Raw genomic sequence first — 135289 nt, forward strand, 5'->3', positions numbered from 1 at the left:
GACAGCAGCGCGATTGGTGCCATCCAATCAACCGGCCGGCAGGCGGGACAGCCAGGGCGGCCAGGCAGGCACTCGGGGCATGACGCCGCCCTGGACGCCGCCCTGGACGCCGCCCTGGACGCCCCAGAGACGTCGCCACGAATTAACAACAAGCCCTGCACGGCGACGCGGCGGCGTCTCAGCCGTCCGGACGGCCGCGATGACGCGACGACGACGCCACCCAACGCCCGGCACGCCCTCCGCTTTTTCTCGTTTTTCATGTCCGCGTTTTTTTGACTTGTTTTTGTATTTGTTTGCGCAGTGGTTACGAAATGAGAACTGTCGATTCCGGGAAAGTCGTATCGGCAATAACGCAGCAAACGGAACGGCATGCATCATGTGGGGCCCATCTCTGAAAAAACCAAACCGCCCTCTGAAAAATGCCGAAAACATCAAACTCGCATTGGAAAGCCATTTTCCGGCGGACAACCGTTCACCAGCAGCAGCGGCAACACATCCGCCGAAAAACAGAACGAAAAAAAAAGGGCGCAAGAGGAGACCGGAGAGAAGGGCGATGGGCACGCAACAAATGGAGGAGGCCTGCCAGGCCACTGCCAGGCCACGGCCAGGCCTGGCGGGGACGCGACGCGCTCGCGCCGCCCGAGAGAGCGAGCGGAGCGCGGAGCGGAGTCACTGCCAGAAACAATGGATTCATATCGCCGGAATTGCCGAAATGACCGAAATGGGCGATGAATTCAAATCGAACGCGATGCGCCGCCATTTGTTCGCCGGCCCGCCTTGAGTTGTTCCGCCTTGAGCTGATCGGGTCATTGCTGCAGCCGTTGGCTGGCGATGACGTCAGGACGTCAGGCGGCTTGCCTTTCGGCTTCGGCTCGCTTTCGGCTCCAGTCTCTCGCTGATGACCTCGGCCGAGCCGGCACCAAACCCGCGTGGCCCAGGACGCAAAATTGGCTCAAATCACTCACATCCCCGGACCGTTTCCTCTTTGACTACGTTTTTATTCCACCCCTCAAAGTATTTCTCCGTCCTTTTCATTTGTCTCTTTATTTTTCTGGTTTTCATTCATTGTTGACCCGATTTTTCATGTCGTATCACAGGCGGGAGGCCCGTGCCCGGCCGTGCCCGATCCGGCCGCGACACTCGCGCACGTTCACCGCGAAATGAAATCAAACGCCCGTGTCCACTTGGGGGAGCGGGTGCGGTTCGCTGAATCCATATTTGCTGTCAGCTCAAACGCTTTTTTTGTACCTCGCACGACGTGCTCGCGACCTGGCCACTCGACGACCTCCTTTCCCAGCCCTGTTTGCCCCCATCTCGAGGCGTGCGATTCAGGAGATCGGTTCGTCGCTCTGTCCCTCTCGCACCCGTCCGGGGCCGTCCGAGCCGTCCGGGGCGCCCCATCAGTGAGACAAAGAAAGACGAAACGGCCCTTCAGAATCGCTCGGCAGAACGTACATGCCGTGCCGAGCCGAGCCGTGCCGAGCCGAGCCACGCCGAGCGCTAATATTTGCCCGGGAGGTGCGACCATCACGGCGAAACACACACGCACACCTCCTTAGAGAGGGGAGGAGGGGGAGGGGGACGGAGATCAGAAAACAAACACGAGTTTCCGAGATTTTGGCGGTCAAATCAGGGTGCGGTCCATTATTGTGAATGGCAGAAGTTGTTTAGCACGATCAGTCCCCGCGAGGAGAGAGGGAGGGGAGGGGGAAGGCCAGTCCTCTGGAGAGTATCAGGAGCGCGCCATGTTCAATATCTCAGAGCGAAAAGTTAGTCATGTATCATGTCGGAAGACTCCCGGCTGCAATCCAAACTTCTAATGGTGAGGATTCCGGGATTGGTAGGTGCTGGGGCGTGTGAGGAGGCGGGGAAGGACGGGGGGGGGGCGAGAGAGGATGAGGGACAGAGACAGACGGAGGGAAAGAATGCAATAACAAAGTATTTTCGCCGTGTGCCTCGGATGAACGAGTCGCCAACTCACGTGTCTACCGGCGCGGCCGGGACGGGGTCCGGGACGAGGCACATCTTCACCAGGCGCGGCGGCGCGGCGCGCGCCCCAAAGAGATAGCTCTGTTATTGGCTCGAGCGCCCCGGAGGAATCCTACAAGTATTTGCGCCACCGGGGAGGCAACACAGAGGGCAATAATTCTGCGCCATATCTCTCCGCCCCCGCACGGCCCGGCCGGAGTGCGTGGAGACGGACAAGTTGGGCGCACTAGAGCACATCGCATTGGCGTCGTATTGGCTCCGACTGCCTCGACTCGACCAATCAGCGATCACTTCCTGGGAGTGGCTTTGCCGCTTGCTTCGCCATGCGCTGCGCGGCGGCCCCACGCTCGTGCACTGGAAACTCGAGAAATACCGGGTACTTGTGGTGCTGGGCGTTCCCGTAGGTGAGGTATACAAGTGAGGGGTCGGTCTGGGGAGAACTCAGACGTTGAGGGGTGTTTTTGACCACCACCAGCTTGGACGCAGTGGCCGCCCAACGTCAGCAATTTTGGGTTTTACATGCTTTTTCGACATGTTGACAGGTTTGCAGGGCTGGTGCCCAAATAATTTCCAATAATCCCAATAATTCTTACTAACCACCATAATCACTTATAATCCCCAACGGCCATCCCTGGGAAGAAGATGGGTGTGCGCGCGGGAAGCGCCTGCCGCAGGCCATGTCTCGTTTTGCAGTGCAGGCGGGCATGTGTCGGGCCCGAAATGGCATACGATCATGTGTGGTCTAGCCCTTAATGGTAATGGTAATGGTAGTCAAGCAGGCAGTCCCGCCGGACGGCGCGGGCAGCGGGCTGCCTACGCCGCGGTCGGCGGGCGCTCAGCCGCGCCCTCTGGACTTTGGACTTGGCGCTCGACGCCAAATTGAGGTGCTGGCCGTTCATTGAACCATCACCGAGTGCCGTTTAATTTATTTTCATTATTATTTCACGCTTTTTTTGGGGGCGGCGGCAGAGGCTCTGGATGGAAGTCCTCGAGAAGCCGCAAAGTCACCTTGGCGGGCGCGCAAGCCTCTTATTAAACGTCAGGAATCCTCTCACCCTCTCTCTCTCTCTCTCTCTCTCTCTCTCTCTCTCTCTCTCTCCCTCTCTCTCTCTCTCTCTCTCTCTCTCTCTCTCCCGCACCCAGGACGACTCCCCTGTCCCCTGTCCCCTCCCCGACGGTGAAGACGACCCGAAAATCCTTCGCGCCCATTCGCTGCTGGGACGTCAGGGTTTACCAAAAAAAAGGGAGAAAAACGAAAATTATAGTCTGTAGAGGTTAAACGGGACTTGAGTCTGCTCGGCCAAACACGCACATCGCAAGAGAAGGCTCCCCGGCCTCGCGGCCATGGCCATGCACTCCAGCTTGGCTCCACGCTGCGACGCGCTGCGACGCTTTCAAATTAAAACAATGTCAAACGCCAGGACGGGACGCGGACGGGGCGACGCGTGCCATGTCGCCTCGAGGACGACGACGGCCTCCACGAGGGCCTCCACGATGGCGCGCGCGACCCCCTCCTCCAGTCGCCCGCAGTTGCCAACAGAGACGAAGGACCACGAGGACGCGGCGAGGGTTCGTGGACGGGATGGGAGTCCCCATTTTTGCGACGACTTTCTCCGATTTTCATAAGTCTATTATTTGGAGGCGTTATTGAGCTGGCCGGGCCGTGCTGAGTGCATTTCACCGTTCCCCGCCTTACCCCGCCCCACCCCGCCCACGCCGGGCCGCGGCTGCCGGTCTTCTTGTGTCCTCTATTTGAAAGACGGACGGCGCCCCAGAGGCCTGGACCTCGGTCGCCCTCCAGCGTGGTGGCCCCGCCTGGTGGCCCCGCCACGCCCCACCCCGCCCACGCCGGGCCGCGGCTGCCGGTCTTCTTGTGTCCTCTATTTGAAAGACGGACGGCGCCCCAGAGGCCTGGACCTCGGTCGCCCTCCAGCGTGGTGGCCCCGCCTGGTGGCCCCGCCACGCCCCACCCCGCCCACGCCGGGCCGCGGCTGCCGGTCTTCTTGTGTCCTCTATTTGAAAGACGGACGGCGCCCCAGAGGCCTGGACCTCGGTCGCCCTCCAGCGTGGTGGCCCCGCCTGGTGGCCCCGCCACGCCCCACCCCGCCCACGCCGGGCCGCGGCTGCCGGTCTTCTTGTGTCCTCTATTTGAAAGACGGACGGCGCCCCAGAGGCCTGGACCTCGGTCGCCCTCCAGCGTGGTGGCCCCGCCTGGTGGCCCCGCCACGCCCCACCCCGCCCACGCCGGGCCGCGGCTGCCGGTCTTCTTGTGTCCTCTATTTGAAAGACGGACGGCGCCCCAGAGGCCTGGACCTCGGTCGCCCTCCAGCGTGGTGGCCCCGCCTGGTGGCCCCGCCACGCCCCACCCCGCCCACGCCGGGCCGCGGCTGCCGGTCTTCTTGTGTCCTCTATTTGAAAGACGGACGGCGCCCCAGAGGCCTGGACCTCGGTCGCCCTCCAGCGTGGTGGCCCCGCCTGGTGGCCCCGCCACGCCCCACCCCGCCCACGCCGGGCCGCGGCTGCCGGTCTTCTTGTGTCCTCTATTTGAAAGACGGACGGCGCCCCAGAGGCCTGGACCTCGGTCGCCCTCCAGCGTGGTGGCCCCGCCTGGTGGCCCCGCCACGCCCCACCCCGCCCACGCCGGGCCGCGGCTGCCGGTCTTCTTGTGTCCTCTATTTGAAAGACGGACGGCGCCCCAGAGGCCTGGACCTCGGTCGCCCTCCAGCGTGGTGGCCCCGCCTGGTGGCCCCGCCACGCCCCACCCCGCCCACGCCGGGCCGCGGCTGCCGGTCTTCTTGTGTCCTCTATTTGAAAGACGGACGGCGCCCCAGAGGCCTGGACCTCGGTCGCCCTCCAGCGTGGTGGCCCCGCCTGGTGGCCCCGCCACGCCCCACCCCGCCCACGCCGGGCCGCGGCTGCCGGTCTTCTTGTGTCCTCTATTTGAAAGACGGACGGCGCCCCAGAGGCCTGGACCTCGGTCGCCCTCCAGCGTGGTGGCCCCGCCTGGTGGCCCCGCCACGCCCCACCCCGCCCACGCCGGGCCGCGGCTGCCGGTCTTCTTGTGTCCTCTATTTGAAAGACGGACGGCGCCCCAGAGGCCTGGACCTCGGTCGCCCTCCAGCGTGGTGGCCCCGCCTGGTGGCCCCGCCACCCCCCACCCCGCCCACGCCGGGCCGCGGCTGCCGGTCTTCTTGTGTCCTCTATTTGAAAGACGGACGGCGCCCCAGAGGCCTGGACCTCGGTCGCCCTCCAGCGTGGTGGCCCCGCCTGGTGGCCCCGCCACGCCCCACCCCGCCCACGCCGGGCCGCGGCTGCCGGTCTTCTTGTGTCCTCTATTTGAAAGACGGACGGCGCCCCAGAGGCCTGGACCTCGGTCGCCCTCCAGCGTGGTGGCCCCGCCTGGTGGCCCCGCCACGCCCCACCCCGCCCACGCCGGGCCGCGGCTGCCGGTCTTCTTGTGTCCTCTATTTGAAAGACGGACGGCGCCCCAGAGGCCTGGACCTCGGTCGCCCTCCAGCGTGGTGGCCCCGCCTGGTGGCCCCGCCACGCCCCACCCCGCCCACGCCGGGCCGCGGCTGCCGGTCTTCTTGTGTCCTCTATTTGAAAGACGGACGGCGCCCCAGAGGCCTGGACCTCGGTCGCCCTCCAGCCTGGTGGCCCCGCCACGCTCCGACCGGCCTCAAGCAAGCCCCCCCGGGGGCCCGGCCTCAGCCGCACTCCAGAGCCGGGGCCTCCACGCCCCACCACACCGCACCACGCCCCGCCACGCCCCGCCACGCCCCGCCACGCCCCGCCACGCCCCGCCACGCACCAGCTCCGCCACGCCGAACCGCGCGTGGTACCACAGGATCACCTTCTGTCTTGCGCACCAAGCCCCGGGGATCTGCCCGGCGCTGCCCGCCACGCTCAGACCAGCCGAACCAGCCAGCCGGTGTCCCCGGGGCCCGGGGCACGTAGGAGCAGATCTGCAAACCGCCTTCCTGGCGCACAGCCCCGCGCTGCCCCGGCCTGACCCTCATTCTCATTACATGCTGGAATATTATTGCATCAAAATTCCATTCATCAGCGCGGCCCGGCAGGGCCTGGCCTGCGGAAGGCCCTAGACGGGGAGGCCGTGCTGCGCCATGCCCCGTGCCAGCCTTCACCATCCAGGACCACGCGCCTAATTCTCCGCTTCCATCCCCCTTCAGCCCAAAACGCAGTTTTCAGACATTCGTCTACTTCCGAGCACTACTGCAGTCGTTGAACTGTCACCTACACTCGCTCACAGTCAGATCTAGCCAAGCCGAGCCAAGCAGTCACCTGCACAGTCTCCCAGCCACCCGAGGTCGGGTGAACACGCGCAGGTTAGGTTAGGCAGCGCGGCTGGCGCGGCCCTCCGGTCCTATTTCCCCCGCGAATTGCGTGCGCGAGGCGGGGATATTTTGTGCGCGCAGAAACTGGGTTTGTTACCTACTTGGGGACCTGGTTGGCGGGCCCGCCGCGCGGAGCACTGCCGCGGAGCCCGCCGGAAATGTACAAATCAGAAGCAGCTTGCTGCGCGGCGCTGCGGGAATGCGTTCCCCGAACGAACCGGCAGCCGGGCGAGCCGGGCCACAGAGCGGAGACAATACGTCGCGGCAACATGGAGGCGACGCGACGTCGGGGTGCAGGCCGAGGCCGAGCCGAGGCGGGCAACGCGGAGGCGCTCAGGACCTCCACAGCACCGGCGGCACCGGCTTTGGCAAAGCGTGCTGAAGCCACTCAGAACGATTGCCCAGGCATTCTGTCCAGAGGCCGGGCGTCGGGCGCAGACGGAGGGACGCGACGACGGTGCCCGATGCCGCTATTTCTAACGAGCATCCTCCAGCCCCGCGGAGGGCGCCGCCGGCCGCAGGGCTCGGCGCCGTGGCCTTTGGACTTTTCTCTCTTCCCTTCCTTCCGGCGGTCGCCTCAAGGCCTCAAGGTCTGAGGGCCAAAGGTCCGGAGGGCCGGAGGGAAACAAAAGGGGTGGGAGGGCGCGCCGCCACCGAGCAGGACACAGCCCAGTGTCCAGCGCGTTTAAGTTTTGTTGTAAAAAAAAGAAACTTTTTTTCCGCGCTTTCTCAGTTTCTCTCCAAAGTGTCCTTGGTGCCCCAATCAGGAAGGCAATTGTGCCCACATGTTCTTTAACTGCCCAATCACAATCCCCATCTGGACTTTTGTATCCTCAAAAACCAAGAGCATAAATCAAGGAAAAAAATTAGACTACCAACAAGCCCTTGCTGGATTTCCCTCTACAACTGCAGCTTCAAGATACGCAAATTTCCTCGTAAACTTGTCAAAGAGCACAATTTATAGGACCTACATGACCCTCATCAAGAAATCAAATCCTCCTCAACCAAACTATCTTATGCTCTTCAAAAGAAGATTGCAGCACAGATTGGCAATTGAAGAAAGCTACGCCAATCTAACCAACACCACTTTGAATTTCCACCAAACCTTTCAAATCAACTGAAACCCCAAGATGAACAAAAACAGAAACAAAAAGAAGATCCTACAAGCAACCAAGAATACTTGCAAAAAAAAGAAGAAAAAAAGAAGAAAAAAAATGAACTTTTAAAATTTTTTTTAATTGAATTATTCTTAAAAAATAAATTATATTTCCATATTTTTATCTAGATATGTAATTTAAAATTTTAAAAAAAATATATCACAAAATTGTACAAACCGCACCACAAACATCTGATATAAAAAATAACATGAACACCGCATGCACAATTTATTGACAAAAAATTTAACTCATTCCTGGCCCTAATTGTAAATTAAATCCCCCCAATAAATACTTGTAAAACTCAAACTCTGTCTCTCTCTGTCTCTGTCTCTCTCTCTCTCTCTCTCTCTCTCTCTCTCTCTCTCTCTCTCTCTCTCTCTCTCTCTCTCTCTCTCTCTCTCTCTCTCTCCTCTCTCTCTCTCTCTCTCCCCCTCTCACGCAGCCGGGCGTGCGGCGACGAGCGTGAACTTTGCCGCGCGAGATTCCCCGCGAGGGTTGCGGCCGATCGGGGATCGTCGCCACGCTGCGCCACGCGCCGTGCCGTGCCGCGCCGTGCCGCGCCGTGCCGTGCCGTGCGCCTGGATTCTTGGCCCTCGCTGCGGCACGCAGGCACCGGCGGAGCCGCACTTGGAACCTCGATAAACGTGCTACAACCGGTTTTAAAAGTTCTCGTTTTGGAAAGTATACTCGAGCGAAAATAAACGTCGAGGCGAGTGAAAATGGTTTTTATTCGAAAATACCGGCGCTCCGGCGGTCCTTCTGAAAGCGCCCGTCGAGCTCATCGCAGCCGTCCCTCCGCCGCGTCCGCCGCGCCGCTAGCAGTGAGGCCACGGCGCTTTCATCGCGAGGCGCGGCGCGGCGGCCGATGCGGACCGTCGCCGCGGAGTGCTCTTCATTTGGGCGCCGCGTAAAACGCCGTCAATGTTGCAGTCCGGCCGAACGGCGACGTTCTCTCTCGCTCCGCCTGCAGACAGCCTGTCCGTGTCATTCCCTCTCCCTTCCCCTTCCTCCGACGGGAAATATATTTACGGTACCGCGGGCCGACGCGGGTTGCCAACCTACAAAAGCAAATACCGACGGGGGGGGGGACTTGTACTTCCTATACAATTGCCAGCCAGCACGATGGGGATGGTCTTTAGAAGCTGAAGGCAGAGCGGGCTAGTTAGTCCCGCCCCCCGCGGTCTTACTCCCCATTGCTGTTGACCGTTGCCCGTTTTGCGGCGGTTTAATGGCCGAGTGGCTGTGTGTGTGTGTGTGCGTGCGTGCGTGCACGCGTGTCCTTCGGTCGGTCTGGACGGCCTCGTGGATTCGGATTAGGCCAACGGGCTTAGAGCGGCCATGCCGCCGCGGGGCCGCGGCCGTGACGAGCGCCTGGAGACCCCCGCACAGTGGGCCAGAAGACCGGTGGAGGCGGCCGAAACTCTAGACGCGTTTTGAGCTCCAGAGTCGCTGAACAGGACTCGAAACGAACGTGTAACCCCACCAATGGATTCCTCGTTCGGAGAGCAATCCATTGGTGGGGTCACACGTTCGGTTCGAGTCCCATTTAGCGACTCTGGAGCTCAAAACGCGTCTAGAGTTTTGGCCGCCTCCACCAGTCTTCTGGCCCACTGTGCCCCGCCGGCCCTGCCGCGGCTTCGCTCTCGGCTTCGCTGCTTCCCGGCTTACTTCCCCTGCGGTGGAGGCCCGGCTGCTCCCCCGTCCCGGGACTTTAAACGGCTCGGCCCGTTGATTTTTTAGCGGTGATGTCTATTGGGATGCTACGTCCCGCCCGGTCCAGCCCGGATTAGGGGAAGGGCTGGGGGACCATTAGCCTCAACAAGAGTGCGCACACGGGGCCAGGCGGGGCGGGCAGGGCAGGCATCACCGAAGTCAAAGGGACTCGGACTTTGAGCGGCAAAGCACCAAAGGCTCGCCCGGAGTCCTGCAGCGTTGCAAAAACATAGACCCCCACTCGGCACGGTGCAGCCCAGCCGGGCAGCCAGGCCAGAGCGGCGCGGTATACGCGTGGTGTTGGTGCCTGAATTTATACGCGCGTGGTCGCCAAATCCAGGCATGCGGTGTGCCGTGTGCATGCACTCCGACCCGGACCGGACCGGACCGGAACCGACCGCCCCAACCAAACCGAAGGGCATTACGAGCTTATTATTACACGGTGCGATATTGATGGCGAGCAGACTCGGAGGCGCTGCGGTCGCCGATGGTCCGTGCGGGGCGGGGCGGGGCGGGGCGGAGGGACCCGATCCAAGGTATGCCGGGCCGGGTCCAGCGGCGGGGCGGCCAGGAATCCGGTAATAGGACAGCGGTGGCCCCGGATTGCGCGGCTTGCGCACTGTAATGTTGGTCTGCTGCGGTGATTTTAATTAGAATGGAACAGCCAGCCAGCCAGCCAGCCAGCCGCCCGCTAGAGCTGCAAAACACATTTTCTATCTCAACTCGGAGACGGTTGTGTTTCTAACTGTTGAAAGCAGGCCAAAAAAATTGGGACGGAATGGAAAGCAGTGCTGCTGCGCCTAATATTCTTCGCGTCGTCTCTCCCCGGACCTGCCCTACGCCACCCTCTCCCCCTTCCCCCTTCTTAGGAGACCCCCTACGAGCTCTGCGCGAGGCGAAATCGTTTCATGAAATTCCAATAGGATGCGTGGCGGGGCGCGGCGGGGGGGGGGGGGCGAGGCATTGCAAGCTTCCAGAGAGTTTTCAATCTCCAGTGGGCCTGCATGCCGCGACTACCAAGGCACGGCCCGGCCCCGGCCCGGCCCACTCGCTGTTGTGCCCCGGGATCATTATCAACGCGTCCACGACGACGACAACAACACTGTTTAGAAAAGTTTATTTTTGTTTCCATTGTTTCCGGAGGCGCTGGTCATTATTCCAGAGGGCCTGCCCCGGCCTGCCCCGGCCTGCCCTGCCGGGGTGAAGGTTCTTGAGAGAAGGACAGAGAGGGAGGTGGTGGCACCACTGACCCCGTCTTCGTCGGGCCGACGCCGCGCGGCTCTGGCGCGGCTCGCGCGTTGATTGGCGTTCGGAACTCGTTGCGTCACTGGACCGTGCTGGCGCTGGCTTCCACCACACTACGCGGAACCGCCCCGCTCTGCCCGGCGCGGTCGCGGAGCGGTACGCGGTACGGCCTCGGGGACCCGGGCGTGGTCCGGGCGTGGGAGTGCGCTCGCCCGGGAAATTCAATTGGGTTTGCGCCGTCCCCTGATTTCCCGGCAAGCCCGGGCGGGCCGGCCGCCGCGCTGGTGGCGCTGGTCAAAGCCGAAACGGGAGGGAGGCGGTGCGGGCGGACGAGCGGTGTCCTTCCACGACAGCCCGAGTGCATCGCCGCGCACCCGGGAGCACCCTGCCGGTCCTGCTGCGGGCCTCAGCAGCCTCGGCCCACCCCACCCCGCCCCGCCCCGGACAAAGGCGGGGTCAGCCGTTGGAGCCGAGATCAAAGTGATCAAGGAGACGGGGACGGCGTGTGCAGACGGCGGGGCGGCCTGAGCGAGACGGACTGCGAAGACTGGCAAAAACTGCAGCGAGACCAGGACCGCGGGGCCGGCGGGGCCGAGGAGGAGCAGGCACACTGAGAGGACATTCTGAGCGCCGAGGTTCCCGATCTCCCGCGGCCACTTCGGCCGGCCGACGTCGCTTTTCTTCCTGGTCCATTTGGTAATAACCGGCCAGAGGAGATGGCGCGGATCCGACCACCAACATCTCACACCGCGCCTCGCATTCATTTTATTTTTATTTCCCTCGCGTTAATTATTATCGCCGCGTCGCGTCCCTTTGTCTTCACCTGTTGTCCCGTGTCCTTCCCCCCCCCTCCCCCTCCGGGTCTTGATTCCCGCGACAACGGACGGCGCGTCGTCTTTCAAACAAACCGCGCAGCCGAGCTAACCGGGAAAAATGGCGGGGCCAGCGCCACGTCCGCGCCTCCTCCCGCCCCGCCTCCACCTTCTCGGCCTCCTCCTCTTTGGCCTGCTTGTTCGTGGCGCCGTGGCGCGGAAGTCGGCACGCCCTGCACGCCCTGCACGCCCCGTCGTTAGCCGCGCCGTGTTTTCCGGGGCCTCTCCGGTCCAGCTGCGGTCCTTCCCACACGCCGCAGTGCCCTCACGGCCCTCACGGCCCGCACGGCCCGGACACGGCGGCGCCGGCGTGTTATTGTATTTTGACCACGCCTTCTCTCTCCTTCTCTCTCACCCTTTTTGCGCGGGCTTTCGTTTAGCAGGGTGGGTGCGGGTTCGGGTTCAACAGCCCTGGCCGCGTCGAGCCGCGCTGTCACCTGGCCCTGGCCTCGGGCCCTGGCCCGGCCTGGCCGCACCGACAGCGATAACTGTCCGCGCTACTGCTTGTAGGCGTGTAGCGGCCGCGGCGACGGCACGGCCATGCGGATAAATGGAAAGTGGTGACAGGTGTGTGGCGGACGTCGGGCCGCGTCGGCCCGGGCGGACGATGACGGCTGGCGCGCGGCCAGGGCGGCCAGCCTCGAACGCCGCCATCATTCAGAAGGCCGACTCCGAACAGCGACATCTCTTTCCCTGTCTTTCCCTCGCGCCCTCGCGCCCCCGGCCGGCCGGCCGACGAGCGCGACGGAGACAAAGCGACAAAGGCAATGTTGGGTATCGGTCTGCAGGTCCCCGACGTACGCAGTAATTGAGCTGATGGGGGGACGGGGCAAAGACAATCGCAAACACTTGTGTCCGAGACCACTGCACTACACGGCGACGGCCTCCTCGGCGCTCTGCTTTGTGGCGGGGAGGACGTCCACGGCCGGTTACCCCCACCCGGCGGCAGCAGGGGGTTGGGTTTGGCCGGGGCGGGGCGAGGCGGGGCGGGGCGGGCGGTCAGATTATTTTCCAGAGATTGCGAACAGGGCCCGGCGCACAGGCCGCGGCGCTGGCCAGCATGCTCCAGGTGCGTCCGGGTGCTGGACCCTTGTAAAGTCCTGCCAGCTGTTGCAGGACACGCAGGACACGGCGACGGCCGCGCCGCAGTGACTACACTGCCGCCAGAAAGCCAGAAAGGCCTGGGGCACTCCGCCACTCACGTCTTACGCGTGCTTTGCTCGCGATCAAATGAGCCTGACGCTGCCCGGCGCTGCCGACGGCCGCCTCAGATTGCCTGGCAAGGCCAACCTCGGCGCGGACGGCAGTGCTTATGTTTCAAATTTTTGTGCAGTGCACTAAGTACAGCGCGTGTTGCGGCCAGCAGGCCAAGCAGGCCGCGTCCGGCTTGGGCGGCATGTAAATGAGCGCGAGGCACGCCGCTCTGCCGGCCTGCCGCCCTGCCGGCAGCCCGGCCCTGCAGCCGGCTCGGGGCTGGAACAAGCCCTCCGTGTCGCGGGGAGATGTTTATGCATGTGGCAGCACACCGCACACCGGGCGCCACGAGTCGACTCGCAGTCACTCGCCTCGCGGCGCCTAGTCCTCGGCCTGCTCGGCCTGCTCGGCCACGCCGTGCGTGCTGCGCTGGCTGCGCGCCGGGTTCCGGCCAGAGCCGAGACTCGAGCTGGGCTGGGACTCCGGGACCCGAGACTCGCACTCGGCTGGCAAGGAGTCTGGTTGCGCCGCGGGGCGGCGGGACGGTGGGACGCGCCCGCACGGGCCATATTTTCCCGCTCAGCCCCCTCCCCTCCCCCCCCCCCTCCCGCGGCAGTTTCGGGGCCTAATGCGTGTTTCATGGCCGCCTCGCTTCCGGGGCATCGATTGGTGCGCTGAATTTCTCATACACGCGGATTGGCGTCGCGGCGCCGCGCACCTTGCTTGCTCCAGGCCGCGTCGGCGTGGGCACCGTGGGCGTGATCCACAAGGCCGAGAACAAAGTGCCCTTCATCAGGTCGTAAATCGAGCGAGTCACTCGCCGGCGGCCCTACGCCCACGCCACTGGAAGCCCCAATATCGGCGACGCCGCCACTGCCGGGGCTGCCGGGGCTGTCGGGGCTGCCGGGGCTCCTAGCTCGGCCTGCTCGCTCGCCGGGCCGCGGGGGGCGCAAGTTTGTGGAGCGGGCATATTGGCTTGTTCAGCGCGGGGCGGCGCGGGGCGGCCGCGGTATGGCACGGCAACTTGAAGGCTGAGACTTGAGAGTGTCAATATGCGGACAAGGACTCCACCCCGCACCGCCTGCAGCCTGGAGCGGGGCGGTCGAGGGCGGCGTCGTGGCGGCGTCCTGGCGGCGTCCTGGCGGCGTCCGCGCGCTGCATCTTCGGGGACTCCAGAATCGCTCCCAGTTTGGCCTCGAGCAGCATGCCGCGCTCCGCCTTCATTACCTCTTGTGTGCCGTGCCGTGCCGTGCCGTGCCGGGCGTCTCGTGGCCGTCGGCGCGGACGTCGAGGAGGGGAGGAGGAAGAGGGCGGTAGCGAGCATATATATGTAGCGGCGCCGCGGGAGTTTGGGCCAACTTGCGCCGTGTGAGACTGTGAGACTGAGACCCGCAGCGCCGCAGCACTGTTTGGGCGCCGCGGGGGACAGCGGGTGCGCGACGCCCAGCGGCTGGGCTGGCTCGGCGCTCGGCAGGTGAAGCCGGATCGGTTCATTGTCCTTCGGGCCTTGGGCCTTCGGGCCTTCGGGTAGTTGGAGCCGCGGCAACCAAGCCGGGTGGAGCGACGCCCCGCAGCGCCCCTGCGACAGCCTCCCGGGTGAAGGCTAGGGCGGCGAGGGCGGCAGAGGCTGGGTCTAGCTCTGGGTCTAGCCGCGGGGCAACGCAGAGCGAGTACACTTCCCGGAATTCATTGCCGATGGATTTTATAGAGCTTCCCAAAGTCAGCATCCCAGCGATGCGGTCTCCGGTGCTCAGACCACCCAGACGGAAGCTCCATTGTGAACGACGTGGCCGTCAAGGGAGTCCTCCCTTTGAACGCCTCGCCCCGCCGCCGCGCTCCTGTCGCCGACGGGACGGCCACGTCGCCACTCCGGGGACTGGCGCGAGATCATTACGGTTTTCTCGACTCACCGGGGCCGCGGGGCCGCGGGGCCGCCGAGGCTTTATTCTGCATAATTGCCCCCGAATTGCAGGCCGGAGATGAGGACGGCGATAAGGGCGGCGGAGAGCGTGAAGCGGGCGAGGGCCAGGCCATCGCCAGGCGCAGCCGGGCGCCTTGACGGAGCGGGGCAATACCACACTTGTCATTATTTGCACTCAAGCGCGCTCGCGCCTCGCACTGCCTCGCGCTGCCTCGCACTGCCTCGCGCCCCCGGCCGGCCGGGGAGAGTGATAACAGTGATAAGACGCGAAATATGAGCCGGCCGCGCTTCCGGCCCGTGGGGCACCGCCAGGGCACCGCCAGGGCGCCGCCAAGGCACCGCGATGACGCGCTATCGGCGCTTCGTGCGCACGGCACGGCGCCTGCGGCCGCCAGGGTAGGCCGGCCCGCCGAACGCAGGTGCGTCGCGGACCCAGCGCGGCAGGCGCGCTGCTGCTTTTGGAGACCACGTCCTCGCCGGAAAGGTACCCTCCGTCCAGTGCGTCCTGGCATGGCCAGGCAAGGCCGTTAGGGGAGGCGTCGGGCCGCTGGGGTGCCTGGGCCCGTTCAAGACGGTGGGGCGGCGGGCCGGCTATGTGTTGGCCGCGGAGTATCGTCCCTGTCATTTTCCATGTGCGGAAAAGAGTTACCGCCCGCCATAACCATCGCTCACTGACATCGCCCCGGCCGCACTGCCGCCCGGCCGCCGCGCCACGCCGCCACGCCCTGCAGTGTTGCCATCTTAGGGCGAGGCTTTCCGAAAATCAATACGTTTCTGCCAGAAAAGCGGAAGGCAGCCGTGAGCAAGTCAACGCGGCGCTCTAACGCGGCGCTCTAACGCGGCGCTCTAACGCGGCGCTCTAACGCGGCGCTCTAACGCGGCGCTCTAACGCGGCGCTCTAACGCGGCGCTCTAACGCGGCGCTCTAACGCGGCGCTCTAACGCGGTGCTCTAACGCGGCGCTCTAACGCGGCGCACATGTCGAAACGTCTGCGAAATTAGTCGGTCCGGCGTGGCGTGGCCCAGCAGCGGGGCCTCGTTGGGCGGGACAGCAGCCTAGCTGCACGGGGCGGGCGAATCTCATAGTGCCGAGCGCGGCGCCGTGATGAGAAACAAACATTTGCATTATTCTCCGGCAGCCTTGGCGCGGCACAGCTGCAGTGGCGGCCGGGGGCCGGGGGTAGAGCCCGGGGCAAAGCCCGGGGGCAGCGGCAGCGCTGCAGCAGCGGATTCGCGGCATTAGTGGCGTTACAACGCCGCCTCCGTCACCGCGGCCATCACCTGCTGCACACAGCCGCCGCCGCCCCCGCCACCCCCGCCACCCCCGCCGACGTCACCCGGTCTGACGGCCTGACGGGGCCAAATGTGCGCGCACCGCCATGGCGGCCTCGTCCATAGCGAGGCATGTCTTATGACTCGATTCACCCGGACGGCGCGGACGGATGCGTGGGGCAGCCATCCTGCCGCCATGCAGCCCCCCCCGCCCGCCCCGCCCCCGCCCGCCCGCCCCGCCCCGCCCCGCCCCGCCCGCCCCGCATGCCCCGCCCCGCCGTCCATTCCTTTCCTTTCCGCGCGCGCATCCACCCACGCGGGGCGACGGCGACACGCGACACGCATCCCGGGCAATCCATCACGCACAGTGTCGCGCCTGCCCTTTCTGTTTCCCGCCAAAAATAAACGTTTTGGAATTTGTCGCGCCGGGCCTTCCCCCTCCCCCTTCGCACACCTCCGCGTTTGCACCCTTTCTTCATGCTAACCCCTTTTCCCTCCTCCCCCCCCCGCCCCTGGACCCCGTCTAGCCGGTGACTGGCGCCCTGCCAAGCCACAACCCGTCGCGCCCCACCGCGCCCCACCCCGCCCCACCCCGCCCCGGGGACGCGCGTTCGCTTTGTGCAGCCTTACCTCCGCACCTGCATCGGTAAACACATTAAAAGCTGTACGGGCGGCCGGACACGGCGGACACGGCGGACGCGGCGTGCACCCAGGTCACACTCGGCCGCACAAACACACGGACACGGCCGCACACACACACCCACCCACACACACCCACGCACATTCACACGTACACCACTCTCACGGACGCTTTGTCACAGCGTCAGCACTTGATGGGGCGGCTGGACGTATCCAGCGGGGCGCATTGCTGCAGCGAGCGCGGCGAACGCGGAGGGCAATGAGGCCGTGCACAGCCTCGCCCCCCCCCCCCCCAAGCCCCGCCCCCACGCCAGGCACCACTGCCATGATGTCGCCAACGACCTCTCCAAAGCGGCTCAAGTGGATTGTACGGGAACCGTTTTTACGGTCCTGCGTGGCATGGCGGCCTCCCCCTCCTCCCCCTCCCCCCAATCACAGACTCGCTCGCCCACGCCCCGCGAGCGCCCCGCGATAAACCACGCCTGTTTGGTGCCTCGTCCGCACGCGTGTTCGACACGGGCGCGCCAGCGAGCGGCCGAACCGGGGCCGAACTGAAAACACGTGGCGGGAAAATTAACTTGAGGATTTCTCAAACTCCTTCCTCCTTTCCGCGGCTGTCGAGGGGCTCCATTTAATTTTTCTGCCGCGCAAAAGGGCCGGTTATTGCAGTTTGAGTTGGGGGACGCGGCGGGGCGGCGCGGGGCTGCGCGGGGCGGGGCGATGCCGAGGTGAGGTGAGCAGAGCACGCCGCGGCGGTCGGAGTTAGAGAGGCGCCGCGGTCCCGAGCTAGGTACAGAGAGGCGACTGATGCATCTTATCTTAATTAAATAGCGCGCTGAGCTTGCAATTTGCGACTCGGTGAGATGGAGTGAGAGGGACAGACAGTGGAGCGGGGGGGAGAGAGAGCGAGAGAGAAACAGAGAGTGGGCGGGAGACTTGCTTTCTGCCTTCCTCGCGCGAAAGCCGCGCCGAAAGGACCACCCCGCATTCCTCGGGTTAATTAGCACTGCCTCCTTACGCAGCACCGCGCAGCATCGGGCGGCGAGAACAGGTGATTGTGAGCGTGCGGTCGCCCCGCCCCGCGGCCGTACATCAAGTCCGTCCGTCTGTCCGCCAGTCCGCCTGTCTGTCCGTCCGTCCGTCTGTCTTTCCGCACGACTAGGCCTATTAGTGTGCCTCGGCTTTGGTGTGAAAGCCATTAAACTATTTCGCCAAACGCGCGCGTCGGCCGGGCCAGCAGTCTGTAAACGCTTTACACACTTCACACGCAGTTACTGGCCGCGCCGCCCCGCCGGCGGGGCTGGTTCGCATCACCTTTGCCTTTTTGTCGGGCATGTCGGCCGTGGCGGCCATGGCGTCTGTGGCGTGCTTTACGATCCGAAGTGTTGCAGCAGCGATGCCGCTTCCCGGTGGTTCCCGGACGCCACGCAGAGCGACGCAGAGGTCAAGAGGTGCTCGACGGCCGCAGCGCTGCAGCAGAGCAGGCGCTGTCGTAACCGGTGACAGTCATAGGGCCGCGAGGGAGGACGGCGGCGTGGTGCAGTCGTGGCGTACACGCGCACGCCGCCGTCTCCCGCTGCGGCGCGGGGCGGTGCGGGACGGCGGTGCGGGTGGTCGTGATGCGTGATCCTGCGTTATTTCGGTGACCGTCACGGCGGGGCTGGCGGGGTTGCGGGGGCGGGGCCGGTTGTGATGTCACGGTGGGCGGCGCGTCCAGTGTGACGTAAGGGAGGCGCCAAGGGCGGTGGACGGCGGCGGACGGCGGCGGACACATGTCAGGGCGCGTCGCCGACACGCCCCGGGCCGCAGACACCGCACGCCACGCGCACGGGGTGCCTGTCATCGCGGGGCCTGGCGGGGCCCGGTCCTTATTGTGTGGACGAAACGCGGCCGGGGGAACGGCCGGCGTTGACCTGCCCGAGGCAAGCCTGAGGCCGAGCCCGGGGCCTCGCCGGGAAGGTCATGGTCGCTGGAGGCAGCGCAAGGACACACGTCAAGTGCGTCAGGCAGGGCCGGCCTCGGCCCCCGTCCCCTTCAAATGGGTAACCGATGCCGCTGGTATTCGAGCTTTCCAAGCCAGTCCAAGGGCGCCCTTTGCAACGCCCACTTCGATTTGGTTGCGGCCAACCATCCGAATCGAATCCCACCGCGGGTTTTTCTTTCTCCCTCTCGCTCTGCCCGCTCTGCCCGCTCTGCCCGTCGACGCGCGCTTTGACCTCAATAATGAACAGAGTTAGTTAGGACCACACCCATCATCATCCTGCACGTGTGAGCGTGTGTGTGTGTGTGTGTGTGTGAGTGTGTGTAGGCGTGCTGATGCCAACACAACACTAGTCGGAGCGTGTCCGTCCCGTCCGCCTTGGGCCGCGGGCCACCGCAGGCCTGCAGGCCGCAGGGTTGCCAACCCTTGTTCTTAATGAGGATTTCCCTTCCCCGCGGCCAAGCAGGCGAAGCTCTTCCCTCGCCTCGACTATCGCCGCGTGTCAATCACGCCCTTTCATCTATTCTGGTTCGCGGTGCAGCGCGGTGCAGGGCGGTGCAGCGCGGTGCAGCGCGACACGGTGTGGCGCGGCGGCCTGAGACAAAGTGCGGCACGGCGCCGCGTCCACGCGCACGCCGCACGCCGCGCACGGCGGCAAGGGCCGCGTGATGGACAGGCGACAAACACGCCGAGTTATGAGGCGAGCCGATGAGCGATCGCCCCTACCGGGGCCAGGCCAGGCCAGGCGGCCAGACAGCTCCCCTCTGATTGTTTTTCTCCCGCGCGTGCGTGACTGCGTGACTGGGTCCCTGAGGCGCGGGCCGCGAGGCGCCAAGACATTCTGGCGGTGTACTATAGACACTAGACACTCCCGCCCACACGGCCGGCCGGCCGACGCGGAGGCCGACGCGGACGGGGAGGATGCCGATGGGGCATCGCTCGGGCTAAGCAACGGCCGCAGGCTAAACACTTACACGCCACGAGGACAAGCAGGCCGTCAACAACTCGGACAGACCGCAGCTCCCCGGCCCCACCACGCGCTGGCGCGTCACCACGGCGACGTCGAGGCGACGTCCAGGGAAGCTCCACAGGTGCGGTTCACGACGGCGTGCGCCTTGCCGCCAGGACTGCGCACGTCACCGACTCGCACTGCTTGTTCGCGGCGGCGAGGGCGCGGGGGCGCGCGACAGCGACGCGCGGAGACGGCGGCCACGACGGCAGGGCGCCGACGACGGCGACGTGAAGGGGGCCGTGCGGACGACGCGGCTCGCGGGGCGTGCGGAGCGTGCGGGCGGAGCGAAGCGAGGACCACGACGCCGGCGTGCGCCAGACACGGACGCACTGCAGCCAGCGTCCGCGCGCACCGGGAGGGGCCGGGCCAGCAGGGCCAGCCCACCACCGCCACCTCTTAACTTAGGACTGCGGTCTAAAAATATTTCCGGGGCGTGCCGGGGCGTGCCGTGCTGCCGTGCTGCTGTGGGACGTACAGGACCGCGACGCGAGCCTCGGCCGCACAGCTGAGAACCTGCCCCGCCGCCCTGCCCTGGCCGAGGCCCTGGCCGCCCTGATCCTGTAAGGGAAGTCCGAGCCCCGTCGTCACACCGGCCTGCACGTCGGCGTCCTCGCGGTCACCGAGACCTCACCACTGCGACCGATTTGAGTTCGGCGCCGCGAGGTCGTCGTCGCGGACCTCGTCCTGGTCGCGGCCGTGGTTGCGTGTCGCCGCGTGTCGCCGCGCGGGGGGCGCCGCGGGGACAGCGGCATTGCATTGCGTTGTGTGCCGTATAAATAGCAGGGAAATATAATTGAGATGCCCCCGCCCCGGGAGGGGAGAGGCGCCGCGATGCTCGCCGCCATGCTCGCCGCCATGCTCCGCCGCGATGCAGCCCACGGCACGGCGGCGGTGCACTTCTCGCGATGAGCGTCCCCGCAGCGTCCCCAGTCCCCACCACCTGCTTTCTCAGGAGAGAAAGAATGCGAGGCAAGAGGCCGACCCGTATTTGAACGCACGCCTCTTGCAGCTGTTGATACTTCCATCCCAATTTTCCCAGCCCCCGGGCGAAAGGCCCGTGTAAAGTGGTGTGTGTGTGTGTGTGTGTGTGCGCGCGCCCCATTCTTTCTCCGCACCTGCCCCCTGCCCAGCGGCCTGGAGGCTGATTCCGGATCGGACGGGGCAACCGTCGCTCTGTCTCTCTCGCACCCATGGGAGTTGAGTGCGGGTGCGAGAGAGACAGAAAGCTTTGTTCGGAATCCGCGCCTGCTGGGCTTTATTTACTGGCGTACTGGCGCCGCGAGCGGTTCTATGTTGAGCGAGTGGAGTGGCGAAGGATGACCATCTGCCGAAGGATTGGCCAGCGTCTCGTCCGTCTCGACCGCGAGCAGCGCAAGCAGGCCACTCGTCAATCCGCTCATGCACCCCCCACCCCTCCCCACCACTCCCTCCCCCGCAGCTTTTGGCCAGCGGGGTCTGGACTGTGTCGAACTGCATTCTCCTCGCTCAGCGCCTAAGTCAAGGTCCCCCAGAGAGTGAGGTGACTATTTTTGGAACAAAATTAAGCCAAGGCGGGGGCTTGGGTTCAAAACTTGTGGTATATCCTAGGTTTGGTTCAAATACTTTATTCTTTGAATTAAAATTTTTAAAATTCTTTGATGTTTTTAAACATTTCTTAAATATCGCTGATGGATTTCAAATTTCCACAAAACTGAAAATATCACATGGCAAGGAGATCAGCAAAAAGGGATCATAAAAGTCAGTTAGAGATTTTTAAAAGAGTTTAGTTCCTCTTCTCAGGGTTTTCCGTATGGTTTGTATGACACCAGTGGGAACTAACTTCTCATCAATGATTTTGTACAGTAAGTTTTCTAGAGAGAGTACTCGAGTTTGAAGTCTCCTTATTTTATGAATATTTTGGTCACAACCTTTCACTCGTTTAGAGACAGTATTTGGATTTTTTTTAACAGTTGAAAAACTTGTTTCTTGTTTTGAGATTTTCTCCTCATTTCTGGTAGTTTCTCTTGAGGGACAGTCTTCTTTCAATGCAGACATGATGGATGAGGCACTAGAAAGCAAATAAAAGGAAGTTAAAATTAACACCAAACCTAGGAATATCAATATACAAAATACAGTTTGTGTTACCTTTGAATCGGCATTTCATTTGGACACACATCTAACAGAGGACCTGACACAGCAGGGAAGGCTGGAGCTTCTTGTGGTTGTGCGGCATTACATGGATCACAATGTTTTTCATCAGGTGTCATATTTTCTTTGAACTGATCTTTATTTGTGGAGCCATGTGGAGATTCTTTTTGTAATTTTTCAACTTGCAAAAGAAAAATTCTTCGGCCTGCATTCAAATCATTTGGCTGCACAGACGATGGCACATGTGTCAAATGTTTTGGTGTTTTCTCAGCATGTGGCGCGACTTTATAAGTTTGTGACTCTTGCAGTGACTCTGGTTCTTTTACAAGCAGTGTTTCTTTAAAGCACTGCGCAACACTATCAGGAGCTGGTAAGATAGCTTCCTGGGCATTATCTTGACGTGGTTCCTTTTGTAACTTTTTAACTTGCAGAAGAAAGATTCGATTAGGATCAGCCATTGTAGGTCGAGGCACTGGAACTATTATTTTCTCAGACCTAAGCGTCTCAGAGGAATTTGATGTCCTGAAAATTAAGAAACATAGTTTAACTAAGGAAAGAAATCAATTGGTCAAACATTGTTCATACAATAACAAATAATACACACCTTTGAGCTAAATGGGCATTGAGAAGCATTTGCATTAGCGGTTCATTGGTCACTGAGCTTTCGTTGCAGAACGTAGGTGAAATGCAATGAAATGCTGAGTCTGGCTTCTGAGTCATTTCGTTAATGTCCCTAATTTTAACATTTGGTGTATTATTGTCATTTTCCTCCGTCATTTCTAGTTTTCTTTGTTTGTCCAAAAAGAAGACCTCTGTGGTTTTTTGCGTCTGCCACAAGATTACCAAAAAAGCCAATGGACAGATTCAGTCTACATCAATCAGTGCCACTTTTGCAATGGTCCTGTGGTTTTAAGGAAGGAACAAACACAGCTGGATAGTCATGTTTACTTTCCAAACAAATGGAAATAAGGTTAGGCGGGTGACTAACTCGTCACTAGAACAGGGAATGGGGAATACCACAGAACTCAATCTGTTGAACCACCGTCGCAAAACGAAACGTCACAACCTGTCATTCCGAAGCCATTCTAAAATCAAAGTTTTGAGAGGTTGCGTCTGCTGTCTGCTGCTGTCTGCTAGAATCGATCGGCTGCTAGCTTGTTGCTGTTGGCTAACCTGTCACTGTAAAAACTCGATCTCCGTGATTTGACTTAAGCGGGATGCCAAATACGCTTTTCTCGATAGAAATAATAATTCTCATTCCGAAAAGTGCACTTTCAAAATTACCGAGGCACAGAGGCAAAAACACGTCATCGCGTCACCGACACTGTATTTGCGTGGTGACGTTGGCGAAACTGTCCCCCCGACGCGCATGCGCACTGGGCCTTGGAGCGGGGAATAACTGAGAAACGACCTCTCGTAGGACCGCGGCCGCGTACTTAAAAAGTTGCAAATTCGTCATTTGACTGGTCCGTTCCATCCACGGTTGGAAAGCAGAGGCTGGTTGCCGTGCGCGCGTACAGTTGAGCTGGTTTCAGAAGCCTGTCGCATCGAGTCAGTGGTGAATAGTGAAATTGAACAGTGAACTTGAACAGTGGTAAACATCAGACTTCAATGGGTGACGCAACGCTGGCCACCGTGGTGAAGATGCAACCAGCGCTTGTACTCTGGAAATGGACTTTTGCGTTTGTGTGGTTTGTGTGGGCGATGGCGGTGGCAGTGGCTGAGCGCCTGGCGCTGAAGCTGAAATTATGGAAGAATGCCTCTGGAGAGACAGAGCCAGTCCATGGTGCGGCCCGGGCGAGAGAGCTCGGCCAGCCTCTAGGCCAGCCCGCCGCAGCTACCCCGAGGAGTGTTAACTACCACTTCACTCGGAAGTGCAACTACAAGTGCGGATTCTGCTTCCACACTGCAACGACATCCTTCTACCTCCCTCTGGAGGAGGCGAAGAAGGGGCTGCGCATGCTCAAGGACCAGGGTGAGTCGAGGCGCCGCAGCGCGCTGTCCGCCCGTTTCGACAATCGCCCGCACCGGCACCGCGCGTCGCGCATCGCAAGGCGCAGTGGCGGTCGGTGCGAGCGCTGCAACCCTCGCTCTGGTGACCTTGGGTGCAGTGCAGGCAGAGGCCGGCGCCGGCCGGGGAATCGATCCGTCTGTGGTTAGGTTAGGTCGCTAGATCTCTCCTCTCCAGGATGCCGGCCGCACCGAAACCGGACACTGGTCCTCCACTGTCTTTTGGCGGCGCGGCGGCCTTGGCCTTCAGCACGGTGGCGTTTTCCTAAAAAACCGGGCCGACCGTATAGCCTGTACATTCTTAAAGGCCATGTGGACTCTCCGATTCCGAATATAGGCCAGACGGCGTATCGCCGCGGAAAACACCAGTGCTTCAGCAGCCGTCCGGGTCGCCGTGCGCGTAGGCAGCCCCTCGTGCACGGCTGGCGGTTGGGCTGCCGCTCAGCACGGCGGGGTCTTCCCGTAGACGCGTAGGAGCGGACCGGACTCTGCACCGCACGCTCTGTCTCTCTCGCGCCTGTACAGGATGCCCTGTGAGTGCGACAAAGACGGAGCGACGGAAACGGCTCGCTGGCGCATCGAGTGCGCCTTTTCGATTTTCAGCGAGGGGAATAGGGCGGATGCCACTGCACTGTCGAGTCGGCATGCCAAGGCTGGTGCCAAGGTGTGCAACTTGACCCTCGAGGAGACGGCCGCACAGATAAGACGGGCGAGGCACGTCGTGCGTGGAGGAGGCCGGTGCGGTCACCCCCCCCCCCTCACCTCCACACACACACATTTTGAAAACGGCCATTTTCATTTTGACAGGAATGGAAAAGATCAACTTTTCCGGCGGCGAGCCGTTCATCCACGACCGAGGCGACCACCTGGGGGAGCTCGTCAGGTTCTGCAAGCAGGACCTGCGCCTGGAGAGCGTCACCATCGTCAGCAACGGCAGCCTCATCCGCAAGTCCTGGTTCAACAAATACGGTAACTTCACCATTTTTAACATTTTTTTTCTCTGTTTGAATTCAACTTTTTTTTGCATTTTTTGTAACATATCTTGAACTGTTTGTAGGGGACTACTTGGACAACCTAACCCTTCTAACCTAACCTAACCTAACATTTAAATTCAACTTTTTTTTGCATTTTTTGTAACATATCTTGAACTGTTTGTAGGGGACTACTTGGACATCCTGGCCATCTCGTGCGACAGCTTCGACAACGAGACCAACGACCGCATCGGCCGCGGCCAGGGCAACCGGGACAACAGGCACGTCAACAAGCTGTACCAGATCCACGACTGGTGTCGCGAGCACAAGGTGTGCTTCAAGATCAACACCGTGGTCAACACGTTCAACAAGGACGAGGACATGGCGGAGAACATCCTGGGCCTCAACCCCATGAGATGGAAGGTTTGAATTTGCGACCTTTCCCCAGAGCAGCAGGTTGAGGCGGGGTCGCGCAGTATTTGTTTTCTCTGATTTGGTTTTCATGAGCCGCGCGGAATGTTTAGGGTGGGTCGTCTCGGTGCAGGTGTTCCAGTGCCTTCTCCTGAAGGGCGAAAACTGCGGCGAGAGCGCGCTCCGGGACGCGGAGCCGTTCTACATCTCGGACGAGGAGTTCCAGGTCTTCCTGGACCGCCACAAGTCCGTCCCGATGCTGGTACCGGAGGGAAACGCCAAGGTACCTCACAACACACTCGTACTTTTTTTTTTAGTTTTTATTGACATTTTTTAACTTAATAATCTTTTTTTTTTCTTTTGTTGCATGGTGTAGATGCGTGATTCGTACCTGATCCTCGACGAGTATGTAAGTATCCGCTCTTAAAAGGTCGCTGGCGGCTGGGCGTGTCAGATAAGCTTGACCCAAATCTCGGTGTTGGCAGATGCGCTTCCTGAACTGCACAGAGGGCTGGAAGAAGCCCTCCAAGTCCATCCTGGACGTGGGCGTCAAGGCCGCCATCAACGACGCCGGCTTCGACGAGGCCATGTTCCTCAAGAGGGGCGGCGTCTACAAGTGGACCAACGAGGAAAAGAAGCTCGATTGGTAGACGTGGCGGGCCCCCTGCCGGGCAACCAGTGGACTCAAGACGCAAGGGACAAGGGTCCTACAATACCCCAACCCACACCGAAGCCATGGGCCGGCGGCCCCGCTCTCGGGCCCGTCACTACCCCACGCACTAGTGGTTCCATTCGGGCGCAGGGTATTGTCAGAGCCGTCTCCCTCCACTAGGCTTGACAAACTTCTTGTTTTTTATTTTGTTTTCGCGCCTCGCGTTTCAGGATTTTCGCACTACCTCTCTAGTTAAGACTTAAGCTTATTCTTGTCGTAGCTTACTTTTATAGATGCTACTCGTACCTGTTGGTCTGTCGGTGTCTTGTCTTGCAAGGGGAACAAGCCTGTTTTTGGCGCTCTTTTAGACGTTTTATCTGGAATCTTTATTCCGCTGGTGAATTCCCCCACGTCGTCTGCGTCATATTGAATGTGTTGTTGTGGACTGTTCCGTTCCTAGGAAAAGTGGTACTAACGGCGAGTGCTGCTGGAATGTTTTTCAGTGTAGAGTTCCTTTTTGCTCAGTATTATTATGTCTACGTTATCATAATAAAACACTAATTCAAGGTAGAAATAAATCGTCTCGTTTATTTTACATCAAGTGAGCAAACAACATAAATTAAGCGAACGCCTTCTCCGGCGATAAAATAAAGGTGGCAGAAAGCGAGCGACGTTGGTGGAGTGACATTGGTCGAGCGACATTGGGCCGAGTGCAAGGGCAACCCGCTCAACCTTCACGCCAAAATGCAATAACGATAAAAGGGCGAGGTGCAGGCAGCCGGTGCACGAGAACGAGACGGGCTCAGCGAAGCGCGCCAGCCACGCTAGCGCGCCATCCCGTTGTCATCAGCCAATTGGCTGCCACAACGCCCCTGAGCCATAACGCGTGGCGGCTGCCGCGTCGGACGGCCGGAACCGCACGACACTGCTTCTTGGATGCCGTCGATGTCGCTGTGGTCGCCGGGCGCACTTCGCACCTCGCCTCAACGAACCACTAACGGCTTCCTTTCAATTCGTTTCGAGTTTGAGATCACAGACACAGTTGCCGTCCTCTGGCAGGCCCGGCCCGGGCGGGCGCGTGCTCCTGCATGGCCGGGCCTGCTCGGTGCTCAGCCGAAGCGCACTGAACCGAACGGGAAGACGACGACGCCGCTGCGCCGCTGGCCGGGCACCTTGGGGTCCAGCTTGACGTAGCCGCCGGGGAAGGCGACGTCCACGTTGTCGCCCTTGGTGCCCACGTTGACGGAGCCCCCGGGGAAGGCCACGTCCACCTTCTTGCGGCCCGTCACCTCGTTCCTGCCCACGTTGACGGAGCCGCCGGGGTACGCGACGTCCACCTGCTTGGCCCCGGTGGCCGCCGCCTTGCGCACGTTCACGGCGCCGCCGGGGAAGTTGGCCTCCGCGACCTTCTCGCCGTCGCTGGCCGCCGAGCGCGTCGAGGACGCGGCCAGCGCGCCGCCGCCGCCGCTCAGCAGCCTGGCGATGAGCGCGAACAACTCGTTACCGGGGTTCGGCGCGGACCCCGAGGACGACGTCAGCGATGACGTGGACGAAGACGCCTTGTTGACGTTGACGGTGCCCGCGGGGTGCTGCACGTCCACCGTGCCGAGGCCCTTGTTGACGTTGACGGTGCCCGCGGGGTGCTGCACGTCCACCGTGCCCAGGGCCTTGTTGACGTTGACGCTGCCGAAGGGGAACTGCACGTCGACCTGGGGTCGCGCGGTGGCCGTCACCGCCAGCAGCACCAGCACGGCAGCGACATTCTGCAAAGACACGAGGCGACCGTCGTTAATACACCTCTCCTTTTTCTTTTGCTGGGCCGCACCGCACCCGCGCACAGCGCGAGAGTATCACGCCGTTTTCCAGGCTGTTTGCGCGGCTCCATGTAGGCGGCCAAATAAAACCCCGTGCGTGCGGCCGTGCGCATGGTGCCCGACGGACGGCGCGGCGCGGCCCTGGAATTTCAAGTGCGTCCCGGCCCGGCCCGGCCGTCCCGGCACCGCGGTGGCGCGGCGAGGCGGCACACTGCGAGACGCCGCGGGGTCCGCGTCGTCCACGCGGTAAGGCAATTGGCATGGAGAGCTCTCGTGCTCTCGTGCGCCAAACGCCGTCCTCGCACACACCGCGTTGCTCGCCGGCTTGATGTATTCCGGCGAAGATGACGCGCCTTTTCGCGATGCGACGCGGAGACGCGCCGCGACGGCCATCCCATTTCCATCCAGCGCGAATGATTCATTCCGACCGCCAGGTGTTTGTTTCATTGTCTCGTTTTTACGCGTCTTGTCGCGGAACCGGCGGAAATTAATCACCTCCGGGATCGCAACCGCGATTGTCGCAGAGAAAGTCGGGATGCAAACGGAGAGTGAATGACGCCCGGGTCGCACGGTCACGGTCGCGGTCGCGGGGAGAAAACAAGGCGACTGCCGGTGTTTTTCCGCTTTTTTCGAGCCATTTTTGATGCTCCTTGTTTCGAGGCGGTGCGAGCGCGCGGCCGGTTTTACCGTTCGTTGCCTCCGAATCAGTCTGGGTTCCAGATCCAGGTCGTTTATCGGGGTCGATGTCATGTTGTCAAACAAGAATCCCCCCAGCACGGGGTGCCCCCGGCCGCCATCAGCATCACGCTGCAGCAGCGGTGTCGCGGGGCTCTCGAGGGTCCGCGGCTCATCCTTCGGCCTGCAGCGTCGGGGACCGAGTCGGAGACCGCCTCGCGGGCGTCACTTTGCCGCCACCAAATACGAGTTCTCGTTGACGGCGAGCTTAAAAGCTTGAGGCCGCCGCGTCGCGCGCCGCGTCCTTCCGCCGGAAGCGCAGTGCCTGGTGGGCCTGGTGGGCGGCACGCGTCTTTGTCGCACGCACGCAAGCGGGGAGCGAATGAGTGCGTCGCACGCGCGGCAGCACGCGGCAGCCAACCGACTCCCGGAGGATCGTTTAGTCGCCGTCTCTCTCGCACTCGCGGCGCGGCCGCCGGAGCGCGAGAGAGACAGAGGGAGGCTCCCGAACCGAGAGCGCGTCCTTGCCCGCTCTTGCCGCGGCAAAGTGGCTTGGATTTCCGTGCGCCGCGTTCAGGCAGACCGGCCTATTGAATATGAATGCCGAGTGTGCGTGTGCGCGTGGCTTTGCGTGCGAGCGACCCAATACCACCCCCGCTGCTGCCGCTGCAGCGTGCTGGAAAGAAGAAACGAAACGACGCGCCGACGCACCACTGCAGGTGCGACCATTCGGTCCAGGCTCGTTCCAGGCGTGGCTCGTGGAATTCCCCGCGCGGAATGAAGCAGGCCGCGCTGGCTCCGCTGGCCGTCCGTGGGATTCTGCCTTGGATTCTGGCATTCCGTGCCGCGGATCTGTAATAGTTTCGCCGGGACACCATTACGGGCTACTTTGGCGGCCTCGGCCCGAGCAGTGCGACGCCGCAGTGTCACGGCGCACTGGTGACCAGCAGGTGACCAGGCGGGGCAGTGTGCGAGAGAGACAGCGACGAAAGCCCTGTTCAGCCTGCTGTGACAGACGACGATGACGACGATGACGCCCAGCCCACCGCGGCGACCTCGGCTTCTAGACGCGCGCGCACATGCACACACTCACACACGGCCCGTTCCCATGACGGGCACGCAGCGTGCCGCACACACGCACACATACGCGGAGGCCTCCGTGTCCGTCCCTTGTGGTCCCTTGGCGCCCGTGATTACCGTTCGAGCCGCGGCCTTCGGAGGGGAGGGCCGGGTCCAAGTCGGCTTGGCGCAGCTAGAGGTGCAGCTTGGCGGTGAAAGCGCTTGACGGCGGCACGCGACGCAACCCGCCCCGCCCCCGGGACTGCCATGCGGGCCCACCCCGCCCCCGCCCCGCCCCGCGCACCGGCTTATCAGGCTGAGGGCCTCGATGGCCGTGATCGTGATCGGGCTGTTTGAAAACGCGTGCGTCGCGTCCGGGACAGCGCGTGCGCGCGGAGAGGGCCGCGCGTTGCAGCACCGAGCGCTGCACGCGAAGCAGGCGAAGCAGCCCCACGCGTCACTGGCGGCTCATCGTCCCCGCCCCGCCCCGCCCCACCAGACCGCAGACGCACACTCACGGTGGCGCCCCTGCCTGTCCCCCGCCGCTGCCCGCTGCATTATCTCCCCATCCACCGGTCATTGACGAGGGAAACCCGCTCGCGCGGTTTTGTTTTGATACTCGTCTGGCACAAAAAATATATTACTGCTGCTCCCGGCCGGCCTGCCGGGACAAGGCAAGCCCAAAGCCCAGCCAAAGGGTTGCCGATCCCGGAACGCGATTCCCCCCCCCCCCCCCGCCTCATCTGCCGCCGAACTCATTATGCGTGGGATAAGTGAGATCGGCAATCGTTCTGCTCATTCGGTTTTTTCCTCGGCTCGGCCAAGGATGGCGTAGCCTTCAGCAGGGATGGGTCTTTGGGTGGGTCCTCGGGTGGGCCCGGCGAGCCCCACGTCTCACAGTGGGCCAGAAGACCGGTGGAGGCGGCCAAAACTCCAGACGCGTTTTGAGCTCCAGAGTCGCTAAATGCGACTGGAAGCGAACGTGTGACCCCATCAATGGATTGCTCTCCGAACGAGGAATCCAGGGGTGGGGTCACACGTTCGGTTCGTGTCCTGTTTAGCGACTCTGGAGCTCAAAACGCGTCTCGAGTTTTGGCCGCCTCCACTGGTCTTCTGGCCCACTGTGCGTCTGATCATTGCCGATAGCCACTTGGGAAACGCGGAGGGAAGTCCTGCCGTGAGGGAAACTGCCGCCCGCTGGCACCTTCTGGGGCTGCTGTGCGTCAGCTTGCAGGGGGAAAATTTTCCATGATATTGGCAAAACAAACAGACGGTTGGTGGCGTGACTGAAGCGGATTGCGGCGCGAAGCGATCAAGTGCTCCTTATTCAAAGTCCGTGCGAGAGTAAGTGGTTGTTGCATCACACTCGCAGTATCCAGCAAAGCGGTCCTATCAGCCGCTGATCGCTAATGTGGACGCGTTCTTGATCTTAAATTAAACCACTGCGAAATAGGAGCCGTTTCGCGATGTGGTGCATGGATCACAACCCTTTCCTATGCTACGAATTTTTGTTATTCAGTTTTTGGCACCTCTCAGTTGGGCCCGAAGCTATAGGTGCCAAGTCACGGGGTACTCACCAAGCACAGGGTGGCTGCCATGGTTTCTGCTGGTTGGTCCTTCGGGAGGTGCGAGCACTGCCGGCACTGCCACTGCAAGTCAGGTCCAACGGCCCACTGGCTACTGACTGCAGCGGCGGAGCGCGGAGCGCGGCCCAGGTGGAGCCAGGTGGAGAGGAGTGGAATCGTCAGGGCGCCGCCGGCGCCGCCGCCACCCGGGGAACCCGGGGGGGCTGGGGGCATGGCCATCCTCTCCGCCGATCCGCTCCGTGGCTCGGCAGCTCGGCGGAGGGGAGGGGAGTCGAGTCAACGACACAAATCAACACGCATCGGTATCGCCGGGTATCGCGTATCCCCGGGACTTTTCGGCCGGCTTCGCCGATCCGCGAGTCATCATCTGCTTTTAGTGCTTCGTCGTCTGCTTTCCTCTCTTCTCCTCCTTCCGCGTGTCGCGGTGCACCCCCTGCACGGCGCGAAGATGCTGCCGCCACTCCGCCCGGCGTAGCCCGGCGGGGTCAGCGCCACGAACGGGCAGTGCGGCGCGCCTGTTTGAACCGCGCGCGCTCCCGCCGCGCAGCCGTGCCGGTTGGGCTGCCGACCCTCACGGCGGAAGCAGATAGGTCGTTCGTGAGAACGCGATTCTCAACGGAGCGAGTGCTGTTCGTGAATGTGCAGCAGAAGTTCCGGGGCGAGGGATGACACCAGTGTGAGCTTCTTAAATTGATATGCGAGGCTTACTACCCATCCAGTCCGGTGCATCCCCCATCCCCCACGCCCCTCTCCCGTTTCTAGAGCCATTGACCTTGCTCACTTGCTCTCGTTACTCGCAGGCACGGGCCGTGCCGATGCAACCGATGCGTTTTCGTAATCGCATTTCATGGCAAGCTGCACACGGCACATGAACACGTCCATCATTGTACAGTAGCAAACTTGGGCGGCGAAAAGTGCAGTCGCGCAACGGCCACCCCGATAGCGGTCAAACTAGGACTTGTGCCTGTTGAACATTCGAGAAAACCGTAGTCTTAGCATCACATAAAAATGTTTATTGTGGTGCCTTGCAATCACTTCCATTTTCTCACGCGTTACCACCGGGCCAGAGTGGTCAGAAAATTTGTCCAGCGGGCAGTTGGGCTCGTTCCACACGAACTGTGTTGGAGCCCTGAAGTTTTCTTGCAAATGAGAAGTCATCTGGCCATTCAGTAATTGAAATGTTTATTTTCGAACCGAAGTGAATAAGATAATTGTTGAAAATGGCCCAAAATCGGGAGATGATACTTGCCAATTTCCAGGTACGAGTACAATGCATTAAATGCCTTTCTTCAGTGTTATGGAATCGATGCAAATTATGTTGATGTTGTGACAAAAGGTTAGGTTCACTCGTATTTTCATTGTTTATGGTCATCGGGTTCTTGCACCACGAGAAGCTGACAACAGTTTCAAAACACATTGTGGTAATTTGGATGACCTAACCTGTTCTTTGTCTATTTTAACCACGCATTATTTCTGCAAACGAAAAAGACATATACTATCATTGTCATAAATTTAACAGTTTGAACTCTTATGTTCTCATTTGTGACAATGGGGTCAGAACACATTTGTTCTGCTGTATAAATTTCGATCACGTCATCGTTGTCTAGTGTCTTCCATATTTTCCAACCCAATTTAGACTAACTAGACAGCAAAGATTTGCTCTTGAAATGCTCAATCATTTAACATTCTTTTGTTCGTGATTTTTTTTTAAGGCTTGCACTGGACTGGATGATGTTGGAGAAGCAATTTTTCACTTGGAGGAAGCACAATGGGACCTGCTTGTAAGTGTGATTTTACAGATTTTTTTTTTTTTTTTAACTTTGAATTTACTCTAATATTTTTGCTTGTTTCTTCTTTAACAAAGGCTGCTGTCAATAGAGTTATTCCTCAAGAAGCTCAAGAAATTGTACCAGATGCTGTGGCTGTGCCAAACCACATTCCTGTCAATAACTTGATGGAAGAGCCGATGGATGTGGCGGGACCAATTAATAATCCCTTTGATCCTTATGTTCCACCCTCACCACCCCAGGCATCTCCCTTTATTGAACCAGAGTCTGCCAGAGACTTCTCTGTAATAAGACCTCCCATGCGGAATTTGGATTTAGATATGCCAGATATCATGCCATCTACTTCTCGTGGTAGTGCAAATTATTACACTATTAAAGTCCAAAGTGGTATCATTGAAAGTTCATATGAGACTTCTGAATCAAGCACAGTTGGTAAGAGAAAATGTTGATGGTTTTTCCCTATGCACCCATTTTTGCCCTTGTGTTTTTTACCATAAAAGTACTTTTATCCCTATTTCAGCTCATCTTAAGAACCTCATTTATCAGAGAACTAACATACCCCCCAAAAATCAGTGGCTTACTGGATGCAGGGAGCTACAGCAAGTGGATGATGATAATATTCTATTGAAGTCACTGGGTATTCCGAAAGAGTTAAAGTTACGCCTGGAAGACAGTAGAAGGTAAGTTATTGTCCAATATTATGCCCACTACTTGGACTATCTGTATTTCAATGTTTCTTCTATTTGACACTTTACAGTTATCGTGCACGGCACACAGCTACTAGTGATGAGTCAGATACACCCAATCCCATGTCAAGGACTTATATTTTAAATGTGACACATGAAAAGAAGAACTCCAAAAAGACTTATTGTTTGCCTTTTCCTGGATCTCACACAGTTCTCCAAGTGAAGAATGATGTGTATACTTTCACTGACATACCTGCAAGGTACACTTTCAAAAAATCAGGGACAGTTTTGTTGCTGTCAAGGGTCATTTTTGGAATTTATTCATTCATACCGAATTTATTCTAGGCACCAAATCTGGTCTGGCTGGCCACATGACACTACTGATACAATTATGCTGTGTGAAGCAAATCTGAATCTCCCTGAGCATACCTTAACTCTTACTAGCACTTATGATAGTGCTGCTTCTAATTCTGCTTCTCGTGCAAAGGTGAAATATGATGAAATGTTTCATACCATTTATATTTTCAAAATTTTGAAGTTTTCTATTATTTGTGTGATTTATCTTTTGTAGGTCTCAAAGTTAGGAGCAGATCAGTTGAATAAAAATGATGAAAGTGATGCCTCATCTGAAGAATTTGAGGATGCGACCGAATCATTACCTGATGATGAAGATCAAGAAATATTTATCGATGAGATGCCTTCAAACAAGCTTCGTCCATTAGGTAAGGAGATCCCTATTTTCTGTTAACCTATGTAATGTAACTGTTTGAAATTACATTAATTCTAATTTTGATTAAATAGTTCCTCCTGATGCGACTGATGAGATGGCAGGAGCAATTAATTTTGGTGAAGAATTCACCAACAGATATGGCACAGCTTATCCTGCATTTTATCCTGGTTCACTTGATGACGCTATCAAAGACTCCTGTCTCAAGCCTGCAAGAGATGTAAGTGTGTTGTAGGCCTCTGTCCTTTTTGTCTCTTAGACAAAGCAACCACATGTTTTTTTTTTTTTTTCATTTCAGAGAAAGCTGCTTGCAATGTACATTCACAACGACAAAAGTGTTTTAGCCAATGTGTTTTGCACACAACTACTTGGTGCAGAATCTGTTCGTGGCGTACTTTCAGATAGTTTTGTGGTTTGGGGGTGGGATATAACTCATCCTTCAAATAAGACAATGTAAGTTTAGTTGATGTCAAGTTCATATTTTACCAATAATTTCTACTTTTAACAACTCCTGTTTTTACCAGGTTTTTGAACTCAGTAAACCGTTGCCTAGGTAATTTGGCTGGGCAAAATATATTTTGTATATCTGAAGACAAGTACCCTATTCTTGTTATCCTCATGCGAAACCGCTTAAACACTGAGATATTTAGGATCGTTCATGGTATGGTTTTGTTTCTTTATGAAGAATACTACTTTTGTTCAATTTTCTTCAATTGTGTTAACTCAATTGGTCTGCAGGTAATACTGGTGTGAGTGAGCTGTTGACTTGTTTACTTGAAGCAAGTGATGTCTTTAGTCATCAGCAATCTATAGATCTCAAAGATGAAGAGGAGAGAGCAGCTCGAGAGATGATCAAGGTAGAACAGGACCGGGCCTACCAAGCTTCCCTAGCCATGGACAGGTATGTTAATGATTTGCTTTAAAATATTTCCTAGTCCTGAAATTTAGAAAAATAACTGTTATCTTATCTTCAGAGCTAAAGAAGAATCTAAAAAGCAACAGGAGTTGTATGAGGAACAGGAGCGTGAGCGTAGCCAGCGAGAAAGAGAAGAACAAGAAAACATGCAAGAGGTAAAATATTTGCATTATGCTCGCCTACTAGCCACAAAATGGTAAAGAAAAGTTAAATAGCTTACTTTAATGTTTGCCATTCTTTTAGGCTGTCCGCCAACAGCTTGAAAATCAGCTGCCTCCAGAACCAGAGCAAGGATCAGGGGACACCATTATCAAGATACGTTACAAATTACCTGATGGTGGTACTATTGATAGACGTTTTCTCGCCAAAGAAAAACTTAAGGTGAATTCTTAATAAGGTTTTTCACTTTCTGCTGAAAAAAAATTTATGTCATAAATGTACTGTATCTCATACTTTTTATTCTCTTGTGTTTACAGTATCTTTTAGACTTTTTGACGGTGAAAGGTTACCCTAGTGAAAACTACAAAGTTATTGCTTATCCTAAACGTGATGTGAGTAGTTTGTCTCTCCTTAACAATTTATGTCAGTAACGTTATTATTATCAAAAAATTTCATTTCCCTTCAAATTATGTTTTCAGCTATCTCCCTTTGACCATCAGATGTCTTTGGCAGAATTGAAGCTCAGCCCTCAAGAAACACTATGGGTTGAAGAACGATAGTGTTAGTTTTTGGAAGCCTGCATATATTTGGTTGACTTATGACAGCACTCAATTTTCATGTCAACTGCATCAAATTTAATGTCTCACCTTTTTGAAAAGAAAATGTTACCTGGTGCCCATGTTCTTCATGGTCTCCATTGTGATGAGTTACTGACTTCCAGCCTCGGAGTCTGTTTCTGAGCACACCTCTACCTCTATTTTTATTTTTTTCCAGTTTATCCAAAGTGATGTTGAAGAAATGTGAATAAATTTTTTTGAATGTTTTGTCTGTAGTATTTCTAAAAGAAATCTTTTTTAATAAAATTATTGCAGATACTCTTATGGGGTATGTTGCCGGTCCATCTTTGAATTTTGGGGGTCTAGTTTAAGCAGAAACTCCCTGGGATCAAGGTATTTTTATTTTCTCATTAATTTTGAAAGTGTATTGAATGTTTAGAGGCCTGATTGATGATTCGATTTATTTTTTTCATAATTTATTTGGGCAAAAGTCAAAGAAAGGTGGGATCAAAAAGCACATGACAAGAGATTAAAAGTTCAGTCCTTAGGAGTACCATCATTTGCATTGCTTTTGCGATGAACCTTTTTGTATAAAATTAAGTCAGCCCATGGTTTGTTTCTTTTTTTTTCTTTTTACAAATTTTAAAATTTATGTACATTACAATGTTAAAAAAATCTGTTAAAAAAAATAATTCTTCCTTCATGGCAGAAATTAATGTTTTTAACTTTATATAATTGTGAAGTCTTTAACTTATATGCTGATTAGGTTGTAAGAAGAAAATGATTAAAGAGAGAATTTGCAAAGTTAACATTGTTGCTACTTTCATTGAGCCTTTCCTTCCTTTTCTTAGTCTTAAATGTGTGAGCAATGGCTATCATGCTCATCTGCTCCAGCACCTCTTCTAGAACACACCGGCGTAGCGCAGACACCTCCGACTACCGATACCAATGACAAGATGGCCAGTCACGACTCGAGGGAGAGAGGGGGGGGGGGATTGGATTCTCAAGGACTCCCTGGAGCATCCGGCAGTCCAGCACAAGCGCCATGAGTAAGCCCAGGGAAGGCGGAGGCATGGCGGAGGCGGGACCAGCGCTTCCCTCGCCAAGCGCGCGAAGCGCCAAGCGCAAAGCTGTCACATCGGCAATCTACATGCACGCGGCGAGCACTTGCGTGCTTTTCCGCAGCGCGCACCAAGCTCTCGTCCAGACACGCGAAAGAGTGAGAAAAGGCAAGAGAAAAAAAAATGGGCGAATCTTCTCAATCTGAAACAAGTTCTTTAAAAATTGGCTTGTGAGCACTGGCCAAAGAGGCGGCGTGCAAAGAGAACCCTACTCATCGAATTACTGTGCAAGAAGGAAAAACGGGGAAAAACTGATTGTGAGGGCACTGCACCCACTTCCACACCCAGTAGCCAAGGCGAACCAAGGCCACCTGAAACATCGGAGGGTCGAGCAAACCGGTGCTTTCTAGACTCTTTCAAAAATATGTGCGTAATTTTTTATTTCTGATCAGAACTTTTTTTTGTGGGAAGTGGAGCCGCTTTGCGGCCGCGGCTACACCGGGGCGGCAGGGAATAACCGTCCAGAAGGATCCCATCTTGTCCAGCTCCAGCGCGGCGCAGCGCGGCGTCGTCACCATCCCTATTTATATCGGTTCGTGACTAGCCGCGCTCTGGACGGACCCCAGCAACTCATCCGCGTCCCATCCCATCCGCATCGGGCTGCTGGCTGCTCGGCTAGGGCAACCAATCATGAAAAGAGACTCCAAAACGCATTCCGCGATCCGCGATCCTCCTTGTGTCGCCTGGCCGCGCGGCAGCAGGCTTGCTCCTATCCGCGGCACTGCTTTCGTCGTTCTGTCTCTCTCGCACTCATGGGGCGCCCCGTGCGCGCACGCGGGTGCGAGAGAGACAGAGCGATGAAAGCAGTGCGGGGGATCGGCTTGCAGGAGTTGGTATAAAGGCGGCGCGTGCCGCTCCGTGCTCCAGTCGCTCGTTCTCCGCCGACCTCCTCCTCCTCGTCTTGTTGCCTCCTTTGGCCGGACACAAGCAGACGACATGCAGCAGACGACGGTGAGTCCCCCCGCGTTCGAGGAGGCGAGGCCCTTCGAGGTGCTCCGGGCTCCTGCAGGCTCATTCTGAAGATTCGTTTCGTCTGTCTCTGTCGCACTCGTTGGCCTCAGGGCTGGGGGAGCGAGGGAGACGGGGCGACGAAACGACTTCGGAATCGCTCGGCTCGTTTCAACTCTGCGCGCTGCGTGCGATGCGTGCCCCCAGGTTTTGGCGCTGGTTCTTCTGGCGGTGGTGGCCGCCTCCTTGGCGTCGCCCGCACCCCCGGCGCCCGGCCCCGAGCCCCGACCTGCCCCGCGCGCCGCCCCCGGGCCCTTCCCGGGCGCACGGGCAGGCCCTGCAGGCCCTGCCGGCCCCGGGGCGCCCCGCCCAGCCCACGCCCCCAAGGGCGCCAAGGGCGACGACGACCTGAAGGGCGCAGAGTCCTACTACAGCTACTACGGCTACGGCGGCTACTACCCGTACTGGGGCTACCCCTACGGCTACGGCTACTACCCCTACGGCTACTACATCGGCTGAGGGACGCCCTGGTCGACCCAACTCCTTGCTACCAAGTACCTCCAGCCCGCGGATCTACTAACACCTCGTGCCGATTAATCTAATTCGTGCCATAGGCAGCTAGACACTCAATAAATCTTGTACCTTTATAGAACTGCATTGAACTTTATTTTCCTCTCGGGACTGCCTCGGCGGGCCCACACCCACATTTCGCAATTAATCGGTCGTTTCATTGGCTACGATTGCCGCCGCTGTAAATCTGCCTCTCTGTGTCTGGCTCGCGGGCCAGGCGCGGACAGACCCAGTACCACACTCAATACAGGGCGATGGGAAAGGGAATGGAGAGGGGGGGGGGGCATTCTCCCGCGCCGAAACGGCAGCTGCAGAATTGCAGCTCGCATCAGTCACTCTATTGAGCACCGCCGCGCGCCGCAAATACACTTGCGTCTTCTTATTGGCTCGGCCACGCACCTTTTCTTTAACTTAAATCGGGTGGAGCCGCGAGGGGCGGGGGTAGTGGGGGTAGTGGGGAGGGGCGCAGCTTGATCGCAGCCAAGTTGGGGGTGACTGGCGGCACGACGCGCGTGGTCAATGCTAATTGCTCCATTTTTTCGCTTCCAGTTTGGAAAGGAGGAAATGTCTTTTGTTCAACTGACAGCCGGGCCTGGAGCCGTACAGATCTTGGTGTGGTGGAATCGAGGTTTGCGTCAGAGGGTCGCATCTGGTCCCACGTCACGATACCATCTTGCCGCCCCCTGCCGACAGAGGTCTGGTAAAGCAGGGCAGCTGCTGGTGTGACCGTGTGTGACGAGGCTGAGGATCCGGTGGCCCGGCTAAAAGGAGATACACCTCGGTGTGCCGGGGCCGGGCCGTGGTTTGGCGGTGTGGTGGTGCGGGGCCGGCCTGGTCGCGGACACGGCCCTGCTTGGCACCACGAGGACCGCGAGGACGGGGCACGTCGCGGCGGCATTGTTCGGCCTGTCGCTGCCCGGCCAGGCCTAGAGGCCCGGCCCCGCCGCGATGTCTCCGCGAATAACTGATTGTCGTGTACCGACGGAACGACGGACATCTAAATGTGGACCGCGAGATAAGCCGCGTGGCGTCGCGTTTGTCTGGCGGTGTAGTGGCGGCGAGTGGCAGGCCTGGCGGATGAGCAGAGGAGGACTCACGCCGATTCGATTCGCCCAGAAAACGGACTGCCCCGCCCACAAAAAACAACCAATAAAAACGAAACCAAAGCAAGAATTGACTTTCAAATTCACGACAAAGAGACATTAATTTTCCGTGGACATGCGGAGCAGCGAAAATGTTTCCATTTAAAAGACCGGCGTAACCGCGCCGTGCGAGCGACACGACAGCAGACGACACGACAGCAGACGACAAGAGACACACCTCTTCCTGGACCGCGCGGCGCGCGGGTCGCCATTCCTCGTGGGCGCACGGCCAGCGCGGCTTACATCCTGGGCGCTCACTTCCACGTTTTAATTTTCACTGCCGCCTTTCGATTCTCAGCTGGCTCTAAAATTAGTGACTTCTCATTCCGATTCCGATTTCCGACCGACTATCCCCGCCCCTTTTCCCTTGGTCGTGTGCGTTGGCCGCTCTGTTCGGGGCCTGGCACAAGCGCGGATCCGGGGGGGGGGGGGGGGGGGGCAAAAGGACAATTGCCCCCCCCTCTTGACCCCTAGATAGCCGCCTGAAAGGTAGGCAAAAAGCACCAATTTGCCCCTGTAAGTAGGCAAAAAGTGCTACTTTGCCCCCCCCCTTGGGCTGACTCTGGATCCGCCACTGGCCTGGCAGCACTGGCAGCGCGTCTCGGCCGGGCCGCTGGGCCGAGTCAGGCTGAGTGGTGTCTGACGTGCACCTTGCCGCCCCTGGCGTGCCGGGCGTCAGGACCCTGGCGGGGTGGAGGGCGGGGAGGGGGAAGGGGTGCCGGCCGGTCCTCGTCGGTGAACCAGCGCGCAGCGCGCGGCGCGCGGCCAGCCGGGCCGGCAGGGAAGCTGCAGTCTCTGACTCGTCTCGGCGGAGTAGGCAGCAGGAGGCTCGGGGCTGCTCGGGGCACATCGAGGGTGCCGTCAGCAAGGAGCTACCCGGAAACACGCGCAGCAGCCCGACGAATCGGGGGGCGGGGCGCAACCGACTGGCCCACTGGTACATCGACACACCCCTATCCGCGTATCGCTCGGGCGCTCCCCGACTTCCTGGTGCTGCCCGACGAGTCCCCGGTGCTTCCACTCGAGGGTGACGGCGTCGACGACGACGGCCCCGGCCTGCCGACGGTGGCGCGGCCCTACCTCAACGGCGGGGATAGCGCACACTGCAAGTAAGTGCGCCGCAGTGTCAACGATTCATCCACCATGCAGAACAGAAATGTACATATTATGTCTCGCGCTAAAAAAAATATTTTTAAAACTGCCGTCGTAGATGATTTGATTTGCTGAGCAGAGACTAAGATTTGGGATTCAGACGAATCAAGTCTTGAACCAGCCAGGCAGAAATAGATGAGTCGACCTGACTCCGTTCCTCGGTTCCCCTCGATGAAGTAAAACGCAAAGTGTCGGGGGCGAAGCTGCTTATTTGGTTAGCGGCTTGTTTTCCTAGGGCCGTGGCGCCGTGGCCATCGGCCGGGCAGCGCTCTGTCTCTGTCGCACTCATGGAGCGTCCTGTAGGGTAGTGCGAGTGCGAGAGAGACAGAGCGACTGTTCGGAATCGCTCGGCAGAAGCCTTTGCCGGTGCTTCCCTAATCCTCTGACCAGCCCGGCAGTCCAACGTACACGCGTGTTACTGAATAAGCTCACCTGCCCCGACCGTCCCCCCCCCCTCTTTTCCCGCCCGGCTCGGCTCGTATCCGCGCCAATCCGAGCGGCGCGCGGCCGAGAGGGAAGTCCCGAATCTGAGGGGACTCATTCATGTGGTCGATCCGTGTGTTCGTGTGTCCGGGGGCATTAACCCAAATCATTACTGACAAATGCCGCGAGTGTGTGGCGTGCGTGGAGTCGGCCGCGTGGCCGGCGTGCCTGGGCCTTGGCGCTGCGACTGGCCCTCGTCCAAGTCAAGCGTCAAACGCTCGAGTGGCGCTCGGCTGCACTCCGTCACACTGTCACGCCATTTCAGAGCGGAGAGCAGCTTGGGGGTTGAGAGGGGTAAGAAATTCAAAACGGGCCAATTGCTGAAGGCCGTCGAGGGTTTTAGCAGTGCGGGGCCGGGCCCGGCCGGGCCGCGCGGGTGGATCATCGGGGCGGGGCGCGGGGGGCTCGTCGTTCGATTGCCGGTGCCAGGGGATCGCAGTGGATCGGCCCGTCCCGTCCGTGTCCGTGTCAGGCACGCCGTCTATCTTGCGGCCCCGCTTTTGTCCGCTGTGGGCCCTGCGCGGCGCGGGGCGGGGCGGGGCGCTCTTGTGTTGGACATTGTGAAGCCTTGCATCGAGTCAGCCCAGCCGCGACCCGTGTCAGCACACCACGGGGTCAATGGGTTCGGCCCGGAGGGGTGGGGTAGGTGGGGTAGGTTGGGGGGGGGGGGGACGCCTTCCACGCCTTCCAGGCTGGCCGGCCCGTCGCGCGGCCGCGCGGAGCGTGCTGCCTACCAGCGCCTCGGAGCGCCTAGCGCCGTGCGACGTAGGCAGCGCGCCCGCTCGCCTGTGCAACGGGACTGCCTACCTCGGCCCGCAGGGCGGCCGGCGAGACTCCGCGCGCCACGGCGATACCCCGCGCGGACGTACCCCGCCTCGCTGAGCCTCGCTGGGGCTTCCACGGCGACCGGGACACACTGCGACACCGCAAGGCTAATCTCATTGACGCCATCATCGTCGGGGTTTTCGGCGGGCGGTTGTTTTTCGCTGATGCTAGTCAAAAGGCGCGTGTCGGGATGACGCGTGACTGGAGTTCTGGAGCCAGCGAAATTTCACGCCGTGTCTGGAGGGTGGAGGGGGTTCCTTTCCTTTCGGCGGCATCGCATCAAAGTTTCCCGTCAGGTAGCAGGCGGTCGCGATGGCACGATGGCGCAGCCCGATGGCGTATACATACATCGTGACGTGCCAAGACGCGCCGCCACGCGCCGCCACCCCACGTCAGCGCCACTGCCTCACACATCACGCATCAACTGAAACAATGTGTGCTCCGTGCTTGGCAGGATGGAGCAGCCCGTCGCCGTGAATAGCTCGAGGCCCGGCAGCAGCGGCGGCAGCAGCGAGCACCGAGCAGGGCAACGAGCGGGGCGTAGTCATTTGGACCACAATGACGATGATGATGTACTGGCCGCAGAGCCGGCAGAGCCGACAGAGCCCGCTCCGCCGGGTGGTGGGGGTGCCGACGCCGCGGACTTGGCCGCGGGGCCGCTGTCACCGCGGGAACAGCCCGGCCAGCCCGGCCCTGGGCGTGTGCGGACTCAGCCCCCTCTGCGGCCAAGTCCGCGGCCAGACTGCGGCCAACAGGTCGGGCGGCAGTCGCAGGCGTCCCAACCCCGGCAGTTTGACGCCCCGGCCCTCCCGGCCCTCGGCGCGGCACCCCTGCCCCCTGCTGGCGGCCCGTCCGTGGGCCCGTCGAGTGGCGCGTCGGCCCAGAGTGCGCAGAGCTGTCATATCGGCCACATCGCCGGCGAGGAGGATGGCGGCGGCGCGGACGGCGACGCTCGCGGCCGGTCGCCCAGGTTGGGCCCGTCGCTGAGCAGCGGCTTCCTGAACGCCATCGAGGCGCGGCTGGGCGACGCCATCTGGGACGCCTTCCCGCTCTATCTCCGCGCCATCGGCATCACGGTCCAGATGGGCCGGTCCGTGGAGGAGACCAAGCGCCTCATGGCCCGCCACCTGCGCGCCAACGGCCTCCAGCGTCACGGCGTGCCAGACGTGCTGGATGGCGGCGGCGAGCCCGGCGACGGCCCCGCGCCGTGCTGGGAGATCGTGCAGTCGCCGCTCGGAGGCCGCGGCGTCATCGCCACCCGCGACCTGCACCCCGGCGACCTGGTGCTGGTCGACGCCCCGCTCGTGCTGGGGCCGCGCGCTGGGAGCGACCCCTCCATCCCGGCCGTGTGCGTGGGGTGCCTGCAGCCGCGCGCGTCCGAGGCCCTGCGGGCGTGCTCGCGGGGCTGCAGGCTGCCGGTGTGCGCCTCGAGCGCGCTGCAGGGCACCGCCTGCGAGGACGACCCCCGCCACGTGGCCGAGTGCGCGCTGCTGCGGCGCTGGGGCGTCAAGGGCGACGCCGGCCGCTGGTCCGACGTCCTGCTCCGCGTCGCCTCCGCCGTGCGCTGCCTCGCCCTGCCGCCCGACCAGAGGGAGATCCTGGCCTCGATGCAGAGCCACTACGGCAGGCAGCACGCCTCCGAGGTAACAGCCCGCAGAGTCCGTGATCGTGGTCCGCCGCCGAAAATCGCAGAAGTCATGCCGGTGCTGCCTGCAGGTCGGCACGCTGCTGGAGTGCCTGGAGAGCAGCCCCAAGCCGGAGGAGGAGCGCTTCATGCGCCTGGCCTGCTGCGTGATGGACGCCAACGCCTTCAGGATGACGCTGCCCGCCGCGGAGGACGCGGCCCGGGACGCCGCCAGGCGCGCGGCCGCCGCCCACACCGGCGAGGTCAGCACAGCTAGCACGGCTAGCGCCGCTAGCACCGCCAGCGCTAAGCCTAAGAATACGCTTCGCCTTAATGAAGTGCAACAGGTAATCAACCACCGGGCCGTTTTGCCTGCCGGCCTGCCGCCTTGCCGCCGAGTGACGGAATGACGAGTGTGGCATGGTCGAGGCACGGCGTCGCGGCGGACCTGCGCCCCCTTGGCCCTCGACGTGGCCCTCGACGTGGCCCTTGGCGTGGGGCGCCGGCCGTCCTGCAAGACGCGTTTCCAAGCATGACGGCCCGCCAGCACGCCGCCAAGCACGCCGACAGCATGGTCCTTTGGCACGACAGCGGACTGTTTCTAATTCCCCTATTCCACCCCGTGTTTCCCGCCTGTGTTTCCCTTCTTTCCCCGCTTTTCCGACTTTCAGACTTTCATGTATTTTTAATGTCCCCCAGACGTGGACGCCGTTCGTGGGCGCGCTCCGCGGCCTGTACCCGCTCGGCGCCCTGCTGAACCACGAGTGCACGCCGAACACGAGGCACGCCTACGACGCCCGCGGCCACATGGTGATCCGCGTGGCCCGGCCCGTGGCCGCGGGGCAGGAGCTCACCGTCACCTACTCGGCCCTGCTGTGGGGCTCGCCCGCGCGCCGCCAGCACCTGCTCCGCACCAAGCACTTCCTGTGTGCCTGCAGTCGCTGCAAAGACCCCGCGGTGAGGACGAGCAAAGCAATGCGAAGCAATGCGAAGCAACCGCAACGTCGCGTGTGCTCAAACGACCTCACTCGTCGGGAGTTCGCATGTGCAGCGGGTTCTTTAGTTCTTTACCGCACTTGGCGTTTTAATGAAACGGCCAGCGCCGCGGCCCGCGGCTGGGTGTGTTGTAACATGCACCCCTCCCCCACCTCGACTCGGTCCCTCAAAAGTTGCCCTATCTTGCCGGTACGGAATTTTACGACGTTAGGTCATTATGATACGGTCAAATTGCGACCGCAGTCCGCCCTGTGCGAGAGCCATGCTCCGCCCTGGACTAAAGTGTTTTTGTTATTTTTTGTCATGGGTCGAAATAAGTAAACAATTTGGGTGGGGGAGGGCTTGCTGGTCTCGCCGCTTCCCTCCCGTAGTGACCCCTGCCCGGCCTCGGCCGCCCCGGCTTCCAGGAAGGCGGCACGTTCCTGGCGGCGCTGCCCTGCCCGTCGCGGGGCTGCGGGGGCCCGGTGCTGCCCACCGCGCCGCTGTCGCTGACGGGGCCCTGGCGCTGCGCGGGGTGCGCGCTGGACGTGCCCGCCGAGCGCGCCACGCTGCTGCAGTCCGTGCTGGGCGGCCTGCTGCAGACGCTGTACCTGAACCCCGCCGTGCCGCCGCAGCCCGGCGCCATCCTGCGCTTCCTCCAGGACAACCGCCACCTGCTGCCCGCCACCAACCACATCACCGTCGAGCTCAAGTCGGACGTGGTGTGGTCGCTGGGCCGGAAGCCCGGGATGACCTTTTCGGGTGAGGGAGCCGCGAGGGAGGCGGAAGCTCGAAGCTCACCAGGCCCATGGCAGCCGCCTCCTGCCTTTGCCCGCTTTGTACTCGCCGCCACTAATTTGTCACATCAACGCGACAGTAACGCGCGAGCCAAACGGCGCCATCAAACTTGAGAGACTTTTAAACTTTAAGCGGCCCCGCCGTTGGCGGCGCGGCGCGGCGGTCGGCGCATTGGGTGCCGAACCTCATGGCAGAGGCCGGCGGGCACTAGAGGGCACCAGCCTATGTTGTGGGCCGCGAGCCAGCGCGTACCTCACCTCCCCCTCCCCTCGCCCACCTGCCCAACTCATATAGCTCATGCCACCAGTGCCACCCTGCCCTGTCGGCCGGGGGTGGGCCCGGGTGGCCCGGGGTGGCAGAGGGGTAGTTACGGGCCGGGGGAGGGAAGGCTACGCGGCTGGCCGCGGTGGACGGGCTGGCCATAGAACTCGCCCTGATAATAATCGTCATCATATTCTCATCACGCAGTCGTAGTCGTGCCCATGCTCGGCCCTTTCCGCGCCCCGCGTTGCGTGCCGCGTGCGCCCTTTCGCCCCCCCCCCCCATTGGCAGCTCGGCGTGACTATCAGTCACGAACGTGTCAGCTCGAGGAAGGTGCTGAGATTTGTTCATTCACCGCAGCCCCCATTTGCACTTAGTTGTTTTATTTTTCGTCTGGCCGGGCCCACATTACGCAGTCGTGACCAGTATTTACAGTTTCCACGAATACCCCTTTTCGCTTTGCAGAGTTGTCCGAGGAGCAGCTTCGCCTCAAAGAGGCGCTGGTCCACGAGCTGCTCGGGGTGCTGCGGGCCCTCCAGGCGGGCAGCTGCTCGCTCTCAGGTGCGTGGAGTCGCGGGATCGAATACTGGATTAGTGGCATTTTGGGCTCGGCGGTGACCGCCCCCTCTTTGGGTTCACGTCGCAGGCATGCTGCAGTACGAGCTGCACTGTACGCTGATGGAGCGGTGTCGCCGCGACTCGGAGCTGTGGCCGGTGAGTCGCACCACTGCAATGGGGCCCTGTTTCGTGTTTTGGCACGCGGACATCGCGGACGCCCCCCGGTTCAATGTGTGTCTGCACAGCGTGCCTCTCGGTGTGCCCCCACCACCCTCCCTGCGCCCGAGAGAGAAAGAGAAGAGAGATTGCCTCGTTAATTTCTTGACTGGCGGCAATCCAAGGCGCATGTAGAGCACACGAGGGGGAAGTCCTCGCGCACCGCGCACCGCACAGCGTTCGTGGCTCTGCCTCCTTCGCACTGACGCGGCGTGTCGTGCTGGTGCGAGAGAGACAGAGCATCGACGGCGCCCATTCTACCATGCATTCCCTATGCGCACAGGTCGTGGCCGGGGACGCGCTCCACGCCATCGAGCAGGCGGACGAGGTCCTCGCCGAGGACAACGCCGCGCCGATGGACCTGGCGGAACGGCTGCGACAGGCCAGGCTGCTGCCACCGCCATCGGCCCCACCGGCAGTCCCTCACGCTCACGCCCCTCACTCTCGCGTGGTGGAGGCGTGCGCGCCCAGACCGCAGCCCCCGCCGCCGCAGCACGCGCAGCACGGCGCCGACGCGCGCCCCCGCAGCCCCAGTCCGGCGGAAGCCATCGCCTGCCTGTAGGGTGGCAGGGCGCGGTGCGCAACGGCAGTCAGTCGGACCTGTCGGACCCCACCCCTGTGATACCTACGGACGACCTTTTGGCCGCCCCTGGCCCTGACCAAGGCCCTGGCCCTCTGGCAGGACTCGGAACTCGTGTGATTTGTGCATTCCCCCTCGGCAGCGCCGCGGCGCGCCGCCGGCCCCGAGCCCCGAGGCGAAGGCGCCCAGTGCCTCTGTTGGTCTTGTTGCCGAGCAGTCCGGCAATAGGCCCCCTCCCCTCCCCCGCCACCGCAACCGGTGTATTTATAAAGAAAATAATAAAACAAATATGAGTACGTCAAAATGCAAATGACTGTGCACTACCCGAGCCCAGCAGCAGGCCCAGCAGGCAGCAAGTGTGTCCCCGGCGCGGCGCGATGAGGGTGTAGGCGACGCCGTCGACCAGCACGACGAGCAGGACCTCGGCCGAGATGAGCCTCAAGGCGGTCCGGAAGTGGGAGAAGAGCGTCCTGCAGGGCCCCAAGCCCGACAACCTGACCGTCTTCACCGGGCCGCCGCCCAAGCCCTTCATCCCCACGTACGACCGCACGGCGCTGCGCCCCGACATGAAGCTCCTCGTCAGCATGGAGTACCGCCGCATGTGGTTCCAGGAGTGCGGCAAGTTCCACAAGCACGCCTACCCGCAGGCCGAACGCGGCGTCTTCCTGCGCAAGCAGGTGGCCAAGGACGCGTGGAAGAAGACCAAGGCGTGCTTGGAGGCGCCGCCGCCGCCCCTGCGCAAGGCTAAGAGGTGTGTTGTGTGGCTTGTGCACTGGAGTCTGTCATTCTGTCTCATGGACTATGGAATCACTCTTGCCCTTTCACTCCGTTCTCAGGTGGGCAGCTGTCGCCGCAAAGGTGGACTCTGGCCTGGGTGACATGGCAAGCCAACTGGTGCCACAGTGTGGCAAGTGCCGCGCCTTCCACGCCAGTAAGCATTCACTAAATTGAATTCTATGCATTTAAGTCAGTTTGTATTCCCTGAAATTTTGAATTTCCTCTTTACTTTCCAGCTGCCGAAAAGTGCCCAGCAACAAAACTATGTGATATTCAGAAAATCACATCCACCGCCCTTAAGTCCTTGGATTAAGGGGAATAAAGAGAACAAGTAACAAGTTTACAAATTGATTCAATTTATTTACTTCAGACTGTCACATAAATTAAAACAGAAGTTTACTGTTAACAAAAAGCCTCTGTTCCAGCCAGCATTTCATGTTTTTAAAATTATATTTTTTTAATAAACCACGATTTAGAAAATAAGACGCATGAGAAAGATTTGAACCCTACATCAAAATGAACACCTACACAAAAACTAAGTGAAAAAGTCAAATAGAAATGTACATACTATTTACAAAGATGTAGCATCAGTTGATCTAAAATGAACTATCTATAATGCCTCTCCTTCTCTCGTTCCCTTTCCCGGTGTCTGTCCTTATCCCCGTTTTTCTCATATTGCTGATATTTTTCTTTGTCAGTATGACGAGATTTTTCTTTTTCTCTCTCACGGTGATCCTTTTCATGCTCTCTGTCACTCTGCCGCTTGTCAAATTCATTCATATGTGATTCCTTTTGTGAACCTCGCCGGGATTCAAACTCTTCATTTCTTCGAGGCTCTCGTTGCATTTCTCTGCGATCTCCCTTTTCTCCTCTTTCAACGTTCCGCTTCTCCTCTCTACCAAAGCTCTTTTTCTCTCCCCTTCCAAAATTTCCCCTTTCCCCTCGATCCACATCCCTCCTCTCAGGCCCATCCTGATCTCTCCTGTCAGGCCTCTCATTTGTGTCTCTTCTGTCAGGCCTATCATTTGGGTTTCTCCTGTCTGGCCTGTCGCCCTGGTCTCTCCTGTCAGGCCTATCATGCTGGTCTCTCCTACCACCTCTCTCCACATCTTTTCTTGCTTGTCTCCAATCTTCATTTTCCATTCTATGCTGCTTTTCTGAATAATTTTTTCTAGCATAATCATCCTGGTTCTTAGAGCCTTTGTCGAAGTCCCTCTTATTCCGTTTCTCAAAACTTTCTTCCATTTCCTCAGCTGACTTTGTCTCTGACTTCTTGCCTTTCTTCTTACCTTCCTTCCCTGACTTGTCAGCCTTTCCCTTTTTCTGCTTCAGTTTTTTCTTCGCTTTCCTCTTTTCATCTTCACTATCAGACGAATCTGTTAAGGTACAAAAACAAAAATTAGCATTGCCAGAACAAAAGATTAAAATTAGAAAACGAAGAAGTGCAAGTCTTACCTGAACTATCAGAGCTGCTTGAGCTGGAACTGGAATCACTTGAACTAGAAGAGCTTGTTGTTTCATCAACAGCATTCTGAATAGGGAGAGGTACGGTCTGTGTCCTGGGTTGAGTCTTCAGATGCTCTCGCAGCTCGTCTGTAAGGCCTCCCAAACCAATAGAGGTGAAGAAATTAATAGCAAATCTAGTATTTTTAGGATCGTCTCTTGGAAACAATCCTTCAAATGCACTTTGCAGAGTGGCATCTTTGACTCTATTGTTCAGCTTGGGTAATCCCAGGTACTCTGAGAGTTCCTGGAAAAGGATTTTGATGAAAATTCTTGAGGAAGATGTAGAATCCTCTTCTGTAAGACGGCATGAAGAAAGAACTTCCCAGGATATAGCATCAGTGTGGAGGAGATGGGCAAAGAATTTGGCTACATTCCTTAGTTTGTTAATTTCCAAACGGTGCACTGTGGCAAAACTGTCACAGAATATTTGTTGGAATGGAGAGATATACAATTTATTTATCATACAGAAGCGCTGTAGAGAGAAACAAAAAATTAGCTAAACTGCTAGAAAAAAACAACAACATGAAAACAACTGGCGCTGCATAATTGACAAACTAACCTGGGCTAAGAGGCCAAAGAACTTTTGGTAAGTTCGCATTTCTGCACAACAATCCAGTATCATGTGGCACATTTCCATTTCTTGACCAGGTTTCAACTGCATTCTCATTAGTTTGTGGGCGCATTCCTCAAAATCCAAACTGGATTGAATTGTCAGGTAAATAGTTCTTCGCAGAGCCACAAGATTTGTTTCAGTGTTGTCTATAATTTTATCAGCTTTCTTTTCACCTAAAATATGAAAATTAAAGGATCATTACCAGAACAAACATTAACAAAATTTCAAATAATTTTTTTCTGTGAGTCCCTCTCTCATACCATCACTATCTTCTTCATCAGAATCCTCTTCTTCATCAGAACCTTCTTCACCAGACTCACTGTCGCTACCCAAAATTTCTTTTTGAAGTTTGGCATATGCAGCTTCATTCTCCTCATACTGGGGGTCTTCCTTAAATACATCTGAGAGGAAGAAAAAAAATAATTAAGATACAATATTTTATAAGACAAAAAAAAGGTTGAATTGAGACTAACAGTATTGTGATCCCACCTAAAATGCTCTGAGGATCTACAGCATCATCCAAGTTAATAATATGAGTTATCTGATCTTCTTCTTCAACTAAAGTAAGAAGTTCTTCATCTTCTTTTTGTTTCTGTTCATCATCAAGTTTCTTTGCTCCACCAACTTTAATTATTTGAAACATAGTTTCAATAATGTATTGCACCTGGAAGGTGAATAAAATCAATAGTAACCAAGGCACAACTGAAAACATAAAAAAAGTATGAAGCAAGCATAATAAGTAAACTCACTCTTTTGTCAAGGGTTCCTTCATGTAATATGTTACGTAACATATCCTGAATTGCCATGGTGCCCTTCTTAGCAACTTCTAACAATTTATCAACAACCTCCTTCAAGAACGCGATAGCCACCTCTACACTGTCACTTGTCGGTGTCTCAACCAATAGAACCAAAATTTCTAAGGCAAGCAGTTCATGGGCCTGTCAATAAAAAAGCATGTCATAGTTAGTAACTTGAAATGTTTAAGGAAAGATAAGTATAGTACTTTATTTATATGAGATACTGACCACACACTGATTTACAAGGTGAGCAATAAAGATGGCAGATGAAATACATGAAGCTTTGTCTTGACGGCGGAAGCCACGTTTAAAGTTGATCACCACCCTTTTCACAAGTAATTCTCCAATTTGAGGAAACTGAAAAGTAATCAAATAAACAGAAAAATTATAAATCCCATAATTACAATAATAATGTAAGAGAGAAGCAAACAAACATACTCTTGAATTGATGACAGAAATCAAGGCAGCAAACACTCTAGTAAAAGTTGGAGAAGCGGCCTGGGCCTGAATGATACTTCTGCATAGGAGACCACATCCTCGAACAAGATTTAACTGCAGTAATTCTCGAATGACAGTTGCCAAATTTCCTGTGTTAACTTTGTTAATGTGACCATGAATTGACTTTTTCAAGGCTTCCCACGCTATTCGTTGATAAGCTGCACTTGACTTGTCAGTAATTTGAGCTTGCATCATCCTAAGTTTTGCTGGAGGAATGTAAGCACCTCCTGTCCTTGAAGTGAGCATGTCAACAATTTTCTTCTCAGCTGGTTTTGAGAGGACTTCTTCACTTTTATTTGCATCTTTGGAAGAGCTAGAGGGACCCTTTCCATCTTCATTCTCTTCAACATGTTTAGACTCATCATCCTTCCCTCCATAGTATCGTGGCCCGACCTTCCCCGAGACTTCCCTTCCTTTATCCTTGCCAGATCTCCGATCTTGGTAGCGATCATAGTCACGGTCAGAGTCGTCCCTACGTCTTCGATCTCGGTCATTGTATGAACTTCTTTTAGGTCCAGCACCCCAGTACCTTTCAAAGTTTGCCGGTGGATCTCTTTCATACTCTTCATAATTTTTCCGCCGTCTATCTTTGTATCTGTCATAATCCCTGTCTCTGTCCCTGCCTTTGTCCCGCTCTTTACCTCGCTCCTCTTCTTGATCTTTGTCCTTGACTCTTCGGCTGCTTTTGGATTTTTCATCATGAAGTCGTTCTTTGGACACTTGATCTTTGCCACTATGCACACTACCATCATCTTTATGCTCTCCCTCTTCTTCTTCACTGGCATCTACCTTGCGCACTTTACTAGCTGGGATAGGACCCTCTGAATCGTAGTTGCGCTTTTTCTTGGACTTCTTTGGAGGAGACGGATTGCTGTCATAATTGTCACTTTCCTCAGATTGAGAGGCATTTTTCCCACGTCCCTCAAAGTCAGGGCTGCTCATTTTAGTTATTTCCTGTAAAAGTTACAAAAAATTACAAACAAATGAAGCTATGACTCCTGAAATTACATATGATGAAACGAAATGCAACCGGCCTAGAGGCAAGAATGCCTGTACACCAAATAATGTTAAGTGGTGATGATTAAAAATTGAATGATAAACGGGAACGTCAAACAAAAACTGTGGGTTTAAACTTGAACTAAATAGAATTACAAAGTTTTGAAGGTTATGTTCATTCTAAAAAACCTGTGTCGGTTTGAGATTTCACTTAATAATGAATAAAATAGAGAAAATTCCAACTAACCACGGGTATAATGGAATAAGAGTAATATCTGGAGACAATTATGCAAATGCAGGTATCTTATTTCTTGTAAAATTTCCGCAGACGCCGTTGGCGCGTTGGAACTAACCTTGCAAACACAACATAACAAACATAACCTCACAAACCTAGGATTTGAAACGTTTCGAGTGGGCTGTGAATTCAACAGACAGTTCTGTTCGTTCATTTAAGATTTAAAGGAAAGATTTATTGGTGAAGTTCTCTGTGATGCTCTAGTTTTAGGAGATCACGTTTGAGCCATCATCTCAATTTTTCACCATCTATTAATTGGCGAAATATGCAGTTGTCGTCGAACTTGTAATATGCATGGGAAACGAATTAACTTGAACCTAACTAGCATAATTCTCAAACGTCAACATCGTTTTGTCAGAATGCAACGTAATTAAATATGTTCATTTTGATCCAAGATTAACACGTTTTTAAGTGTTTTTACTGTTTAACATGAGTGGTTACACTGCGGGTAGTATTCAGACAAACGATCTGAATGAGGGAGATAAGGCATCATGCAATAATGGTTCCAATGGAACAGTTTGTGGTGAATCAGAATCTCTTGGTATACTAGAGCAATTCCAGAGATTGTACGCTGAGAGACTGAAGAGGCTCGACGGTGACAGTGAGGTACATTTCTCAGTTCTTGTCCTTATTCATTTAATTTTGGCAATGTGTTAAATTTCCAAATCTAAATTTGGATTGGTTGACCCAGAAACGGTTTACATTCTCGTATTCCGATGTTGCAAACTTAACAGAAAATTACTTTCACTTAGTTTATTTCGGGTTCCTTTTTTAAAGATATTTCATGACTTTTCAAACAGTGGTTAAAATCAGTCCAGACAACCTTGTATGAATTTATTTTCACAGCTTGCTATGCATACTCTCAAATCATGGGTTCACGACCTGACTGAGCAAAATACGATGCTTGTACGTACTGTAGAGGACCTGGAAAGAGAATTGCTCAAGAGAGTCGACTTGATGCACGAACAGCTCCAAAAAACAAGCTTGGTAATCAAACGCAATGAACATCTAGCCAAAAGAGAGGTAATGTTATTTCTCACTTACTCTTGGTTGTTCTCAATTAATTTCAAATAAAATTTTCTAAAATTCCTTTTTTATTTTTGGTGAAGAAGAGTGAAATTGAACTGAATCTTAGGCAACAAGTTCAGCATCTTCAGGATGACATTTCTAGTTTACTGGGTGTCATCAACCAAGCAAATCAGCAGGGATATTGGTCTGTTGATAATGTGAAGCTTCACACTGTTAACAAGAACCTCCTGCCAACGTCTCCCAAGAGGTAACGATTTGATCCTATTTATTCCTTTGCTAGATTGAAGCCTCCTTCAATCCCATGGGTCACTGAAAAATTGTGTGTGATCATGATCTCTGACATCCCCATCACCTGAATTTTCCCAACAGCATCTCCGACAGTGGGGCGGCAAATGATAACTGGTCCTTTGGGAAATCCCTCATTCAGAAAATACCAGCCCCTCTAAGTCCAGAACTCAGGAAAACAGGCCCCATGTGTGATGTTTGCATTCAAACAGATAGAGTGTTGATAGACCAATCCCCAAATAATTTTGGTGATGGAATGAAGCCCCCCAGTCTTATTTGCACTGAATCTCCGAGAGTGCACTGCGATCCATGCAAGGAAGTGTGGATGGCTAGTCCAGACCAAGGGTATCAAACCTGTTTCCCAATCCCTGCTGATTCAGGAACAATTATTATTTGTACTGTTCCAATTACAAACGACATGTCTGAAAAAGCACTGAGCTACTCCGCTCACAGTGTTTCACATTTCCAAAGAGACTCTCTACAGTTTCACAATTCGGCAAGCCAGACTGATCAAGCCCTGACTGACACTGCTTATCCTAAAGTCCATAATTCTGTGGACTCTCTGCAGAAGGAGTCATTGAGTCTCGGATGTAAAATACCTCTTCGTAACATGGATAATGAAATTGGGGCCCCTGATGCTCTGTCTTGTGGCTATTCTGACTCTTTGGAGGATCTACGCTCCTCCCTGCCTCACCTGTCCAAGATACGCCCCAACATAGACAAACCTTTTAATGTATTGCAGTCCTGTTTAGATAAGCATTTGTAAGTGGTAACCAGCACTTGCCCTTGCTTCATCATTTTATTTCCTCTATGTTTAAAATTATTTTGAAAATCCTTTAAATTTTTTATTAGCAATTTATGATTTTTTTAAAAAATATTTTTCTTATCTAGCCTGTCTTATATTTGTTTCACAGGACTGGTCAAGCACTTACTACTCCAGATGCTGCTATAAATAACTCTCAGGTACTTAAAGGCTATGATTGCACTATAACAGTTTCCTTACTTGTCAATGAATCAGAAAATACATAACAAAACTAGTTGTTTTAAATTAAACTTGATTCCATGTCAAATGTTTAATTCTATAAATACAAAATAAACATTTTAGCTTAAAATAAATTTGTGATCATTCTTTTTTCTTTCTAATGCAGAAAAATATCAATGGAGATGTGGATAGTCTTAAAAATATGTTAGCTGATAAAGATGCGGAAATACTTAACTTGCTAGAACGAATTGAAGAAATGCAGGACATTTTTACCTTGACTTCAAAGAGGGTAGGTATTATTATCATCATTATTAGTATCTTGATTGTGACTCATTGCATTGTTTAATTTGGTTAACAATGTGTGTTCTCTATGAAGGTGAAGCAAGCAGTTGAAACAGAACAAAAATATATGCAAGAAATAGCATTAAATTGTGAAACAGAATGCGGTGATTCACAAGTTGAATGTACATATACAGCCACTCAGGAGGTCAGTACTTAACAAAATCTTACTTACTGTGCAAGGTTTAGAAACATTTATTATTTCTCAATGTTTTATGAAACTAAACTTAAAATCCATTGTCTTGTGGACAGAGTGAAATGACTCCATGGGTTCAAGAAAGATTAAAACAGCAGCAGGAGCAAGTGTCGGCTCTCATCTCCAGAGTTCGGGACTTGGAATCAGATTGTAATGTGATCAAAGCAGAGAGAGATAGGTTGGCTGAAGAAGCTTCAAAACCTATTCCTCCTCAATTGTCCTCTGATCCATCAATGGTTAATCTGAGCAAAGATCTGGAAACAACTCGCCAGCAACTTGCAGAAGCCACTAGGCAAGTCCAGCTTCTAGCTTCTTGCGTCAAGGAACTGGAAAAAGTAAGTATATCTTCTTTTGTTCAGTGGTAGAGTTGATAAACCAAAATCCACTGTTATTTGTAGAGCACCATTTCTTTTTGTAGAAAAATTATGATACCAAAGCAGCACTCACTGTAGAAGTAGCTGAAAAACACGACCAGATGCTAGAGCTTAGGAAAGAAGTTCATCAGTTAGATGAACAAGTGAAAAATGCCAATATGCAGACCCATTTTAAGGATAACATTATACGTGAGATGAGAAATGAGCTAAAAATTGCTCGAAGTAAGGTATGTACTGTTTAATTTTAACCTCCCCTTTTTCCCCCTTGGTTTAAGTGTAACATTTGTGTTATACTTAATACTTAGCTGTAACTGCAACCCCATTGTAATTCGCTAGGCCCCTGCCCACCTGTAAGCTATTTTTACTAATTTTCCCCAGATGAGTTTTGTTGGTGTTGAAGTGCCAACCTCCTTTTCCCCGTCACCTGGTTATAACAAATTACAAAGCAAAAGGTCCTGCAATGCTAAATCAAGCATCATTAAACCCAAAAAGAGTACGTCAGATTCGGCTCTGCCTGATAATAGCTGCCAACCTCACAGAGTGAAGACTTTTAACATGCGGCATGGTTTAAAATGCTCCCAATCATTACCGTCCCATGTTCATACGAACTCCCAGTATTTTTCAAAATCCAAGTCAGAACAGTCACACTTTGAAGATACTTCAAAAACAAAAGCAAAGAGCAAATTTCGTTCCATCAATTTAAATATGAAGAATCAGCCAAGGCATCAATTTAATATTCGGGAGTGTGGAGAGATTTTACAAGAAAAGGAGTGTTTCCTTCATGCACGGAAAGCCTCTAGTGGCCGTGCCAAAGGCACCTCACGAAGTTCTGAAGAGAAGGATACTAAAAATGAAAAGTGTGACCTGCTCGGATATTTTCCTAGTCCCAAATCCCCCCAAAAAGTACAATTCTTAGTGGAAAAGACAAAAAGTGGGGCAGGAACCAAGTTTAGAAAATTGGGCTCCAGTAATAATTGCAGCTGTTCAGCTGGGACTGTTTGTGATCAAACATCTTTCTATACTGCTCCTATTGATTGTAATTCTTTCACCTGCTTGCCGAGTCTTAGCCAAGAAGCATGTGGATTTGAAAATACTGGCTTCGGGTTTGATTCTGTGCTTGTAGCTCATATACCACCAATACCCATGAATACCAATGAAATTGCTCATATCTTAATAAACCTTCCTTCTGATGTTGTGACTACTCATGGTGACACTGTAGAGTCGTTGTTCACAACATCTGATAAACAAACGGATGAAAGTGATTTAGATGTTGTCAATTCCACTGGTTATTTTTCTGTCAGAAAATGTGGCACCATCCATTCTTCTTCTTCTAGTATTCTTTTGCCTTCCCCTAAGTTGCAAATAAAGAAATAGTAAACTGCAATACTTTTGTGTTGTACTTAATTTTTCCACTGAAGTTGATTTTAACTAAAGGTATGTGCTGAAAGTGGCTGTCATGACTTTTATCACGTCTTTTTTATTTTTGCCTGGTACACACACCAAGTAGGTGGCACCCTTCTCTCCATTGTTGAACCCCAGCTTGCCATTGTTGTAGACTCAGGCTTTCAAACCTAAAAAATTTACCATAAGAAAACAAGTTAAAATAAAGTATTTGTTGGTGTAAAATGTTACAAATAAGAGTGCCTACTTTAGCATTTTCCATATTTAAATTTATGATGTTAATTGTTTTTGTTTTGTAGATTTCATGTGAGTCTCGAAGTGACTATGATAATGTACGTAAATTTTAGTTAAATATCATTTGAAGTGAGTGGTTTATGCTTAAGAATTACTTCATAATTGATGTGTCACTTCACTGTTGCAGAAGTCTAGAAGAACAACTTTTCCATCTATCCCTGAAGCGAGTAGTATCAGTGATTCTGGTGTTGATGATGGTGAAATTTCATCTTCCTCTCATTGTGTTCAAGGAGAGATTGATCTCCTTCGATCACAGTTAGATGAGCAGTTGAAACAGGTATTTAGCTTTTAACTACTGTTTCCATTCAACTTGAAAGTGTCACATTCTCTTATATTGAGTATTGTGTGCAATTTTTTAGATTTTGGAGAAAGATCAAGAAGTCTGTGCACAGAAGAAAAGAGTTTCACACTTGGAAAAAGAACTTGCAGACCTTCAGAAGTCAAACAAAGTATTTTTATATTTTATCATCATCTTCTAATATGGTGCTAATTAAGTGAATTCTTGCTAATGTGCTTTTATTGACTCTTCCAGCCTACTTCTGTGTCTAAGGGTCCATCGATAACTCTCAGGGAACTAGAGGAATATCGTCTCTGCACAGTGGAAGGGCAAGCTGCTGTGGAAGAATTAAGGGATGAAATTGAAGCAATCATCAATGATTTGAAAATTCAGGAAAGCAAGGTATGGATATATTTCAATCTATCAATATTGTTGTTAAACTTACAGGATGCTGCTATTATCATGTCTTTATTGTTTCAGGTAGCAGAAATTCAAAAAGTATCAAGTTCTTCTAAAGAAATTTTGCAGAGTGCTCAATTGAAGCTGGCTGAGACTGATGCTGCCTCTCTCCAGAAGACCCTTGGAGAGGCAAAGGACTGCATTCAGGAGGTGCACCTCAAGGCAGAAGACTTTGTAAGTTAATAACTTTTCTATACCTTCGTCCTCAATTTCAATTTTTTTTTCTGTAAAAATTATTTAAAAAATATTTTTTCCTGTTACTTGTGCAGCTGAACGAGAGACGGGCTGGAGAGCAGCGCAGAGCTACGCGTGAACGGAAGGTCGACAAGCTCCAGGAGCAGTTGGACGCCTCGCATGACAACATGCGCGACGGCATCGAGGCCATGGAGCAGGCCCTCGCCGAGCGGTATGAGGTACGGCTATGTACTTGCCTATGTGGCCCTAGCTGCTTGCCTCACCTGGAGCCCAGCCCCGGGGTAGCGTGGGGTGGGGCCGTGGGCAGGCTGACTATTTTTAGGGGGTCCCGTGGTGCCGTGGCGTCGCTCCCCGTTCCGTCCGTTCCGTCCTGTCCCGCCGCGCCCCGCCCCGCCCTGTCGCACCCAAACCCCAAATCCCGCGGCCTGAAAGAGAGCCGAAAGTCGACCGGACGGCGATCGGCCCTCTGGCCCTAGCCCGCGCACTAGCCTGTTTATAGATGTATCTCAGAGAGGGGCCAGAAGGGGGCAGCAACTCCATAAGATCCTGCTCACAATAAATCTATAGCAACAGGAAGCCCATCAAAAGTTTTCAAAAAATGTCAAAGATAGCTCAGATAGTTAACTAAGAATTGAGAAGTCCTAGAAAACTTGACTTTATAAAAGACTCATGAACGTGTCCAGAAGTCGCCTCTGAGGCTGTCTGTGATTTTGTTGTTGTTTTTCTAAATGAGAATGAATAGAGACGGTGAGTAGGACACGCGGCTGTAAAATTTGTCGTCCCTCTCTGGCCTGCCTCTGGCCTGCCTACGGTATCTCGGCGTCCCCATCGGTGCCGTCAGGAGGGAGCCGGGCGGCATCGCGGCGGTGGGAGTGGTAGTTGTTGCGAGGTCGTTCACGCCTAGACTCCTAGAAGACGCCCCTGCTGCCTGACACACCGCGGCGGTCCTCGGAAGCGCAGCTGGGCTGCCGCCCCCCCTCCCCTCTTTGCCCCGCGCCACTTTGTCGTGCCCCGCGTAGTGGGGTGGCCCCGCTCCCGTATGGGCGTCCAAACTGCACTTCATGACCATGGGCTGGAATTTTTTTTGGGTGTTCTGGGGACCCACCTGAACACTTTTGCCCGCAGAGGCATTTCGATTTCGCGTGCAGAGCCAAGATGGCGGCCGTTTTAACGCAAAATTGAACACTTTTGACTTGGATGCGTTTGATCCTATAGCTTCCCTCATTCTTATCCGATTTTCACGACCCAAGAATTGATTCCCACCAAGTAAGGTCCAAGGAAGACGATGCCGTTGACAGATTCACGATATCTCGACAAGTTTTGGAGCAGTAACGTGTCAAAAGTGAAACATTGGCCCCGAAAAAAGGCAACATTATTTTTGAACCTTAATAGACAGTTACCTGTTAACCGTATCAAAAAATTGCCTTCTCTGTTCGTTGTGCGTCCTTTCTAGACGAGTAATTGGAGCACAAATTCCGACCTGTGCGCCAAACCGTTTACGAGATACGCCCGTTCGAAGGGTGCCGTGTCGGCCCGGCGGAGGCCGCTCTGCAGGGACTTTCCCTAAGGGGCTGATAGGCAACCCGCTCGACGGCCGCTCCCGCCAGCCGCGAATCCAGCGCTAAACGACTGTTTTTCAACGCAAATGTGGCTTGTTTAGCCTATTAGGCTAATCGTTCTCCGTCAACGGGTGGCTGGTCTTTGGACCTTTCTTTAGAACACCTTTGTTACGGAGTGCGATTAGCCGCCTTAGTTTAGGAGCGGTATTGCAACAAAGTTTGTCGAAACGGTATCAAATGTGCAGAAATCGTCGTTTGGGCTGACTTTGGGCAGCCACTGCATCTGATCTAAGGCGGCTAATCGCTCTCCCTCAACGGGGTGCTGGTCTTTGGGCCTTTCTTTAGAACATCTTTGTTACGGAGTGCGATTAGCCGCCTTAGTTTAGGAGCGGTATTGCAACAAAGTTTGTCGAAACGGTATCAAATGTGCAGAAATCGTCGTTTGGGCTGACTTTGGGCAGCCACTGCATCTGATCTAAGGCGGCTAATCGCTGTCCCTCAACGGGGTGCTGGTCTTTGGGCCTTTCTTTAGAACATCTTTGTTACGGAGTGCGATTAGCCGCCTTAGTTTGGGGCGGTATCGCAGCAAAGTTTGTCGAAACAGTATCAAATGTGTAGAAATCGTCGTTTGGGCTGACTTTGGGCAGCCACTGCGTCTGATCTAAGGCGGCTAATCGCTCTCCATCAACGGGTGGGTGGTCTTTGGGCCTTCCTCTAGAACACCCATGTTACGGAGTGCGATTAGCTGCCTTAGTTTGGGAGCGGTATTACAGCAAAGTTTGTTGAAACAGTGTCGAATGCGTAGAAATCGTGGTTTGAGCTGACTTCGGGCAGCCACTGCGTCTGATCTATGGCGGCTAATCGCTCTCTATCAACGGGTGGGTGGTCTTTGGGCCTTCCTTTAGAACACCTTTGTTACGGAGTGTGATTAGCCGCCTTAGTTTTGGAGCTGTATCGCAGCAAAGTGGATCAAAACGATAAAATTTTACTGTACCCAAATATACCGTATAATACGGTAAAATACCGTATTTTACCGTTATTTACGTATCTTTGAATCTTACCGGTATTTTTACACCCCTAATCTATTTTGACCCCAACTCAGGTTTAAATCCCGTCAGGGTTAAACATAGGCGAAATTCACACATTTCTTAATGAACCTACGGGACGGGCCAAAGTTGCCGATGTATATCGCTACTTTTCCTGTGATTTCAGTATGGTCCCCCTTTAGATGAGGTTTTATGGGTTCATATGGAATACAAGCAAGTTCTAGAACGGTGGTGAAACAAACAAGGCTAAACAAGCCACATTTGCGTTGAAAAACAGTCGTTAAGCGCTGGATTCGCGGCTGGCGGGAGCGGCCGTCGAGCGAGTTGCCTATCAGCCCCTTAGGGAAAGTCCCTGCAGAGCGGCCTCCTCCGGGCCGACACGGCACCCTTCGAACGGGCGTATCTCGTAAACGGTTTGGCGCACAGGTCGGAATTTGTGCTCCAATTACTCGTCTAGAAAGGACGCACAACGAACAGAGAAGGCAATTTTTTGATACGGTTAACAGGTAACTGTCTATTAAGGTTCAAAAATAATGTTGCCTTTTTTCGGGGCCAATGTTTCACTTTTGACACGTTACTGCTCCAAAACTTGTCGAGATATCGTGAATCTGTCAACGGCATCGTCTTCCTTGGACCTTACTTGGTGGGAATCAATTCTTGGATCGTGAAAATCGGATAAGAATGAGGGAAGCTATAGGATCAAACGCATCCAAGTCAAAAGTGTTCAATTTTGCGTTAAAACGGCCGCCATCTTGGCTCTGCACGCGAAATCGAAATGCCTCTGCGGGCAAAAGTGTTCAGGTGGGTCCCCAGAACACCCAAAAAAAATTCCAGCCCATGGTCATGAAGTGCAGTTTGGATCGGCCAGGCCACCCCACTAGCGGTGCCCCGTCCTCTCTGCCGCAGTCCCTGCACGTCGCGTGCCACGCCGTGTGCCGTGCCACGCCACTGGTGCAGCGTGCCTGGTTCCTGCACCGCGTTGCGCCCCGCGCCGCCCCGCGCCCTGGTCCTTCCCGCCAGTCCGCCACGCGGTCTATGAATAAACACGCGCCACGCCGCGGGCCGCGCGTCGCGTAGCGTCGCCTCGTGCGTGCGGTTCCGGCGCCGAAGCCGCAGGTGACAGTGTGCCCGTGCGCCTCGCCGCGCGTCCCCGTGCCGCTCCCCGTGCCGCATCCCCGTGTCCCGCTTCCCACCTTTCCGGTTGAATGCACTGACAACGTGTGCAGCTGCAGCGCGACCCTAATTCGCTAGGGCAGTGCGTGTGTGTGCCCGTCCCCAGAGGAGAGCGTTCAAAGGTTGCCTCTTTCGGTCCGTGCCGTTCCGAATGTGTAGCTATGTTTCTATCGACTTGGCTCCTGTCGGTGAGAGGGCTTGTCATACTTTATACCAAAGCAGGGCTGCAGTGGCTTCACTTTTGTGTGAAATTTAAAATTGCGCCTTGAAATAAGTGTTGTTTGTCCTGCCAAGACATTTCTCATAAATGGGTCAAAATTTATTTTCTGGTCTAATGTAATAAAACTTTTTGTCTCTTAAATTTTCAGGCGGACAGACTCAGCCAGAGAGAGTTTTCAGATGGATCTTCCTATCATAGCTGTAGAGACAGTGACAATAGCAGCTGTTTAAAACAAGTAGAACGCTTGGAAGAAAGCAATGCTGAACTTCTAAGCAATCTGACTATAATGGAGCACCAGAAGCGCGATGCTGAAGAAAAAGCTGCCCAGTGTGTAAGTTGGTTAAGGATTCCTAGTCTGTGTGTTGGATTTTCTTTTCAACATGTCTTACATATTTGTTATATCTTTTAAGTTACGAGAAGTTGAGAAAATGAAAGAACAAATTTCAAGAAGATCATTTACTGATGAGCTATTACACACCAAGGATCAAACAATAAATGAACTTCAAGGAGCTCTTGACAGTACCAGACGTCAAATAAGAGATCTCCAGTCAGATTATGAACGGACAGTAAGTGAAGATTTTATAATTATATGAATAATTTGGCTATTTGGAGGTCCTTGAATATCTATGATTTTTGCAGATTAGAGAAAGAGACAGTATAAAGAATTTATTGGAGCAACAATCAAATTCTGGGCCATTACAAGTTGCAGAGCTCCAGTCAGAATTAGCTAGAGTACGCAATCAACTGTCGACCCTGAGCAGCAAGCAGGCTCTCATTGAGCAGTATGAAAGAAGGCTCAAAGATTCATCGGATCAAGCAGAAAAGTTGAGTTCTCAGCTCAACTCAGTGGCTTTGAATTTACAAGCTAAAGAAACTATGGTAATATATTTAGTATTAGGAAAATCTGGAGTGATTCAGAAGCTTTAGCCTGTTCCTTTTAGTTTTTTTTAACCTATTTTATTTTTACAGTTATCAAACAAGGAAGAAATGATAAATATTCTACAAGATACATTAGATCGCACCCGTGAGGAGATGAAAATGCTGAAAGACAAAAGTGTGAGTAAAAGCCCCTTTGCTCTTCCTTGGAAGAATGGAAAAAAGAAAACGGTAAGATCAATTTTTTCATTATTTTGCATGCTGTTCTCAAACTTCTTATGATGAAGAAAGGTTTATTTACTTAAATTATTGTTTGCTCCATCAAGTTTGTGCTACACGAATTTCCATGACTGAAGGTGAATCTTTTGCAGGGCCCTTCCAGTTCCTCGGTAGAAAAATCAGATCAAGATGAGGCTGCAGGAACCGCCAGTGGAGTGCCTGATGAAGTGAGTGGCAGCAGCGGTGTGTGGGGCTGGACCCGCAACACAGCCGCTAGGAAGCACCGTGTGCATGATGTGTGAGTTAGTGCCCCCATCCTCACACACCACTTCTGTGGATTTACTCACTTCAACTTGATGATATCACTTCATTTGTGAGGTGATAAAGTGCTTTCAATTTGTGAATGGTTATTGCCATTGACAGATTTGGGGCTGGATTCCATTGGTTTCACTAGTGATACTTAAATTGTTATTGGTAATGTAAATTCATACAATTTCAAATCGACTGAAGTGGTGATTCTTATAACCTACCCCTTTGTAGCGCCTTTCTGTGTTTTTTTGTTTTGTTATATTACTCTTCCTCTACACTGTTTTTGAGTTAGTGTACTTAAATAATAGTTATAATATTAGCCCTACCAAGGATTTTGTTCCCTTGTGAATCATCCATGTAATCCTGTTTCATTTTATTTTGTTTTCTTTAACATCTTAATGGTTTTGTGTGTTTTGCATCTCTATTCTTACTTTCAAACTGTTAACAACACTAAAGATGCCTAACCTAAGCCTCTGAACATTTGTATTGTGGGTAACAGTGTGTCCTCAATTCATTTTCAATGCATTGTTTCTTTCTCTAACTTTTTCTATGGCTTGTTTGAAGCTTGCCTTGAAGTTCCATTTCTCTTGCCTCAGCATAGTAGATCAAATTATAAATGTTTTCATTTCTATTGGACTATACAGTAGCTCATTTGAGTTGCTATTCTAGATCTTAATGCTTTTACTGTACTTCTTTTTGAACCTTGTAATTGAGTGTTATGTCATAATTTCCCATTGCGCATGTTGAGTTCCTTATTGTATATTCCTAGTAATTTATTATTATTTATTATTATCTTGCTTGGTTGTTTTTCACAAATAGTTTTTAAGGCTTGAGAGCTATGTTATGATTTTTGTTTTTTACGATCAGTTTTCAATCAATTTCAGGAAGATAAGAGGTGGTCCTAGGAATTTTCCCGCATCAAACTCAAGTTCTTCTTATCTTTCATCTTAAAGTTGTTATGATATTCATATTAATTTATTGTTATCTTAATGCAATTTGTTTTTTAGTAATATGTTCTCAGATTATAAATTTCAACAACCCTGGTCCAATCTTTTTTTGTAAGCATTACCCTATTACTGAGTGTCCAATTGTTCATGTTAACTTCAATGAAGTTTTGTAAATGGGTTTGGTACTGAAAGGAGGGGTTTTTCAAAACTATGTACAAACGAGTTTTGTTCAGACAGTTCTTAATTCTTTGAATGTCACTATTCTTATTATTATTAATTATGCTGAGCTTCTTAAACTATTTTGCACATTCTTAGAATCCTTGATGGTTATTCATTTTAAAATGGTGAATGCTTGTCTGTGATATTTTTTGAATCACATTGGTACTTGGGCTTTATTTCTTTGTGTTGAGTGCTTAAATGTTGCTTATAGATATCTTATTAATTTCTGATGTTGCCATACAATTTTTGAAATGTCCCACCCAGCTGACTACAGTAGTACATTACAATATGAATGCTCAATTGGTTTTACATTGACCATATGTTACTGTACTTATAGCTTTATTCTTAGTTTTGTGTAAATGTCATGAATTTGTCTGATAATTTTTGATTGGAGGACGATTCTAAACCAGGCTATGTTCTCATAGTTTTTGTAATTTTCTGGTACCTATGATATTGTGTGTTGTCAGAATGCCATGGACTCATATTTCTGCTTCATTATTGAGGCAAAGAGTTTGTGTTCCTTTGTTACTCATGCTTATTGTATAGTACATTTTCTGCATGAACCACAGGGGTCCCAAAGCCTATGTAGTAAACACAAAAGTGTATTCTTCACAGTGGTTTGTGTACTGTCAAATCTTTAAATCAAATCTATTACATTTAATAAATGAAACTTGTACTTTATATTATGTGAATGTAATTTCCATTCATTAATTTGCCCCATCACCTATGAGAGCTCGCCAAGAAATAATATATTTTCACGGTTTCTGCTGTCAAAGAAGCCTTATCCAGCAAAATTTGATTTTCAGGTGATTTTTTCCTTGATCATCAATTTCTGCTGATTGCTCATTTAGTCTCTGCATGAGCATGCTGGTTGTGCATGTTATTAAGATATTAATGCTAATACTACTGAGCGGGCTGTTTATTCAGCCTCGATAACAATTGCATTACCCACTTTCTCACATGATTCTGAGACTGCTAAGGCTGTCTTTTCCAACAGCAATGGCAAGTTGTCCGTGACCTCAAGTTAGACCTTAGTGAAATGCTGGTGCAGTATCGAGACTGTTTCTCAGAGGTGAGCTGCCATTCTGTTGCTAGTTAAGAATCATTGTCTGTGATGACTTTTAGAGGCATTGTAAGGGGTGATTCCTCGAAGCCCAAGTGCCATGCGTTGATCTCATTGTGTTTTGAGGTGTCGCGGCAAACACGTTGGTACCGAGACCTGCGTGAAGCTTATCAAGATCTGCGTTTGCACGCAGAAAATGTCAAGCGTGAAGCCCTATCAACTGTTAATTCTTCTCAGGTATTATGAAGATGCTGTACCTCAACCCTCACCACCCAATCTCTCCACTTACCAACATTTACCTCCCAGATTAAATATTTTACTGCGATAACATGATTAAGTTTAAAGTTTAATCACACCATCATGTTTAAATTATATGGCATTTTTATTCCAACTATCTATAAGTACCGAGGTTCTTACAGCTAACAAGTGCATTGCAAAAGAAAATACATCCTGTCACCTGTCATTATTGCCCATTGTTTTAGACCCTTTAAGTAACTAATAATATTTTTAAAATCATAAATTTCAATATTCCAGCGGGAGGCTGAGGTGTTTCGAAGACAGTGCCAGGCTCAGAGTTTACAGATCTGTCGGCTCAAAGAGCAGGTTTGCAAAGCCGATCTTTTTAACATATTGTTTTGTTTTCTCATTCCGTCCAATCTTTGTTGAGAAATGTTATACCTGTTTCGTAGGTCTGGAAGGCTGAGCAGGGAAGACACATAGCTGAATCTGAAACAGAAGAGCTCCAGGGAAGGCTGGAAAATTATTCTCAACAGATATGCCAGTTCAAATCACGGTTGGAATCTTTACAAACTCAACTGAAAGAAACACAAGCGCGCATGGAAATGAGTGATGAACAGGTAGAGCTGCGGGAGCTGAGGGAATTCCGCGAGAAGTGGGAGCGGGCAGCGAGGTCCCTGGCAGACATCGATCAGCAGGACAAGGTAAGCTGTCACGCAGTGTCACGCAGTGTGGCGGGATTGCCTACCACCGTCCTGACCGTGAATAGGTAAACGGAAAACCAGTTACACACAACCCTTGTCCGCCAGGACTACTGGGCTGGCCTGCAATGGTGTGAGTCTTCAGAGTCAGAGGACAGCCAGAAGCGGGAAGCGAGAATAGAGGTAACTTTTGAACCTGAAGCTGGAGGGCCACGTGCGGTGTCTTAAAAACACCTGATTCAAGTGGACTGCCGTGCGACAGGCCGCCATGGGACTGCTGCTAGTCGAGGCCGGAAGGAGACGGAGAAGAGACGCGGCTGGGAGCGACGTCGGCGAGGCCGAGGCCGCGGACAACGCCGGCAAGGACTGCGAGTCCGGCAGCACCGACGAAGGCAGCACCAAGTCCCGCGACCAGGACCGGCACCAGGACCGCCACCAGGACCGCGATCGTGAGCGGGACCCCAAGCCGTTCCCGGAGCCCCCACGTTGCGAATCGCAGGTACGTCAAGGCCTTGGTCAAGGCTGGCGAAGACCGTCACCGGCGGGTTCGCCTCTCCGCACTCGGCCTGACTGCGGCACTTGTCCAGGCGGCCGACGCGGAGGTGTCGATGGCGTCCTCCGCCGCGGCCGTCCCCGAGAGGAGCGTGTCCGGCGTGGCGGGCGTGACGGAGTGGAGCGCGCGGCGGTGCCGGGTACACGGGCCGGCGGCGCTGGCCGCAGCGGCGGGCGCGCGGACGCAGTACCAGCGGGTGCGCGAGAGTGCCGAGCGGCGGCGGAAGCAGGAGCTGGAGAAGAAGACCCGTGCGCTGCGCAACGTGGCGCGCTGCGAAGCGTGCAGGCAAGGCCAGGGCCTGGCTAGGGCGCTAGGGCCTCACGCGGCACTGCCTTCGTGTCCACCGCCATCTAAATCTCTTCATCGGGGACAGGAGCTTCGTGAAGACGCCCCTGCCTCGCGAGGCCGAGCCCCGCGAGCCCCCGCCGCCCCCGAGTCCCAAGTGCGCGTGCGAGCGCGAGCGGCGGAGAGACCGGGACCGGGACCAGACTGCGGCGGGCGTGAGCACGGCGATGAACGCGGCGACGAGCGCGGGCCGCGCCGGTCGCGCCAGGGCCCCTCCGCGCACGGTCAGGTACTTCTGGGCCGTGACGCTGACGCTGTTTGCAGGGAAAATATTGCTCTGCAGGCTGATTCCGAGAGTCGTTTGCTAAGTCTCTCTCGCACTCATTTGTTGGAGTTCAAATTTGGGTTTCCAACTGGGAGCCTTTGGGGTGGTTTCACATCCGTAACTCAGATGGGCTGGTTGCACAGGTGGTAGCTTTCGCTGCTGCATATTCATAGCTGGTTGGTTGTGCTAACTTCCCGAAGGAGTTCTATTTCACAGGAGCATGGGCCGTCCCGTATAGGTGCGAGAGAGACAGAGCGATGGAAACGACTCTCGGAATCAGTCGGCAGCTTATCTCGGCCCAGCCCCGCCCGCCGTTGCGAGGCGTACTCTGTCGGTATCCGGTGCACCTGCGGGCTAGGGACCAAAGATCGTCAACGGGTGGATCGCGATGGATCGTGCTCGCGAACGTCGGTTCGGGTCGGTTCGGAACCAAACCGAAGCGCCGGTTTTGGCCCAAACCGTTGACCAGCTTCGAGTCCCGGCGGCGCTTCAATTTTTTTTCGCGATTTCAGAGCTGCAACCGCAACTAACATTTCACGGCATATATAAATACCGTGGATATTCTTTTTCAAGAACCTGAAAGGTACCAGAGACCGACAAAAATGCAGGCTTCTGCCGGGATTCGAAGCTGGGCCAGTCGCCGGCCGGACCCACGCCCGCCAGGGCTTGGCTCGGGACCGACTCGGACCGACGTTGGCGAGCACGATCCAACGCGATCCACCCGTTGACGATCTTTGCTAGGGACCGCGGCAGCAGCGACACTGCGAGGCGCGAGCCGCCGCCTGGCGCGATGGCGAAAGTCGAGGCGGAGCGGAAGGGTACCACTAACACCGGTAGGCCGGTAGACCGCGCATTTCACGGCGGTGAGGGACGGAACGCGATGACTCAGCCGGTACCGACTGGCGAGGCGACGCTGGCAGCAGGTGGCGGTGCGTGACTGTGCGTGACGCACCTCCCGGAGTCACGGTGCCTTCCCTACGCGACACGACGCGCCGCGCCGCGCCCGCGGAGTGTTCGCTTCTAGTGTCGGCTCCAGCCGATTCAGCTCGCCGTCCGCCCCCCAGGTCGGTGAGGCGCGCCGGCGCGGCGGCCACCGCCACCAGGCCCGTGGCGCCGCACGCCGCGCTCAGCAACACGACCAGCGCCGACGACGCCGAGGCCGAGGCCAGGCCGGACTTGCTGTCCGCGTCAGAGCTGTCCACGTCGCAAGACTCGGACGCCAAGGGCGGTATCGACGGCTTGCTAGACCTCTGCCCCGGCCGCATCACCGTGCAGGAGATCTACGTGGCGCCCCAGATGCAAGGCCTCATCGGCATCGCCCCGGACGCGCCCGATCCCCACCGCAAGCTGGAGGTGGAGGCCGTGGAGGCCGAGCTGCGGGCCGAGGTGGCGCAGCTCCAGGGCGAGGTGGCGCGCCTGCAGGACTGCCTGCAGGGCTACGTCGAGGCCGACTCGGCGGTGAGGGCGATTGAGTCGGCCGTGCGCGGCGCGCTCAGCGTGTCCGAGGTCGGCCACGACACGGTCTCGATGATCCTGCGACCGCGCCGCCACGCCCCCACGGCCGACTCGGCCACGCAGACCGCCCCCGCGGCCCCCGACACGGCCTCGGCGACGGCCCCGGCGAAGAGCGAGGTGCGCGCGCTGACCGAGCTCGCCGAGAGGCAGCTGCGCGTGTCCGTGGAGCGCCGCGTCAGGTGCGTCTAGGGCCTCAGGCCTTGCGCGGCTTGCCCGGCCACGTCCAGCCTGACGGTGACGGTCGCCTGCCCACCGCTTTGCAGCTGGCTGGAGCAGGAGCTGGCCGGGCGCGCCGACGAGGTGGACGCCCTGGGCATGGAGGTGCTGCGGCTGCGCGGCAGCGAGGCGGAGGCACACCGCCTCGTCCTCAGCGTGCTCTGCGGCTTCGAGCTGGAGGCGCAGCTGCGCGACCTGGACCTGGACCGGCTGCGGCACCGCTACCTGGACGAGCTGCGCCACCTGCGCCGCCTCGGCGAAGGCCTCGCGGCGGCAGGCGCGGATCGGTGGCGTCTGCGCGCGCGCAAGCTGGAGGAGTACTGCGTGCACGTGCTGTGGTCCCCGCAGGTCCGCGCGGCGCGCGCGGCGCCAAGCAGGATGTGTTGGCCCGGTGCCAGCTGCACTGTAAACACAGCCAGCGTGCTGTGCCAACGCCAACGCCCTGCGCCGCCCAGCGTTGCGGGGCCGAGCCGGGCCGAGGGAGTCACTGCCCTCACCACCGTCTCCCTTGTTCGCAGGGCCAACTGCAGGGCGTCTTGGAGGAGAACCAGCAGCTTCGGGACCAGCTGGGGCAGCTGCGGGCGCACAACGCGGCGCTGGCGTCCCAGGTATGCCTTGTCGAGAGCCTGGCCGCCTGGGCCTCGGCCTGGCCATTGGCGTCGGCGGTGGCGCTGTGGTTACTCACGCAGACTAACTTTTGCCTTTTGCACAGTTGCAGGAGCAGTACGTGGAGTCGGCGCGCTGCCTGGCCGGCATTTCGGCGTCCCTGGAAGACGACCCAGACACCGGTGAGCTGTCCTCGCCCTCTGACTCAGTAACCTGTAGCTCCACGTCGGCACCACGTCACCGACTCGCGTTTCGCTCCTTGTTGCTTCAGGCGGTGCGTTGGCTGCAGCGCGGAAGGGGTTGTACGACGTCCGCGATCTCCGAGCTGGCAGCGCCAAGAGGTAAGCACTGTTTGTTTCGGTCTGTAACCGTATTTCTTTTCGAGTCGCCCTCAGAGGCGTGTGCCTCGACGTGTGTGCAGGTCACTGCCGACGCCGCGGCGATCCTGGACGGGGGCTCTCTTGGGGCCGGCGGGGAGCCTCGGGCGCGCGAGCCGCGCCAGCAGCAGCGGCAGCAGCAGCAGTGGCAGGGGCGGTAACCCCCACGCCCGCCACACGGCCAGCCCCGAGGGCCCCGAGGGAGCGTTGGGCCTGGCGCCCTGGGACTACAGCGACCACGCCGACCTGTGCGACTCGGGCTTCTGGGTATGTGTGACCATGCGTTGCGCAACATGGCGGTACACCCGAGGGTACACCGTACCGCCGTTCAGCCTTCGCCCGATTGTGATTGAAATTTCGCACCGTGGAGCACTGCCTCGCGCGTCGCGGCCTCTGTCGCGCAACCCAGCGCAGTCGTCACAGAGCGACTGCGCTGGAAGCGTCGTCATCGCGCTGCAGAGCTGCAAGAGCCCCTGTCAGGTGGCCGGGTAGGCAACGCGCTGGCACTGCTGCGAGGGGGTTGCCTACCCGGCGCATGGCAGGCGCGCTGGCGGGCGGCGTGAAGGCCGGCTGGACGGCCAAGGCTTGAGTGGCGCCCCTCACCGCGGGACGAGACGGACGAGCCGCGGGCCCGACGAGCAGAGGCCGTTGCCCAGGCGGCCCAGCCCGGGCAGGCCCAGCCAGCCCACCCTCGTCGCCCCTCCACTCGTTGACTGGCCGTCGCACCTCGGACGCCCCCGCTGCTGTTTTTCGCGCCTGGGTGATAAGTACGCGTTGGCTTGGCCCTGACCGTGCGTGCTGGTCCGTGCCGTGCCGCCGTGCTGCAAAGGCTCGCTCACCGTGTGCGCAGCGTGCGCATCGTGCGCATTGCATTCTGCATTCATCCAGTCCGATTTACTTTCTCTGGCCGCTTATCACCCCACGGGACAAGCGGCCCGCGGAGGGGCCGTCCATCAATCCGCTGTTCGCGATTCCGGGCCGGCCCCTCCCGCCCCACCGCGCCGCCGCGCACTCCACCACGCCTCCACCGCGACTCCACGCCGCTGCGCGCTGCCGGCTTGCCTGCCGGTGTCGAGTGGCGTCGGTCTCTATCAGCAGCACTGTGCAGGCCGCCCGAAACTGAAACGCCGCCGTCGCCGCCGTGGACGCGCGATTAATCTGTTGCTTATTGCTTACCACGCGTGCGCTAGGCCGGCTAGGCCAGGCCGCCGGGGCGCCGCCAGTTCGTGATGCTGCGGGGCCGCGGGGCAGGATGTCTGTGCGTCGTCTGTCTGCCTGTCTGTCTGTCCGTCCGTCCGTCCGCCTGCCTCTCCTCCTCCTATTCCTCCTCCTCCCCCGCCCGGATCCTGCCTGCCATAAGTGTGTCTGTCGCGGCTGCTCCACTCCGCCCCCGAGTAGTGCCAGATAATGGACGCAGGCCGTGGTTCCTGTCAATGCGCGTTGCGAGTCTGTCTGTCTACCGCGCCGCCCTGCTAGAGACTGATTCCGTTTTCGTTTGGCAGCTCGTCGGCCTCAGTTGAGCTGACTTCCGATTTGTTGCAGAGCCTGCAGGCGTCGCCGCCCCGCTCGTCGTCGGTGCTGACGGGTGGCACGGGGGTCGCCACTGCGTCGTGCAGTCCCGCTCCCCAGGCCCGCCTCTGCTGGCTGGGCCGCTCGGCCACCCCTCCCGCGCCCGCCGCCACGCCCCACACCCCCGTCGGCGTCGTCGGCGTCCCCGGCGTGGTGGCGCCGCACCACCTCTCGCAGCTCACACCGTCCGGGGCGACGGCGTTCATCTTGAACGCTCGCAGGCCGCGTCCGCATGCGGTGCACCGCCACTGACCGACAAACCCAGTCTCTCCGATGGCGTCGTCCACTGTGAAGAGACGTGCATTTTATTCTGTTCATACTGACGTCGTTCTTGTGATATGTGTCACGATCTCTTGAGTTTCTGTTGCAACTTGGTCACTTTTTGCCGTTTTTGTAACTAATTTACTGCCATGGCCCGGACCAGTTGCCCTCTCCCCAGTTTCCTTTGGAACACTTATTTATTAACCTTTTGCATTCCGATTGCCTGTAACTACTGGATAACTATAATTGGGAAGTTCTGACCAATCCTCTCTAATTTTTTGAGGGAAAATAATATCTTATTTTACGATTTTCCCGATAATAATATTGTCTCTATTTAATGGTATTGTTGTTTTTAATGTAGTAAGTCGTCTGTTTGAATTTCATGCGCTGATTTTTGAAGTGCACACTTGACTGAAATCCTTTTTTATTTTTTTTTCATAGTTTAAGATAATATTTTAACTTTTGAATGTTTGAAATTTACCTCTCATTGTAAGGATTACTAATGAGTTCTGGTTGCTTTCAAATTTGTAAGTTTTTGAACTTGAAAAACTCTCAACCTAACAATTTGTAGCACGCTGCTGGATAAAAGAATCAGAAACACAAATAAAATTTATATTTGAAAACATAAAATGAGCTCTGTTGAGTATTATCCCCCCCCCCACACACAATCCCCAACCATGCCACAACCGTCTCTCAATACTGATGGAAAGACAAAAAGAAACAGGACCAAAGCAATCAGCTCGTAAATCATTGGAAGCGTCCGAAATGCCACATTTCGGGTTTTCCCTCTGTCGCTATTTCGATTCGCGTCTCCGATTGAATTTCGCGGTTTCTCGTATGACGTAACGCAAAGGCGAGAACTACCACTCCGCCGGCACCGCGCGATATAGATCCCACTAGTTTGCCCCTAAACTTGGAGACAACTTGTCATTTCCGGCCCGAATTTTAACCCATTAGCTCCGCGTCTCTATCACGATGCCCCTGGGAGCTACTCTATTCGAAGTAAAGAGGACAGGCTAAACGAAAATAAGGTGCCGGCGGAGGAGTACATTATTTTTGTGGTCGTGGACGGGGAGTTTCGCTGCCAGCCGCTCTGCCAGCAGCAGCGCTGTCGCTCGCTGTACTGCTGCGTGCGATCCTTTCCTGTGTGTGCGAAGTCATCAAGGCCTTGTTTAGCCAGTGATTTCAAGTTGTCCACCACCACCACATCTCGGAATTGAGTAAATTTGCTTCAAGGAAACTCCAACTCGACGACTGGAACGCTTAAATTTTGTCGGGTACGTGGCTTCGCGATCAAAGTGACGGAGAAGGGTCGCGTATTAACAATGAGTGACTGTGGCCTAGGTTAGGCCTAAGAGGAGCATATCTCTGTACGACCCTGCCGAAGTCCGAGTGTCAACTTGAGAGCGAATTGCGCTGGTTTGTGGAGCCAAGCACAGTGACCACCGGGGGGCGTTTAGGGGCCGCCGTCCTTGCCGGGTCAGCCCTTTGTCTGAGTTGGCCGAGGAGCGGTTTAGGCTTACGCTATCTGTCAGATTGGCTGGCCCCTGTGTATGTGTACGGTGTATGGAACGACTTCGGTATGGCCGAGTATTGTGCAGTCAGCTGATGCAAAGCGGAACTTGACGAAGGGAAGGGTTGCATTTGAGGCTCGACGGAACGGTGTCTCCGTCCGTGCGGCTCTAGTGGCTAGTGTTTGGTGTCGCGGAGGAGAGAGAGGCACTCGCTGACCCAGAAAGTGTTGACCAGTCGGTGCACTTGTTTACAGGCTAGACCAGCCCCGATTGCACCTGTGCGCGACCCCAGTTCATGCTACTCTGTATCTGTCGTTCAAAAAGTCGTAAATTTGGTCCTTATCAAGTGTACAGAGGCTAGCTTGCTCATGTGCAACTTTTGCTTCATTTTGTCATTTGAAAAAATATTGAGTTAGCTCTGTGACAGTTGACATGTCTTTCTCTGCTGCATCTTGTGTTCATACATTTTCTTCACAATCAGGGATCTATTAAATGTCCTCAATATCTTTGTTCATGGATGCACTCATATGTGCCAAATGAAGCATGGCTGTCACTGGATTATTTTTTAGCCACTAAGTTGTCCTATGTATATTGGCTGAATCAATGTTTTGTATTAAACGTATTGAAAGCTATACAATAGATTTCATTTACTTTTCTTATTCAGCTTCTCTTGACATTAATAGATTTGTTCTACCCTGTTTTCCTTACAGTGTGAATCATGGCTAACCGAGGTGGACCAGCCCAGCGGCCTAACCCGCAGACACAAGGCAAAATATGCCAGTTCAAACTGGTTCTCCTTGGTGAATCAGCTGTGGGGAAATCAAGCTTAGTTTTAAGGTTTGTCAAGGGTCAATTTCACGAATATCAGGAGAGCACAATAGGTGGTGAGTATCAATTTTGAGATTCAACATTGTAAGATGTATCCTGTTTTGAGGATGAAAACTATTCCTTAAATTATCCTTATTTTACAGCTGCTTTCTTAACGCAAACCGTGTGTCTCGAAGATACAACAGTTAAGTTTGAAATTTGGGATACAGCGGGGCAAGAGCGATATCATAGCTTGGCTCCCATGTACTACCGTGGAGCCCAAGCCGCCATTATTGTATATGACATCACTAATATGGTGAGATGTTCTCATATTTTCTGCTGTTTGAAATATCAATTTATCGTGATTATACTAATGATTTGTGTTTATGTGTGGTTCAGGATTCGTTTGGACGTGCCAAGGTCTGGGTAAAAGAACTTCAGAGACAGGCATCTCCCAATATTGTAATCGCTCTAGCAGGCAATAAAGCAGATCTTGCCAACTCAAGGGCAGTTGAGTGTGAGGAGGCCCAAACGTATGCAGATGAAAATGGGCTTTTGTTCATGGAAACATCTGCAAAAACTGCAAAGAATGTGAATGAGATCTTTCTTGCGATTGGTAAGTTAATGGCTTAGTTTCTAAAATACTTGAAATGAAAGCTGTTGGTCTTCTATTGTTCAATGTCGATTAAGCCTTACAATTTTCCATTATGTTTTCTTCTTTCCTATCGTAGCAAAGAAATTGCCTAAAAACGAACAGGCATCTGGAGCTGGCTCCACAAACCAAGGCAGGCGCCTTCAGGAATTGGATGGCTCTCCCAAGGCAGCGGGTAACTGCTGCAAGTGATTCTGGGCTTTTAAGTCACACTTTTTGCCAGTTTTATAAGGTAAATATTCTATTAATTTTCCTGAAAGTGTTAAACATTTGTGTGGTTTAGGGTTCTCATTGTATTTTCGTTCAGGTATGCTCTGTGGAGGCACTAGTGAGGCACTTCAATTGGCCGCTTGCTCAGCTCGGAACAAATTTAAGAATGGAACAATGACTGACAATGAATTCCAATGGATGGCCATGTGAATAAGTGAAGTCCTGATCTGCCGTTGCCCTCAGCTGCTACCTTTCATCAAGCCCCCTGCTCTGGTGGGCTGTCATACAGTTTTTAAAAGAGACTGGCTTAAGTGCCAACAGCAATTTTCTAGTGCATTTTTTTCTGTGTACTGTGTGAATAGTGATGTTGAGGTTAGAATGATTACTAAACTTACCATACTCATTATTGGTTAAATTGTGAAATTTTAAGTGAAGAGGTATGCAGCCACTGAGAACTATGTATTTTTAAAACCGTGTTCAGTAATATTTTGGATTGTTCTCATTTTTGTCCCTGTAAGCCAGAATTTTAGTCACCTGGGATTTTCAGCTGTGAAAGAAAAATAATTAATGTGCACCCAAAAGAACTTGCAATGATGCAGATTTATTGTACTTGGCACTTGCCCTGTCCATTGTATATTACCAATAGATGCAAGGATTCTGCATTTTCTTATGAAGTGATGTTATTTTGATACATGCATCGTAGTGTCCCTTGATGAGTTTTGTGATTCTCTCAAGTGTCACTTTGATGGTACCCTTTTTTCATACTTTATTGGTTTTTAATTTATTGTTAATGGAATAGTGAGATGATTGAGTTGACTATGCTAGCATGGAGCAAGCAGGGGTACTGTTTGGGATTGTTCATCAACTTTGTTCTTCACCGTTATTGTCTGTAAGTTTTATCAGATTTGGTGCAGCTTCTGTTGATAGGAGTAACAAGCTGTAGCACTATTTGTAAGAAATCATTTGCACCAGGCAAAAATAAGGCTGATCAACCTGACTGTTTGCAAAACACTTCACTCAGGTTAATGTTCCGCATCATCAAATTTAGTCCCAAGCATGGCCATGAACCGTACTGAGATTTAGATGCAGTCTGCTTTGGTGGAAAATGAAAGTGGCCTCTGCATCTAAGGCTGGCAAAATAAATTTTTAAAAACCAAGCTTAGTTTTCCACCTAAATTTTGTCATTATGTTGCATTTGGTTAATAATGTTCACCTTCATTTATTCCGCTGGTGTGAATGGATGCGTTCTTGTGAATTTGAGTGTGTGAGATTTTTATATATACATGCATATATATAATATATATATATTATATATATATAAATATTATATATTATACAGAGTAAGGGAAAGTCCTTAACTGATTCCATTCCCCCCATTACTGGTTGCGATATTGTTGTTTTCACCCATTTAGTAGTACATTCTGTATGAAGACCAAACTTTATAATTTGCTTTTGTCTTAAAATCATCTGGATGCACCAGTGAGTCAAGAGCCTCATGTGATGTTTCATAAATCCACTTGTGTAAACATGATGGATTATCTAACCAATTTCTGGCATTTTTCAAATGCTGTGATTCTTCCCACCCAGCTATACAGCACATTGTCTTTTGCAATTGTCTTTTATATTGTCTTTCTTTGGATGTTGAAGGAGAGCAAAGATCTGCAGGACAGACATAAATCTTCTCTTTACAACATGCCATTTTTTTTTAAGAAAAAAAAAAAGAAACTTATGTGCATAGCAGCCTTTTTGGGTAATAGTTTAACTCTGTAATTCCCTTCTTTCTTGTATCATATCAGGCAAGATATAATCCGTACAATCTTCTCTCGGTTTTTTTAAATTATTGTTTTTATGTTCTTTATCTAGGTGTACAAATTAGAGTTTATGGTTGATGTACAGTTTTATGAGTTCTTTACGTTTTCAAAATGTCAAAATAAACTGGTATCCCATGAAGGCTCTGCTACAAGCAATGTATTATAATTATTCAAAAGCTTGCTTATCTTCTGTCTGCACAGAAATTTAGATTGTACAGGTATAAAATAAAGTTATGATGTATGTAAATTGTTCTTGTTTAATGTAAAACAATTAATGGTACCTTCAAAGAATTGGCCTAAACCCAAAGCTTGTCCGTCTGTGGTCCCTGGTTGCTACACTGGTTCAGCCACTTAAGACGGGTGTGGGGAATGCTGGGTGGTATTGAGGTGGTTGATTGGAAGGGAGCACCTAAATCCTGACTTGTTTTCCACACTGTTGACAAAGTACCTATTGATTCTATTGAAATTGGATTTAGAGTCTTTAGCCACTTGGAAAACCACAATATGTATGACAATTTCGATGATTGAACATTGAGTCAAATATGTTAAAGCCTGAGTCGTCTACGCAAGTCTTCTGCTCCATGTAAGTGATCATACAACTCAGCGTTTCGACTGTGCCTCAGCACTCCCAGCACCCGTCTCAACCGGGCAAACCAAACCCTAGGTAATATTGCAATGCAGGAGTGAAAAGAATTATTATCAAATTGGGTAAATGCGGTCACTATGTACCATTCAAAGGAGTAGATGTCACTTTATTTCTTCAGGAAAACCCACACAAAAAAAATAACATCTGTACTCATCACTACAGTGGCCAATCTTTAACAAATCATGAAACAAGGCATTACTTTAAATATATGGTATACACAGTTGTAAATGAAGAAAGAAAAACTTAAAATAACCTGCACTGTTACCTTTAAACATAGGGGAAAAAAAACAGAGTTTTAGGCAACCCCAAACAGACTAAGAAACGACAAATTTGGTACAGACAGGAAGCAGAGGACAAACAGTTTCAATGATTAGTTCAAAGGAAGTAATAAGGAATATGAATATGCAATCTGATCAGTTCAAAATTACACAAATCTACAGCCATATAAAAATAAATTTGCTTTTGCTATACTTTCTAGGAAGCAATGAAAGTTTTAAAATTAAAACAACTATTGAGCTGTGTTGTAGTGTTTCTAGATATCAGAACAAAGTTAAAACAACAAAGTTAATGTCAGACACAAATACAGACTTACAAAGCACTTCTAAGTCAGCTAAAAGACTAAGAATACAACTGATGGGGTTTGGTAAATCAAAATTCATTCACAGGAAAACAATGACCTACAATCTACTGGAACAAACACTTAATAGTAAGAGGTGAAACTAACAATAAACAAATTTAAGAAACAGTACACATACAAATATAATAAGAGTAATAATAATACAGTAAAACTCTGATCATAAGGTGCATCTTTTCATCCATTAAAAGAAGCAGCAGAGAACAATTGTCAATAACTTAAAAAATCTGCATGCATCTTACAATCAGAGGTTTTCAGTACCCACGAATGAGTAAAATTGTTAGTATACCTTTCAGTTCCTTTTTTAAATGGGATTGGAAACATTCCTTTAAATGCATAGCCAAACATAGTCTCAAGGTTATTTGAAATTATTTCATAGTAAGTTTGGCATTATGTATTAATCACATGTGTGTTAGATTACTTGTTACCATGATTGATTGAAAACTCTTCATCTAGGCTGTTCATAAACAATGTTGGTTCAGACATCACTTACAGATATAAAAATTCATAATAAACATGTCTTACAAGGTAATAAATATTTAGGGAGAACACCAGTCAGAATGTAGACATATACCAAAAAAGATGACAGGAAAAAAAAATTCAATATGACACTTTGATCAGTCTAACACAAACCAGTACAAATATTGGGTATGAGTACCCAATACTATACAAGATACACAATTCAGTCCCAGGAAAGATGCGGAAAGGTGAATTTAGTCAGTCAGAAATTAGGAAAACTATGGCCAATTTCTAAAGGAATAGACACAGCATGGTAACAAAGCAAGAACCTATTGCAATGTGCAAAGAAAAGAAACAAGAATTAACCAGTATAATAATTTCGGCACGTCTTGCAAAGTTTATGAAAAGATATTTGATTTGTTTCACCCACATGCTCATCTAACACAGCCACATCCTAGAGATACAAAGTGAGGTGGAAACCATTTAAAATTCTACAGATCATGACCATCTGTATTGAATGATAGCAGTATTAATTTCTTTTGATTTTGTTTATCAAACAAAAAAATAGATTTTCAAACAGTGCAGCTAAATGAAACAATAGCTCCAACAAAGATGGAAGAGATTAAAAATAAAGAAAGGGACAACCTACACAGCACCATCACAAAATCATGACAAAATGGCAACACTGCGCCTGGAAGGCTGACCATTTAATGTCTCAAAGCTTCTCCACTTCTTTAAACCATTGCGCACTGCTTCGGCAGTGATTTTATCTTCACAAACACGAGACATAGCTTCCAATCTTTGGGCTCTATCTCGACTGAGAGGTTCAGTGGGGAATGCAAGATCGTTGTCTTCAGCCAAAGTGCGGAGGTCAAAATAATACTTGGCATACACACTTGACGGCACATTAATATTAAACTGGAGCATTTCTAAAAACTGCCGTTCTAATTCATTCCTGTAAGACAATTACATATTTGTATTCATAAACCAAAAAGACGTAACATGCTATATTGGAAATAATAATTTTTATATCTTACATGTCTTCCACATTAATGTCTCTCAAAATAAGGCAGTAGTCAACATTCCATACTGCTTGGTCATCCCAAACTTTTGACGCCAAAAGAATGGCTCCTAGAACAATCCGTTTCCAATTCGCTGGTGAAATATCAACTTCAGCATAAGTCAGCAGCCTGTGAAGGGTACAAGGATGTAATTATAACAGAAAATGTTACATTAATACAGCAAAGTGCATTATTCATAAACCACAAGACGGATTTTAAGCAACATTTGGACTCCTCCACCTCACCACATGACTTGGATTACCCAACCATCTGATGCACTAGGGATAGGGAAGTGGGCAAGTGTGGAACTCCATTCTCCCCTAAAACAGTAAAAAGGTTCATGAACTAGGTATTTCAAAACTCTCGCTTACCTTTCAAGGTAGACTAATGTGATGATGGCACATTCAGCAGTTAGTTGAGATGCATTAAACAACGTGCGAACAAATTTGTAAATGAGCCTATGTTCAGGATTATGCTGATCATAGTCATCAGGAACAGGTGCTTGCTGCAAGGATATTTTGATGACATAAAAAAATATGACAGTGTAAAAAGAAGTATATTCAGTTAAATAGAAACTTACTGTTAAAGGATGCAACTTCTCATCAAAAATATCAAGTTGTCGATTTGATCCACGATGCTTAATATGGTAATAAATAGCTAGTGACACACATTTAACTGTATTCTTTAAATTAGGCTGAGAAACAGTACTATCATCAAGATAAATGGTTGAACAGGAACTACTCTTTTTCAAACCAGGTTTCCCTGCATCCAAGATCTGAAATATAGACGCCATGAGATCATTGACATCACACTGTTAATAATGAAAGAATTGTAAAGCTAGATGGCACTTACGTGGTTTTGACTCTTCTTCCTTGTAAGACCATCTAACAACAAAAAACAAATGAAGGTGATTACAAACAAATGCATAATAAGTATGACAAGTATATGATTAAACTGATAAAAAGCAAGTTCCATTACTTTCTTGTATTCGAGATCGCTCTAGAAAAATGGTTGAAGCTGTAGGATGCAAAGATGGATCAGCATCCCAATCTTCTGGTTCTCGTTCAGAAATATGTTGAATATTTCCAACACTGCCTTCTCCTTCTCGTGGCATGTGGGGCTCTTCTTGGTAATCATCTTTACGTTTTGGAGCTGGACTTGAATAAGAACAGCAACTGTTTTTGTTACCCATATCTACTTGGAACACAATTTACTGGAATCTGCTATTCATTTCAGAACTTCAAGAGTCAGTTGCATAAAAATGTGGTAGACTGTTCAGCATTCTTTGGAGAGGTACATTGAATGATTTAAGAATACAAAGATTCTTTACACTTCTTTACCGAAGATACCTGGAAGTAATTAAACGAAGGGTATCGTCATGCCTAGCCCCACATAGATCCCTGGAAAACAAGAAAAAACAGAACTTCAGGAAATGCAAAACACAATTTTGAAGACCACAGTTGGTCATGAGTTTTAATGGAGCAATGGGAATAGAGGTGCATTAAATTGTGATGATGGTTTTGCTCCGTTTGTGGAAAAGTTAGGTGTTCTCCTTCAGTAAACTAGATAAAGAAAGTTATTCTAGTAAAATGACATTTGAAGGAGGTTAAGCCCCGTCAAGATTCATAAATCCCTCTGAAATAAGAAACCACCTAAAACAGCAAACAGCCACGAATTCAGTGATACCTATTGATTTGGATTCCATGAGAATGTTTGAACGTACTCGATGACAAGAAGCACTTGGAAATATGTAACTTTCCAGCCGGTAGACGGGACGGCCTAGGCTAGTGACAGCCTTGATCCACCCCGTAACACCGGTGCCGTGTCCTCAACATTCACTTTTTTTATGGGCCTCTGCTAGCTTATTGATCAAAATTACCAGGATCCCGTAGGTCTGTCGTGACTAGCTCCGCGGCATAATTTGTAAAATTATTTAATTAAAAACATTTTGGGTTTCTGCTATCGGGGTTGATCTGCAAGCTGATAGCTGCCATAACCGGAAGTAAATACATTCGTGCACAACTTTGGAAAAGGTAATGTACGTTTCACTAACTTTTTCGTTTTGAAATATGCTCGCGATTCATAAAAATACGATCTCAATATTATACCAGATTGAGATGTCGTCTCGTCACAACATCTCTGCCATAAAATATTTACTAGAGGCTACTGCGTTAGCAACTTTTTCACTTTGGGCGTGTTGCCAGTCTGTTGCGGGGACGTACCAGGCGGGGAACGCCCGCACGCCAGCAACAGAAACAGATTCGGTTTCCCCCACCCTCACAGACGGGGAGGGGAGGGCGGATGCATGATGATGGAAGCATAGTGCGCTTGCTGTGTAGTGGTCTGAGCGGCAGCAGCCCGAAGCCGGCGTCAGCAGACGACAGAGACGAGATTTCTGGCAGACCAGACAAACACAACCCTTCAAGCGTAGCAAAACGAAGAAAACTCGACCAACAGCAGTAAAACTGACCAACTTTGAGGATTTAACAGAATTATATCAAATTCTTTTGCAAGAACAATACTTCAACTAATGTGTAAACCATTAAATGTGAAGTCCGCAAGTCTCACCGAAAAGCCAGTACAGAAGTAGTAAAATAAATTCATGTTAAATATCCAACATAAATGTCTTTTTCAAATGTCTGCATCACATTATTGTGTCTCCCTAAAATATCTGCTTCTAGTTCATCAACTAAGGCAGTCAACTAAATTTTAAGTTGATGTTGTAATAATTAACACATAACCACAGTAAAATGCGACTTATGTGGAATTGGTGCTATAGATTTCAATATCTGAACAGGATAGCAGTCAAGAGCTGGTTACACTGAACAACTGAGATAGGAACGAGAATTGAACGAATGGAAGACGATCCATTCTTTATCTCATAGAGACTTATGACACTAGCCGCATAAATGTATTACTCATCACAAAAAAATTAAATAAAGCAATACATTTTTCCAAACTGGCTGTGCATCATACATCATATACCACCTTCAAAATTGGGTCGATAAATCGGTTAGAATCACCCACAAAGCTAACATACATCGTCCCCATTGGATTTCATGCATCTCAGTTATCTCAGTGTAAGACATTATCCAAATCTGCTTTATTTTTTATGGTGATAATTCACTTGCAAGAAATGGAAAGAGCCTAATGCAGAAAAAAATTGTGCACTATCATCTGCTGCTTGTGAGGAAGCAAAGATACTGGAATACACAACACACAGTAATCAAATCAAAATTTAAAAAAAGAAATCAAACAAACAACAAACAAAAAAAAATGAAGAGAGAGACTATGCTCACCTAATTCAAATTCTGTGTAGAATTTTCAAAATATATTTAATTATTTACATTCGAAAACTGGGCATCCTGGCGCGTCAATACGTCAATACCCCGCGCGAGAGAGACCTCCAAATCATGGGCAAAAGTTTTTCCTTGTGCATCTGAGACAAAAGATTGTGAGAACTTTTCTGCAGAAAAACGGATTTAGAACAAGTTTTATTCTATGGTGTTTTGCTATATCTTGAAAGGTTTCTTAATAAAATAGAAACCGAAGTTGGATGTTGGCATCATTCCCAGCCCCCTGGCTCAAACGCTGTTTGTCAGAGAAAAAATTCTTAAGGAGAAAAGTGTTTCAGTTTTGTGAGAGGAATCGACGCGTGCCATCGCCCAAGTCGTGGTTCGAATCTCCATCGAAATTTTTTTTTTCATGCGTAGGACCATTTTTGTCAGTTCCATTGCAAAGATGGCATTTTTTCAAAGCGACTGCTTTTTTCCGGGTGCTGATAGGATAAAAATTGACCAAGATACGGTCCTTTAACCATCTGAAAAGCCCATATTTTCCGATAGTCTAATATTCGGCTCTATTAAACCTACAGCGATGAATTTGTGCTAGAACTAATTGTTTTGTGGCGATTGACAAAAATGTAAAGTTTCAGGTCGATATCTCCAACCGTTCGTAAATTACGGCCAAAGTGCAACTTTGAGTTTTGCCTTTGAGGGCGTTCCATGCAACAGAGCTCGGCCCTGCAGCCGCGAACAGGGTGATGGTTTCAAGTCGCATTTGTAACATACTAGAAGCCCGTGTAGCATCCGAGTTGGTCTCAAAATGACTGGCGTGCCAAGTAGAAGGCCTAGCATCAGGTTCGCATCGCATTTCAAGCGATTTTAGGAAATAACAACGTTCTAAACGAGTCGCGTCGTCTGCACCCATCCAGGTTCTCCCGCCCTCAGGCACGCGTTCTGATTGGCTACTGCGGTCATGTGACACTTTGGCGTGGGTGGGGGCCAGAAGCAGCCAATCAGAACGCGTGCCTGAAGGCGGGAGAACCTGGATGGGTGCAGACGACGCGACTTGTTTAGAACGTTGTTATTTCCTAAAATCGCTTGAAATACGATGCGAAACTGATGCTAGGCCTTCTACTTGGCGCGCCAGTCATTTTGAGACCAACTCGGATGCTACACGGGCTTCTAGTATGTTCCAAATGCGACTTGAAACCATCACCCTGTTCGCGGCTGCAGGGCCGAGCTCTGTTGCATGGAACGCCCTCAAAGGCAAAACTCAAAGTTGCACTTTGGCCGTAATTTACGAACGGTTGGAGATATCGACCTGAAACTTTACATTTTTGTCAATCGCCACAAAACAATTAGTTCTAGCACAAATTCATCGCTGTAGGTTTAATAGAGCCGAATATTAGACTATCGGAAAATATGGGCTTTTCAGATGGTTAAAGGACCGTATCTTGGTCAATTTTTATCCTATCAGCACCCGGAAAAAAGCAGTCGCTTTGAAAAAATGCCATCTTTGCAATGGAACTGACAAAAATGGTCCTACGCATGAAAAAAAAAATTTTTCGATGGAGATTCGAACCACGACTTGGGCGATGGCACGCGTCGATTCCTCTCACAAAACTTAAACACTTTTCTCCTTAAGAATTTTTTCTCTGACAAACAGCGTTTGAGCCAGGGGGCTGGGAATGATGCCAACATCCAACTTCGGTTTCTATTTTATTAAGAAACCTTTCAAGATATAGCAAAACACCATAGAATAAAACTTGTTCTAAATCCGTTTTTCTGCAGAAAAGTTCTCACAATCTTTTGTCTCAGATGCACAAGGAAAAACTTTTGCCCATGATTTGGAGGTCTCTCTCGCGCGGGGTATTGACGTATTGACGCGCCAGGATGCCCAGTTTTCGAATGTAAATAATTAAATATATTTTGAAAATTCTACACAAAATTTGAATTAGGTGAGCATAGTCTCTCTCATCATTTTGTTTGTTTGTTTGTTGTTTGTTTGATTTCTTTTTTTAAATTTTGATTTGATTACTGTGTGTTGTGTATTCCAGTATCTTTGCTTCCTCACAAGCAGCAGATGATAGTGCACAATTTTTTTCTGCATTAGGCTCTTTCCATTTCTTGCAAGTGAATTATCACCATAAAAAATAAATCAGATTTGGATAATGTCTTACACTGAGATAACTGAGATGCATGAAATCCAATGGGGACGAAAAATACTTGGCTTTTGGGTTAAATTTAAACTGAATTTAAACGCCCAATTTTTGAAGACTTACATTTTTGTATTCATAAACAGCCAGTTTTGGAAAAATAATTTTTATTTAATTTTTTTGTCTAAATGGAGAAAGTACATTCCATGCTGCTAGGTCATAATCTTTGAGAAAAGAATGGCCCCTGCCCCTTCCAAATTCGTTAAAATTCAACTTCCAAAATCAGCAGCCTGTAAAGGGTGAAACCAGGATGATTATAACTGTTACATTAAATTACAGCAAACAATTTCCAAAAATAAGCAACATTTTCCCCCGTCACCACATGAACTTATTCCCCAACCCATCAACTGGGATAAAGTGGGAATTTGGGGAACTCCTTAAAAGGGTTGATGAACTGGGATTTCAGATATTTTACCAGGAGACTAATGTGATGAGGACATTTGAAAAGTTAGTTGGATGTTAAAAAAGGGGAATTTATTTTACCTATTTGGTTTATGTATTAGTCTGGGGGAACAGGGCTTGCTTTTTATGACTTTGGGGGTTTAAAAAAAATTTTTCAGTTAATAAAATTACGAAAGAATTCTCTCTTGGCCCGTTTATCCCCCGCTGCTTAATATGGAAAAAAAGAAAATATTTAATGTATTTTTAAATTTTTAGGTTTTGACCAAACAGTACTTCTCAAAAAACCTGGTTAAATAAATTTTTTAAACCGGTTTTCCCTGCATCAAGGATTAAATTTTATAGCGCCTGGGGAAAATGAATTTAATCCGTAAAAAGAATTTGCAGAGGCATTTGTGGACAATATTCCAAAAAAGAATCCCCAAATGTTCGAACAAATCTAATTAAAAAGATTTTAAACTGGCAAGCCTTGCTTTTTTGTTTGAGATCGGTCTAAAAATGGTGGCGTAGTAAACTATATTCACTTCCCATCCAGCTTCTCGTCAGAAAAATGTTGAAGGATTTCCAACACTGTTCTTCTCCTTCACGTGGCTGACATGTGGGGCCAGTCTTGGAATCTCTTGACAGCGGTCGACAAGCCCCACAACTGTTTTGACCCTTCCGGCAAAATTTCTGGATTGCCTTTCGCTCGCGAGAGCTTGAAAAAAGTGGTATATTTTTTGTTGCCTTCTTTGGAGAGGAATTGAAGTTTGGGAGAATACCAAGTGGTTTAAGTTCTTTCCTGAAGTTTGGAAGTAATTTAAAAAAGGGGTATGTTTATGCTATCCCCCGCCCCGGGGAAAACATCAAAAAAACAGCTTCCGGAAATGAAAAACAATTTGGCCAAGTTGGATGAGTTTTTGGACTAGGAAGTGGGGGTGCACGAAAATTTTATTTTTTCCCCGTTGGGGAAAATTACCGTGTTCTCCTTCGAAACTAGATAGGTTATTTAGTAAAATGAAAAGATTCCCCGAAAAAAAACCCTCTGGCCACCAAAAACCTAACCGCCACGAATTCAGTATCCCTATTGATTTTAAATTCCAAGAATTTTGAACCGACCACATCAAGATTCACTTAAAAAATGTTACTTCCGGGTAGGGGGAGGCCTATGCTGTCAGTTACCCAAAAACCCCTCTTCCCAATAATATTCGATTTTGACGAAATTAGCGGTCCGAGGCGTCCCGATAGCTCCGCCGGCGAAATTTTGTAAAATTATTTAATTAAAAAGGGTTTTACGGGGTGATTGCCACTGATAGCTCCATAACCCGGGAAATGTGACCCGCATTCGTCACAACTTTAAGGAAATTTATTTCACTAATTTTCTTTTAAAAACTGTGCTCCGATCAAAAAAAAAAGACCAAATTAGGCCAGAAAACGCGTCTCGTCACAACATCTCTGCCATTAAAAATTTTTCTGGGCCCCTGGGGTTGCCCCCTTTTTCACTTTGGGCGTGTTGCCAGTCTGTTGCGGGGACGTACCAGGCGGGGAGGGGGAACAGGAGAGAGGGGGAGGGGAGGGGTAGCAGTGGGCAAAGTAGCAGCGGTAGCAGCAGCAGCATCAGAAGTAGCAGCAGGCAGCAGCAGCAGCGACCGTCGTCGACTGCCTGCCCTGCTTCTGTCTGTTGTTCTGATCCTGAATCATTAGGGAAAAACCTTTGAGGCAATCCTTGACAAAACCATGGATGCCCCAGATGATTCTTCAGTCGCAGACCCTGAAGTGACCGTATTAGAGGATATTTCACCCATTGAGTAAGTAGTAATCAATGGAATAATTGAGGGCCTAGTGGCAGTGCATGGTGCCTACCTCCTACTTTTCCAAATTGTTGTCGTCTGTTAATTTTTTAATTGCACGATCTGTTTTAAAGATAGTATTGCATGGGAACGTTTGCCGTGTCCAAGTTTTGGCTTTGCAATGGGACTCGTTTTCTTCGGTTACGACACACCTAACCTAACCTTCGTCTGTAGTAGTTCATTTTCTTTAAAATTAACACTTATGCCTCGTCATCGAGAATTGGTCTTTCAACTCATCCGATTTATTAATTTTATCCTGCTGATCTACTTGCTTGATTTTCTGTCCGTCATATCTGCAACATATTAACAGTTATTTTAATTTTAGATTGAAGTCTGCTTTGTTTATTGCACACCAGAGCACTATGTCATATGTATTCATTTCTTCTAGCTTGGCTGAATCCAGAAAGGAGGCAGGAAATCAATTGTACAAGAAGAAACAGTACAAAAAGGCACTACCTCTGTATACTGAAGCTATCAGTGAGTACAATTGATTTTGTTATATCCCACTGCAATTAGCCTTATTTATTTTGCAATATGTATAACAATTTTCAATTCTTTTTTAGACTTATCCCCAAACAATGCCTCCTATTATGGAAACAGAGCTGCTTGTTATATTATGCTCAATCAATACAAGGATGCTTTGGCAGATGGGAGGAAAGCACTTGAAATCGACCCCAAATTTGTCAAGGTGAGACTAAAAATGCTGAGTCAAAATATATTGTTTAACTTTGAAGACGACTTTCAATGAGTTATTTGTGGTATTCCTAATTTTCAGGGTTATCTCCGCTTGGCAAAATGTTATATGATGTTGGGTGATTTGTCTGCAGCTGACAAAGCATTAACAAAAGTCCTGGAAATAGAGCCATCCAATCCACAGCTACTCCCTGAACGAGCCAATTTGGCTGCTGTTCAGAAATACTCGGATGATGCTGACAAATGCCTGGAAAAACAGGATTTTCGAACAGTTGTCTTTCTCATGGATCGTGTCCTAGAAATTGTTCGAGGCTGTCAACGGTTCACATTGATGAAGGCAGAGTCACTCGCTTTGTTAGGAAGACATGAAGAAGCCCAGGAAATTGCCAAGTGTGTATCTTTTCTTGTTGTTTCATTCAAGTGCTCAAGTGATGAGACCTGGTGGGGAGAGTGCAAATGTAACTGTTGTATGCATTATTATTTACAGTAACATCCTTCAAATGGATACCAAAAATGTTGATGCTATCTATGTCAGAGGCATGAGTTTATACTACCAAGATAATGTCGACAAGGCTTTTACCCACTTCCAACATGTATTAAAATCAGCTCCTGATCATAAGAGAGCCTTAGATATTTACAAGGTACAGTATGTGCGTCTGCCTTGGAACCAGAGAAATTGAAAAATAAACGGTGGGGGCTAAAATCAGTGTTAACCATATTCTGTCTACAAAATCTGGTATTTCTGTAACTCCCTATAGCGCGCCCGAGCTCTTAAGTACACCAAGGAAAAAGGGAATGAAGCTTTTAAGTCGGGAGAACATCAGGAAGCATATGACCTATACTCTCAAGCACTTCTTATTGACCCCCTCAATACTTCTACCAATGCCAAATTACATTTCAACAGAGCTACTGTATCCTCCAAGGTGTGTCCCTATCATCAAAATTGACTCATGAATTTATCTGCATATCATGCTCTAATACCAAGACTTCTCTTTCAAATAGATGAATAAGTTGCAAGAGGCCATTTCAGATTGTACTGCAGCTTTGAAGTTGGATGATAAGTATCTCAAAGCACTGTTGCGAAGGGCCAAGTGCTACTCAGATCTTAACAAGCTAGAGGAGGCTGTAATAGACTATGAGAAAGCATTTCGCATTGAACGAAGTCGAGGTGAGACTGAAGTATAGTTCTGTTTCTCCTGCAATGCGTTTGTTGTACTTTCTGCATCTTTACAGTGTAATTTTTCTTTGACTTGCAGCCCACAGACGGTTACTGCAAGAGGCAAAATTAGCTCTTAAACGCTCGAAACGGAAGGACTACTACAAAGTTTTGGGTATTGACAAAACAGCTAGTGAAGAGGACATAAAGAAGGCTTACAAAAAGAGGGCCTTAGAGCACCACCCAGGTAGGGAGCATAAACTTATATGAACTAGTTAGGAACATAGAAATTTCCATTCACAGAGCAAGTTTATTTATCTAACCTGCCAAATTTCTTTATTACAGACAGGCATTCAAATGCTTCAGACATAGAGAAACAGGAACAAGAGAGAATGTTCAAAGAAGTTGGTGAAGCCTATGCCATTCTTTCAGACCCAAAGGAAAAAGCTAGATATGACAGTAACCAGGACTTTGATGACATTGATGGGATGGATGGGATGGGCAGTGGCTGGGGTAATATTGATTTTCTTCAATTGATTTATTATTACTATTTCAAAAATCAGGCTGTAAATTAATACGAGTTATTTTTATTTTTCAGCTACATGCGGAAGATTTCCTGGTGGTTTCTTTGCAGGTGGAAATCCTGTATTCCAACAGAGTGATTCCGGATTTGGGGGGTACAATTTCCACTTTGGATAATTGTGTTTGGACCATGAAGTCTGCTTTGCTCATTGTTGTCTAAGTCTACATTCCTTTAATGTAATATAAACACCTAAGTTGGCACAGGCATCTGTTGTACCACGGTTTGGATACTGAGTTGCTCCAGTTATTATACCATGTTGTGTGATGCTTATGGTTGTCACTTTGATTTCATTTCATATTGGGTCAACACATCATCAGAATTGTTTATAAACTAGACAGGCCTACTTTGAAAATCAATGACAAAGTCTGAGCAGTTCATCTAAATCTTCAGCTAATGGAAGATAAAGATGGGAAAATATTCTGACTTTAAATGTGCAATTAACTCATGAACATAATATCTTGTGACATGAATTGTTAACTTGTTACTTTTATAATTGACTTTTTATGGTTCAGTATCTGCTTTCTATAGCGCTGGTGATTGTTGAACCCTAAAATCTGCGCCTTTCATTCTAAGGCCTTACTTGGATACACTGCGATACACTTAATGTGGCAATGCCATTTCAGGTGCAGACTGGTTGTATGGTGCACCTCATGAGGGCAAATACAATTTTTATGAGCAGTGGTTCAATTATTGTTTATTTGTTGTGAGGCACTGGTACTTTTCAGCTATAACATGTGGTAGATGTGACATTGAGTAATAACTAAGGTAAAGGAGTGCAGCTTTTTCAACACAATGGCAGGTTTTGAAATAATTACCCTGTGTGTTCTTCCTACCAAGTGATTTCCTCTTCTGCAAACCACTTAATTTTGAATGTGACAGATTTCCCATTTGAAACATTGAGATAGACCTGTGATAGCAATGCAAATTGTCACATTAATCCATTTATCATTGTATGTTTGTAATACATGTTTGATGTGTGGCAGTAAGTTTTTGTACTCCAGAGTCGAGGTTTTGTATTTAGTTTTCTTATTTATTGTTTGAGTATTGTTTTCATTACTGTTGCAATCAGAGGCATCAGTGATTAAGACACTGATCACAACAGATAATAAATTGTTGTAGGTTCCTTTGTCTCCTATTTTAGAGTAAGTTCTGAACTGGGCAAGATTTCTGTCTTTGTGTTACAAATTTTAGAGGAGGGTGGGATGATTTAAGTTGACTTGTTAGATCAGTTTTTGCTGTACTTCTCATGAAGTTTCTATGAAATTTTGAAGGCATTCTAATGTTTGCATTGCTGTTACCACCATTTTCTTGTCAATTATGAATTTGGTTTCATGGTTGATGTATGAACAGACCAGTGTGCTTGTTTGCATACTGAAATTAGACTAAGTAGGTAATATGGGAATAAACTAGATATGTTGAGAAAACTCCTATGCTGTGATTATATATTAGCAAGCTGATAGTATCCAAACTTTTGAGCCAAGGTCTTCACTGCAAAAAGAAATCTTGTGCACTCTTTTGCTTTAATTAAACAGGATAATCAATTGGTTTTATGTTCTTTGATGTTGGTCCTTGGACAATGGACCTGACAAATTACCTTTGTAATCATGGATGTAAATAATGTTTCAAGCTAAGCCACTAACTTTTATAATAAATTACATAGATGCATACTGCACAGCTGGAATCATTTAAACATCAGTAGGAAAAGAAAAGAAAAAAATAATTCCAGAGCTAATTTAACATTTCTTTATTTCAATGTGTATTAAAACATAAAACTAGAAACTTGGATTATGGACTTGTGAAAAGCAACCCACATCCAGTGCAAGTGGAACAATAAAACGAGAAAGCAGCATAAATGGCACTTATGAAATGGAAATTCTTAACATACATTTAGAAAATACAAAAATAAAATAATCTTCCTGTTTGAGTGCTCAAGGTCGAGGATCATTAAGCCTGAAAAGAAAATATCAAAATGTTAATGAAATTATTAGAACAGAATCAAACTTCAGTTGGGATAAAAGAACACTTACTTGAAAATGGACACTTTTGAAGATGATGAAACAGCAGTGGTATCAAGAGGGGTTAAAAACCCGAACTGATAACCGCGTTTCTGCTTAGCAAACCTCAGTAACAGTGTCAGAACCGTTTGCCGGTTCAACATATCCTGATGGGAACATAAAAGATTTTACAGTGAAAGAAGCTCCAACCTTCATGCATTATGCTTCTCATCAGAATTTCAACATAAGCAAGCCTTGGCTTCAAGGACAAAGATATTGTGATGAGTGGATGCAACAATGAGGGAGAACATGTAGCCATCAGTCTCCAAAATAGAAAAAGGCAGCAAAAGAGTGCATCCTGTCAGTCACATACATAGGATGGGACAGAGTAAAGGGGTGCAGGCAGCTGGGCGGACACCGCACGATTCACCACCATGGCCACACAAACGTGACAAACGTCATGATCACCATTATGTGAATCAATCACATTGTTAGTCTTGGTGTTGAAATTCTGACTAATCAACCACAAAGTACACAAAAGACTTACCATAAACACATCGAATTCGTCTAAGTAATAGAAGGGCAGCTCAGTGACGTTCCATAAAGCAATTACAAAAGCCATTGTAGCATATGACCTCTCTCCACCGGAAAGAGATGATGTCCCTAAGCCAGCCCTTTCACCTTCGTCGATAGGACCTACACTAATATCCAAACTTCGTCTTTCAAAGTTCACCTTAACATTTCCCTGAAACAGACACAGAATACAGAAATAACCAGTCTAACACAATGAATTATGATTTAAGGTGATGTTATATTAACAAAATACTTACAGTACAATTTCGATACCTTAATACCCTGGTAAATTGGTGTGATACTACAGCACACATTAGGCTCTTTTGAGTGTGGTAAAGACTCTTTCTTTGATCAAGAGCATGTTTCATAATCTAAAAACAAAAACGGAAATGGAAGTTGAAAACATTTAGGGCAAATCTTTTTAAGAAATGTGACACACTTACTGCAGCATTTGATTTGAGATCAGTGATTCTTTTTTTAGTAGTATTGTATGCTCCTAGCTTCTCATGGTATTCTTTTTCTGTACTTTCGGCATCTTGACCAAGTGTTTTTTCAATGCTTGCAAGTCGTTTAGACAAATTACGGAGCTCTTGATCAATCACCTTAATTTTCCTAGAAAAGAAAAACAAGAAAACCAAAGTTTGAAGTTTTCAAAAAATGGTAAGAGTACAGACAGTTTAGGATAATAATCCAGCAAAGATTGTACCTATCAGTGCCAGATTTGCTTTCTATTTCCAACCCCTTCTCTAAAGCTTCCGACCGTAGATGCTCTTCATATTTTTCAGCAGCCAACTTCTTTTCATTCAGTTTATCTTCAAGCTCTTTGCATTCGGTAGTACATTGCTCCTCTTTTTTCTTGACTTGCTCCAGTTTACGTTTCTTGTTGCTTTGGGCAGATTTAATTTCTTCCAACCTCTCAGTACAAGCTGTTTTCTTTTGAATATGAGCTTCCATTTGCTCTGTGAAATCTTTAAATTTCTGCTTCAACACACTCCCACTTTTCTCAGTTTCTTTTCCTTCCTTCTTCAACGCATCTATTTTGGAGGGGAATTCATTCAGCTTATTAAGCTTTTCTTCTTGCCTCCTTTCTAGCTCAGCAAGTTCTTCTTTGAGCTCAGATATTGAGTGAGTGTCTGGCTGTTCAGCATCCTTCAACTCATCTAGCTTTCTTTTGGTCTCCATGATCACTCTTCCAAGGTTCTGCATAGCAGACCGTTTTTGCATCACTTCTCTGTCAACCGTTTCCAACTCATTTCTCGCACTAGCCATTTTCTGGTTCACCTCTTGCAGCATCCCTTGTGCATCTTGAATTTTTTGCTTTGTTTCCCTAAAAATTAAAAGAAACAGAAAATGTATAGACACAAACAACATATTGACAGAATATTTTGAATTGCAAACTTAATGACTTTTACCTTATTACAGAGTCCCGGGAGGATTGTAAAAATGCCGCAGATCGCTGGTTTGATGAATAGGTTCTGTAGTTGGGTGCAGGAAAGTATGAGTCAGCATTCAATGTATAAGCCCTTCCACAATTCCTTGGCACAGACGTCAAATTAGATAGCAATCGGTAGCACTCATCATCAGTTGGAATGAGCATGGTAGACTCCAAACTGCACAATTCTATGAGTATATTGTGAGCAACTACATTAGAGATCTCAACAACATCCAGAATGTTCCCATACTCGGAAGTGCGAGCAGCCCTTCTCGACGTATCATACACCTGAAACATGGGGATAGAATCAATACACAGGAAGGTAGAATACACTTACTTTGTTGCTGAGAGAAAATTCACCGTAGTGGGAAAGCTGGTTCGAATGATGCCAGGCTGTCTACCCCGAGTACATATTCTCTGAATCAAATTGCGAAGGAGTTTTTCGTCATCTAAATTATCTACAACAAAGGTGTTCATACGTCCCCCAATCACACTCTCTATAGCCAAGGTCCACTTTGAATCCATCACTTTCACATAAGAACCTGCAGAAGAGAGAAAAACAAATCTATGTGACAAACTCTATGAAATAAATTCAGAAATAGAGCAGTTCAGAAGATTAACTTAAAAGCTATGAATATGGGAAAAAGAGGTAAAAACTTACCAAGTGGACCGACAGGCTTCTTTTTAAAGCGATTGTTTAATTCAATTTGCCTTACAAGCTCTGGTATACATGGCCCAAACAAGGACAGGTTGGATTCATTAGACTCAAGGCCCTGAAGATTGGTAGTGAGGCTTCCTGGGTACAAAGAATATCAAAGAAATGAAGAACAAACATTCAATCAACACCCAAATAATTTTATTTCCAATTAAGGAAATTGATTCTTACTCAAATCACTGTCGAGCCTCCTTTGGTTTCTTTTCAGCTGATCAAGAGTATCATTGATGCCCACAGCCTTAGCTTGCAGTGCTTTCACTTCAGCTTGCTTAGCACCCTGATTCTCTTCGAGCTGTTGCATTCGACCCTGCAGCTCATGGATCTCCTCTCTTTGTTTCCGCCTCCTGTCTATATGTTCTGGCAACAGCCTGTAATTGAAAAGAGAGCAGTTAACAATCAATTCTGCAGCCTACAATGAATTATGCCAATTGAGCACAAGGAGGATGATGAAACTTACTTCCTCTCTTGAGATACAATTTCAGCCTTGTACGCATCAAGTGTAGTTTTGTCTGACTTGATTTGATTTTCAATTGCTTGCCGCTCCTGGGCAATCTTCCTCTGCTGCTGATTAATAGTCTGCATTTTTGTCCTAAGTTCCTTTAAATTGTCTTCTACTTCTTTTCGCAGCTCCTTCAGCTTATCAACCTCAGCTTTGGCAGACCTGGTAAAAGAATTAGATGAATTCCTGTGCCAAAGTATCAACAAACCGACGAGTGGGACTTACTCTATTTCTTGCAGTATTGTCTCAGACTGCTCTTCAGAAGATAGTGTATTTGAAAGTTGCTCTTTCTCTCTTACAGCTTTCTGAAGATCTTTTTCAGCGCGCGCCAAGGCACTCCCATAATCTCTTGCCTGAAAGAAACCAATACAGTATAATTGGTAAAAAGTTACACTAAGTTGCCTACTTTTTGTAGTCATTACTTGCCTCTGCCCAGAGCAACTCCATTTTCAAGATATTTTCGTTTGCTCGATCTGCTTCAAGACCTTGAAGCATGTCATATTTTCTTTTGATTTCAATGACTTCAGCATTGTTGTCAACTAATTCCTGTGAACAGAAGGTGGTTGTAAAATAAAGCAACATATACGGTAAATGATCATTCAAAATTAAATAGGAAAACACACTCTTTCTTTTTTCTTGATCTCCTGGTGAGTTCTATCAACAGACAATGCAATATCGATGTATATCTTCTGCAGTGTCTCCAGATTGGTAGCTCTCATAAATAGATCAAATTTGTTAGAAGGCTTACTCATGTTGAGGAAGTGTCTGGCAGTGTTTTGATCAAGAACACTTATTGGATTATCAACCTGAATGCCTAGATGTAATGTCATGGATTTTAAGTCATCCATTTTTGATGAGACAAGTTTCCCTGTAGAAAAATAAGTAATAAAGTTTCAGTTTGGGTTCATCTTTAAATAGCAAGGCTTTTTTCACACACAATAAGCAGAGAAGCCACAAAAAAATCTACCGTTTTCAGAAAGCAGCTTGACGCTTGAACCACCTTGGCTTTGGATAGTTCTTACTACTTGTATCTTGTCTCCATAAAGATCCCTATGATAATTTAAAGCCCCTGCATTACTGATGATACATTTCACTCTGGCAGTAGGACAACCATGCTTGACAAAGTCTGAAAGTCAGAATAAACATAAATCCCTTCATCACAATGCACGGAAACAATCAACTTTGCAGTAAACTTGTGAAGTTTTGACATACCCTTGAGTGCTGCTCCACGTCCTGTGGTGCTGGCACTTCCGCCTAAGGCTACAACAAGGCCCGTGAGAATGGCACTCTTGCCTGAACCATTTCGGCCAACGATAAAGTTTATTTCTTTGTTAAGCACCACTTTGTAGCTATCATGACACAAAAAGTTGTCCAGATGAACCTCAAGCACTACACCACTGATGGCTCTAGACTAGAAAGAAAGTAAGGGGTTTAAACAATGTTAACCTGCTTAAATTTAGGTGGACAAGTATAAGTTAATGCATTTGAGAACTAACAGGGCAATGGTTGCGCCTTTGAGAGCCGTCTTGGCTTTGAGAGAATCTTCCCCGTTTAGCCTGAGAGGGAGCGTTGGTGGATTGAGGAGTCTCCTCATCACTGGATTCAACATGATCAGCTTCTTTGGTAATTCTATCCACCTCTGAAAAAGAAAAACAAAGGAACTGTAATGATAAAAGAACATGCGAAGATTAAATGTTAGGACACAGAAGAGAAGACACTGAATCGAAACATGAAGGCAGTTCATTAAGGTTAAGGGTTTGGACCGATAGTGCACATTTGAGGGTTGTTAAACGGTTCTGATGTTTCCATGCAAACAAGAAGCAACGCAATTTAATTTGTAAGGTTCAGCTGGAAATTTGAAGATCCTACAAGTAGAAATGGTTTAAAAACTGTACTCCTGAAAAGCGGGGGAAACTTACCTTTCCTGAAAGCATTCTGGTTGGCACTTTGAAGAGTGTGAAACGTGTACTGGCTGTTTTCTAAAGACATTTTAGCCTTCAGAAATCGACAAACGCTCTGAAAACAACAAAATGACACAAATGTTTGAGAGGACGGCTCCAGCAAGGCAGCAGGGGCACGCTCACACCGGACAATGATCTCCTACATCTTCTTTCCACGGAAGGTCGTAGAGAATAGAACGACCAACTCACACGAAAACAATTCTTTCTTCGTGTAAGAAAAGCGAAATAATAAAGGTCAACGCGTCATAAAGCTTACAACTAGATACTCACCTAGTCTCAACTCACTCAACGTTCGAACAAGTTCCGACCGGTTTGTTTGTGTGTAAAGGGCAGGGAAGGGGGGGAAGGGGAGGAGCGGAGGGGGACGGCTTCCCGCTAAAAGCAACTGGTGGTTAACTCGAACTCCTTCACGCTGGCATTTTGATTTAAAAACGCGTGGGAGTTTCTTACATGCATCATTCAAATTCACTACTGACTTTGAAGTGAAAAGTTATGAATCCTCCTCCATCTATTTTTTTATGGGAGCGGAGATTGAGGGTGTTTGGAGGTTTACGTTTGGAATGGAGAGGGGGGGGGGAAGCCTCTAGGGGAGGGGGATCAATGGAACGAAGAAGTGCAATTGCTCTTGTTAATGTACTTCATTCAACATAAAAAAATATAAAACATTAAAGAAAAATGTTTAAAGCTCAAGATGACTTTCCAATTTAACACAATTATGTCTCAAATGATGAAAAATTTGCTAAACCAGCAAATTTACAGAGCAGATTGTTAATTAGTCAGAGATAAATACTATCTCCATTTCAGAATAATTAGTAACAGAGTAATTAAAGTCACGAAGGAAATCACACAATGATAAAGCACCATGCGTAGGGCTCTTGAAACAGCTGAAGTCAATAAGACGACGAAAATGTCTCATAAATCAGAACCACCGTTAAAAAGGGCCCTGTACAAAATCCTCTCTGCTTATTAAAACACTTCAGCTCTGCCCGCCCGCCTGTTGTTTGTTACTCACTCGTTATGCGATGTCCAGTGTCTCCGGGTGCGAACTTGCGAGCCTCCTGAAGGCTAGGCAACCCATCGGCCACTAAACTTGATCAGGTCGGAGGAAGGGGGAACTTGGGGGGTTCCCTACCTGCGCGCTGGGCGTTTGGCCCCAACGGATGCGTGTATCGGGGAAGACCGGGAAGACCAAGCTGCCTAAACAAAGCAAGATAAAATATCTTTCTTCGAAATCCTTGCGAACTAATTTCGGTGGATTCAGAAGAGGAGATCATTCTTTATCCGGATTAGCGTAGGCGTTGCGCTCAGTCTGGGCTTATCGAAAATAAACGTAAACACATCTAATAAAAAAGACGACAAAACCAAAAACAATGTCGCTGTGCTACGCTGTGCCCGGGGGCTGGGTGGGGGGTTGGCTTGTTTTCGCATGGGCCTTGCCGTGCCTTGCCATGGCGTGCCTCCGCGTGTCATCAGCATGGCTCAGCACGGCTCCCTTTGAAACGGCGAGGGGCGGGGTTGTACAAGGTGCGTGGCGTGCGTAGCGTTTTTTTTTGTCCTCATTTTTTTCGCTCCTTTGTCTTCTCTAAAAGGACGCCCCGCCTCCACCGCCCCATAGCGTCGGGCAGGGCACGGCAGAGCGCGCCAGGGCACGGCATGGCATGGCGCGGCGCTTCTTTAATTTAAAGTCCCCCTGAATAAGGCGACGTCGTGGCCCTGCCCGCCCTGCCCGCGAGGCTGGCGTAGAGGCCCTGCGACGCTGCGAGCACAAACAGGGAGTACAAGTACGGGGCGAGGGCGGGCCGAGGGCGGGACAGGGCCCTTTGTGAACCAAAGACACCCCTGGTGGCAATCTCACTTCACAAAGCTGCAATGCATATATAAAGTACGCCGGCGCCTTCCTGGCCTTCCAGGTCACAGCGATGCTCCTCCTGGCTCGCCAAGGCTGCCAAGGCTGCAAAGACACGGCCAGGGCGACGCCAAGGAGGCGAGGAGGAACGACACGTCGCGTCTCGGCCGTCTGCAAGCGTCTGCAAGCGTCTGCAAGCGTCTGCAAGCCACCCCCACCTCCTTCCCCTTCCTCATTTTCCCTCCTGTGTTTTCCTTGAAAGGAGGCGCGGGTCCTGTTCCTTTTTCCCGCGTCTCTCTCGCACCTATGGCCGTGCCCCATCGCCGGGCCCCATCGCCACGCAGCACATGCACCGCATGCACGCCAACGCCGTGGCAGCCGTGGCCACGCCCTTCCCTCGCCGCGCTACCCTGCGGCTACCCTGCGGCTACCCTGCGGTAAAGGGCGAGCCCGAGTCTCGAGTGGATTGGAACTCAGGGCGGTGACAAGTAACAGTGCAGTCGACCCTGCCAAAGGTTGCCATTCTTACGACCGCTAAAACTAACCCCGGTCTAGCCTCTCACTCTCAAGTCAAGTCAAGCCGGGGGTGGCGGAGCGGGTTGCCTACGCTCGACTCCGCGGGCGCACTGTGGGGAAGTGGGTTTCAGCGTCTTGCAGCTTTACAAAGCAAATTTACACTGTGGTACGTGTCAGTACAATGTGTATATTTTGACGTTCTCACAAATTTGAAGAAAATAAAAAGTACGTAAACTAAAATGGAAAAATATTTTGTGACCAGTGGACTATTGCCACTGCGCGTGTTGAGTGGCGTGCGCGCGTGCGTTGGGACAATGCGCCAATGCGGCAGTGCGGGCACGCGCACTGCGACAACAAAATATAACAGAACAAGAAACAAGGGCTGCGCCTCGCCTCGCCTCGCCTCGCCCCGATCGGAAACATTGGCTTGGAGTGGAGGGCCCTCCACAGCGCATGTCCTTGATGTTGATGGCGTAGAGTGCTTTCCCGCCGACGTCCCGTCCCGTCCCGCCACTCTACTCCCGAACAACCCTCAGAGCTGGCTTTTCGATTGGCAGCCTTTTGGCCACCACGGCGCAGTGCTGGCGCAGTGCGCGCAGTGCACTGCATGGTGTGCTCCGGAAGGGCCCTGCAAGAGGTCGCGACGTCTTCGGCCTCGGCGGCCTCGGCCGTCTGTGAAGTGGGACCGCCAACTTCCACGGTCGGGGAAGGACCAACGGGAATTCGGGTGTTAATTCGAGGCAATTGTTCGCCTCGGAATGCCAAGACGAGGACGAGCCCCTGGCGGTTTTTGGTGAAGGAAATTCGCGGCGGGCGATTCATTGGAGGATGCTCGATGCGAGGCTGCGAGGGCGGAGGCCGCCAGGCCAGGCGCGGGGGGTGGCGAGAGGGGTGGGCAGCCCGAGGCTCGAGGGTTGCCGAGGGTGGGAAACGTGGTGAGGCCCGCGTCGCCTCGCCGCCATGTTGGTTGGCCGCGGGACGGGGTGCGGAGCAGTGTAGTGGGGGGTCGCGCGGTGTGACAGAGATGGCCGTCGCGCCTCGGCCTGCTTGGCCTGCTCGCAGCGCTAGACGCTAGCGCGCACAGAGCAAGTAACCACTACGCTGGCGCGCAGGCTGGCCCGCAGGGGTGGCAGACCAGGCCATGGTGGGGTGGTTGAAATGGCACTCTGAGGTGGCGGCAGCGCGGAGCGCGGAGGGAGCGGGCGGCAGCGAGGGCGCCGTCGTCATGGCAACAGGGTCCGATACGGCGCCTCCTTCTGCTTCTTCTTCTTCTCCTGCTCCTTATCTTCGTGCATTCTGGCCGAAAAAGTAGTTGTGCCATTCTGTTGGCTAGGCAAACCGCTGTCTCTGGCGTCCCTCCTGACCCAACAATGCTTTTTGGAAGAAGTGCGGCTTGAAAGATGGCTTGCATGATTCCAGCACTGCATGCACGATGCATAGTGACCAGATAAATTAAGGTTCTATATATTTTGTAGTGGTGGACCTGTACAACAAGTCAGAAAATAATTCGTGATTTTGAAACACGTAGGCTGGGATTGCACATTCCGCCCGTCCCCTCTCTGCCCCGAAATACATTGGGCTTGATCGCGGCTGATTGAATTCGGCGTACACGTTTTTTCGCTTGTTTCGAGAAATGCCTCCCCCAGCTCGGCCAGCTCTGCCTCCCCAGCATATCGAGTGCCCCCTCCCCCTTCCCCCATCAGATTGGCACCGACGCCAATCCGCGAGGCGCCTGGTTGACGACCTGGTTGACGGCCTGGTTGACGGCCTGGTTGACGGCCTGCTGGTTGACTGGCTGGTTGACGGCCCCCTTGACGGCGCGGCCCGCGCGGTCGGAGCCAAGCCTGCGAGGTGGGTGAAGTGCCACTGCCGCGCGAGAGAGGGCGGGGTGCGCGGTGCGCGATGCGGGGTGGGCGGTGCACCAGACCAAACCAACGTCGCATGAAGTTGTGTGCACAGACTTTTCATTCACGACGTCCAAGCCAAACTTTTATTAGGTCCCCGGCGCCACTCGGCGGGCTGGGCGGGTGCGCTGGCGCTGTGCTGCGCCCCTGGCGCCCTCTCGTGGCCCCGCCCCGCCCCGCCTCGCTTCGTGGCTCCGTGTCGCGAGATACGCCCCGGGGCGGCTTTCCCCGGCTTCCCGTGCTCACTTGAGTCCCCCACACGTACAGAAAGTCGCTGCCGGTTCCTGGTTCCTGACAACGCCACCGCGGCCCGCCCGGGCCCGCCGCAGCAGCGCTGCCTCACCCACCTCGCAGCGGCGCCCCGCAAACAACAACAAGATTTAAAAAGCGAGCCGAGAGGCAAATTACTGTCTCGCCTTTGGGCGGCGGGAATTTCGGTCGCGCCTCTCTAGCTCGAGGGCGCTTCTTCTATCCAGCTTGGTTCTACCTCATCGTTCCGAAGGACCGCATTTTCGTCGCTCTGTCTCTCTCGCACCCTACGGAAACGCGCCGAGTGCGAGAGAGACAGAGCGACGAAACGATGCTGTCAGAAGGCTCTGCGTGCAGCTCTTGCAGTGGGCCGCACCGCACTCCAGACGATTGCCTCCAGGACATTCATTCTCTGCGGAGCTCTGCGGCTCCGGCTCTGATTTTCGGTGTAAACAAAGGGACAGTATCACTGTGCTTTCTTTCCTTCCATCATCCCGCGAGTCGCGTTTTTGTGTGTCTGTCCCTAGCCTAGTCCCTCGCGCTGCCTGCCAGCCCTGCCAGCCCCGCCTGCCCCGGCAGCCCGCAAAAACGCGATGCGCTTTGCGCTTGCAATTGCAACGGAGTGAACCGAGTGAACAATGGCAGTGTTGGCAGCCCTGCGCTCACCTGCCCTCTTCCCAGCCTTTCAGCGCTTTCGGCCCCGCAGGCTGTCAGCGCTCAGCGCTCGCAGGGCCGCAGGCGAGGGCAGGCCGCGGTGCGGGGCCGTTGCAACCAGGCCGACTCGACGCACAGTGGGCCAGAAGACCGGTGGAGCGGCCAAAATTCTAGGCGCGTTTTGAGCCCCAGAGTCGCTCACCGCGCGCCCGAATACATCCGGGTGTTGGTTGGGTGGGAGTTTTGGATTTGGCGCTGATGAAAGCAAAGCCGAAACGAGGCCACCGCGTCCACCACGTCCACCGCGCAGGGCGCCGGGCCGAAGCACGAGTCGCACAACGCACACGTGGACCTCGTTAGCGCTGGCTGCCCGAGCAAACTTCGGCGGGACACTTCATTTTAAAACACAAGCGGTCCCCAAACATCCCCCAGGGCTTCCCCTCCGGGAGTTTCATCTCTCGCAGTGGAGTTTACGGGGTTTACTCTGCGTCCGTCGTCATCACCAAGCAGTGCGTCAGGCTTACCACCCTCCCCGTACCCTGATAGGGTGTTAAATCCTTGATCCTCTGGAAATGAAAAGAGGAAGGTTGGCAGCAGTGGGGCGGGGTGGGGCGTGATCGCGTGGGGGTTGGCATCATCGCCCGGCCTGCCGCGCCAGCCCGCCGCGCCTGGCCGCGCCCTTCGAGACGCCTCGCCCTCGGACACCCCTTGCTCCCCTTCCCGGCACCCCAGGCAAGGCAGGCAGGCAGGCAGGCAGGCAGGGCAGCCAGGCACCCGCAGGGAATGAAATGAAATCCCTGCCGCAGCGGTCTATTTCACAGACAAAGGCGTTTGATGCTGCCATGCTGCCCACCCTATCTCCACCCAGCTCCCTCGACCCTTCGTCGCGCTTCATCATCAGGCCCTCCCTGCAGGGCCTCCAGGGCCTCCAGGACCACTCCCCTTCGTCGCCACCCTCAGCGCCGGCTCCAGCGCCTCGAGGACTCGCTCGAAAAAGTGTTGCCGTTTGCCGAACCATTTAGAGCCTGATCCCGCGCACGCGCGGCCGGCGCGGCGAGTCATCGCTCTGTCTCTCTCGCACCTATTCAGGACGTCCCATGCGCGGGAGAGAGACAGAGCGCCACCCATCTGCAGCGGACACCAAATTCCGTTCCGACAGCGCCGTGCACGCCTTCCTTGCCACGCGCTGCCCTAGGTGGCCGCGCTCGCTTCCTGCCGAGCGGTTCAGAAGGGTCACTTCGTCGCTCTGCAATGCTCTGTCTCTGTCGGCTCTCTCCATTCAAGTGCGAGAGAGATCGCCCTTCTCAATGCCTCGGTTGGAGTCGCACCGCCGTGGTACCGGACGGGGTGCGGAGTGGACGCCGGGCAGCGGGGCAGTGGAAGTCCAACCCTGGGATGGCCGAGCGAGAGGGGCAGAGAGATGGCAGGTGGAGAGAAGAGCGAGCGAGCGCAAGGGTGAGTGAGAGAGAGAGAGAGAGAGAGAGAGAGAGAGAGAGAGAGAAGAGAGAGAGAGAGAGAGAGAGAGAGAGAGAGAGCGGGCGGAGTGGTGAGACAGCTCGGAGTGAGACAGCAAGGGAGGGAGGAGGCCGCGAGTGGAGCGAGTGGTGGGGTGACAAGGGTCGCCGAGGACTCGACGGTCTCCGCGCTGCTCCGCGCTGCTCGCTCGATAAGGACGGAGGGGCGGAGGCCTTATCTGTGATTGGCCGGCCCGGAAAACTGTCAACCCAACCTAGCGCGTCTTCCCTGCAGCCAGCCGCCCTCCCCTCGCCCTCCGGGTCCCCCTCCGCTCCCCTCCACCCCTCGGCTCCAACCCCCGGCCCGGCCCGGCCCTGGCCTGGCCCGGGGGAGGTCTGCGATGTACCGCTCCACGCCGCAAAAAAAAAAGAAAGAAGCACCACTCCGACCCACCACGTGTAACTTCATTCAAAAACTGGAAAGTTGAACGAAAAGCTCAAATTTGAAACGCAAACCAACAGCAGTGTGATTGTGATATCACGAACCCCGTCCATCACGTAGCGACGAGGAAAGACGCCGATTTTGAGTGAAACTCTAAACCTGACGTAAAGTAGGTACTGACACTCGCCCAAAAGGGGAAACAGTTTTATTTGTTTTCTTTTGTTGTTTTTTTGTTCTTGTTGTCCTGCCGTCCTCTTCGGGTCCAGGTCGGTGCTACGGGGCGCTGCGTTGCGGCGGCGCCACTGCGGAGAAGATCCACCCCCAGTCGCTGGTGCCCTCTGGCGGCCGGGACGCGAAACAGACTCGCAGTGCACACGCAAACGGTTCATGAAGGTTCTGTTTGGGCCAACGTGACATGGAGGATTTCCTCCTTCGTTTTGCAACCACGTTTTGTTTATTTGAAGCAAAGCAGGCGGCGTCGCCGTGTGTGTCGGGACTGTCTGGGGAGTGGAAACCGCTGCGCCGATCCACCTGCAACAGAAAGATGAAACAAAATAATTTGCCCCTTCATTTTGATGTTGCAGAGGTTTTTATTTCCCTGTTCCACTTCACGTGTCCGGCCCCATCCGAGTTCGAGAGTGGCACTCGGGGAAGCCCCGTGCATCCGCCCCGTGCATATCCGCCCGCAAGGCCGCAACATGTGTGCTGCATTGTTGTCTCGTTGTCTTGTCATGCGTATACATATGCGTGTGTGTGTGTGTGAGTGCATGGCGTCTGTATGTCTAGTGTACAGTTAAACCATCACTGCGTCGGTGGATGGAGACGGCCAAGTCGAATTGATTGCGTCCAATTCATCCCTGCTCGTGCAAGAGCACCCTCCCGGCCGCGCGCACACACACCCACACACACACCCACACTCGCTCAGGCTCTCACACAGACACGCGCGGGGACACATCTAAAAGCACCTCCTCTGCGCCATCACTCTGGCCTCCCCACACCACTCGTGGAGCCGAGCTTCGCCATGAGGCTTCACCATGAAGCTTCGTCATGAGGCTTCGTCATGGGATTGGCCCCGCCTTCGCCATAGGCTCCGCGTACCCGACAGCTTCCGCGCGGCGGCCCCAACTCAGCACCCCGCAATTATTTTGCTCTCCTTTTCAAAAGAGGTTGTCGCTGCAGCGGGGACCTATTTAAATTTGTTTTCGTGGCAGCCGCGGAGCGTGGGAGAGGGAGAGTGTCACCCAACGTATGTGTCCAGGCGAAAAACTTGAACTGGCAGTGGTGCGAAACGTGCATTTCTCTCAGAACTGGTGAGAGGAAATTGATGCGCGAACCGCTGGAAAACACAAGAAAACAACTTGAGGCTCGCTACTCCTCGCGCGAGAAGACTCATTAATTTTTAATTTTGCGAAGGAATCCGCTTCGCGCGGAGTTGGCGGAGCCATTTCTGTGGCTTGGCTTCACGCGTCGCGTCGCTCGGCGTCCTCTCCACCACGCCGTCGTCGGCGTCCTCGCCACGCCGTCGTCGGCGTCCTCCCCGCCACCCCGTTGTCGGCGTCCTCCCTGTCACCCCGTCGTCCTCTCCACCACCCCGTGTCGTGGGCGTCCTCTTTGCCCGAGAGCCGTGCGGAAAACAACTTTATGTGTTCAAAGAGCGCGGCGGAAAATGCCAAAAAACGGCCAGTGTCTCTGAGTGCGAGCCGCGGGGCGCGGGGCGCGCGGGGAGGGCGAAGGCGGGGAGGGCGAAGGCGGGGCGTGCGTATGAGCCGTGCGGACCGCTGCAGACAAATGGGCAACGCTTTCATGGCATGACATTTCAGCATTTGAGCCCAACGAGGCCAACGAGACCAAATGCTAAATGAGTCGGAATGGAACGGGGAAGGCCCTGCCGGCCCTGCCCGGCCGAATCGCCGCAACGCGCGCCGGGCCCCGCGGCAGTTACCGGACTCAGTGTGCCTCGCTTGCACTCGCTAGGCGTCCCGTCCCAGCCCCGTAGGCCCGTAGGGGTGCGAGAGAGACGGAAGTGGCTCGGAATGAGCCTGCTGATGGCGTCGGAGTGCCCCGCGCCGGCCGTGCCAGGGCCGTGCCCTACGAGGCCACGCGTGGCGCGGCCGGCATTCGCCTGCCCGCCGTGACAGCCTCGCGAATCTCTCGCATTTCGTCCCCTTTTCCCCTTTTGTGGAAGAAAAACAGAGTTGAAACAGGGGACGCCGGCCACCTTTTGAAATGAAAAACGCGAAACATTTTGGCAGCGCGCGCGACGGCGGCGTGGCGGGGCGGTGACCTGAACGCGCGGGGTGAGGCCGCCGGGCCGCCAAGGAAAAATAAGAATAAGAAGTGAGCCGGTCCGGACGAATGCCGCCATGCCGCGCATCGCGCATGCTGTGAATAGAGTTGTGCGGGTAAAAACACATCCAGAGAAATTAAAAGACCCGCCGCACCGCGCCGCGTCTCCCTGCTTTCAAAGCGGCGGCCGATCCGTATCACAGGTTGGGGCGGCTGGCGGCTGGCGCGAGGCAGAGGGCGCGGTGGCGCGGAATTTATTTCACTCCAGATTCTTTTTTGGTAGTACTCCTTTCTTGTCCTTTTTGTATGAAACAAAAATAAAAACAACAAAAACTGCACCCAAACAGACGTTGAAGAAGAAGAAAGGGGGCAGAAGCGGCGCGCGCGCATGTGTGTGTGTGTGTGTGTGTGTGTGTGTGTGTGTGTGTGTGTGTGTGTGTGTGTGTGTGTGTGCATTATTGCGCCTTTACCGACAGACGAACGTAAAGAGAGGGCCGCTTCGCCTCGGCCTCGCTTCGCGCTGCTTCGCGCTGCTTCGCGCTGCTTCGCGCTGCTTCGCGCTGCTTCGCGCTGCTTCGCGCTGCTTCGCGCTGCTTCGCGCTGCTTCGCGCTGCTCGCGCTGCTTCGCGCTGCTTCGCGCTGCTTCGCGTTGCTCCGCTTTGTCGGGGGAGGTCGAAGCTCCGCTTGTCGTCAAACGGTTCGCGCCACGGCCCGCCACGGCCCGCCACGGCCCGGCGCGCCATTTCCAGGGGATATTGAATTCGGGCCCTTTCCCTTGAAGGCGTGCCGACCTGGCCGACCAGACCAAGGCCCTGCGGCCCTGCGGCCCCGCGGCCCTGCAGGGGGCAGAGACTCGACGCCTGCGCGGATAACCCTTCCCTTTGAATCTGCCGCCTTTGACCGTCTGCAGGAAAAGAGGAAGGCTCGCCGTCCGCGTGAGGCTGTGTGTGTGTGTGTGTGCGCGTGTGCGTGGTGTCTGTGTCTGTGTGCGTGGGCGTGTGAGGAAGTCGGAGGGTCGGCCTTAGGGTCGCGCTAGCGTGAGCCTTACCTCGGACACGGTCCGAAAGGGTGGCGCGTGGGTCGTTGCATGACAGGTCGGCAGCGGCCTAGCCTAGTCCATTGAGGCCAGAAAAAGGACGCATCCATATTAAAGCGACCCCTCGCCGGGCCCAGCATGACTCGGTGATGCAGGCAACACACAGGGCAAGGCAAGGCGGGCAAGGCAAGGCGGGCAAGGCAAGGCGGGCAAGGCAAGGCGGCGCAAGGTGAAGCTTGCCGGGGCTTACAGCGCGCAGCCATGGCGCAGGGCGCCTCGCTGGAGCACCTCGTCTCCGGGCGCCACCCTCGCCGCCATCATCCACCGTAAAAAAAGAGTTTTGGTCGATTTTACTTTCCGCAGTGTGTGATGTTGTCCCGGCGCGCAGCGCTGTCAGAGCGTAGAGCGGCGCAGAGCGCACCGCGACTAGAAAGCGGTGCGGCGTCGCGGGCCCCGCAAATTGAGAATTTGCAACCACCGACATGGACCGCCACCGCCACCGCCGTCGAGGCCCACGCCCTCGCCCTCACCGCGAGTGCGATCCGATTTCCAATTTGGCTGGCTCCACCACACCACCGTCCGTCCTCGCATGCCATCTCCCTCCCTCCTTTATAATCCCTTGTCTTTTTGTTTTCATGATTATTATTATTATTTTCTCTCTCCCTCCTCATTCTATCTCTCCCTCTCTCTCCGGCCGCTTTATTTACCCAGGAGCACGAATGGCGACCCGCTCCCCGCGGGGCGTGTGCGGCAGTGGACCACGGCACTGCCAAGTGGATCAAAAAGGAGAAGAGAAAGAGAGAAAGGAAAAAGAGACTGAGAGAAAACCGGGAAGGGAAAATGATAACAACTCCGGCAGATCCCATGCGCGCCACACGTATTTTAGGGCCGCGGAAAATTGAACCCTCTTCGCGGAAAAGCGAGCGGCCCCTCTGGTGTGGAGCGCGGGCGAGAGCGCGGGCGAGTGTGACTGTGAAATTTCAAACCGCCGTTCGGTTTCATCCGCCGAGTCAAACGCAAACAGTGAAAAACAAAGCGCGGAAAAACGAAAAGGTATCGAAACAGAAACAAGCAGTAAATTTGCAGTGAGAGAAGTATAAAATAGTTCTCCGCGCGGTGACGGGCCCTGAGGAGGAGGGAGAATAAAGATGGAGGGAGAGGGAGGGAAGGAGGGAAGGAGGGAGGCTGGGTGTTGCGCGGAGAAACAGCTCCGAGCGGGGCACCTATCTCCCTCGCGGATTTACCCCATCATTAAAATCCATGAAAGGCGTGAGCAAGAGCGCGGCCTGAAAGGGGGGGGGGATAGTTGCGTCGCGCTGCGCGGGCTGCGGCGCAACACGGCGCAGGGTGGGCGGTGGGCTCGGCTTACAACCTGGCGCCGCCTGCAAACTTACCGCCAGAGTCAAGCCATGCCGCAGTACTCGATTTCAGAGCACGCCCGCCTCCCCACGGCCCGGGGGCAGGCTCAGGGGCAGGCCCGGAGCAGCGGCGAGGTGCCGGAGTGCTGGGCGGCTCCACTCCACTGTGGGCTGTCCGAACAGGGCGTCGTCGCTCTGTCTCGCTCGCACCGCGTGTGGAGCGCCCCGTGAGTGCGAGGGAAACGGAGTCACGAGGGCTCTGTTCGGAGTGGGCCTGCAGGCTGATTCCGAGAGCGCTTTGTCTCTCTCGCACTCATGGGGCGTCCCGCAAGAGTGCGAGAGAGACAGAGCGACAAGCAGTGCTGGCGGCCGCCATCCCCGCAAAGGCCCCCTGGGCCTCGCCCTGGGCCTCGCCCTGGGCCGACATGGCCACCGCCAGCAGCAGCAGCATCAGGCTCATGGCGCTCATGGCCTAATGGGAGGATCATGCCCTGGATCGCGGCGACCGCGCCGGGATTGCGCGGCATTAGCTGCCCAAGCCTCACTCACTCTCCCCCTCTCTCACGCTCGCCAACACACCGGCCACCGTCTCTCTCGCACACGCAGAGGCAAAACAAATGTATTCCTCGCCTCCCCCTCCGCGTCCGCCGCGTCCGCTCTCCCCCGGCGTCAATTAATAAACGAGCGACTCCCGTAAGCCGCGTTAAACGACACTCATGTCCGAAAGCGAGAGCGCTCGCTAGCGAGGCGGCTGGACCGCTGGCGAGGCCGCGTGGCCGCGCCGGCCCGGGGGAGGGGGATGGCTGGGGCTGCGTGGACTGCCTGGCTGGCCACGGCCACTTTTGCAGCGCGGAAGTCAAGCCCCTCTACTCGCCTGCACACCGAGCGGCAGTGCCAAGGCAGAGCCAAGGCAGAGCTACCCGTCCCGTCCGCCCGGCGGCTAGGCAGCGTTCGCCCCGCCGCGCACGGCAGCCTTCGCGTTGCCTAGCCTCCGGGCGCCCGGCCCGGCCCGGCCTGCCCGAAGAAGACGAACAAGAGGGAAAGCCAAGACGAACTGCCGGATGGCGGAGCACGGCGGAGCACGGCGAAGCAGGTTTCGGGATTTGCCAAAGTTGGCGGGGTGTGGGGTGGGTTTACCTTGCCGCGCCCAGGGTGTCTCCCCCCCCCCTCCTCCCCCCGAAGCAAACAGAGCGAGGGCACGGCGTACAGCGTCGGCCAGCTCGGCGCCGCTCCCCGCCCCGCCTCGCCTCGCCTCGCCGACACGGCGCTCTTGGCGTGAGCAGCAACGCCTGCGGTGAGCCCCCCACCCTCGGCAGCCCCACGCGCCCAGCGCGAGCTAGCGCGAGCGCGCTGTGTGGTGTAGTTGCTCGCGGCCCTCGCGCGCCAATTAGCCCGGGACATGCAGCATTTGCCAAATTTGGCGCCAAAGTCTCTGCGTGTGTGTGTGAGTGTGTGTTAGTGTGTGACAGCCAGGGAGGGTGTAGGCGTGTTTGAGCGTGGGTGGGTCCCGGTGGGTGTACGGGGTGGACATGCTGCCCGTGTAGTGGGCGGCCTGCCGGGCTTGCCGGGCTGCTAGGGGACGGCCAGGCGGCCACCGCCGCAGGCAGCAGCAGCGGACGCGGGACGCGCCGCGGAGTGGTTCACCTTTTTGTTGGCACTTGGCTGTGCGGGCCACACGCTCCTCTCCCTTGCTGTGTATTGATCTACACACCGAGAGGTGGAGCTGGGCGGGGCGGGGCGGGGCGGGGCGGGTCCGCGAGGTGCGACCACCACCCCCCGCGCGCCCGCCACCCCCACGCGAGAGCTCTAACGCCCCTCGTGGCCCGCCAGGCCCGCCCCGGCCGTCTCGCTAGTCTCGCGCGCTGCGAGTCACTCTCTCTCCCTTTCTCTCTCTTTCTCGCACTCTGGAAGTCACCCTGCCACTCGGCGGTGGGGTGGCCGTTTCGAGAAACACTCCTAAATCCGAGTGCCGTTGCTGGTGAACTGCAGTGCGTTCGATCTTGTCCATGGCTGCCTCGCTCGCCGCTCACTTCAAATTAGGAGACTGACTCTGTCCGTGGTCGACGAAGCGTCGGTTTTGAAACCGGAGACCGGTGATCAAATCCTACCGCTTCTCCCTTTTTTCACTGCGACAATTTTTGCAAAATCGAGATCCTTCTCTTTCCCCCGGTTCCCCCTTTTTTTTCTCTTTCAACTCTTGCGGCTGCTATGAGAGTGATCATTAAATGACTTGGACGCCGTTGAATGCCCCGCCCCCTCCTCCACCCCGCCTCGCGAAGGGTGCGGAAGGCGCGCGCAATTTAAACCCGGCGCCGCTAATTAGAGACTTCCTTCTCTCTCTCTCTCTCTCTCTCTCTCTCTCTCTCTCTCTCTCTCTCTCTCTCTCTCTCTCTCTCTTCTATCTCTCCCTCTCTTTCCCGGCGACACTGGAGAACTGGAGGGCCGCTGGAGGGGGGCGTGATTCGGCAAGGGGCGATATTGCGCCCATTTCCCGATGCGCGGCCGCGCCGCTTTTGGAAGGAGTTTGTTGCGACTAATTCACGCCGTGCGTGCGAACGTCGCTCGCCCGTTCGCCCTCCTTTATTCTTCAATTTCGTTGATTTTTGTTGTAATTCACTGCCAGGGCCTTACTAACTATTTTATGCCATACAAAGGAAAGTAACCGGGCAGCAAAAGCAATTTGAACATACTTAAGCTGACAACGAAATTACTTCGTAATTTACGAACTATTGAAGTATATCAAACTGAACTTCGTACCTTACAGAAGCTCAAAATAACCCGTAAGATTTTAAGTGTGATCAGTGCCACAAAAAAAGACACAAAACAACAGAAACAGAAACGTAATGTGAACATAAACATTGTTACGCCTCAACACAATGAAAACTGTGTCAAAGAGATGTAAACCTAGGAAACGGCCTTCGGGCGTTTTGCAACCCAACAAATTATTTTTCATTTCGCCTGGAAAGTCATACAACAGAATTCTGGTGACATTTCCTGCTGGCAGTGTACTACTTGTAATCCACGCTGCCTCGGCCGCCCACGGCCCCACGCTGGGCGCCAAAGGGACCGTGCGAGAGAGACAGAGTGAGCGTGGGTGAGAGTGAGAGCGAGAGAGAGCATGGCGCGTGGGGTGGTGAGCCCGCTCTTCAAAATGGCGGCGGAGGGTGACGCGCGAAGGGGAGCCGGCCGAATCGAAGCAGCGCGAAGCAGCAGGGACGACAGGGGTTGGAAAGTGGGCGGGGAGGGGAGCGGAGGGGAGCGGAGCGGAGGGAGGAGGACGAATTGAACACTCGGCGGGGTGAAATTTCGCCCCAAGCGGCGGCAGCGCTCTGCTCGCTCCGCTGGTGAGACTCCCAGGGCGTGGCGGGGCGTGGCGGGGCGAGGCGGGCCGCATCCGAGAGTACCGCCCGTTGGGGTGGCGGGGCGTTCGGAACGCGTTCGCAAATAGTGCGGGCTTTGAACTTGAACTTGCCTCGCGGGGCCCGGCCGCCGGGGGGCTGGCTGGCCGGGGGCCTCCGAGTGTGAATAGTGCATGAACGCGTCCACTGTGAGTGTGCCTCGCCTCCACGCCCGCGGTGCCGTACCGCCGGGCTGCCCTTAATCTGGACTTAAGGACGGAAGCGGCCCTTACGTGGCGGCCTGCCTGCTTTGCCTGCTTTGGCTGCTTTGGCGGCCTTACCGGGTTATGACATTAATAAGCCGAACAATGAGCCGCTGTCGGCACTCTATGATCTGGTTATGCCGCTCAAGGGTCCCTTTATCGCTCTGTCTCTCTCGCACCGGTCCGAGACGCCCTATGAGTGCGAGAGAGACGGAGCGACGAAACGATCCTTCGAAATCGGGCGGCGGGGCGAGGCAGGGCAAGCTCCCCAGCGCCGAAAATTCCCCATTATTCACGTTTCCTCCGATTATCTAACGGCTGTTCACCCTGTGTGTGTGAGTGTGTGTGTTTGTGAGTGTGTGCGCGCGTGTGTGTGAGTGAATTATTAGTCCCAGGTGCGAGGGGCGAAGGCGGCAAAATTAGCCGAGTTTTGTATTTGGCGCGCGATTGGCTGTATCGATGACCGCGCCGCGTTTTCGCTGCCGCCCTCCGATTCCGTTTTCGACGCGTGTTCACACACTGTTCACACCCGCCTCGGTCCCTCGCTTCGCCGCGCTCCGCCGAGAACGATGCTAGCTGTCTCAACGTCGTTCGCTTGTTCTTGGCAGTGTGGGTCGCGGGCAGGCCGCCAATCTGGTGCCGGCATTGTGATGATCTCCAGACAACTCTGCGGCTAGCCGAGAGAAAGAGAGGAGGATTTGGGATCCGGCAACGCCGGCAACTGCGCTGTGAGTCTAGTCCCTCTCAATGAGCTAACCGACGGCCTGCCTGCCACCCATCGTACACTGTGAAGCGAGCCTGCAATTAAACCCCAACCCGGTCCATTGAACCTTTCACCCGTCTGCGAGTCTGCGAGGCGGGCGTGACTATTTTTCCGTTTCACCTTTCTGTTCACCGCGGCTACCCAAAGCAAGCCTAAATTATAGACTGCTTTGATCGCCTCCTGCAAGCTGCTGCTGCCAGCCAGCCAGCCAGCCAGCCAGCCAGCCAGCCAGCCCGGCGGTGAGGTGTGGAGTTACCTCCGATGACGTAGCACGTCCTTTGTGGAATGAATCCGCCGCGATCTACGACGGCACATACAAATGCGCACACTGTGGAAAATTTTTGGCGCGAAAGGGGAACTTGCTTGGCGTTGCTGCACAGTTCCGCCCAAAGCCCGCTCGGGAAAGCCTCTTCGCGGAGCGGCGACGCGATCAAGGCGAAACGTCTGTGTTGCACTTGCTCTCGATGCTAGCTCTCATCCCGTCGCAAAAAAAGGAGCCCGAAAAAAAGTGAAAAGGGAAGCCAGCAGAAGGATGTCTTCCTGTTTGTGTCATCCAAGTGTCGCAACTCCGAGGGGTCTGATCACGGATTACAAGACGCTGAGCCCCCGGCGGCCCCCGGCAGCCCCCCGGCCTCAGTCGCATTGCCAAACAAAAGGGACACAATGCAAAACTTAAGCTGTTTTGTGCAGGATTGGCGCGGCCAGTCCGTGGCTGCAGAGGAAGACGCGGCGGCAGGAGAGGAGGAAAAGGGTTTTTTTGGAGTGCCCGCACAAAGAGCGGTGTTTGACAACAAAGACGATTGTCATTCAGGCCGATGCCTTGCAGCCCTGCATGCGACCCTCGAGCGACGTGTGTGAGCTCGCCGCCAGCACCGCCGTATCTCGCGGCTCCGGGTGCGGCAGTTACGGGCCTGGCTCGGCGAAGCAGGCGAAGTCACCCCCAGTAATACAACTACTTAGAACGCTCAGCGGCCCGATTCCGAACCGTCTTTTGTCTCTCTCGCTCACTTGGGGGGTCGCGTGAGGGTGCGAGAGAGACGCGGTGGCCAAGCCACTCTTCGGAGTCGCTCGGTAGGAGTCGACAGATCAGCCCTCAGTCGGTAAAAAGACTCGGCCGGGGAGCTGGTGACCGTGCCAGCACACCGTGCCACCAGCGGAGCGCGGAGCACCACCACCCCAACGGTTTGCTCGTTGCACTGTTGGAAAAATGAGCGGCCAAAGTCCCCGTTTGCTTTTGCATGACAGTTGACATTTCTCACTCCTGCCCTCTCGGTAAGAAATTTCCTCCGCCGCGCACGTTGTTGATTACGGACCCTCTCTCTCTTCCTCCTCCTCTTTCTCTCTCTTCCTCTTTCTCTCTCTCGCTCTCTTCTCGAGGAAGTGGAATCGAATCCCAACTCGCGCGACGGCTGACTTCCCGAAAGTGGCAACCGCCCTACGCCCTGCCAAGGCCTTGCCTCTCCTTTTCAAACTCGGCAATTCCCGCAAGTCCGCTGGGTTGGCAGCATTGGGCGAGGCATTGGCAGCGCTAGCTGGGCGCGCTCGGCTTTATCACGTGCGATTGAGCCGCGCCCCATTCACTGTGGGTCTTTCAGTGACGCCACCCCTGCGGATTAAAAGATAATCGTGTCTGGAAGTCGCGCCCAAAAGGGGGGGACTTTAAGAGGAGGAGGTTCAGGTCTCATTTGCCGGAGCAATGACGGATTAACAAAATTGGGCGCGGGAATGCGATTTGCTGGCGGAGGCCGAGCGGCGCAAGGAGCGACATCAAAGCTGTGTGTGTGTGTGAGTGTGTGTGTGTGTGTGTGTGTGTGTGGCGGCGTCCTCGCAGTCCCAACGCACCCTCTTGCGACGCAGTGCGAGCGGGCCCAGCGCAAAGTGCATCGGCCTCAGGTAGTGCGCACACAGTGCACCCACTACGCCGAGCCTTTTGTTTACGTTTACGTTTTCCCGTGTAGTAGCCACGGCCGCAAAGCAGCGCTCGATGCTCGTCGCGAAGCGCTTCGCCTGGCGTCGCCGCAGTTTTCGAGGTGTCGTGCTCCATATTCGAGGGCCAGCAGGGCCAGCAGGGCCAGCAGCGCTGGGGCAGCGTCGCGTCGCGTACGTCGCGCGGCGTGTAGCGTCGGTCACGTCGGCCGACGGCCACCTCGGCCAGCAGCACGCCCCCTCCCTGGCCGTGCCGTGCCGTGCCGCCGCCGCCATTGGTCGGGAGGGTGACACCGCCGCCGCCGCCGCCACGAAGCCCTCCCCCTTCCTTCCGAGCGCGACTCAGCGAGCTCAGCGAGGAGAGAGAGACACGCACAGAGAGAGGGAGAGAGAGAGAGAGAGAGAGAGAGAGAGCGCGACGGGGCGCGGTGCGTCGCGGCGGCGGCCGAGTCCGGCAGCCATGCGGGTCGCCGTGCCGTGGCCGTGCATGCCGTGGCCGTGCATGCCGCCCCGCGCCGCCCCGCAGCGCGTCAGGATGGCCGGGATGGGGTCCACTGCCCCGCGGCTGTGGGGGAGGGTTGTAAGTATGTGCCGGGCGGCCGGGCGCGGGGGAGGCTTCGGGGAGGCCGCGGGGAGGCCGTGTCCGCAGGGAGCGTGGCCGTGAGCCCTCTATATATCAGCCCGACCGTGATTAAAAGGTCCGCTGATGACACTGCAGGGCGCTGGCTGGCTGGCTGGCTGGCTGGCTGGCTGGCTGGCGGGGAGGGCTGCGGGGCGAGGCCCGGCCCGGCTCAAGCACCCCACCGCCCAGCCCGCACCGCGACACGACGCGTGCTGCAGAGTGGTGGCCGGATTGACAGCGCGCCCGTTCCGAACAGTGCTCTGTCTCTCTCTCGCATCCCCTCGCGGAACGCCGTGTGAGTGCGAGAGAGAGACAGAGCGACGAGAGAGGCGGGCGGGCGGGTCGCGCGGCATTAAACCCTGGAAAATTAATTTGTCGTGCGGGGCTGCGGGGCGCGCGCCGCCCGAAGTGCTCCCTGAGGGCGCCAGGGCGGGGCCGGCGGGGCGTGCATCATGGCTGCGGATCCACACACACAGTGCCGCAAACTCAACGTTCGCAGGACGAACAATTTTTTTTCTCGGCCCCCTATAGTGTCAATCGCCGTTCCCACACTGCAAAATGTTTCTGGGCGTGGCCCTGACCGCAGCGCGCCGCAGCGCCACCCCGGCCCGGCCAGGCCCGGCCTCCGGAACCCTTCCTCGCCATGATGAAGGGCCTGGCCGAGGCGGGCCGAGGCGGGCGGAGGGATAATCCGGACAAGGGCCGAGGAGGCGGGAGGGCCGCAGGGCCGGCGAGGCGCTTAGCGGCGTGTCACCGCGGCGCCGGCCGAGGCGAGCCAGCCGGGGGACTAAGCGTGGCCGAGCCTCGGCCCGGGCGGCCGGCGAGGTGGGGCTCAACCCCGGACTCAAGAACCCGAACCCACCCGGTTTAGGAAGCCAAGCCCGAGCCCCGGCCGTTGGGGGTGGGTCTGCACCGGTCTGCACCGGTCTGCACACAGGCCTCTGGAAACGTCCTGGAAACGTCCTGGGAACGTCCTGGGCCTGGGGACTCGGACCGAGCCTGCTCTCTCAGCGGGTCGCGCAGCGGGTCTCCGGAGGGGGCTCGAAAAATAGAGCGCGGCACTAACAAGGGCTCGAGTGAGTGTGTGCGGGTCGGGTTGGGTATGTGTGTGTATGCGCGCTCGCGGGAGGAGAGTTCTAGGAAATGTAGGAAGCGTGAGTCGGTTCGTACGAGAAGCCCGACGAAAGCAAACGGATTTTTAGATGTTTCTTGCCGGAAAGGAACTGTCGGTAACTCTGGTGTGTAGCAGGAAGAGCTGCGAGTCCGTGGGGGCGGGTGAGTCGCTGGCTCCAGGGCTCCGGTGTGTGCAGTTGATACCGACCTTGCCCCCCCTTTGGGCGTGACCTCTGGACCTCTGGACCTCTGGACCTCTGCCGGCCGGGAAGACGGGAACAAGACCTGCATGTCCCTACGCCCCGCCCCGCCCCGCCCCGCCCCGCCCCGCCCCGCCCCGCCCCGCCCCGCCCCGCCCCGCCCCGCCCCGCCCTTTGGAGGGCCCGTGCGGCGTTGGGCGTAGCGCAGCCCGGCCCTTCCCGCCCACGACCTCCCCGCCGACCCTATTAGAGAGCTGGATAGGATTACTTGCCAGCCAGCGGCCCGGCCGCCCAGAGGCCCGGCCCCGAGGAGGTAGGCAACCCACCTCAAGCGACCCTTCCCGCAACTCGCGTCCGCCGCGCCGCGTCCCTACACTGTGCACAACCGGCACAGCCACAGCGTGCGGAGCGGAGCGGGGCTCCCTGCCCGTCGCGCCGAGTCCTCACGAAACCACTTCGATTTCACAAGTGCGAAATACATCATCCGGCGCCACCGCTGCCGCTGGCTGCGTGCCTCGAGCGCGTGCCCGATGACGACGACGACGACGAGGTCCTCGACGAGCTAGTCGGCGTAACTAGCAGTACATGCACGTGCTCGTCGAGACTTTCAACGACTTGCACGGCTTGCGCGCTCTCTTCAATTACTGCCACATCAAGTCCCCGTGGTAATTACAGGGGCAGGGCGCGATGCACAGGCACACACACACGCACGCACGCACGCACGCACACACATGGGGCTCTGAAGACGTGTCTCGAAATGGCACCGAGGCAAAACCACACTCATTCACTCACCTCTCACACACACACGTGCATATACGCACACGCGCACACACACCACCGACAAGGGCGCGGGGTGGACAGGAAAAAATGGTCGGAAACAAAAGACAGAAAACGCGCGAGGCGCACGCCTCAGAGAACACACATTTGGCTTCCGTTGAATCTGAGCAGAGCGGGGGCAGGGCAGGGCGCGGGGCGCGGCGTTGGCGCTGTATCGCACCGCTTGATGAATAATCCACCGCCCATTAGATTAACCACCCCGAAACACCCCATTTCGCTGCGCCTTGCCTGGCCGTGCCTGGCCGTGCCTGGCCGTGCCTGCGCCACCCCCGGCAGCCAGGCAGCCCGGCAACACCGTCGGCCACCTACGCCTAGCCCCCGGTCGGTCGACCTCCTGTTGGGCACACCACGCCGTCTGTGAAAAATCTTGTTTTGGGCCGACTTTCAGCATCCACTGCGTCTAATCAGAGGCGGTATTTCGTCCTCCCTCAACGGGCAATTGGTCTTTGGACATTCCTTGAGCATGGCTTTGTTACGGAGTGCGATTATCTGCCTTCGTTTGGGAGCAGTATTGCCGCAAAGTTGATCAAAACGGTCACAAATGTCTGAAAAATCGTGTTTTGATCAACTTTGCGGCAATACTGCTCCCAAGCTAAGGCAGATAATCGCACTCCGTAACAAAGCCATGCTAAAGGAAGGTCCAAAGACCAATTGCCCGTTGAGGGAGGATGAAATACCGCCTCGGATCAGACGCAGTGGCTGCTTAAAGTCGGCCCAAAACAAGATTTTTCAAAAGACATTTGTGACTGTTTTGATCAACTTTGCGGCATTTAAGCCGCCACTGCATCTGATCCGAGGCGGTATTTCGTCCTCCCTCAACGGGCAATTGGTCTTTGGACCTTCCTTTAGCATGTCTTTAGCATGCAAGGCACACCGGGCGTGGGCACACCGGCCGTAGGCACACCACACCGGCACCGCGGCAAGCGGCGCGCGGCGCGCAGCGCAAGCAAGGGGTCAACGACTCGAGATATTCGGTGTACAAGTTGCTGGTAATCAGCAATAATCAGCAGAATATTCAAAGTATTCAAACGTATTCACCCATATTCAATGATATTCATTGATATTCAATTATTCAAACATAATCTTTAATATTCAATATATTCACAACAATCACATGTAATCACCATAATAATCCATAATATGCAATATTTTCACGATAATCAGCCGTAATCGTCACGAATTGGGTCTACTGTGACGTCACAGGGCGTATTTGCTGCTGCGTATTGCTCCTCTGACTGGCCTTAGTGCCTGGACGCTGATCCTAGGTGTGCACCTGTCGTTACGAATGAATATCTTGATTGTTAGTGAATATTTTGATTATATGTGAATATTTTGATTATTGCATGAATATTTTGAATACGGTGTGAATATGGTGAATATGGGGAGAATATTGCCTAATTTTGGCTGCGTCAGTGCAAAGTTTGGAATAGTTGCAGCACAGATGCAGCTAAAATTAGGCACTATTCTCCCCATATTCACCATATTCACGCCGTATTCAGAATATTTTCACCCTATTCAGTATATTCATGCAGTAATCAACATATTCGTACGATAATCAAAATATTCACATGTAATCAAAATATTCACTCATAATCAAGGTATTCATTCATAATCAAAACTATTCATGCATAATTAAAATATTCAATCGTAATCAAGATATTCAGTATATTCACGATAATCTGGGTATTCGGTGTACGCCAAAATTTTGAGTCGTTGACCCCTTGAGCGCAAGTGTGAGGGTTCGATTGGCCGGTTCCGGCTTTCACGGCTCGGCTGCACGCCGTTCTCTCCGACGCAATCCCCATTGTTACGCCTCCCTGCTCGATGATCGAGCAATACCGCGTGTGTATGAGTGTGTCTGTGGGTGGAACGGGGTGTTGGGGGTGAGGCCGGTGGCAGCTGTTATCCATGCTGCGTTCAAGCGGGGTGAAGCTGTGCGCGCTACATTTGAAACGCTCTCTCTCTCTCTCTCTCTCTCTCTCTCTCTCTCTCTCTCTCTCTCTCTCTCTCTCTCTCTCTCTCTCTCTCTCTCCCCTGTTCGTAATCAAATGGCGCTTATTACAATTTCCAAGAGTCGAACTCACATCAGCAGCCGTGGCACTTTTATTTATTGCCTTTGCTGCGGGCCGCGCGATGAAGGGCTGCAGATCTCCCAATTTTGAGAAAGAACGCGCATTCTTAGATTTTTTCGAGGATGATGCGCTGGAAAAATCTAAACCAACGAAACGTTTTTACTAGGAGCCATCATCGGAGAAACACCACAATCACATTTCTTTTCCTTTTAAAATTTGTGTTTTTTTTTTGCGTATTTCTTATTCCAAGATTGCAGTGAATGAGTTGTCCGTGGAAGGCGCACCCCCCCGCCGCCCACAGGGCCCTGGCCCACCACGCCCCGGCGCGCCCGGGGCATGGAGCAAATATTGGGGTAGTGTACGCTACTCGACGCCATTGCTGTCAAAAGAGACGCGTGGAAGAGGGGAGGGGGAAGGGAGGGGAGGGAGGGAGGCGGCGAGGGGACGCTGCGGGACGCGGCTGATGGGGTGCCCGGGGGCGAGCCAGGCGAGCGCGCTCTCGCCGGCAGCCCGCCATCTTGCTCCTGAAATCTCATCAACAGAGTGGATGGGGGAGGGGACGGAGTCACCACCTCGGGTGCCGCGAGGCCGAGGGGGCAGCGACGCCACCGCAAGGGACTCGAAGGGACGCGAGCACTGCCGCCGGAAAAGGAAGACAGCCAGAAGCCTGGCGGTACCGTACCCGAAGGTACCGCCATGCAGCCCGCCATTCCCACCTCATGGCTTTTTGGGCCTCGTGGCGAGGCGTGGCGTGGCGGGCCGGGGCGGGGCGGGGCGGGGCGGGGCGGGGCGGGGCGGGGCGGGGCGGGGCGGGGCGGGGCGGGGCGGGGCGGGGCGGGGCGGGGCGGGGCGGGGCGGGCGAATGGAGCAGTCGAGTGGAGCGAGCAGGGTGATACAATTACACGAAATGACAAACACAGACGAGGCACAGAGTGGATGGAATTGGGGGCGAGGAGTGCTGCGCGGTGCTGCGTTTCGGAGGGGTGTGCATGGAGCAGGGGAGGGTGGGCCGCCCCGGGCCGCCCCGGCCGTCGCGCTGCGAGGGCGCCACGCTTCTCCTCCTCCTTTTCAAACGAAACGAGACGAAACGCCGTTCGGGAGCAAAGGTTTGGGAAACCTTCGTCCTTCGTCAAGCGAACTGCAGTTGACCCACTGCAGTTTCAACCACAGCAGTCGAACTACAGGCCCCTCTGCGGGGGAAAGGCGAGGCTTGTCCGAACTCAAAACCTGGAAATACTCGCTGCGTCCCGATGGTGTGTGCCCGTGCCCGTGGCATGGTGGCGGCGGTCGCCATGGCGGTGGCGCCTGGTGGCGCCGTGGTGGCGCCGCGCGACCTCACGCGTTGCGCCCCTCTTTGGACCAGGACCCCGAAGCGGACCCGGCCACGGCCAGCGCGTTGCGGCGCGTCTGGCGCATAGCGGTGGCAGCGGACGCACCATGCATCGATTCAGAAAGACGTCATCATGGGCCGCCGCCACAACAAAGCCTGCACAATGGGCCTTTTCGCCAACCTGTGCGGCGGGGCGTGGCGTGGCGTGGCGACGCGGCACGACATGGCGGCCACAAAGGCGGCCGGTCCTTCGACGACGCACTTCTCTCGCTCCACTGCGCAGCGGCACTGCCTTGGCACTGCCGACGCATCGACTCCGCAAAGTTAATCGAAGGCTCCCTGCAGACTGATTCCGAGAGTCGATTTCGTCGCTCTGTCACCCATACGGGACGCCCCACGAGTGCGAGGGAGACAGAGGGACTCAGTCTCGGAATCAGGCTGCTGCGTCGCTGCGTCGCGACGCGAGGGACGCGGAGGACGTCGCCGACGCGGACCCCCCAGCGTACAGCCTCCAGCGTGGCTCAGCCGATTCACTTCTACGCAGCAATCCAGCCTTATTTGCATTTGCAATCTCACAAAAGCAGGAAAGAAAACGTCATGCGTACAATGATGGGCTCTCTCAAAATGACCAGGTAAGTCGTTTCCAGCGCGAAGTGCAGCGCACGCGTCCTTACCATGAGTGGCTGTACACTGTAGTGAACTGACTGGATGCCTCTAGCCGACAACCAGTGTACGCCACAAATCGAGGCTTACAGCTCGTCTCTACCCGACTCACCAAAATAACATGTAATCCAAAGGGAGTGTTGACACGAAGGCACAAGCTAGATAATCCCACTGGACGGCTACAGCTCTCCCTCCGCAGCGCGTGGTGCGTCAATCGGCTTCGCGGTGCTTCGCGGTGCTTCGCGGCCACGAAGGGCACCTCCCCGTCGTGGTCGTCGGCGTGGTCCCGGTGGCGGCCGGTCGCCCCGCCAAGACTTCCCGAGGCTTCCTCATCGCTCGGAGAAAGACGCTCTACTAATCAGCCAACTGCAACCTGGGCCGGCCCGGTGTGTTGCATCGCAGCTACCGCCTCGACCGCCGCAACAACAGGGGCACCCATGTGTGTGTGTGTGTGTGTGTGTGTGTGTGTGTGTGTGTGTGTGTGTGTGTGTGTGTGTGTGTGTGTGTGTGTGTGTGTGTGTGATAGTGTATGGGCGCGCGGGCGCGCAATGCAACAAAGAGCGAAATTCATTTGTAAATCTTTCCGCTGCTCGGCGAGAGAGATAGGTGGAGGAGTTTTTCATTGTTTGGCTGTAAGGGCTGCAGCGCTGCCGACTCTCCGACCGGACGGGTGAGATGAGGGTCTGCGCCGCCGGCGACGTGCCGACGTGCACGCCGAGGCCCACCAGGCCGAGCCCACCAGGCCCACCAAAGGCCTGCCGAGGCCGCGCGCGTCGCGAGACAGCACGGCGTCTGCTAGTTAAAACACAGCGCAGACAGCCTCGGTGACGTGTTGGTTCTAGACAATTTACTCTGGGGAACCTCACGGAGACGAAGACGCTCTTCATTTCGGCGCGGACAAAGCGCTCCCTCGGCCCTTCGAACAACCCCGCCGCCAGGGCCGGGCGGACGAGGCCGTGCAGCACTGCAGCACAGGCCAGCCAGGCCCACGCCATAGGCCTTGCCATGGGCCGATGGGCGATGCGGTGCAGGAATTAATCATGCACAAGACGGCCTGGAACACGCGCACCCTTTGGAACGCGGACGGGGCGGCGGGGCGGCCTCACACAAAAACGCGCCAACAAAAGGGAAGACGCTCCAGCGTCCGGGAGACGCCCGAAACAAAGAGGGCATGTGGTCGGGGAAGGAGGCGAAGGAGAGGGAGAGAGAGGGGGCAAGGAATGCGCCCGAGGCGCAGCGGGGGAACGAGGGTTGCGATGGAAAATAGTTTGTAAATCGCGAAGGGTTTCCCCGCTTCGGACCGAAAGTGCGTGCGCCCCGTGCCGCCGCGGCGCTGCGGCTCCGGAGCCCCGGGGCCGCGGAGATCAACCGGAGCGCGACGAGCGCCCGGAGCGTCACCCGCAGAAAAGGTAAACTGGGCTGTCTTGTCCTCGCGGAGGGCGAGGGCGGCGCGACGGGGACCGAATTTGGCAGCGGCGCGGCGTGGTTTGTTGTTTCCGTTTGTGGAGGGCCGGAGAGCGAGAACGGCGACGGGGCGAGTGGACGGGACGCTGCTGGAGCGCGCCGCCGCCGCCGCCGCTTCAGCCGTGCGGGTAGGCAACCCATCCACCGCCCTGCGCGCCGCGTGGCCGACGCTGCGTTCGGCGGGCGCGCGCGGCCCGGGAAAACTACACTGGATTTCCTCTAAAATCGCGCATGTCTGCAGGCACGGTCCATAGGAAGGCAAATCAATAGAAACGTGCGAAAAAAATGCGTCAGCTGCAGCGTGCTGTTTTTCTTAGTGCTTTGTCGCTTCGCGCTTCGCGGCCCTCCCTGCGAGCGCGGTGGGCCCGGTGGGGTCGGGGTCCATTGAGGAAAGTATCGCTCGCAAACAGATGAGTCGTCACTGTATACTTTCGCTGGCTGCCGGAAAATAAACACGTGTGTTCTCCGTGAATGGCATGGGACTGGCCGATGCGGCGATGCGCGATGCGGCGATGCGCGATGCGGCGATGCACGCGGAAACAAAGACAAGATGGCCGAGACAGATAGCGCGGCGGGGCCGGGCCGGGCACAGAGGGCAGGCACAGGCACCGGGACGCCGCGGATTGTGCGATTGTGCGATTGTGCGATTGCGGGGCGGGGCGGCACTCGTCGCACACTCGGCGGCCCGGCCCGGGGCCGCTCTGTCTCTCTCGCACCCCTGTGGGGCGCCCCTTTGAGTGCGAGAGAGACAGAGCGCAGTTCGGAATGAGTGAGCCGGGCCTGGAGACCGGCAGACCGGCATCGGCGGTGGGGGGCCGTCTCATCTGTGGAATGGTGGCTCGGTACCGGCGGCACAGGCCAGCCCGCCAGGCCAGCCCGCCTGGCCGTCGTGGCTGTGCCATTCGGCGCGTCCTGTGCCGACGCCGCCGTCGCCGCCCCGTCCCACGGGAACGCCACGGAGCCGACGTGCGCGTGCGGGCGATGCACGAGCGTGCGGGGTTTATCGGGTTTGGCTGGTTTGCGGTGCGTTCGGCTGGGCTTTCTCCGCGCCGTACTGTACTAGGAAAGAAAGGCCTCTGGGGAGTTCACAGAAACAACTGGGAATTTATCCCAAAATTTCAACAACTTGCCGCGCATCCGACAGGACGGTCTGGTCATCTCTCCGAACCCGGTGCGGCGGCAGTTTTGGTGATCCCCCCTCCAGCCCGGCGTTTTCACACAAATACCTCTTCTTTTTGCGCGCGGCCCCCGACATACCGCGCACGTGCTGGCCGGACACCACGCCGCCACGCCACCTCGGGTACCTCTACCTCGGCCGGCGAAGCTTGCGAAGCTGGCGAAGCGAAGGGACCACACTCGGCGACATCGGATAAGCTAAGCGGCCCGACTAATTCGCCATAAATAATTTATATCGAATGTTCCAATGTTTCGGATCGAGGGGCAGTCAGACGCCAGCACACTGCCAGCGTCGGCCTCGCCGCTCTCGCTTCCCGGAACGCTCTGAGTCAACGTGTTAGAAGTAAAACAAGGCGGACGACAGCGCGACAGCGCACGCCTCGCAAATCGATTCCGTTTCCGGCGCAGTCCTTTGTTTCTGTCGTTTCTTACTTCTTTCCCAAAAATCGCACCGTTAATATTTCATTTTACGTCTCTTCTTTTCTCTAAAACTTGTAAACTTTTGAAAAGAAAAGACAGTGGGTCAGAAAAGCTGCGTCGTTTTCAGTGTGCGGCCCAAGTGTTTTGGCGGGTGTGGGTCCGACTGCCTCTCTGCAGACGAGAAATGAGAGTGTCTCTGCGGATTGCGACGCCCTCGTCTCTCCTCCGGACCCAATATAACTCGCTCTTGGTTTCGGAGCTTACTCCGAGGCGCCGGCGGCTGGCGCACGCTGGCGCGGTGCTGGGGCCGAGTGGCAACCCTAGCACGGCGGCGGCGGCCGTGGTGTGGGGAAGGCCGGCGCGACGCAGTGCCGCCCGCGGCCGACAGATGGCGCTGCCAGTGCCGTCGCGGCGCCCCTTCTGCCGGGCACGGCCCGCGCGGCGTGGCCGCCGTCGCGACGCCTTGGCGCCCCGAGCCTGCGCTGCGTCTGCCGCGGTGGTGCCCCGTCCGGTGCCCCCTCGTCAAACGAGTGCCCGAAGTGGTACCTAAGCGCCCCCTGCAGCCATGCCGCCAAAATCGGACGGGAGGTCCATGAAAAGGACGGTCGCCTCAAGTACTGCAGTGGCCTGGTCTCGCCCTCCTCGGCCGTCACGGTGGACGCCACAAATTCGGGAACCTCAAGCCCCTGCGATGCGAGGACGTGGTGAACGGCGGGGGCGAGTGCCACTTCTGGACTACTAGGGCTGGACCGCGAGGCAAAGTTTGCAACCAAAACATCGCGGCCTGGCGCGTCACCGCCGTCGCGGGCTGCTCACCCGCACGGAAAGAAGGAAATAGAGAAAAAGCGTTGCCTGCAATTGGAGGGGGCAAGTTCTTTCCGTCCTGCCCGGGGCCGAGTTGAGTTGAGCGCCGCTTTCTAAAGGATTAGCGCGGCGGATTCAGCGCGACAAATTTGTTTGATTAAGAGCGCGGACGACGGTGGCGGGGCAGGGCTCTAGCCGGGCAGCCGGGTCTTCGTTTTTGCACCGCCGGCAAAGAGTCGCTCAAGGTGGCGCCACTGAGGCATGGCTCGAGCGCTCTCGGCCCCAGCTTGGCCTGGCTTGGCTTGGCCTGGCGCCTCTCAAGGTGTCCGTCTTGACTCCGTCTTGACTCGCGCGCCGCGTCGGCAGTGTTTGCTGAGGCCTTTGTCGCTCCAGTCCCTCAGCACTCAGTGGAATAATGCTCCAGCTCCAGCAGCCCGTCGAGGATTCTCGCAGAGAAATGCTTTTCCGCCCGACCCTCTCACCATAGGGGCATCACTTCACGGCGTAGACGTTTCCCGAAAAGAAGTATTTTTGTCACCATCAGGATCCTGATGGCGGGATTTCTTGGGCGGAAAGATTTATGAATACCAGAATTTAATATTCCATTTGGGCCGGGCGGCGCCCGGGTCTCGCTTTCATCAAAGGACGGCCCGGTGCCCATGTCAGCCCATGTCGGCCCTCTGCGCGCATTCATATGCTCTCGACGAGAGAGAGGGAAAGGGGGAGAGGGGAGAGAGAAAGAGAGAGAAGGAGAGAGAAAGAGAGAGGAGAGGGAGGAGAGGAGAGAGGGGGAAGTACTTGCGACTTACACATTGCATCCGTGCGGCGCCGCGCCGGGTGGTCCTGGTTACGTGTACCCAGTTCGGCACATAAAAATGAAGCCCGGAACCTAAATCAGTGTCTCGCTCCAAAAAAGTTAATTAAATTACGCACTGTATCGAAGCGCCCGCCGCGCTTTTGCTTTGCGAGAAACGTTTTCGCTGCGCGGGGCGGTTCCCTCCCGGGGAATCAGGGTTTCCATTTTTATTTCGAGAGACCCTAAATGGGTGACAGGTCTAACAAAGCTGTATTATCGTGGCTGAGGGTCTTCTTGTCTTCGCGCCGCGACCGTCGCGGCGCACGGGGCTCGACCGGTGCTGCCCTCCTCGGCGGCGGCGAGACGGCGAAGCTGGCGGCGTGCCCGCGAGCCGCAGAGCGCCGCAGAGCCACACCACCGTGAGCCACACCAACCCTTCGCCTGTCACCGCCACCCTGCCGCCCTGCCGATAGGCTGTCGCGGGCCCGTCCGACGAAAGGTTTCATTTTGAAATGGAAAACACAAAAAAAAGTGTAAAAGAAAACAAATAGAATGGTGAAACGAAGCGTGGGACACGCGACGGCGCGACGGCGAGGCATTAGCCACCCGATGATGTGTTGAGCGACGGCCGCGCTTTGATAAAGGCAAAGGCCTAAAGGCCTCGTTGACGTTCGATCCGATATCCAAATGGCATTAGCGGTGTGCCGTGCGGCGCGGCGCCTCCCACACTGGCCGTGAAGGCAGCCGTGCGGCCATTCCGTATGTAAACAGCAAACAAAAAAGGGCGCAGTAGAGTGTAGCGTCATCAAAGATTGAGTCGCGCTGCATTTACGGGAGTGCTTTGGCTCCCGCGTGGGAAGCGGTCTGACGCTACGAGAGGCAAATTGTGCCATTTCGTTTGAAGTTCAAACTCTGAGCCGGCCGTGCCGCCGTTCGAACGCTGAAAACGAGCGTGCCGAACCTGATCCACTGCAGACTGATTCCAAGAGTCGTTTTGGTCGCTCTGTCTCCCTCGCACCTATGCGGAACGCCCCGGGAGCGACGGAGCGACGAAAACGACTCTCAGTGTGCAGTGACTGACGTGTCCGGTCGCGGGACCGGCGGCTGCCAGCGGCCCCCTGGACCACACAGTGAGACAAGCAGCAGCCGTTCAAAGCACTTTCAGACGACACCAGCATCTTCAAACAGCAGCGAGCGAAAACAGAAACAATCGACAGCGGGAAAGAAAAGCGGCGCAAAACGAACACCGCAGCCAGCCGCACGAGACAGTCTTCAGACGTCGTCTTTAACGGTTTTACGGCGCCCTAATACCGTGTTGCTGCGTCGCTGGCCGCGTCATTTGTGTCGAACACGCCGGGAAGCAAACGATAAAGAACGGGCGGAAACGCGCCGCGGCAACGACACCCACTCAGCTTATGACGGCATTTATAAGGTGTATCGCCCGGGCGGGGCGCGCCCGGCACACTGTGCCGGGCACAGCGCCCAGCACCGCTTAATATTTAACACCTGTTGTCATTGGCGGACACGGAAAGCGCCTCGTTTCCAGTGGGCCTTCTGGTGGGCCTCGCCCGAGACACTCTCCAAGAAACTATCCACAAAACTTAAAAAAAAAAGTTATTTTATGAACTTTGAAGAGAGGAACTATAGTTTTTCCAGTGTGGTTCGTGCCTGGAGGGTCTCCACCCCTGAGTATGCGTGCCGGGGGAGGGCGTGGCGTGGCGTGGCGTGGCGCGGCGCGGCGCGGGGCGGCGTGGCGTGGAGGTGCTACCTCGCGGACGCTAGGTGTCGGCCGCAGTGAAGTAGTGCGGGCTGCACTGCACCGCACTGCACCGCACTGCACCGCACTGCACTGCGGCCCGGAAAAGGCGTCGCCGCCTAACCGAGTCAAGGGCTGGTAGTTGTAGAGGAGTATGGTGCTAGTGCACCGCGAAGAAAAGGGGTTTCGCTTGTTTGTTTTTTTGCACGGTACATATTTTATTTGCGAACTACATACAGAAAGGAGTGCAGGATTTTGACTCCCGCGCCGCCATCTACGATGTCCAGAGTCCGCGTCAAGTGGTGACCTCTTGGAAAGGGAGGTACTCCGGCCAAGCACCGCCCCCCCCCGTTACTTTAACTGTTGTTGTTGTTGTTGGTTGTTGTTGGTTTTCGTGCCTCACCAACCCTCCGTGACCCCGACTGTTTGCCCAGCGATGCGACACTCGAGGCGAGCACTGGCGTATCGCGATGGCGGTCACTTTTGGTCTCTTTTACGCGCTCGACCGGACTCTATGGGCGGCGCGGGCTCGTTCTTTTAGCCCGGCCGGTAGCCCCGGTGGCAGCCCTGGTGGCAGCCCCGGTGGCAGGCGCAGGGGCGAAGGCGGTAGTTCGCCGCGGCCCCGCCAGGGGGCGACACCACACCGATTAGCATATGGCGTGCCGCCAGCCCCGCCAGCCCCGCCAGGGCTGCCACCCTTCCGCGCCGGTCTCGCCAGGAATTCCGGCTCATTCGAGATTTCAAAACTGCAAACAATAACTGAGACTATAGGCAGTGTATTGAATTGAATCGGGCGGTGTGCTATCGCACTGCGCACCGCGATTGCCTTGTCGCCCGCCAGATGGCGTGATGCACTGATCGGCCGCCCTGTTGGTCTGTGAGGCCGACCTCTCGCGTTCATTTAATAATCGTGTTCAACGGACGGCACATTGAAAAAAAAACGGCTGGTCTGTGTGTCTGAGTGGGAATTAATTTAATTGCTCCATTAATAAAGAAGTAGTGCGCGGGGCGGCGGGGCGCCTGTGATAGGAATCGACACCTGACGGCCCGACTGCTTGACGGCCCGGCGGTTTCGGCCAGCGCACGAAATGCCGCACAGTGGGCCAGAAGACCGGTGGAGGCGGCCAAAACTCTAGACGCGTTTTGAACTCCAGAGTCGCTGAATGGGACTCGAACCGAACGCGTGACTTCATCAATGGATTGCTCTCCGAACGAGGAATCCATTGGTGGGGTCACACGTTCGGTTCGTGGCCTGTTTAGCGACTCTGCAGCCCGAAACGCGTCTAGAGTTTTGGCCGCCTCCACCGGTCTTCCGGCCCACTCTGCGTGGTGTGACCCGGCCGGCCGCGCTGCCGCGCTTCGACATTTGCATTGCCGCCCCGCCCGGCCCCGCCCCGCTCTGTCTCTCTCACTCCGATGGGCCGTCGCGCGGCGGCGAGAGAGAGACAGGGCGACCGCCCCTCGGCCAATGGGCGGCCGCCCTTGCGAGCAGCCGAACGTGGCGGGCCGCTTGCTTCGCCTTCCGGATGCAGCTCTGCCGCGGTGCGCGGTGCTGCGGCCCGTGGGGGTCTTCACACTTTACCGGGCTCCTCATTAGCAGAGGCGTGAGAAGGAACTACAGTCCGCGGCGCCGCGGGGGGCGCGGGCGGCGTGGGGGCGGGGCGGGGGTGGGTGGGGGCGGGCCGCCATCACGCTAAGTAATGAGAAGCCAAATGTATGCACGCGGCGCACGGCCAGGCCCTCAACACGCTCCACAAAACGGCCAGGTCATCGGCACGGCCCGGCACGGCGTCCGAAGTGGTCGTGACCGTGCCGGTGACCACCACGCCGTCGACCGGCACGCCGGCCGGTGACCACCATGCTGAAGACCACCACGTGGATGAACAACGGTCGACCACCATGGCGTCCAAGACCAAGTCGTCGACCACCACGAGGGCGCACCATCCCCATGCCGACGCCCCAACCCTTGGCCGTCGACAACCACCTTCCGTCCGCAGCCACAGCGACCACGGCCTTCCGAGCGAAGCGAAGTTCACTTAGCGCCTTTTGCCCTGGCCACTTCTGGTCGTTTTTCTTTCCTTTTTCGAAGTTGGCAGCGCGGGGCGATGAGTACATGCGGGCCGGGCCCTCGGCCGGGCCGCGACTCTCACGCCACTTTGCGGGCAGTGAGGCCGTGAAGTGTGGAGTGGAGATCGCTCCCGCAGATGTGCCGCCCTGCCCGCCGCCCTGCCCGCCCGCTATGCCCCCGCCATGCCGAGGCCCCGCGGTGTGAATAAAGTCCGATGGCCATTTCAGCGGCGGCGAGGGGGTATGCGCTCTCTGAACCTGTGTACCGACTATTACGCTATTACGCTCTATTACGCCACAAATTAATCGGAATTTAGCTAAAAACGGCCTAAAACACACCAAAATTGATAAAATTTTGACCATTTCGGCTATTACGCGACTATTACGCGACTATTACGCGTATTATTACGCGTGCTATTACAGACAGAGTGAACCGACTATTACGCGAGTGCATACCCCCTCGAGCGGCGGGCTTCCCTCCGCGGACGGCGTAGACTGCGGAGCACGGCGTGTGGAGAGGGTGGGCCAAAACCGCGCGTAGGTGGCTCTCCTCCTTCACCTGACGACACAAAATGTATTTTTGTTCAATTCTGTACGTCGTGGCGTCACACAATTTTATCCTTACAAGTTTGTCGCAGAACGGTGGAATTCCGTACAAGATTGTGCAAAAAGCATGCATGCTCAAAATTGTGTAAAGAAAGTTTTAGTGTGTACAACAGATTAAAGCAATAATTTTTTTCCGCAGAAGGCAAACGGTTTTCACTCTCAGCCTGGCCGCTCCAGTGCCGCACCAGATTCCAGCCATTCTGGGCGTTCTGGGCGTTCTGGGCGTTCTGGCCCAGCCTTGAAAGCGGTAACGAGGGGTCCGCGTCGCTTCGCGCTGCTCCGCCACGCCCGAGATTCGCACGCCATCGTGGCCACAGAAAAACACAATAATTAGTTTCCCGAACGTGCGTCCGCGTGTGCGTGCGTCGGTGTGCGCGCGTGCGCCTGTGTGCGCGCCGCGAGGTGCTTATGTGTGAAACCGCCACGTTTTTGATACGCTCAGGTGGCCAGAGGCTCGCCGAGTGAGTGGCGAAGTGCGAGGCGGACAGAATAGGCCGTAGGACGTAGGGCCATGGCCGGGGCGAGTGCCAGTGTCCTTTCGCCCAGGACCAACGCCTCAGGCGTGACCAGTTTACCATTCACAAGCAGGCTAAAAGCGGTGCAACGTCTGTGTCTGTTCGCTGCCATCACCCACACCCATTTTCAACTCACTGTAAAAACCCGCTGAACTGGGGCCGTTTCTAATTCAGCTAAATGAGTCAATTAAAACACGCGCCAAATGGCATCACGATTTCCGGGCGTGCGCTCGTCGAGGCCGCCCGAAGCCGGCTGGAGTTTGCCCGGAGCACAGGTGCCCTATGGCCGGTCCGGGGCCTCGGGCCTCAAGGCACGACACACGCTGCCTGACAGCCCGGCAGCGCGGCCCGGCAGCCCGGCCCGGCCAGCAGAGCCTTAATTGATAATTACCTCCTTTTTTCCGCGTATTTCGCTAGTTACCGGGAGGATGGCCGGTGCCGCGCTGCCGCGCCGCGCGGTGTGGCGCCTGACGGCTGCCGGCCGCTAGCGCTGCCGACGGCCCACGGACGGATGATGAGAAAAGAAAAGGGAAGCGAAGTTTGTCGAAACGGTAACATATTCAAGGCCTAAGGCCATAAGGCAGTGGTTCTCAACCTTAGGGTCGCGACCCCAAGCGGGGTCGCGAAATTTTTTTAAGGGGTCGCGGCGATGCTGGGGTCGTGTTTTAGGCCGATTTTAAGCAGCCACAGCGTCTGATCCGAGGCGGGCATTTTGCCCCCTCAACGGGCAATCGGTCTTTGGACCTTCCTTTAGCATGACTTTGTTACGGAGTGCAATTATCAGTCTTAGTTTGGGAGCAGTATTGTCTCAAAGTTGGCCGAAACGCTCAGAAATGTCTATGAAAAATCGTGTTTTGGGCCGATTTTAAGCAGCCACTGCGTCTGATCCGAGGCGGGCATTTTGCTCCCTCGACGGGCAATTGGTCTTTGGACCTTCCTTTAGCATGCCTTTGTTACGGAGTGCGATTGTCAGTCTTAGTTTGGGAGCAGTATTGTCTCAAAGTCGATCAAAACGGTCGAAAGTGTCTTTGAAAAATCGTTGTGACTATTTTGGTCAACTTTGAGACAATACTGCTCCCAAACTAAGACTGATAATCGCACTCCGTAACAAAGGCATGCTAAAGGAAGGTCCAAAGACCAATTGCCCGTTGAGGGAGCAAAATGCCCGCCTCGGATCAGACGCAGTGGCTGCTTAAAATCGGCCCAAAACACGGTTTTTCATAGACATTTCTGAGCGTTTCGGCCAACTTTGAGACAATACTGCTCCCAAACTAAGACTGATAATCGCACTCCGTAACAAAGGCATGCTAAAGGAAGGTCCAAAGACCAACTGCCCGTTGAGGGAGCAAAATGCCCGCCTCGGATCAGACGCAGTGGCTGCTTAAAATCGGCCCAAAACACGGTTTTTCATAGACATTTCTGAGCGTTTCGGCCAACTTTGAGACAATACTGCTCCCAAACTAAGACTGATAATCGCACTCCGTAACAGAGGCATGCTAAAGGAAGGTCCAAAGACCAACTGCCCGCTGAGGGAGCAAAATGCCCGCCTCGGATCAGACGCTGTGGCTGCTTAAAATCAGCCCAAAACAGGATTTTTCTTAGACATTTCTGAGCGTTTTGGCCAACTTTGAGACAGTACTGCTCCCAAACTAAGACTGATAATTGCACTCCGTAACAAAGGCATGCTAAAGGAAGGTCCAAAGACCAGTTGCCCGTTGAGGGAGCAAACTGCCCGCCTCGGATCAGACGCCGTGGCATGTTAAAGGAGGGGTCCCGTGGAGTCGCGAAATTTTTCCTGGGGGTCGCGGAAATTTTTGGCTTCAAATTTGGGGTCGCGAGCCGAGAAAGGTTGAGAACCGCTGCCATAAGGCCTCCCAGTCGCCGTAAGAGTTTTCCCTGGCCGTCCCTGTCGCCGAGAGTGTGACTGCTGCCTGGCCCAGCTCGCAGGGGCGGCGCACAGAATGTCGCTGGAAGCGGCCGACGAGGACGGCGGCACGGTAAATCAGGGAGTGAGCCGTCAGCCCGCCGCGACCAAGACCCGCCTCGTTATTCTCGCATCGCGGCTGAAAAATCATCTGAATGTGTGCGAGAGAGAGGGGGACAGAGACCGGTGCGAGAGGCAGTGTCGTCCGACTGGGCCGGACTGGGCCGGCGAGGCGACCACCGCGGAGTGCCACCCACCGGGGACAATGGTCGAGCCTGTCGCACACAATATGTTGTTATTGTGTGTTCACGGAATCGCAAAAAGCGCGCGCGCCATGTCGCTTAGGTTAGGCCCTCCGGGACGCCCTCCGGGACGCTCTTCGCGGCGTCCTTGGGGCGGCCTTCGCTTTGGGGGGCCTTTCGGGACTTTCGGGGGGCCTTTCCGTGCACGTCCGCGCCTCAGGCGCCTCGGGTAGGCAGCCCGCCAAAGGAAAAATTGGAGGCTGATGATGTCGAGGACAGGGACACACGCGCGCTGGAGGGGTTGCGGGGTCACCCTCGGGCCACCTTTGGGCCACCCTCGGCCACCAGCAGCACCTGCCCGCGCCCTTATCGTGATGATGACTGTATTAATGTTCCCCTGTGTGTTTTGTGTGTCTATGGCCGTCTTTTTTTCTTCGTTTTTCGTATAATTCTCAGAAAGCCCCTCTTGGCGATCAGGGAAATAATTTACGTTTCTCCATTCATGGGCGTAGCTGCAGCGGCGCGATGTCACCCGACAACCACAGGCTTGCGCCTCGGGCCGGGGAAAGAGGGGGGGGGGAAATCCAACCCTTTCAGAGGAGAGCCGAGTTAGTGGGTGGCGGTCGGTGCGGCCAGCTCACTTGCCTTTCGGAGCACGCGCCGACGAGCCCGGCCGGGCCCGGCCGCCAGAGGTAGCCGTTGCTGTTTCGCAACCTGTGCGATGCGCACCGTGTGTGTGTGTGTGTGTGTGTGTGTGTGTGTGTGTGGTTTTACGGTTGGGGGGGGGGGGAGCACCCGCACGACGACGCCCCCGATTGAAATGTCAAAGGGGTTGAGGGTGTAAATGGGGTCGTCGGACAAGGTCCGGACACAGTCCAACATGATCAGGCGACCATTTTGTCGTTTGGTCGTTATCTCCGCTAGAGGCGCAGAGCCGCCCGGTAGCAGCGGGGCCCGGTGGCAGCGCCGCAGCGCGGTGCGAGGAAGGGCCACAAATCAAGCTGCGTTACCAGAGAGAGAGAAAGAGAGATAGATTAGCATCGGGGACCCGGCTGGGCGGCCCTCGGCGGCCCTGGGCCTCGCCGGTCACAGATAAACTAATAACAAGTGTTGCGGGGCGGACCAGGCGGGCCTGGCGGACGCAGACGTGAGCGTTGGACACTCTATCCCCGCAGCACAGTGTCGCTGCGG

General features: G+C 53.8%; 12 protein-coding genes across 27 annotated transcripts; 7 read left to right on the top strand and 5 right to left on the bottom strand.

Moving 5' to 3' along the window:
* Nucleotides 1-21070: 21070 nt before the first annotated feature.
* LOC117642451 lies at nt 21071-22647 on the bottom strand. The gene is made up of 3 exons (XM_034380689.1): nt 22081-22647; nt 21474-21998; nt 21071-21396 (listed from the first exon to the last, which is right to left on the bottom strand). The coding sequence occupies exons 1-3, from the start codon at nt 22251-22253 to the stop codon at nt 21102-21104; spliced, it is 993 nt and encodes a 330-aa protein (XP_034236580.1). The 5' UTR covers nt 22254-22647; the 3' UTR covers nt 21071-21101.
* Nucleotides 22648-22858: 211 nt separating this feature from the next.
* LOC117642450 (radical S-adenosyl methionine domain-containing protein 2-like) lies at nt 22859-26098 on the top strand. Its single transcript, XM_034380687.1, has 6 exons — nt 22859-23451; nt 24294-24455; nt 24645-24880; nt 25002-25151; nt 25245-25277; nt 25354-26098. Exons 1-6 carry the CDS (start codon nt 23088-23090, stop codon nt 25516-25518), a joined length of 1110 nt encoding a protein of 369 aa, XP_034236578.1. The 5' UTR covers nt 22859-23087; the 3' UTR covers nt 25519-26098.
* Nucleotides 26082-30812, bottom strand: LOC117642452. The gene is made up of 2 exons (XM_034380690.1): nt 30646-30812; nt 26082-27283 (listed from the first exon to the last, which is right to left on the bottom strand). The coding sequence occupies exons 1-2, from the start codon at nt 30664-30666 to the stop codon at nt 26630-26632; spliced, it is 675 nt and encodes a 224-aa protein (XP_034236581.1). The 5' UTR covers nt 30667-30812; the 3' UTR covers nt 26082-26629.
* A 945-nt stretch (nt 30813-31757) lies between these two features.
* On the top strand, nt 31758-35753 carry LOC117642680 (FAS-associated factor 1). Its single transcript, XM_034381105.1, has 15 exons — nt 31758-31913; nt 32367-32435; nt 32519-32873; nt 32962-33121; nt 33199-33387; nt 33473-33614; nt 33699-33849; nt 33929-34074; nt 34153-34307; nt 34379-34515; nt 34593-34755; nt 34829-34925; nt 35014-35151; nt 35247-35321; nt 35409-35753. The coding sequence occupies exons 1-15, from the start codon at nt 31875-31877 to the stop codon at nt 35487-35489; spliced, it is 2097 nt and encodes a 698-aa protein (XP_034236996.1). The 5' UTR covers nt 31758-31874; the 3' UTR covers nt 35490-35753.
* Nucleotides 35754-42599: 6846 nt separating this feature from the next.
* On the top strand, nt 42600-46628 carry LOC117643049 (SET domain-containing protein SmydA-8-like; the record flags this gene model as incomplete). Its single annotated transcript, XM_034381687.1, has 7 exons — nt 42600-43370; nt 43444-43614; nt 44051-44308; nt 44755-45088; nt 45851-45946; nt 46032-46099; nt 46443-46628. Coding segments are annotated over 7 exons (1884 nt in total), but the record flags the coding sequence as incomplete, so codon positions are not given.
* Nucleotides 46629-46696: 68 nt separating this feature from the next.
* On the top strand, nt 46697-47999 carry LOC117642808. Its single transcript, XM_034381371.1, has 3 exons — nt 46697-47490; nt 47576-47670; nt 47753-47999. Exons 1-3 carry the CDS (start codon nt 47171-47173, stop codon nt 47827-47829), a joined length of 492 nt encoding a protein of 163 aa, XP_034237262.1. The 5' UTR covers nt 46697-47170; the 3' UTR covers nt 47830-47999.
* LOC117642804 (pre-mRNA-splicing factor CWC22 homolog) lies at nt 47853-52375 on the bottom strand. 3 transcript variants are annotated; one of them, XM_034381359.1, is made up of 9 exons: nt 52280-52375; nt 50871-51884; nt 50661-50789; nt 50385-50573; nt 50125-50299; nt 49896-50036; nt 49582-49808; nt 48972-49494; nt 47853-48892 (listed from the first exon to the last, which is right to left on the bottom strand). In XM_034381359.1, the coding sequence occupies exons 1-9, from the start codon at nt 52373-52375 to the stop codon at nt 48123-48125; spliced, it is 3264 nt and encodes a 1087-aa protein (XP_034237250.1). In that variant the 3' UTR covers nt 47853-48122. The 3 variants fall into 3 exon arrangements, with proteins under 3 accessions (XP_034237250.1, XP_034237253.1, XP_034237252.1); XM_034381362.1 differs by having other exon boundaries at nt 52317-52335; XM_034381361.1 differs by having other exon boundaries at nt 52174-52312.
* A 247-nt stretch (nt 52376-52622) lies between these two features.
* Nucleotides 52623-72033, top strand: LOC117642802 (intracellular protein transport protein USO1-like). 7 transcript variants are annotated; one of them, XM_034381357.1, is made up of 30 exons: nt 52623-52827; nt 53068-53244; nt 53331-53497; nt 54450-54498; nt 54684-54806; nt 54894-55004; nt 55109-55387; nt 55471-55653; nt 57127-57159; nt 57249-57398; nt 57481-57570; nt 57654-57800; nt 57879-58031; nt 58127-58270; nt 62199-62381; nt 62461-62616; nt 62690-62929; nt 63020-63157; nt 63298-63372; nt 65618-65692; nt 65810-65920; nt 66218-66286; nt 66373-66624; nt 66730-66804; nt 66866-67120; nt 70034-70123; nt 70228-70303; nt 70393-70462; nt 70543-70765; nt 72001-72033. In XM_034381357.1, exons 1-30 carry the CDS (start codon nt 52651-52653, stop codon nt 72016-72018), a joined length of 4089 nt encoding a protein of 1362 aa, XP_034237248.1. In that variant the 5' UTR covers nt 52623-52650; the 3' UTR covers nt 72019-72033. The 7 variants fall into 7 exon arrangements, with proteins under 7 accessions (XP_034237248.1, XP_034237243.1, XP_034237244.1 ...); XM_034381352.1 differs by lacking the exon at nt 72001-72033 and having other exon boundaries at nt 70543-71005; XM_034381353.1 differs by lacking the exon at nt 72001-72033 and having other exon boundaries at nt 66884-67120; nt 70543-71005.
* A 1377-nt stretch (nt 72034-73410) lies between these two features.
* LOC117642806 (ras-related protein Rab-5C) lies at nt 73411-77569 on the top strand. 3 transcript variants are annotated; one of them, XM_034381368.1, is made up of 6 exons: nt 73411-73605; nt 74553-74726; nt 74814-74965; nt 75049-75265; nt 75381-75533; nt 75609-77569. In XM_034381368.1, the coding sequence occupies exons 2-5, from the start codon at nt 74561-74563 to the stop codon at nt 75491-75493; spliced, it is 648 nt and encodes a 215-aa protein (XP_034237259.1). In that variant the 5' UTR covers nt 73411-73605; nt 74553-74560; the 3' UTR covers nt 75494-75533; nt 75609-77569. The 3 variants fall into 3 exon arrangements, with proteins under 3 accessions (XP_034237259.1, XP_034237261.1, XP_034237260.1); XM_034381370.1 differs by lacking the exon at nt 73411-73605 and adding an exon at nt 73724-73747; XM_034381369.1 differs by lacking the exon at nt 73411-73605 and adding an exon at nt 73884-73908.
* Nucleotides 77570-78026: 457 nt separating this feature from the next.
* LOC117642805 (cyclin-Y-like protein 1) lies at nt 78027-83037 on the bottom strand. Of its 5 annotated transcripts, none has more exons than XM_034381367.1 (7): nt 82231-83037; nt 81101-81522; nt 80975-81006; nt 80703-80897; nt 80494-80627; nt 80099-80251; nt 78027-80016 (listed from the first exon to the last, which is right to left on the bottom strand). In XM_034381367.1, the coding sequence occupies exons 2-7, from the start codon at nt 81312-81314 to the stop codon at nt 79728-79730; spliced, it is 1017 nt and encodes a 338-aa protein (XP_034237258.1). In that variant the 5' UTR covers nt 81315-81522; nt 82231-83037; the 3' UTR covers nt 78027-79727. The 5 variants fall into 5 exon arrangements, with proteins under 5 accessions (XP_034237258.1, XP_034237255.1, XP_034237254.1 ...); XM_034381364.1 differs by having other exon boundaries at nt 82176-82320; XM_034381363.1 differs by lacking the exon at nt 82231-83037 and adding an exon at nt 82002-82150.
* Nucleotides 83038-87589: 4552 nt separating this feature from the next.
* Nucleotides 87590-91829, top strand: LOC117642181 (dnaJ homolog subfamily C member 7). The gene is made up of 10 exons (XM_034380110.1): nt 87590-87808; nt 88239-88327; nt 88414-88538; nt 88626-88933; nt 89031-89184; nt 89302-89466; nt 89546-89711; nt 89800-89946; nt 90045-90212; nt 90298-91829. The coding sequence occupies exons 1-10, from the start codon at nt 87738-87740 to the stop codon at nt 90396-90398; spliced, it is 1494 nt and encodes a 497-aa protein (XP_034236001.1). The 5' UTR covers nt 87590-87737; the 3' UTR covers nt 90399-91829.
* A 182-nt stretch (nt 91830-92011) lies between these two features.
* Nucleotides 92012-97848, bottom strand: LOC117642180 (structural maintenance of chromosomes protein 6). Of its 2 annotated transcripts, none has more exons than XM_034380107.1 (19): nt 97727-97848; nt 97415-97511; nt 96992-97134; nt 96708-96906; nt 96463-96621; nt 96119-96363; nt 95922-96041; nt 95721-95848; nt 95454-95657; nt 95168-95364; nt 94943-95077; nt 94642-94823; nt 94262-94569; nt 93556-94176; nt 93293-93461; nt 93107-93220; nt 92824-93021; nt 92310-92443; nt 92012-92232 (listed from the first exon to the last, which is right to left on the bottom strand). In XM_034380107.1, the coding sequence occupies exons 2-19, from the start codon at nt 97482-97484 to the stop codon at nt 92211-92213; spliced, it is 3348 nt and encodes a 1115-aa protein (XP_034235998.1). In that variant the 5' UTR covers nt 97485-97511; nt 97727-97848; the 3' UTR covers nt 92012-92210. The 2 variants fall into 2 exon arrangements, with proteins under 2 accessions (XP_034235998.1, XP_034236000.1); XM_034380109.1 differs by having other exon boundaries at nt 97600-97737.
* Nucleotides 97849-135289: the final 37441 nt, after the last annotated feature.

Source organism: Thrips palmi, unplaced genomic scaffold (assembly GCF_012932325.1).
Source record: "Thrips palmi isolate BJ-2018 unplaced genomic scaffold, TpBJ-2018v1 HiC_scaffold_16, whole genome shotgun sequence".
Classification (NCBI taxonomy): Eukaryota; Metazoa; Arthropoda; class Insecta; order Thysanoptera; family Thripidae; genus Thrips; species Thrips palmi.

Coding starts and splice junctions, on each gene's coding strand:
- LOC117642806 (XM_034381368.1), top strand. CDS start 74,561: ATGGCTAACCGAGGTGGACCAGCCCAGCGGCCTAACCCGCAGACACAA. Junction 74,727..74,813: donor TCAGGAGAGCACAATAGGTG/GTGAGTATCAAT, acceptor CTTATTTTACAG/CTGCTTTCTTAACGCAAACC. Junction 75,266..75,380: donor TGAGATCTTTCTTGCGATTG/GTAAGTTAATGG, acceptor TTCCTATCGTAG/CAAAGAAATTGCCTAAAAAC.
- LOC117642680 (XM_034381105.1), top strand. CDS start 31,875: ATGGCCCAAAATCGGGAGATGATACTTGCCAATTTCCAG. Junction 32,874..32,961: donor TTCTGAATCAAGCACAGTTG/GTAAGAGAAAAT, acceptor TCCCTATTTCAG/CTCATCTTAAGAACCTCATT. Junction 33,615..33,698: donor ATTCTGCTTCTCGTGCAAAG/GTGAAATATGAT, acceptor TATCTTTTGTAG/GTCTCAAAGTTAGGAGCAGA.
- LOC117642451 (XM_034380689.1), bottom strand. CDS start 22,253: ATGACGGAGGAAAATGACAATAATACACCAAATGTTAAAATTAGGGAC. Junction 21,999..22,080: donor AATGCCCATTTAGCTCAAAG/GTGTGTATTATT, acceptor CTTAATTTTCAG/GACATCAAATTCCTCTGAGA. Junction 21,397..21,473: donor AATGAAATGCCGATTCAAAG/GTAACACAAACT, acceptor TTTGCTTTCTAG/TGCCTCATCCATCATGTCTG.
- LOC117642180 (XM_034380107.1), bottom strand. CDS start 97,484: ATGTCTTTAGAAAACAGCCAGTACACGTTTCACACTCTTCAAAGTGCC. Junction 96,364..96,462: donor CAAGCTGCTTTCTGAAAACG/GTAGATTTTTTT, acceptor ATTTTTCTACAG/GGAAACTTGTCTCATCAAAA. Junction 95,658..95,720: donor ACAATACTGCAAGAAATAGA/GTAAGTCCCACT, acceptor TTCTTTTACCAG/GTCTGCCAAAGCTGAGGTTG.
- LOC117642802 (XM_034381352.1), top strand. CDS start 52,651: ATGAGTGGTTACACTGCGGGTAGTATTCAGACAAACGATCTGAATGAG. Junction 62,930..63,019: donor TACAAGCTAAAGAAACTATG/GTAATATATTTA, acceptor TTATTTTTACAG/TTATCAAACAAGGAAGAAAT. Junction 65,921..66,217: donor CAACTGTTAATTCTTCTCAG/GTATTATGAAGA, acceptor TCAATATTCCAG/CGGGAGGCTGAGGTGTTTCG.
- LOC117642452 (XM_034380690.1), bottom strand. CDS start 30,666: ATGGCAGCCACCCTGTGCTTG. Junction 27,284..30,645: donor TGGCAGCCACCCTGTGCTTG/GTGAGTACCCCG, acceptor GTGTCTTTGCAG/AATGTCGCTGCCGTGCTGGT.
- LOC117642450 (XM_034380687.1), top strand. CDS start 23,088: ATGGGTGACGCAACGCTGGCCACCGTGGTGAAGATGCAACCAGCGCTT. Junction 23,452..24,293: donor GCGCATGCTCAAGGACCAGG/GTGAGTCGAGGC, acceptor TCATTTTGACAG/GAATGGAAAAGATCAACTTT. Junction 25,278..25,353: donor ACCTGATCCTCGACGAGTAT/GTAAGTATCCGC, acceptor CGGTGTTGGCAG/ATGCGCTTCCTGAACTGCAC.
- LOC117642804 (XM_034381359.1), bottom strand. CDS start 52,375: ATGAACGAACAGAACTGTCTGTTGAATTCACAGCCCACTCGAAACGTT. Junction 51,885..52,279: donor TGTTATGTTGTGTTTGCAAG/GTTAGTTCCAAC, acceptor TAACTTTTACAG/GAAATAACTAAAATGAGCAG. Junction 49,809..49,895: donor TGATGAAGAAGATAGTGATG/GTATGAGAGAGG, acceptor TTCATATTTTAG/GTGAAAAGAAAGCTGATAAA.
- LOC117642808 (XM_034381371.1), top strand. CDS start 47,171: ATGAGCCTCAAGGCGGTCCGGAAGTGGGAGAAGAGCGTCCTGCAGGGC. Junction 47,491..47,575: donor CCCCTGCGCAAGGCTAAGAG/GTGTGTTGTGTG, acceptor CTCCGTTCTCAG/GTGGGCAGCTGTCGCCGCAA. Junction 47,671..47,752: donor GTGCCGCGCCTTCCACGCCA/GTAAGCATTCAC, acceptor TTTACTTTCCAG/CTGCCGAAAAGTGCCCAGCA.
- LOC117642181 (XM_034380110.1), top strand. CDS start 87,738: ATGGATGCCCCAGATGATTCTTCAGTCGCAGACCCTGAAGTGACCGTA. Junction 89,947..90,044: donor GGCCTTAGAGCACCACCCAG/GTAGGGAGCATA, acceptor TCTTTATTACAG/ACAGGCATTCAAATGCTTCA. Junction 90,213..90,297: donor TGGGATGGGCAGTGGCTGGG/GTAATATTGATT, acceptor TTTATTTTTCAG/CTACATGCGGAAGATTTCCT.
- LOC117642805 (XM_034381367.1), bottom strand. CDS start 81,314: ATGGGTAACAAAAACAGTTGCTGTTCTTATTCAAGTCCAGCTCCAAAA. Junction 80,898..80,974: donor GGAAGAAGAGTCAAAACCAC/GTAAGTGCCATC, acceptor TCTATATTTCAG/ATCTTGGATGCAGGGAAACC. Junction 80,017..80,098: donor GACATTAATGTGGAAGACAT/GTAAGATATAAA, acceptor ATTGTCTTACAG/GAATGAATTAGAACGGCAGT.